Consider the following 128157-nt stretch of genomic DNA (forward strand, 5'->3'; position numbering starts at 1 on the left):
ATGACGCAGGTCATGAAAGAATCAGATTTTCCATCCAGTGTCTTTCCTCACTCCTCGTCGGCCAGAACCCGTCACATGACCTGACCTACCCCAACCTCTGGGAAAGAGAATAGGCTTACTGGAAACGAGATTTACCTACGAACCCCAGGGAGCTGGACTGGACCCTCAATCCAGATCTGAAGGGACGTGGGGGGAAAGGCGGCCAAGAGGAGTGCCGCCGTTCTCCTCAAAGAGCTCCCTGGCCACGAGCGGACGCGGAGTCTGACTCAGCCAGGGTCCCGGGCTTCTAGGGAGCCTTCCCAGACTTGGGGGGCGGTCTTCACCTCGAGAATCCTGGTGACAGCTCTTATCAGCTGACAGCCCTACCTATTTGGCCTCAAGTTTCCGGGGCACAGGGGCTCTCTCCACATGAGTGTCCCCACCTCTGGGAGCCCCCTCCGTCCCCAGCAGGGCTGACCTTCCCTGGGCTCAACCGAGGCAGCGGGAAGCACCACTGGAGTTCAGATCTAATTGGGTGAATGAGGGTAAGTGGCCTGATCTCTCTGGGCCTCAGTTTCTTTATCTGGAAAATGGGGGTGGGTGATGATAGACATTGGCCCCAAAAGCTGCTGGGAGGGCTGAAGGAGCTAAATGTGTGCAAGGTGGGCCTCCCTAGTGGCGCAAGGAGTTAAGCACTGCACTATGAAGCAATCCGCAGCCTCTGCAGCAAGAGTTTGATCCCCAGCCAGCCAGAGAGCTACCCACATGATGCAGCAGACCTCGCCTGTCTCGCCCGCTGTTCCCCTCAGCAGTGTGTTTCGGTCAGTCTGCATGTTCTGCTCCCCACTCTGTCTCTGGTGAATTTTCTCACCACCCCCCCCGCATCTCTGGCCTGTACCCCAACTTTTATATGCATAAATAAATCTTTAAAAATAAATAAATAAATGTATGCAAGGTGCTGGCACACAGGAGCCTCCCCGTGGGGTGAGTTGCTGTTAAAGGTAGACCATTTATGACATTCGTCTACAGAAGAAGTGCAGAGACTGGATAGTGTCATTCGTTCGTTCATTCATTCATTCAACAGTCACGGGTCGACCACACATTACAGGTGCGGCCCTGGGGGCCGCCAAGAGCACAGAGCCACAGGGTCCTGCCGTGCGGGGCTTACAGGTTGTGGGGAGACGGACGTGACACAGGTCGCCACAGAGTCTCAGGCCCGGACGGGCAGGCAGGGAGGGCGGGCTGAGGGTGCGGTCAGCACCAGCTGCAGGCTCTAAGCCTCAGCCCTCAAGGGCACTCAGGCCGGAAGTGAGATGGACACCGCCCAGGGTTACGGGCAAGAGATGCAGGAGGGGCAAAGAGCTGTGGCTTGGCGTGGTCAGGGGCGCTAGAAGCCAGGGCCAGAAGGAGGTGAACCCTTTTTTAACCTAATATGGGGAGATGTGGAACCCCCAGGTTAAGCTCCCTGCTGAGTGTGCCCGGCCTCAGGCCTGAGGGATTCCCCTTGCGCTCTTGGAATTGGATCTGCATTCCCTGCACCCTAAAGCATCCTGACAAATCCGCAAGCGATATGGGAGGCTGTCGCGAGTATGTCAGTTGTAAACATCACTTGCATTCCTCGCGCATACCAGCTTCTCGCAGGCACAGACTGCGCACAACAGACGCTGGTCGGGAGTGAATGACGCAACGAAACGCACATTGTCATCAGACACCAGCTGTCCAAGGGCGAATGAAAGTAAATATTTTTGTTTTGGTGATGAATTTGCAGTGAAGAAAATATTTTGGTGAAAGTAAGACGTAAATATTTACGTATATATGTTATTGGATGTAAACAAGTGATTGAAAATATGTTGAGAAAATAAATGACGTAACCTCGCTTCGGGAAAGCATATAAACCGAGCGATCGCAAAGCCCTTCACCTTCAAGGTGAGCTCAAGATCAGCATGTTCTGCTGCGTGACTGAGAGCCGCCTCGCCCCTTCGAGAGCCACAGAAGAAGACCCAACGTCGTTCCTGGGCTGCACCTGCCGGGCAACCCTGCGGAACCGAGACAGTACTCGAGCTGCTGAGTTCAAGAGATTGAACACGAGCTGCCGGACCACGGACAACTCTTCCCCGGCGACTAAAGTGACCTTGCGGTAAGCGATCGCTCGAGGGACACAGCGATAGGGTGGCGCTAGGCATGGTGCTTGATCGTGTGCGACTCGTGTGAATAAAGCCTATTGTGTGAATAAAGCCTATTGAAAGGCCCTGTTTTCGGTCAGAGCTTTATTGGCGACACCTACCCTGAGGAAGCCCGCCAAGGGGCTCTGCTTCCCTGCTCGCCACAGAGCCTACAAGCTCGAGTTCTAGCCCCTGCCTCGCTGCCCCTCTGTGGACCCAGGCCCAGCGTCTGTGCAGGGAGGGAATCTGGAGCTGAGAGCCTCCAAGTTCCCTTCAGGTCACCGGTCTTGGCTTTCTCCTTTCTTGGCTCCTCGTCCTCCTGGAATCTGGAGGCCCTGCTGGCTTGCCCCTGGTGTCCCGCAGCCACCTGGAACTCCCAGAGAGGAAGGCGGGCCTGTCCAGTCTGGGAAGCCCTCCTTGGCCGGGCCTCAGCTGCCTCCTGCCAGCAGCCCTGCGTGGAGACTGGGGAGAGCAAGTACCGCCCTCTGGTGGCCACTTCTGGGCCCTCCCTTCCCTGAGCCCTGCAGCATTTTAACTCAAGAATTCTAAATTTTTTATTATTTTTTATCTATCTGTACCTCTCTCTATAGTTTACATAATTGCTCATTTCTGAACAATGTTTGAGTTTTCCTCTCAGGTGTAATCCTCATAAAATTCCCTTGTTTGGGCCCCCACATTCCTCCTGTAAGTGAAACCATCCGATATTTTTCTTTTTCCTTCTGACTTATTTCACTGAGCTTAATCCCTTCCAGCCCCTTCCATGTTGCTGCAAATGGCATGATTAACTCAAGAATTCTTAAAGCAGCTACTGAGTGCCTGTGGTGGGCAACATCTGAGTCCTGGGGTCTTCCTTTTGCCGGTAACTGAGGATCAGAGGGGTCGGGAATGGAGTGCCCTCCGGCCTGTCCCCGGGTAGGGGGAGGCACAGCCTTGGTGCTCAACCTTCCAAGGAGCCCTGGTCCAGAGGGGCTGTGTGCAAGGACGGAGCAGCCCCCAGGGCTCCTCTCGGCAGGTGCCGCTCAGGTGTCAAGGGGCCCCTTTCCAGTGCTGTCCCCAGGGTGCAGTAGAGGGTGCCCCTGGCAGCCACCCTGGGCAGGGACGCCCACCTGTGCAGATACATTGCTGGTGGCACTTCCAAAGGGCCAGGACTTTAGGGGCCAAGGATGGGGGACGTCTGATGTAGCAGGGACTGTGCGCGAGGCGGCCCCCGCGCCCCAGGTGGTGTCTGCCTGGTGCAGGCTTGCTTGAAGGAAGCCTGACAGGAGTCTGGTGTGCTGGCTGGAATGGCCACACCTGTGTGTCCACTGGCACTGAAATGAGCTCATGCTGCCAGGAGGGAATGATGTCCCTATCACTAGGGGAATTCAAGGGAGTCTGGTCAGGGGTGAGATGCTGTGGAGGTGGTTGGACTCAGGGATACTTAAAATATCAGGCCTCTCCTTTAGCCACACGGATGCCTGCACATCTCTGCCCACTGCCACCTCTGCCCGTTGCCCCGTTAGCCAGCTTTCAGTGTTTAAGGCCTGGCTCAAAATCTGCCTCCTCCATGAGGCCTGCCCAGAGGAGCCATGGCCCAGGAGAGTCTGAACATCCCATGCAAGCTGCAGTCACTGTGGCGCGCACTTGGCTGTGTGCAGTCTCTCCCGCAGGCCCCGGGCTCTGAGCCGTGAGCTCCTTCTGCAGCCACCCTATGTCCTAGCCCAGAGCTGAGCTGATGTGGCTGCTTAAATGGTGCATGCTGACTGCTACCTTCCATGTCTGGGAAAGTGTGTGCAGACTCTCCCCAGGGAGGAGGGGGTCAGGGAAATGGTGAGGAGGCTGGAGTGGGCTGTGGAGGGTCAGAGCAGCCTGGCCAGGCAGTGCCAGACGTACCCACAGCCCCCTCATCCCAAGGCAGCAGAAGCCCTGCTGTTAGGAGCATGTACTCTGGAGCCGGAAGGTCCGGATTCAAGTCTGAGCCCACCTGTGTGACCCTGGGCAAGGCCTTTAACCTCTCTGTGCCTTAGTTTCCCCACTGCATGATAGGACACCAAAGAGCACCTGCTGGAGGCACTGGCATCAGGGTGAACAAGGTTTCTCGAACATCCACATCCACGGGATTCGCCAGGGGGCCTGGCTGTAGTGCAGAGTCTAACTCGGTGGGCCTAGGTGGAGCCTGAGACTGTACATTTCTCACCAGCTGCTGGGGATGCCAGTGCTGCTGGGCCTCTGGCCACGTTTGGAGATTTCAGGAATTAACACATGCAACATGCTTACAACGGGGCCTAACACATAAGGACTGGGGGACGTGTTTGCTACCTGCTATTATATGGCACCTCTCAGGGAAGGGTATGGCTTCTAGAAAGTTCTACCTTCTTTATCTTCTCTGGACCCTTGGTAAGGCTGTAGCTTCTGAGGGCCTCTGATGCCTTTGAGGTGAGTTCTTCTCAACTTTCTGAGTGGTCTTTGCTCTGGCCCCGAGAAGGGACAGGTGTGGGCAGGGGATGGGGGTGGGGCAGCCGGGAGAGGGCCATCTCAGGAGCTGAGAAGAGAAACAGGAAGAGGGCCCGGTGTGAGAGGACCACTTGCTTGACTGTCCGGGCCTGTTCTGGTGTGAACTTCACAGCCCAAACCACACACCTCACAGCTGCCCCCACCCCCAGCCCCCTCAGCTCCCGCTGCCCCTGCTTCCTGCAGGAAAGACAGGTGATGCAGCCAGGGTGCCAGCAGCACTTCTGGTCTGGAGCCGCTGGCCTGAAGCCATCCGCCACATCCTTCTGATCAAGTGTGCTGTGGTCTTTTCTTCACCCTCCCCCGCACCTCCTGCAGCCCCTGTGCACTGGCCAGGCCTGTTTGGTCTGGGCCCCGGGGTGCGGCTGGGGCGCCTAGGTACTTGTTCCCAGGCCTGAGGGGAGGGTCAGAGGAGCAGGCGGTGTAGCGGCAGGGTCCTGTGCTGGAGCTGGCTGGTCGCACGGTCTGGGCTCATGCCTTGCTTCATCAGGGCCTTGGGGCCAGGGGGTTGCCTGAGGTCCAGATTAAAGTCATTTCCCGGAGAGCAGCCCAGTAAGGGACTGCCGCTGGTCTTCCCCCAGACAGGGTGACGCAACCTGGGGCCCATGCCTTCTGCTGCTTTCAGCTTGGCTTGTGAGTTTAGGAGGCTCATGAGATCAAGGTCACTAGTTCAAGTCCTAGATCGCAGTGTGAGGGGGGTGGAGGCTGGCTTCCCTTTTTTCCACTCAAAGGGTATTCCTTTCTTGCCTGGTTCTCTCCTAAATGGGGGGCCTCAGCGTGGAGCGGCAAGGCTTCCTCAGGCCAGGAGCCCCTTCTGAGCACAGGGAAGACTCTCTTCTCCCCTGAGGGAGTCAGATGCCCCACTGGGGTTCCATCCATCAGAGGAGGCCTTTCCAGCTGGAGCCCATCCTTATGGGACTCGGGGCATGGAGCCCAAAGACAGTCCTGTTGGCAACTTTGGTTCTTGCTTGCTCAGCACCGTCTGGCCCGTGTCTGGTACAGCACCCCATTTCTCTTTGGGGAGCTAGCCTCTTGCATTATGTGAGGTTGTGGTTAAGCTGTCAATCAAAGTGCCTCATCCTTGCCAGCTAGGGGGTGAGCATTTGACCCTCTCTTAGCCAGTGAGACTCTGGGAGTGGTAGAAGGAACCATAAACACTCAGGAGGTTCAAAAGAGCCCACCTCAAAGGCATCAGAGGCCCCCAGAGGCTACAGCCTTACCAAGGGTCCAGAGAAAATGGAGAAGGTAGAATTTTCTAGAAGCCATACCCTTCCCTGAGAGGAACCAGATAATAGCAACACGTTTCCCAGTCCTTATTACGTGCCAAGCCCTGTTCTGAGCATGTTGCATGCGTTCATTCCTGATCAAATCCTGAACTAGCCAGGATTTGATCTACTGATCTAGTCAGATCCTTCTAGCTAGTTCTGTTTGCCTCATGTTAGCCACACAGCCCTTTCCTGTGGTCTGTAGCTCCAGAATAGAGATTACCACAGGGAGGGACTTGCCGCCAGTGAGGCGGTGGCACTGCTGGGACTCACAGGGTCTCTGGATCCCCAACCCCACTTACCACATCCCCGGGGAGGAGAGAGGCACAGCAGGGACAAAACAAGTGGAACCAAAGTGAAGAAATGAGTACTGTCATGTGTGCTCTGGTGTTGGGTGGGGGTGTTGGTGGTTTGGCTGCTTGGCAGAGTGTGAGGACATGTGCAGAAACAGGGCAGGGGGGTGGGAAGGGTCGGCTAGGGGGCTCCACATAGGCCCTGCCCCTGCCCGGCATCCCAGGAACTCTGTCCCCCAGGGAACCAGGATTTGATCAGCAGAGGCCCTAGCTGACCGGGTTGAGCTCGGGGCGCCATGCGGAGGGGGGACTCGCAACAGGCGTCTCAGTCACTCTGAAAGTGAAACCAGCCACCCACCAAGCGCGGGGCCTCTGCCTTCTGAAAGCTCCTTCCATCAGCCTCTCTCTCTATTAACCCGTCCCCGTTAGACTAGCTCAGCCACGAGCCAGAGCTTTATCTGTGAGTGGGAACAAGCCTTCCACTTGGGGTCCCTCGGAGATTGCTATCAGGAGACAGCACTCAGGTGAGGCTGTGATGTGGGAAAAAACACAGAATTTATAGACAGAGCTGCCCCCCTCGGGTGTAGAAATTCGATTCTTCACCGAGGGAAAGACAGACGCAAAAGGAAGGGGTGCCCGCAAAGCTCTGCGGGCAGAGATTGTCTGTTCTGAAGCTGAGAGCCATCGTGATTGTCTCTCTCTGAGAGCAGGCTGGAGAGGCGTCTCCACACTCCTCAGCTCTCAGGCGTCAGGATGCTGATTTCATGGGGGTGATGCACGGGGTTATGTAGCCGGTTACCAAGCTCGACGTGTCTGAGTTCTAGTCCTCCAGCGACCACCGGCGTCCATTTGGGATGTTCCCTTCGTGCATTTTCATGCCAGTATTTCTTAGTCCTCTCCACACACCAGAGTGGAAGCCAGCAGCGGCCCAGGGCGAGGCCGGCCAGCCAGCCAACTGGGGTGAACACGGGCTGCCCCAGACCTTGGAAACCAGGCATTCAAACACAGAGCCAGCCAGGGGGAAGACATCCTGCTGGGACTCCCATGTAGGGCCCCCCCTGTGAGCAAGCTAAGCAGCAGGTGGCTCTTGTCTTAAGCCTCCGTCGTGGCTCCCTGCGCTCCAGGGCTCACTCCTGGCTCCCTTACAACACTGACCCTGCTCCGGGGCCCTGGCAGAGAAGACCATGGTTGGGTGGGCACACGTCTCCTTGCGCCCTCTCCCTGGATTCCTGCCTCCCCGACCCCCAGGCTGCTCAGCCACTGCAGAAGGGTGGGGCCGGGGCCGGTCAGGAAAGACGATGTGACTTTATGGCCAAATCTGGATCTAGTGAATGTCCCGCCGTGCTTGGCCAAGGCATGCGTGTCCGCCGAGAAGATCAGCTGCAAGACACAGAACCCAGGGCGGTGACTCTCACCACAAGAGGAATTTGTCCACGATTCTCTGAAGTTCTGCAGACTCCCGGGATCCGGCTGGGGAGGGCGCAGCCTCTGAGATGTGCTGCTCCGACCCGCTCTCCCCAGCCTCCTGGCTTTCCCTGCCTCTCCTTGAGTTACTCTCTCCCAAACGGAGGCCTGGAGTGGACCCTTCTGCCTGGGCAGGAGGGGCCGCGCGCTCCCTTCCCCACGTGGAGACTGAGCGCAGAGGCTTGCGCTCCGGGGAGCCAGGTCCATGCTCACTGGCCCAGCCGCGAGGGGGGTTTTGGCTTGGGACATGGTCCCTAAACAAGTAAACACCTCAGACACGGGAAATGTTTGCAGAGATGCTGAAGACAAATGTCCGACTGCACACGAGAAGCAGCACCCCCGACAGGGGTCCTTGTCAGCGCTGGCGTCCGCTCCACCTCCCCCTGAGGCTGCCTCTCTCACGTCCACCTGCTTTCGGGCGCCTGTTTTCTGCCGCAGGCCTGGGGGTGGTGGTGTGTGTTTAAGTTAAACTCTTAAATAGAGGGTTCTGTGTATTTTTAAATCCCAACTATCAGCTTCTCCTAAAAATCGAGAATGATCCGGCAGCATCGGGCCATCACGCCTGTGTGGCCTAGATGGGCTCTCCAGTCCGCCCTGGCTCCCTGCGGGGTTTGGTTTCTGTCCACACCCCACCCCACCCCACCCCACGGGCATCTCTCTGGGGTCTCCTGCCTGCCGTGAGCCAGAGACTAGGCCCCTCCCTCACACGACTTGTGGTTGAGGAGCCAAGAGAGCAGGGGGCATTTTAATTAATGGCTGATTGCCCCCAAATGCCATTTGTCTTGTGATGTCTTTAGAGCAATTGGGGGAGACGCTTCAGTCTGAACCCCTGTACATTCAGAAATGTCACGAGAAGCTGTTTTAAGCTGGCAGAGCCCCGGCTGAGCACACAGGCGTCCCTGTCGCTGGCCGGGTACCTTAAGCCTGTGCCCTCGCCCAGAGCACCCCTTCCTCGGGTGCAGTTGGGCCCCCTGCATTCTGGGGCGGAGACTGGTGGTCCTTTCTGCATCCTCATTGTGTCCTGTTTTGGGGTTAACCAAAAGAGCATCGTTTCTCTCTTCTCGGTTTCATCTCATTTTGGTTCTTGGAGGTGGCAAGGAGACTGACATGCCAGGAAGCCAAGAGATGTCAGGGGATCCCCAGGATGCCAGGGGAAGATTGTAGAGTCTCTCGGATGCGGGGCCGCAAGGCCCACCTTGCCCTGCTGGCTCTGCAGCGGGCACCTTGCTGCTGGGTGGGGGGTCAGGGTGCCTGGTCCTGGAGGCAAGCTTGAGCGGATTCCTGCCCCACTTCTGGCTTTCACCCAGGCGCACTGCAGGAGGGGGCAGCCTGGCCAAGCTGCCTAGGGGGACATTTACATTTGTCCTGATCTTTAATAAAAATACTCAGAAAAAAAAAAGCCAGCAAACATAACTTCTAGATAGAGAGGAACCTCTCATAGATCCCTCGCACCCATCACACGCCCTCTCCCTCGCTCAACACCTAGGCTGTCTTCTGAGAAAGATCACAGATCTGGGTGAAACCTGCTTAAGAGTAAGAAAAAGTAAAAAGGATGTTTTCATGCTGCTGTTTCCCACGGGAAAGGGGGGGACTCTCTCAGCTCTTGTCAGAGGGTCTCTAGAACCTTCCTGAGTCCCCACAGCACGACCCTGACTGGCAGAAGCCACCTGCCTCCCGCCCTGGGCATCGCAGATTCTGGGAGGCCGTCCCACGGTCTAGGGACTCGAGGACATTTGGGGGCTCCTGGCAAGATTAGGGACCCGGCGTGGGAAGAGGGCTGGTATTTGGGGTGCCTTGAGGGTACTCCATCTACCACACTTTTGATTTTGATGTTGGTTCTAATTTTATTTATTTTCTTAAGTAGGTATTATGTTCCCATGAAATAAAGTTCAAATGGTTCAAAAGGTTATTAGGAAAGTTGTTCCCCAATTCTGACCCCTGAGCCCCCAGCTCTCCTTCCCGAAGACACAACTCCAGAGCTCTTGGGATTCCTCCTGGAGCCACCCAGCGCCTATACACTGCAGTTCCTGCACACACTCACGCACACCCATGCACATGTGCTCACACATACTTACACACCCCCAGGCGGTTCACCTTCACACCCATCATGCACTCACACGTGCACACATACTTGCTCACCTGCACACACAGGCTCCTCCTCACACTTGCGTGCTCACACAGCCTGACACACGCACACACTGACTCCCACTGACCCATCACTTCTACCCGAAGGCGGGCACACGACATGCTGGACTCTGACTTGGGTTTTTTCCGCTCAGCCCTGCGCTGTGCCCGTCCACTGTCGGGGGACAGCGCAGCCCCTCCCCTTCTGTCACAGCCCCGCTGTGGCTGTGCCCTGCCCTGCTCGCTGTCCACCCTTCTTGATGCACATGGAGGCTGCCTCCAGCCCTGTTCCTGCGTGAACCCCGTAGCACACCCTCTTGCACACATGGGCACGCAGCTCTGGGGTGAGTCTGAGCCGTGACGCCGGGTCACGTGCTGGAGCTGTTGACAGCTGTGGTTAAATGGCCTCGCAGAGAAGAAGAAGCCCGACACACACCTGGAGGTGACCCGCCCTGGCAGACTGCTTTGGGTGGTAAACCTTTAGAAACTTCAAACACCTCATTCCCTGCATTGTTTTGAATGTGCAATTCCTAGAATCTGAGGAGATTAAAGATTTGGGAGCTTTGACTCTGTCTTTTCCTTTTTTCCTTCCCTCGCTGTATCCCGACACCTTCCATATGTCAGGTAATCCTCCAGGCTCTGGGACCATCTGGATGAATCCCACGTGGTTCCTGTTCTCAAGAAACACTGGTATAGACACCCCTGGGCAGGAGGCAGGGGCCGTGACTGGTGTGCGGGGCGCTCCCAGCCCTGCTGGGTGGGAGGCCGGGGAAGGACCGATTTAAATTGGGAGCTGAGTGAGTCTGGGAAGAATGGAGTGGGAGTGGGTGACTGACTTGTCCTGGTTTTATCAAAAGTCTCATGTCCTGGAAACCCCTCAACTAGGGCAGCAGGACAGCTGGGCCCGGAGTTGCCCTGACCAGGAGCCAGCGCGGCCAGGACGTGGTGCGTGGATGGCAGGGTTTGCAGGTGACTTGAGCTGCTCTGTGGCTGGTGAGGGAGGGCCGGACACGACAAGCTGCTCTCAGAGGAACAGCGGAGAGCTGGGGTGTTCAGGCCTGGATCTGGGAGGCCAGCAAGGAGGCGACTCTGTGCAAAGGGGAGCTGCGAGGGTGGGGGTTTGGGGATGGGGTGAGAAAGAGGATGGAGCCGCTGGGCAGACCACGTTCTGGCATGGGCGGGGGGTCCCCAAGAAGAGAAGGCTTGGAGGACAGACCTTCCCCTCTGCACCCTCTATTTATAGATGGACACATATCCCAGTTCCCTTTGCAGCTGGGGTGGTCACATGACCAACGGGATATGGGTTAGAAGTGTCAAGGGCGACTTTGGAGAAGTGTCCTTAGCAGGCAGTCAGGCCCTTCTCTGTCCCTCTTCCACCTTCTGGCCACAGGAAAGCAGATGTGATGGATGAAGCCTGAACAGCTCTTTTGGTCTAGGAGCCAGAGAAAGATAGAGGACACCCCAGGAGCAAGACAGATGGAGCTCGGGGTCCTGCTGACATCACACAGCCGCTCCGCCAGCCCTGGACTGCGGCCTCGGCTGCTTTTAAGTGAAAGAAATAAGCTCCCTCAGGTCGCTGGTGTCCTCTTCTGCTCTCGCTTGACATGTGCAGTTGGGCCTCATCCTGGCTGGGATGCTGTGGTGCAGTGGAAGGTGGTGGCACAGCAAGGGGGTGAGGCGCCACTTGCGGGGTCTGGGTTGGCACAAGTCAGAGTGAAGACAGGGTCCTAGTGTGAGCCTGGGAGTGACATGCAGTGAACAGAGGGTCCCCGAAAAGGCTATGGTACAGGAGCCTGGAGGAAGCCACGTGGACCCCGAGTTGAGGAGTAAAGGTGGGGCAGGAAGGCTGGGAGGGAGAGGGTGGTTGCCATGTCTGATGAGGGCATGAGGGAGGGTCGGGCTGCCTGGCCTGACCCCCAAATGTGACAGCCCTGAGATGGGCAAGTGGGAAGATGGTGGGCAGGAAGAGACACGGAGCCAGCAGACCCCCAGAGAAGCTTGGCCCTGACACCCTCGGCAGTGAGGTCCCTGGGTTGGGGTCGGGTCCAGTGGCAGCTGAGCCCTGACCACAGAGCCGAGGTTCAGGGATGCTGGTTCACAGCAGGCCAAGGGATGGGGAGGTGCAGGGGAGGCGGTTATAGGAACGGGTTTGATGTGCTTGGTGGTTCTGGTGCTGGGAGTGGAAGGGGCCTGCTGAGGAGCCTGGGCCAATCCCCGTAACTCCTCAGGCCAAGTCTGGGCAGGCCTACATGATCTCTCGGGCCCCTGCCATGAGACAAGCTTCTGGATTCTCCTCAGCTCACCTCAGAGAGAATCTGGTGTCTCTGTCAGCCAGACTCAGGTTCTAGGCCTGCTGTCTGGCTGACGTGTGAGGCCTAGTTTCCCCGCCTGTGAAATGGGAATGAAGGGGCAGGTTCAGTGTGTGCAAACCCTGGCGTGGAGCTCGGCCTGACTGCTGGCGGCAGGAATGCCTGCGCTGGGGGCCAGCGCCAATGCCACCTCGCGTGGGATTTTCAGGACAAGATGAGAACTTGGAGTCTGTTACCAGTGCGCTGGAGCAAGTGGGATGTCTCTGAGGCGGGTGGGGCAGTGAACCCACCTGGTTTGAGTCTGGGAAAGATTGTTCTGGCTGCTGGGTGGGGAAGAGACTGGAGGGGACCACGAGTGGAAGTGGGGAGCCCTGTGTGCCTGGCTGGAGTCCTCTTGGCCTGGATGGCCAAGAGGAAGGGGCACAATGGGGACACATTGTGTACCCCCAAACCTCCCCCACAGCTGTGGGGCTTTCTGTGGAGGATTTGAGGACATTCTCCCAGCTCAGCTCAGCCTACTCTCTGCCTCTCTATCTAGCGTGTCCTTCTCAAAAGGAGGATCCCCAGGCCTGGGGTGGGGGGCTGCCCCTTCCCCTGTCAAGCAGCCTCAGTTGGTGACGGCTGCACTGCTTTCCCTCTGGTCCCCCTCCAGGCGGTGGCCGGCTGGAGCTGCCCCTCCTCCCTCCCTGTCCTGGGGCCCCAGCCAGTGACCTGTTCTCAGGACTGGTCACTTCGGGCTTCTCTGTGCCTTTGGGACCCCTTGGGTGCTCAGGACATGTTTGCTGAATGAATGAAAGGTAGAGGAATTGGAAGCCTTGGGCAGTGCGTGCAGGCAGGCCCACGGCCTCCCTGAGGGAGGCAGTTGGTGCTCATCCTGGCTGGGACGCTGTGGTGCAGTGGAAGGCGGTGGCACAGCAAGGGAGTGAGGCGCCATTTGCGGGGTCTGGGTTGGCACAAGTCAGAGTGAAGACAGGGTCCTAGTGCGAGCCTGGGAGTGACATGCAGTGAACAGAGTGAACACTGTCGGCAGTGGGTGCTCCTTACAAACTGGGTCCACAGTTTCTGGCTTCGCCCGGAGGTGAATTTTTTTCTCTATATGTGCTTTATAAAGTTTTAAGTGAACTCACGTATCAGGGCAGGAAATAGACCATCTGCCACAATAGCAGCAATGAATGCCTGTCCTGCCCAGCTGTCCTCCCCGGGAGAGCCAGCCTTCCAGAGAAGTTTCCAGAAATAGTCCAGGCTTAATGAATCTTGCCCATTATTCTTGTCTTTGTGGTGGTTGTGTTTATTATCCTCTCTGGCAGCCAGGAAGCCTGGTTCCAGGGCGAGGGGACTTGGGGTCACTGCCAGCCAGCTTTAGAGGGGCTTTAGAGCCCTGTGGTCCCGTCCTCTGACACACCTGCCGGACCCCCTCACTCACAGCCCACACGCTGATGCCCAGGGGGCCAGGCCCTCAGCCTCCATGAAGCCTCGGGCGGGTCTTGCACTTCTCTGCGGCTCTGGCCTGCGTTCACCTTCCCCTCGGCAGGGAGCTGGACCTGATCCTCCTTCAGGGTCTTCACCCCGTGTCCTTGCTTCTGTGCAGGCAGGAGCTTTGCAGTGCACCCTCCTGCTCATCCCATTCCCTGCTCTCAGGGAGTCAGCAGCGTACAAGAAGCCCCCCAACCGAAGCAGGGCCGCTAAAGTAGGGCAAGAGGGAGGACCCTTTCACGTAAGTAAAGTGCATCTTTCCAAGAGGTCTGTGACCTTTCCTCAGTAAGACAAACGAAACAGAAATCTGAGCTGATCCTCCCCTGCCCAAAAACACAAAAACAAAAACTAATAACACACGCGGAACAATGCCTTGAGAGGAAGAGAAAGGTTCTAGGATGTTCAGTAAGTAGTCAGCAAGTCATTCCCAAAGCTTGGAAAAAAGTGTCCTCTGAATGCTTCGCTGAATAAGGAGCTTTCTGGAAGGCTGGGTAAAAAGGGTGGTTGGGAGACATGGGTGGGATAAGAGTAAGGAGAGCCGGCCTCACATGTTTTTGAGGCTTAGGTGTTGGGGGTGTGTGTGTGTGACCGGATGAAGGTGTTGGAGGCCTGAGGTAGCCTGTGCAAAGGGCTTGGGGGTGGTGTAGGAGGGCGAAGGAGGGGGCTCCTCCCCGTCAGACTCCTGCGTGCAGCAGGGCATCTAGTTGAGAGCGACTGTGTGCTTGCCTGCACTGCCACAACACCCACGGTGCCCCCCAGCCCCCTAAGCGGAGGAGGGAGATCTTTATCTGGCCCCTAGGTGCTTTCATGCTCACCAGTGTGCTCCCTGCCTCCCCACCCCAGGCCTTACCCCTCCACTCTACACAGGAAGTGGGCTGGCCCTGGGGTTTTAGTCTCGACCCCATCAGTCATCTGCTACCTGGGTCAGAACAGGAGTGGGGCCCGGGGAGATGGCCACAGTCCCAGCGTCGGAGACAGCCGGAGAGCGAGTGCCGCAGCCCCATGTCCCAGCCAGGTGACACCCTGTTCCCCTGCCCCAGCCCTGCCTGGTCCCTGCGTGGTCCCCGGGCTCTTTCCTGCGCACTGTCTCCAGCCAGGGGGCTGGAGTGAAGGTCATGGGTGACTTTCAGCTCTAACTCAGCCCTTCAGCCTGCTGGTCTGAATGTCCACCTCCAGGCCCTCACCCCAACTTTATCTTAGAATCCCTGCCGGGAGGCAGGCCAGTCTCTTGGCTCCTGGCTTGAGGACAGCTGGTCTCCCATCAGGGAGACTCCCGCAGGGAGGGCTGGGGGCTCTCTGGGGCGAGGGTGCTGTGCTGGGGGGAGGAGGTGGGCTGGCTGGCGGCGCCCACGACAGGCCGGTGCAGGACGGGCGCTGGGGTGCGAGGGAGAGCCTGTTGAATGAATGAAAGGTAGAGGAATTGGGTGGAGAGCTCCCCAGGAGGCGTGAGGGTTGAGGGAGGACAGCAAGACCCCCGCAGCCCGGCAGTGAGGGATTTTGTGGGGTGGTCCTGGGAGCACTGGGCTGGAGGCCGCACCCCGCGGTATGTGTCCTGGTTTGGCCCTGGCTCCACGGCGTGGCAGAGCAGGTCAGTGGCGTCTCCGGGCACTTGGGGGAGGCATCCCACTCAGAGGTTGGGGGACGTGTCTCCTACCCTTGAGCTACTGCTTTTCTCCCCCCCAGTCCACCTCATGCCCGGGACCCTCACATAAGCCCCAGCGGGGGTCTCAGCCTGCCCCTGTCTGGGTTCAAATCCCGGCTCTACCCTCTAGCTTGGGCAAGAGACTTTCCCGCCTCTGTTTCCTCGTCCGAGAAAAGGTCGGTCCTACTCATAGCGGGAGCCCTTACTCATCACAGTACCAGCTCCTGGGGCTGGCTCGGGGGGTGCGAGCTTCCCAGGGCCTCGGCTGCCTGGGCACAGCGAGCGAGCGGGCTTGTTAGTCATCCCCTGCTGCCGTCACTGTCACGGTCACCACCTGTCGTCTTCTCCCCTCCCCGAGTCCCCGCCCCACACGGTCTTTCTCTCCATCTCTCCTTTTCCTGCTTCTTCGGCTGAAATCTGAGTCTGAGCGGCCCCGGGCAGCACCCACCTCGCGCTGCGGCGGGCCCGGTGAGTCAGGCGTGCAGGCAGCTGCAGGCGAGGCAGGCGCGTGTGTGTGGGTGTGCGTGAGAACCCCGGGGGAGGGTGCTCGGGACTCCAGGGTCTCGCTCACCTCCCCCAGGCTGGGCCCCTTCCTTGCTGCGTGACCTTGAGCAGGTTCCTCAGCCTCTCTGAGACTCAGTTTCCCTCTCTGCTGGCGGGTGCCCCCTCAGAGGCCTCCTGAGCCCTGCCAGCGCCACCCCTGCCTCTGCCTCCAGGGCTGGGGGTGGGGGGTGGGGGGGTTGGGGGGGGCTGAGCCCTCTCCCTGCGCTTCCCTGCACACGCTGGCTGCGGGGTGGAGGATGGGGGGCTGGTGCCGGCAGCTGCTGCTCGGTTCCCCCTCACCTTGGCTTGATCTTCCTGGGATCTTGCTCCTTCCTCCTCCGCTCACCCTGGGGTTTTGTCCTGGGATGGGGCTGCTCTGCTGGCTGGGCCTGACCTGACTGGGCAGTACCCCAGAAGGGACCGACAATGCCTGTACCCCAGGGCCACCATCAAGCATGGAAGGGGCACAGGAGAGGCTGGCGAGTGCCCCTGGGCTCGTCTGCACCCGTGAGGTCCCAACCCATGCCTGTGCTGCAGGATGGGGGGATCCAGAGGAGGTGGTGGCCTGTGCCCCACTGGGTCCTAACCCCTGGGGTGGGGACCCTCAGGGCATGAGATTGTGCCTGGAATGGGGTTTGGGATGGAGCCCGGGAAAGGCATCCCAGCTTTGCGTCTGCCGTGCATGTCATCTTGGCAGGTGGGTGACTTGGCGCCTCAGTTTCCTCACCCGTATAAGGGGATGGTACGAGCAGCACCCCCTGCAGCTGGTGTGCTAAAGTGCTTGGCACGGCCGAGACCTCAGCGCACCCTGGGGTGCTGTCCTGACATAATCAGAACACTGTCACGGTCGTGGGAAGATGCGGAGGAGTTCCCGGGGGCTGCCTGGGCTCGGGCGGTCTGCTCCGGCTCCAACGCCACATCTCCTTGGCTTCATCCAAAAGTGGGGATGGGAGGTTCTCCAGTAAACACTCCCATTGCTGTCTGAAGTAGAGCCTGGCCTCAATAGCCTCTTGAGAAGGATGTCTGTAGGGCTGAGGGATCAGCAGGGTAGAGAGGAGGCAGGTCTCTGCCAGCTCCCCTATGTGGGCATAGCAAATGCTTCCACTTCTGGGCCTCAGTTTCCCCAGGAAAGGTTTGGACTTGCTCAGGGAGCCCCTTCCGCTCTGACGGTGTATGGGTCCCTGAATGTTTGAAGGAAGGGTGCTCGCGGCTGTGGGACAGGAGGACACCATGTGCAAAGGCCCTGAGCTGCTATGGGGACTGAGGGGGCAGCGAGGGCCAGACACAGGGCGGGTGCTCACTCGCGTCTCTCCCTGCTTCCTACCTCCAGGGCTCCCTTCCCCGGGTCCTGCCAGTAGCTGTGATGGCGGTGCCTACTCTGTCCTGGAGCCTGTCCCCCCTCATCCTCCTCCTGACTCTGGCCCTCCCTGGGGCACTCACAGCAGCGAATGGTGAGGACCTGACATCTGGACAGCTGTGCTGTCCCTCAGGGAGGAGGCCAAGGCTGTTCCAGAATCCCTTCCTGGGCCCCTGCCTCTTGGCTGAAGGTCCCTCAGGAAGATAGAAGGCACAGAGGAGGGGGCAGCAGCCAGGCGCCCAGAGATCAGGAGCCCCCAGCCTCATCCCGCCTGGCTGTGTGCGTGGCCTGCCCTGCCCTGGCCTGCCTGTGGGGCCTCGCGGGCTCTGGGCTCAGTCTCCTCCTTTCTGCAGTGGGTCCACTCACCCCTCCCCTGCCCACTGGATTGCTCACCTCCTCCTCTGGGTGGTGTGGGGTGCTGGGAGGAGGGGTCGGGGAGCCCATAGTGCACGGGCACCCTCAGCCAGCCCCTCGTTTTGCCAGCAGGCACTTCCTCGCTCACGTGCTTCTACAACTCCAGGGCCAACGTCTCCTGTGTCTTGAACCAGACTAGGGGCCTTCAGGCCTCGTCCTGCAAAATCTACGCCAAGTCAAACCAACGGTGCGTGTGGGCCTGGCGATGCCACAGCCTCTCGGGACGGTGGGATGTTCTAACCACTGACTTTTAGGCTCATGAAATCCTGCATCTCAAGCTCCAAGGTGTCAGGCAGCGGAGGGCGAGTCCATGGGCCTCCTAGGCCGGTGGAGGGTTGGTCTGCACCTTCCAGCCCGCGGGGGACTTGCAGCTTCCAATGGCAGGGCTAGTGTCTTGAACTGGTTTGAGTTTCTAGATTGACCTGGCTGCTGTGGGACCAGGCTGGGACCGGGAGGGCCAGAAGGTGCTGGTGTGGGGAGGAGGTGGGGAGCAGGTAGGGGACCGGCAGGAGCCCCTGTACAGCCTGGCTTCGCTGACCATGCCCAGGGCCAGTGGGGCGTCTGAGAAGGGCCTGGGGCTGGTCCTTCCTTCCTCATTTCTAAGGAGGCTCTTTTGCCTTGAAAGGCCATGGATCAAGACCTGCGAGCTGAAGCAGCTGGCCAGGCCTGACTCCTGGATCTGTAACCTGATCCTGTCAGAAAACAATGTGAGTACTGGGGGTGGGGGGTGCCCTGCGAGAGGGTGGGGTGAGACCCGTGCCCTTCCAGTGGGGCAGCTGGGCCCATCCCGCCAGCAGCTGCACTGAGGGGCCGGTAGAGGAAGGAGCGCATGTCTGAAGGCCAGAAGTGAGGCTTGATGTGACCTTGGGGCCGGGGTTCCCTGCAGCCCGAGGCACCTGCCTCTGCTCCAGCTTCCTGCTGTACCCCGAATCAAGTGGGGAGGACCCCCAGTAGGAATAATTACCACCACGTCTGACTAGTCCTGAGGTCTGGCAAGTGCAGGGTGGTGTGGGGTCAAGAGTGGATTCCAGAGCAGGACAGTCTGGTTCTGGCCTCGGCACCAGGGCCTACCAGCTGGGTGACGGTAGGCAGCGTCCATCTGTGAAATGGGCAGAATTATGGCGCCCACCTTGTAAGGTTGTTCTGAGGGTCCACTCGGAGCCGACATGCACTTGACGCTGTCGTTAGACGGGTCCCTATGACTCTGTGGGTGGGCACCAGCCCCCCTTGTCATGGATGAGGAAGCTGAGGCTCAGAGAGGTGTGGTCCCTGCTCAGGGTCACACAGCCAGGCAGCAGCAGAGCTGGCTTTGAACCTAGGCCTTTTGGACCCTGGCCCGGGCCTTTTACCCTTGCACGAGGCTGCCTCGGGAAGAGGTGGGCGTGTCCTTGGAGGCACACAGCAAATTCTTGTCTGTCAAACTCGCCTCAGCCAGCAGTGACACCAGGGATGCCCAGACCATATTTTACCGCCAAGCATCAGGTTAGAGGCTTTCTCAAGGGAAGGAGAATATGGAAATAGGGTCACACAGTGTGGCTGACAGAGGGGCAGGCCCTGGAACCACAGGCTATGTCTATCCCATGAGCTCTGCAGACAGCCTGGCCTCACAGCCTGGCTCCAGAGTTTCCTTGCTGGTGACCTTGGGCAAGTCCCTAAGCCTCTCTGTGCTTCAGTCTCCTTCACCGTAGGTGAGAATAGTGCCGTCTCCCAGGCTGACAAGAGTGAGATGATAATCTATGAAAAGGGCTTGGCATCCAGGAAGCACCTGCAGGAGGGATACTGGCCGTGTCTCTGCAGCGGCAACAGCGTAATAGTAGTGAGATGACAGCACTCTTGCTGTCTGGGAGAACCTGACCCCCACAGCAGCTAGACGTCTGGGCAAGGCCCTTGCGGGACAGGAGGAATTGCTTCCTGACTGACCAGTTCTGGGGTGATCAGGTTCAAGGTTTGGTCTTAGCGGGGCTTGAAGCAGGCCAGAGGGGCTGTTCCTGGGACCCAAACCCCCCCCCCCCCAGGCCCCGAGCACAGAGCCTGGCGGGCCTGCACCAGCCCAGCCTCCTGCAGACCTCCCTGTGCAAGGGGGCTTGCTGGGCCAGGGCTGCAGTCTCTTTGTGGAGCTTTGGATACAGAGGCCTGGATTGGAGCCTCAGTTCCCAGGTGACCAGAAGCTTGACCTTGGGCAAGTTCCTAAACCAACCCAGCCTCAGCTTTCCCACCCACAGGGAGAATCAGCCAAAGAAATGCTAAGGCGCCTGAGCAGTGCCTGCCCAAGGAGAGGCTCAACACCTGACATTTCCTTCTGGAAAAGCCAGAGTGTGGGGCTGGGAAGAGTTGGGGAGAGGAGGGGAAACTTTTACCCTCCAATTTGTTGAGCAGGTACCATTGCACTGTAGACCTTTTGGGGCGCTCTCTGCTTGCATGCCTCTTGGCATGCAACCTCCTCCCTCCCAGGCAGCTCACTTCACTTTAGAAAGGGCTTGGCAAACTATCATGGCCCATGGATGAGATTCATCTTGCTGCCTGTTTTTATAAATAAAGTTTTATTGGCACAGCACCCATTTGCTCAAGTGTTGTTTATGGCTGGTCTCCCACGACATCAACAGGGGTGAATAGAATTCACAGGGCCTGGCAAGTGAAACAATTGACTAGCTGAATCTTTGCAGAAAAAACTTGCCAACCCCTGTGTCAGATGGTGGTGGGCACATGGTGGAAAGGGGCCAGCTTTGTGCAGTGTGGGTCCCCCTCCCCCCCCCATCCTCTGCTGTCTCCTATGTGCTTGTCCACAGGCCTCCCTCCCGGCTCTGCTGCTGACAGCGACCTCTCTGCTCTTGTCCCTTAGGACTCTCAGAGTCTGACCGCGGCCGACATCCTCAACCTGACCTTGATGTGCGACCACGAGGGGCCCTCGAGGATGGTCCTGACGCAGCTTTTCGATCCTTTCAGAAACAGTGAGTGAGGGCTCTGGGGGGCCTATGATGGGGCCGGCACAACCTTCCTGTCTTCCTCTCTGGGTACTTCTGTGCTCCTGGCCCTGGCATTCAAGGCCACTCAGGACCCTTCCTGAGTGTGTGTGTGGGGGGTTCCCCTCCAGCTCTCCCCTCCAGCTCTCCTCCCCTTGTGGCCTGGATTCCGCTGCTCCAAAGCCCAGGTCTCTGAACACGGTGTGCCCATCCCCGCCTCTGAGCTCTGCCACGCGGGCTCTCGCTTCTCAGCAGGGTCTCCCATCTGGAAAACCCCCTTGCCTCCTCCAGGAGCCTCCCAGGCTCTCACGGCCCTTGGCACCTCCTCGTTCTGGCTTCTGCTCTGGCTGCCACTTTCTGATTAAGGGACTGTCTCCTCACTGGGCTGTGAGCAACCTGAGGGCAGGAACTCTGCCATCCCTGTCTCCGTTCTGAGCACCTAAACCCAAGCCTGACCTGGGCGGTGCTCAGGAAAGGTTTGTTGAGTGACTGAGTGCCCAGCCCCACCTACTGCTCTTCTGTCCTCCTCCAGACCTTGGGGGCCGTCACTTGGGAAGAAGTAGGGCAGAGGGTGAGGTCCAGGTAGGGCTCTAAATGCAGCCCTGCCCTGCTGGGTCATCTGACTGGCAGATCATTGAACATGTTGGAGCCTCAGTCTCCTTGTCTGTAAAATGGGAATAATCAGTTACTGCAGCACTTGCCGATGTAAGGAGTCTGCGAGCCCAGACAGAAGCTGTTTAGCACATATTCCAGGAACATTCACTTAGCGTTACCTGTGTAGTTCTACAGTCTCAGAATTATAAAAACATATCAATTTAACTCCAGAATCATAAAATTGCGTAATCATAGAAGATTAAGGAGATCCCATTAAATTAAATTGAAATGATCCATGTGAAACTCTCCAGTTCTGAGTGCAGAGAAAGCCTGCTTTGATTCATTCATTCAGCAACTATGGAATCAAGCACCTGTCATATGCCAGGTAATGTTCCAGGCATCTCAGGGGCATCACAGAACAAAGCCCCTGCCCTCTGCAAGCTTGCAGTCTGGAGGGGAAAACAGAAAATGAGCAAAGACTTAAAAATCGCTATGTAATATGCCAGGTGGTGATAAATGATGGGAAGAAAAGTAAGCTGGGTGATGGGACAGAGAGTGGTGGGTGGTCAGGGAGGGCTTCTTGGAATAGGGGATATTTGAGCAATGGCCTGAGGTTTTCTGGGGCAGGGGCATGACGGGGAGCAGAGGCAAAGGAGGAGGATCGCTCATCTCAGCTTTATCATTTCTGCGTCATGGCCCAGTGTCCCCCAAACCTCCCTCCTCTCTCTCCCTCCTCCAGTTCGCCTGATGGCTCCCACCTCCTTCCAAGTTACTCACATAGAGCCCCGCAGATGCAATGTCACCTGGAAGGTCCCACTGTCTTCCCATTACCTTCAAGACACCCTAGAGTTTGAGGTCCGGCTGAGGTGCCCAGGCCAGAGCTGGGAGGTGAGTAGCTGGCCAGGCCCAGCCTGCCCTGACTGTTCCTTCCTACCACAGCGGCCCCCAGGCAGCCCCCCACTCCTCTACTGTCTGCTCCTGCCTCCGCCTCCTTCACATGCCCCCTTCCACCCTAGGGGCCCCACCCAGGGTCAGATCCAGGGCTGACTCCCTGGCAGGACAGAAAGGAAGCCACCTCCCCACCCTTCAGATCCACACGGTCAGGACCATGGGCCTCTTCATGCACATGCTCATTTGTTTATTTGCTCTCTCACCCACTCAGCAAACATTTTCTGCACACCTGCCGTGTGCTGGGGGCTGGGGGAGGAGGAGGGCGTCATGACACACCTGCTCTCAGGAAATTCACATGGGTGGAGAGGGGCAGTCTGGGAATGCAGGTATCCATCAGTGCTATCAAGACAGTGAAATGCCACCACACATTTCATTGGGGGTTGGGGCAGGCCTCTCCAGACTCAGGTAACTAGGGAAGACTGCTTGAAATCTGAGGGTCAAGAAGAAGCTGACCTTGTAGAGATCCAGGGAGGGTTTTCCAAACAGAGGAAGCAGCCACTGTCTGGGCGAGAGGCTGCTTGTGTCTCTGGGGAAAGGAACAACGTAATGAGCACGCGGAGGGGAGGAGGTGGGAAAACCGCCTCTCTGGCGGTGTGAATAGATTTTTTCAGAGCCGGTGCAAGCAGAGGCCTGCGACTAGCTCTGGGCCTGTGAGGTGGAGGTGGCGGGGGCCCAGACCTGGGAGGAGAGTGGGCTGGGGGGCAGCTTGACTGCCAGCCAGGGATGTGGGGAAGAGGAGGCTCAAGGTATGATCCTGGGGTTTGGGATGGAGGCCATTGGGTAGTCAGGGAGCCTAGGTAGGATGGGGGTACAGCTGAGGGGGTGTGGTTGGAGGCAGAAAAGAAAGTGCTACTTAGCCCAGTCTCCCGCCACAGGAGGTGAGGTAGGCAGTGGCGACCCTCTGCTCTGACAGCCCTGTCTCTTGCCAGGAGGTCTCCCTGATGCAAATCAAGCAGAACCAGCAATGGATCTTCCTGGAGACTCTGACTCCTGACACCCCATACGAGCTCCAGGTGCATGTCAAGTCTAGCAGATATGTGATCTGGAGCCACTGGAGCCAACCCCTGGCCTTCAGGACAAGGCCCGAAGGTACAGGAAAGGCTACTGGGCATGGCTCCGGGGATGCTGGCGGGGAGGCCTGGGTCGGGGTGCAGTGCTCAGCTACATGCATGGTCACCTGCTACCATGCACTCACCAGCTGTGACCCTGCAGGGTGGGCAGTGTGGGCACAACTGGGCCTATTTTACAGATGGGAACAGGGACATGGGAGCAGGACCGTGACCTTGTAAGTGAGTGGGAGGTCAGATAGACTTTTCACTTTCTTCTGCCCGAAACTGCAAACTCCAGCCTCAGTTTCCTCATCTGTAAAGTGGGTACCATGGTACCCAGGGCGGGCTGCGGTATCCCATGTCTGCTGGGCACACAGCTGCCACCCTGTGGAGGGTCAGAGGTCACCTGTTCCTTGGCGCAGGTCCAGGATGGGGGTGCTGGAGTGACAGGATTCGTGGGGACACTTCTCTAACCCCTGTCCCTGCCTCTCTCACCGCCAAGCAGCCCCTGGGAAGGAGATCCCGGCCTACACTTGGTTTCCCCACGTGATGGTGGGCCTCGGCATCAGCCTGTGCTTTGTCTTCCTGGTCTCCCTGCTGGCCAACTGCCATTACATTGGGCCCTGGTAAGAACCGCCCCCTCCCCCCGCCCGCCCCCAGTGCTGGTTTGACACATGTGCCCCTTGAAGCTTGGGTCCTGGCTGGAACTCTGCTCGGATACACCTGTGCTCCCTCTGCTCTCCCCACATCCTCCCTGCCTGCCCGGCCCCTGACCTTTCCCTGGGACCCAGCCCCGAAGTTGGGACCCCTTGGAACCAGCTTGAGGGGAGTGTTGGGAGAGCCCCATGGAGACCCTTCAAAAGCAGTATCCCCAGGGCTGGAGGATGTGTGTGTGCACGTGTGTGTGTGTGTGCACGTGCGTGCACATGTGTCTGCTGTCTGTGTGTTTAGGGGCGCCCGGTGAGTCCCTCTGGGTCTGGGCATTCATTAATGTGTTCCCCTATTAACTGAGCCCACTCATGCCAGGCACGCCGAGTGCTGGACATGTGGGCAAGCCACAAGCAAGGGGCCCACTTCATGGGCTCACAGCCTGGCGGGGAAGGCAAACGCTGATCACACATGTGCTGAGGATGGTGAAGGAAGAGAGGAGATGTGTCAGAAGCAGACAGAAGGGACAGGGTCTCGGCAGAGGGGTGACTAGGGGAAACCTTCCAGAGGAAGTGATCATCTAGCAAAATCTGAAGGAAGCGCTCACCAGGCAGGTGGAGGGGATGGCAGTACATCCCAGAGAGAGGAGACACCATGTACAGAGGCCCTGGTGGGGAGGAGGAAGGAAGGAGAGTATGGGGAGGCGGGTATGACAAGAGACCAGAGAGGGTCGGGAAGAGGGCTGCCTGCAGGCTGGCAATCTGGGCACTGCCAGGCTTTCTGGGGCTTTGGCACCCAGGGAGGCAGAAGCATACAACTACTGGAGGGCTCGCGTTAGCAAGGAGAGCATGGGCTAGAATGAAGCCCCCAGGGACATCCCTCCCCAAAGAAAAACCCAAGTGCCATGTGCAGTGCACAACCTGAACCACCGTCCATGGCCACCCTGATCGCGTAGCCTCTCCCCGCTCTGTCCTCCTGGTTCCCTCCGTTCTGGTTCTTCGGGTCCCCGCAGGCACAGCTTTTTCTGAATAGCATCTGCTTTGTCCACAGAATGAATAATACTGTCACACACGTGACTTGTGTCTGTCTCCACATTAACATGTCAGTTCTTGAGAACAGGGGCCTTCTCTGTTGGGCTTTCTGTGTCCCCAGCGCCTGGGACAGTCCCCTCCTTTAGTGATCAAGACTGACCAAATGGATGAAAGATATGGAGGGGCTCTGTGCGTGCCCTCAGAGCTGAGGGGCTCAGGGCAGGACACCATGGTCCCCTTCCTTTCTGACCAACTTTCCCTCCTCCCCTCTCCCCCGTCCAGGCTGAAGAAGGCTCTGAAGTGTCACATCCCAGACCCTTCAGAGTTCTTTGCCAAGCTCAGCTCGGAGCATGGAGGAGATTTCCAGGTAGGTGCCTGCAGGTGGATGGCGGGAAGGCAGCGGGCCAGAGGGTAGGGCATGTGAGGGGTGGGGAGGTGGTGCTCCAGGAGCGGTTTTGCACCTTGTAGAGGAGACAGAATGCAAAGTGGGCAGGCTGGGCCCTCTCCCAGAGCTGGCACCTTTGTTCTCAGGCTGAGTGGCACCTCCTGTGGGAGCCAGGCAGCTTGGGTTCTAATCCCGGCTCCACTACTTCCTGGCTGTGTGAACTTGGGCAAATTGTGGAACCTCTCTGTGCTGTTTCCTTGCCTGTAAAATGGAGGGCAGGTGGTGTTACCATGCATGTGGCCCAACAGCGCTGCCCAGCGTGCAGTCAGTGCTAGCACCCCTGCAGTCAGTCTGCTGCCCACGTTCTCCCCTCCACGAGCTACACAGACCTGCTCCGCAGGGACGGTGCTGCCCTTGGCCTGCCCCAAAGCCCTGGTTCCCAAACAGGCCCATTTTCCAGCGCCCACCTCGTAGTAGCTACTCTCCAAACTTTGCTTAGAGTTGCCTCCCCTCCCCCAGGAGACATCCATTTCAGGAAGGTAGCCTCGAGGTGGAGGGGGATACGGCGGGCTGCTTCTAGCACCCGGCACCCACTCCAGGCTCCCTAGATGGTTAAGGGGTATGAGGTGGGGGTGGAGGGAGGTCAGGAGTAGCTTAGGGGCTGGAAGCCACTTGGAACCATGAGCTGGCTTTGGGGTTCTCTGTCAGGGCTGATCAGGGCCCCTCTGGGATTGCTTGGAAACGCCCAAGACTAGGGACGGCTGACCTGCAGTACTCTTGCTGTGAGGGAATCTGTCTCCTTAAGATCCCTCCTTCAGTCCTAAAGGCAGAGAGCCCCCACCCAGAGAGGCATCCAAGCAACACTTGGCTGACTGAGCCACATAGCGGAAGGGGTTACTGCATGGGAGCTGGGTGCAGGCTGGACTAGGTGCCTCCTCAGACCTCTTCCAGGTGGCAGTCCTGATTCTAGGATGCTTTGAGTGGGAGTGGGGAGTGGGGTCCTTCCTGGAAAGCTGTGAACTACCCCATCTTTGCCCGAGGTCACCCTAGATCTAGATGCCTGGCCAGACCTAGGCTGAGGAGGAGGCATCCCAAAGAGCCCCTGGGGATGCACGGTGTGGCTGGGGCTTGGGGCTGACCAAGAGGCCCCCCTTCTGCATCTCTTCCCCGGGACCCCTGCCTCTAAGGTGCCAAGGCCTGCTGCCCTGTTCATGGACCTGGGAGTGTGTGTGTGTGTGTGTGTGTGTGTGTGTGTGAGAGAGAGAGAGAGAGAGAGACAGAGACAGAGACAGAGACAGAGACAGAGAGAAACAGAGAGAGACAGAGAGCTGGGTTTTTCCTTGTGTCCCCTCCCCCCTGCTTTTTGAACAGAGCCCAGGTCCAGGAAGTGGTTGACCACACACACCTGAGGGGCCCAGGGGAGCCCTGGCACACGAGTGCCAACCGCAGGCCTGGCCTCCCCTCTGTCCACGGGCTCAGCGCGGCTGTCTGGCCCTGCCCCCGCCCCCCCTTCTGTGTCAGAACCCCATCGACCTCTCCCTTCCTAGCTTGCTCTCCTCCGCTGCCATGCTCAGTTTACCCTCGCTGTCTCTCTTCCAGACTTTCTCCTGTGAGGCGTGTGTGCGTACGTGCATATGCGCGCACATGTACATGTGTGTGTGCACGCATGCGTGTGGACGTGCATATATGCTCGTGTGTGCACACGCACACAAGTGTATGTGTGTGGATGCATGTGTGCGTGCATGTGACATCGCAGTCCTGCCCCGGGAACTCGCTCCAGGAGGGAGAAGCAGGACATGTCTCCACCGGTCCGTTCATTTGTCTGAGCCGATTGATTGGGCCCCAGGCCCTGCGCTGGGACTGCTGGGAAAGTGCACCGGGCTGGGAAAGTCCAGCTGCTGAGGGCTCCCAGGGCAGAGGGCTATTGTGGCTCTCAAGTGTCCCACCTGAGTCTCCCCGCACACCGCCCTGGGGGTCCTGCTGCCCCCTGCTGCGTGCTCGGGGACACAGCCTGTGCTGGGCATCCCACCTTCATTTTCTGATTCGACCCCTCCCTGCTGGCTGCAGCAAGAGGGTCCAGAAAGAGGGGGCTAAGTGCAGTGGAAACTGAGGCCCAGACAGGTGCAGTGAGCGGCCTGGGGTCACATGGCTAGTGAGTGCAGGGACAGGGCCGGAATCTGCCTCTCCCAGCAGAGCCCGGGGCCCGCTGGACTCCAGAGCTGGGAAGGTTCTCTCTGCAGGGAGGGGGTGGGGGGGGCGGGGTGAAGGAGGGGCATCAGCTTCCAACCAGGGGTCTCCATGGCAGTGAGTGGGGAGTCGGGGTCCCCACTATAGCCGGCTGTGTGATCAGGACCAGGGCTCACCCAGCGCTGGGCATCCGCAGCGTGAACACGACGGCTCGGAGGGCCTTTCTGCTTTGGCCTGGGTGGGCTGACTCGCACGCTCGTGCCCAACACTGGGGCTCCCCCTTTGCTACGTCCCTGTACTTAGAGCAGTACCGGGCTCATAATAGGTACACACCACCCTGCCCCACACTGAACCAGCATCTTCCCTGAGCACTTACTGTGAGCCAGGAAGGCTTGCGTGGGGACTGGGAAGAAAACACATTCCTGGGGCCAGCCCAGACGGTGACCATGCCAGTGCACGGGTCGGGGGTGCAATCAGGGGGGCTTCCCAGAGGAGGCGGTGTTGCGTGGCCTGCTGGAGGAGGAGAAGGCAGTGTCCGGCATCCCACTCACCCTCCCCCTGATCTTTCTCCTTGCAGAAGTGGCTCTCTTCGCCTTTCCCTTCCTCCTCCTTCAGCCCCAACGGCCAGGTGCCCGAGATCTCCCCACTGGAGGTGCTGGACCGGGACACTAAGCCCATGCAGCTGCTCTGGCTGCAGCAGGACAAGGTGCCCTCACCCTCGCCCAGTGGCCACTCGCTGACCAGCTGCTTCACCAACCAGGGCTACTTCTTCTTCCACCTCCCGGATGCGCTGGAGATTGAGTCCTGTCAAGTCTACTTCACCTATGACCCGTGCACAGAGCTGGACGAGGGCAGGCCTGAGACACCCGAAGGGTCTCCCCTCCCGCCCCTGCCGCATCTGCCGGGCGAGGACGATGCCTACTGCACCTTCCCCCCCGGAGAAGACCTGCTGCTCTTCTCCCCCAGTCTCATTGGTGGCCCAGTTCCCCTGCCTATTGTCCCGGAGTGCACTGGGGCTGGTGAAGAGAACCTGCCCCCCTCCCTGCAGGCAGGGGTTCCCAGACATTGGGTCCCCCAGCCCCTGGGGCCTCTCAATCCAGGAACCCCTGACCTGGTGGATTTTCACTCGCCCCTGGGGCCTGCATTGGGGGATACAGAAGATGAGGTCCCTGCCCCCGACTCTGGGGAAAGGCCTGGCTTCCCCTGGGTCAGCCCTCCCAGGCAAGGTGAGCTCAGGGTCCCCACCTCCTGCCTGACCCTGAACACCGATGCCTACCTATCCCTCCAAGAGCTCCAGGATCAAGACCCGGCTCACTCGGCGTAGACAGCTGCTCCAGGCTGGGAGGCAGGTGGCTGCCCGCTGTTGTCCCGGGCACAGCTGGGAACTCTGCCTTCAAGGCTTGTCTGTGGCTGAGCCACTGGGTGTCTCTACCCAAAGCATCTAACTCAACCCCGCACACTCGAGCTATTCCATTCCCACCCTCCATGCTGCTCCCAACCAGGACCTGCAGGGGAGGTGGCTCTGTGACTTCCTTGCCCCCGTCAGTCCTGGAAGCGCCCAGGTTTTGTTTGAGAAGCTGCTCTCTTCAGGGAGAGTTCTCGTGGGATTGCCCCTGTTTAACCCTACCAAGACTCTTCCCGGACCTCGCACCACTTCTTCGCCTGGCCCTTGGCCCTCCAGCATCGCGTGGAGACGTCCGCTTCTGGAGCCTCCCAGGGGTCCTGCCGACCGCTTGGGGCCTTGTTTGCACAAGCTGTTCTGCACTTGGGGTGCTCACTCCTCGCTCATCTGAGTGATGAATTCTGCCACCCTTCACGTGTCAGTTCTGCTCCCCCTGGGGGGCACGTCTCCTTGAGGGTGCTGAAACTGGAGATTCAGTGCTGGAGGGACCAGCTCTCAGGGTCACCGGACAGCTGGCCAGGAGAGACTTTTCACTACCCCCTTGGGTCTCTTGTGACCCCGGTGAGCCTGGCTAGGCATCCCTCATGCTATGCTTCAGTGTGGGCATGAATCTCCCCCAAAGTGGACTCTAGCTGGATCTTTCCATAATGGCTTCGCAGATAACTCAGGTTGCCTTCACACAAGGGGCGCCGCCACCGCACTGGAGGTCCCTGGTGCCTTGAGTGTATCTGAGTCCAGACTCAGGAAGGTCTGCGTGGGCACTGGCTCTGGCATGCCGGCTGCAGGGGGAAGCTCGCCCCCTTGCCGGGCAGTCCTGCCCCACCCACGCAGCCTTCCACTTGCTTCTCGGTGCTCGCACCACCCCCCTCACTGCCCGCCCCTCTGAATCAGACACTGATGACCCTTGTGATGTCCGTCACAACCTCTCCCCTCTACCAACGACCACAAAGGGCAGGGACTTCACCCCAGCCAACTGAGCAGTGAGGCCACTGCGCCCACACTTATAGACCCTGCTGGTAGCTGGGCACAAGCCTCCAATAGGTTGACCAGAGGCCTATGAGGTGGCTTAGCACAGAAGCCCTGTTCAGTCAGGGGGGTGGGGCCTGAGCAGGCAGATTAAATTGTGTCTCAGTCCAGGGCAGGGGCACCCCGAAGATCTGGTGCACATGGAGATGCTGGAGAGAAGTTGAGGACTGTTAACAGGGGGCCCTGGCTCCCGACACAGAAACTCCTGCCCCATGGTGACTGGGCTTTTACTCAGGAATCCTGTTTCCCTGAAAACTGAAATAAACCCCCCTTTCCCGAGGTTATCTACGTCTTGGATCCTCACCACAGAAGAGCATCATTGTCAGAGCCTCTCACACCCCACCTCCTGCCCCACGACGCTGTGTGTCTTGCTTGGCAAGGCCCCTCGGTCCGGCCTGAGCCAGACCCCGTCTGAGCACTCACACCCTGGCTCTGTGTCCTGAGGCAAACCGGGAAGTTCCTCGGCAAGTCGGTCTCACCTTGAAGGGCTATGGGGAAGGTTACATGTCTCAAGCCCTGGTTACTTGTATTATGTGTTGGTTTGTTTTTAAATGATCTGTATGTGCCGTTCTGTTATGGTTTATACCCAAGAGTCTTTGCAAATCATTTCACTTTTTTTTGATACTTTTATTTAAAGAAAAATCTTTTTATTTCTTCTGTACACCGAAAATTGATATTCACTTTAAATAAAGGTAATTGTGAAAAGTCAAGACAACAAGACAAAATGTTTTGATTGCTTGCCTGCTGAGGGGTCTGTTCTGTCACTTTGTTTAAAGGCGATGTTGAGAAAGCTGTGGAAGACACGCCAGCCCCGGGCAGGGATGTCCAGAGAAAGCCAAAGGACTGTAAAGAAAACAGGCTTTCACCAATAGGAGTCAGATCTATCTTATTGTGTATCTAGCACCCTCTGCACAATCTTATGGTATTATGGGAAAGTATCTCTCTCTCTTTCTCTTACACACACACACACACACACACACACAATTTTTTCACCAGTGCCCTTGACTCTGAGAAGTTGGGCCAGATCCTGGGAGGCAGTCTCTGGTATTCCATAAAGCTACACTTATGGCAGACGTTGCTAACTGACTGCACACGCATGGCAGACATTGCTAAGGGATCACAGTTCTCCCTGCAGAGGAGTGCAGCCTTAGATCCTGTAGGCAGGTTCTGAGCGCTCACCTGTTGCCAACTCTGCATCAGATAATCCCTCGGCTTCCTTCCACGATAGAGGCTATTTTTCCAGAGTCCAGTTTTCCAGGGAGGACAGCTGAGACTGTGATAATGGAGACTGGAAAGCTGAGAGGGCCCTATGAGCAGGTGTGTCCAGGGAACCCAGCTGTCACCACCATGCCCAATGACAGTCACCAGCTGGCAGTGAGCCAATTAAAGGGTTGCCTTATACCAGGCAGAGACGGACTGATGGGCCAGAAACCCTAGTGTGACGTGCCCAGGGTGGATAGAGTTTGGCCCTGGACAGGGATGTCCGGGGAGGGTGCAGATGACAGGGGTGGGAGGGGTGAAGGGGGTATGGGCTGGCCTGGGTCAGGTTGCAGGAACGAGGAGCTGCACCAGCTGGGGACCAGGCAGCTGAGGGACCTGGAGAGGCTGGCAGGTGTGGAGAGAAAAGTGAAGGGGGACAGGAGGCAGATTAGGGGATACGAGAAAGGGAGGAGGGATGAGAGGACTTCCAGCTAGTCTGGTTGCCAATTTACTGAGCTGTATTTGTCCCTTTACGTCTGCATCTCCTCCGTACTAATGTTCTCCCCCTACTGGCTGGCTCCCTCTCCAAGCAGGTCCTAATAGCCAGGGGAGAAGTCTGATAGAAACAGTCCGTGACTGGGATGGGTGACCTGCCACTGTCCTCCTAATTATTGACATCTGCATAACACCCATGGTCAGGAAGCACATTGAGAAGTGGCAAGGTGGGCCTCCCCTGGTGGCGCAGCGGTTGAGCGCTGGGCTGGGAAGCTGCCCACAGCCTCTGCAGTGCTGGTTCGATCCCCGGCAGCCAGCGAGGGTCCCACTTGGTGTGCAGACCTCTCCTGCCATGCCCACTGCTCCCCTCAGCAGTGTATTTCGTCAGTCTGCTTGTTCTGTTCCCCGCTCTGGCTCTCGTGAATTCTCTCACCCTCCCGCGCTTCTGACTGTACCCAGTGCTTGTATAAATAAATAAATAAATCTTAAAAAAAATAAAGAATGATTAACTCAACCAAATATTTAAAAAAAAAAAAAAAAGGAAGAGAAAAGTGGCAAGAACGCTAACAATTCTATCCTGACACTGCCAGGCACTCCCCAAGCATCGTCCTCCGTCACCTGAAAAGGACGCTGTGAGGCAGGTGTTATGTTCTCCAATTTGCAGATCAGGAAACTGAGGCTCTAGAGGTTAAAGACACCAGCCGATGGTTGGTAGAGCCGGCATTCAAGCTCGGGCCATTGGTGCTTTCCACATGCAAGGCTGCGGGGGAGACAGTTATATCAAGTCAATGAAATATAATAAAAGGGAAGAGAACCTCATTCTAAGCTTCCTGAGAAGCAATCAAAAAAACGCAGCCACATTCCACCAGCCACCCGCCCCTTTGATCCCTCTGAGTCCCGCCAGGGTGGTCTTACTCACCCCGCCATACCCCTGCCTAAACTGCAGTGACTCTCTCTGTTTTGAGGACAATGGCCCGCTGCCCCGCTGTGATGGTTTATAACTGGGGGCCCTCAGGCGGGGCCGTTCTGCTCTCGTGCCTTGGCCTCCCCATGCATGAATGGGGCATTCAGATTGGATGATTTCTAAATGCTTTCCTGGCCCTGATATTCTGTGGTTCAGGTGTCACACGGAACGTGGCTTGTGGCTGGGCCTTCATGCTCTTCACTGCACGAGTGAAAGGCTGGGCTGGGCGGGGGGAGGGCATGTGGGGATGCGGGCAGGCACCACGGTGCCGTGCGAAGCAAGGACTCCACTCCCAGGCTCCTACGCTTCCCTGGGGACCCACCCAAGTCTCTGCACTTCTGGGAACCCTCTGAGCCCTTCCAAGTGGGGTAGATTCCTTCCTCCCGCTCGCCTCTCCCGAGCTACCTCTGTTATAAGCATCTGCTGTGAGCCAGACACTGTGCTAGATTCTGGGGACAAAACAGCGATAATAATAACCACGAAGAGAAGCAGCCGGAGCCACGTTGGCACAAACCGTCACTGGGCAGTAGCGGGTGAGGAGACGCGGGGTCTCTGAGCTGGAAGAAGGAAGGTGGAGTGTGGGGGATTTTAGTGAGGGGGCTCAGCCAGAGCTCGGCAGGCTTTGGAAACAGGCGGGGGATAGTCTTGTGAGAGAAAGTCATTGTTTTTGTGGATGAGCAACCACTGTTTGGCCACTGGGGTCCTATCCGCAGGCAGTGAGGACGGCACCCTGTGGGCTTGAGGACCTGTGAGGCCCCGTGGAACATCCTGCCCCTGCATTTAGCGCCCGCACCGGGCCCTGGTCTAACAAGCGCACGGTGTTATTAAGTCGCTTAATCCTCAGAACAGGCCATGGGGGACGAGGGAGGTCCACATCTGCCCACCTCTCAGACAAGAGGGTGAGGACACAGGGGCTGACTGGCCTGAGGCTGCTCTGCTGGCCCAGGTGGAGCAAGGATTTGAACCAGGTGGTCCTTGGCACCAGGCGCGCTTCCGCTGCTCCGAAAGGGCGTGCTCACGAGCCTCTCGGCCGCCTTGCAAGAGAGGAGTGGCCACGACTCCATGCGCTCTGTCCAGAGGAGGACAGGAGGCCGCGGGAGGACGGCCCCATGTCCCAGGACACGCAGCGTGTTTGGAAGGGGCAGGAGGGGCCTGGAACCTGGGCTCCCACCCCCACACCCTGCTGTCCACGATCTCTTTCATGGGGGGTGGGATTGGGGGTTGGGTTGTTGATTAAACTTGAGCTCAGTACCAGTGACCGCGGCCTGCCCCGTGGCAGCCCCGGGACATCCCCTTGGCTGCTTGCGCAGAGATAGTTTCCACTGCCGCGGACAGGCACGACAGACTCGCTGTTCCCATTACAGCCCGGGGAGGGGTGACGCAGGGCTGTGGGAAAGCAAGGCAGGAAGTGCTGAGTGGAGAGACAGAGTGGGGGAGAGAGGTGGCCCATCTGAATTCCAGGAAGCCAGGATGTGGAGGGGAGGGAGGAGCCGGTGGGAGACACAGGACCTGTGCCGGCTGCCGTGCGGGCCGCAGCCGGAGAGGAGGCCTGGGGCAGCCGTGCGGGAAGGGGAGCGACTGTGGAGGGCAGACAACTAAACCCACAACCACACCTGCCCTGCGTGGAAGGAAACCAACCAGCGCCCCATCAGCGCAACCTCTGCTGGAAATGCCCAGCTCGGGAGGGCTCCTAACGTGGCGGGGCGGGAGAGATGGGCACCTTATGGGCTCTAGCAAGAGGCGCTTAAGGGCGCTGCAGCCAGTTTGGGATACTGCTGGTCAGGAATGGCTCTTGGGAGAGGAAGCAAGTGTTTTAGAGTCGTTCATTCATTCGCTCACCGTGCGCCTTCACGAGATTCCACGGCGTGCAGGAGTGAATAGCGCTGGGGCCGTCCTGCCCTGAGACCCCAGTGGCCCCCTCGGGGTGGCAGGTGTGGTGGTTGAAGCACTGACTCTGGCGCTGGGCAGCCTGGGTTAAAGCCCGGGTCTACCACCTACCAGCTGGGACCTTGGGCAAATGCCTAAAACCTCTCCGTCTCAGCTTTCTGACTGGGAACGGGGGAACTACCAGGACTGTCGAGAGGAAAGAAGTGAACGTGTGGAAAGAACAGGGAGGGGCAGCCCAGGGGCCTGGGGGCTCTGCCCAGGGGCATCGGTAGAGGCCAGAGACCAGGACCTGGCGCTGGGCAGAGGGTGAGGGGTCTAGGAGTGGTGGGCATCAGGGAGGGAGGGGTACAGACCTGGGAGGAGGTGACGGGAGGTGGAAAAGGACCACAGGTTTGGGTGGTGAATATGCGGGAGCTGGGGGGTCGGGAAGGGGCACAGCTGGCCCTGGAATCTGCTCACACTCACCGCACAGGCCGCACGTGCACAGGTGCCTGATGTTTCCGTTAAACCAAAACTCCAGCTTGGAACTGAGATTCCTGCCCTGATTACCCAAAGGAGTGGGGGACATGGATGCTGATTAGCCAGGCTCAGCAGGCCAGGGCGTACCTGGGTCGAGATGGCCCGGAGGGGGATAAGAAACTCTGGGGGCTAAACGTGCCCAATCCAGGAACATCAACCATGACCGGCTGTTGTGACAAACTGGCTCACTGTGACTGGCTGTCTTTGTGAAGCTCACTATGAAGCAGCCAGCGAAAGAGATGTCAGACCAATTCCCAGGGTTATGTCTGGTGTTCTCTCAGATCACTGGCGACCTGTAAACTAAATAGATTTAATTTATAAAATAGATTTAATTCCTCTTTTTGGAGGTGACAGGCATCAGGTACGGTCATTTCTGGCAGCAAATACATGAGTTTGAATTCACCGGGCCTCATTTCTGCATGTGGAGGTTAAAAATGGCGTCCACAGAAAGGGTTGTTGTGGGCAGTAAGATCTCCGTAGAGCGGGGCTCGGGCCTGGCACAGAGTGGGTGCCGTGCATAGTGTCAGCCACCCTGACGGTGTCAGCACACCCCTGGCATGGAGGCGAGGGCAGGGCGCCCTCCCAGCCCCGACGCCTCCCTGGTACCGGGCGAGTCAGGCCCACTTCGTCTTCGGCCCTCTCCAGCCCAGCATTACCATCCCGTTCAGCGGGTCAGGGGTGGTGGCTTGGGAGCTGATGTGATGTCTGCCGGGTCACCAAGCAGCGGAGGGACTGGCATGCTGCCCAGGTTCTCTGACTGCCAGCTCCCACCAGAGCCTAGTCACTTGTCCATGCAAGGCCTGTGCCTCCTTTCTGGTCAAGTATGCTGTGCCCCCCTCAAGCCTCATGGCCAGGCCTCCAGGTGGCTTCTCTGGAGACTGAGTGGGCTGAGGGGGCCAGGACACAGCATCAGGGTGAGATGCAGATTTCCAGGGAACTGCGAGGTCTTTGTCCCCTATTTTTGTGTGAGTGTGTTACTTCTAGAGGACAAGGGTATCCAGGCCTTGTTGTTGCCCTGTTGACAGAGGGAAGCTCCATGGCAGAACAGGCTGCCTGCACCCCCACCCCCGAGTTCTTGGGGAGTTGGCTTTCTGCCCGCCCCCTTACCAGGCCCTGCCCCCCAGGGCCGTGGCTGATCGATGGCCGAAGGCCAGGTGGCCGACAAGTACAGAGGACAGTGATTGAGCAAGATCTGCCTTTCAGACTGTTAGCACCTGCCTGCCTAGGCCAGGGCCTGGGGTGCTCTGCCTTCTAAAGGACTGGGGGGCGTGGGAGGAGGGGTGGGGACAGGGTTGGATGGAGGAGGAGAAATTGCTAGAGCTGGGGTGAGGTAGGCTGGGCCTTGGCCCCAGGTTGTGGTGGGCAGGGGGCTGAAACAGGAGAAGGTGAGGGAATGGTGGTCCCCACCCAGAAACCCGGAGCTACCTCCTGCCCCAGCCCAGCCCCCTGGCCCCGAGGTGGGGGTCACTGCACAGGGCTTGCCTGGGGTTCCCTGGGCACCACACCCACCACGATGGACAAAACCTGAGGACACACATGACCTTCCTACCCCCACGCTCACCCGGGGATACTCAGGCCTGCAGCAGACACCTTAAAGGACAGTGCAGGCCTACGCTGGCATGCATGAGTGACACATGCGAGGTGCTGCATGGTAGGTACACACAGCAACCTTTCTCCCTTTCACCTGTTCCTCAGTGCACATGGCAACATGTCGCAAACACGCCTCACATTCCACACACACCCCTCACACACCTCACACACACCTTACACTCCACACACACCTCACGCTCCACACACACACTTCACACTGATATACACACCTAACACTACACACACAGACTCTGGGACCCACATGCCATGCAGAGTGTCAGGTGTGTGACTCCTCACTGGCATGAGCACCCTTTGACCTCACACAGCCAGAGAGGCCTGGCTGTCAGCATGTGCTTTGGGGCCCCTGGCCAGACCCCCTTCCCGGTGGCTCTGCTCAACTCCACTCTTCTTTTTTTAAAAGATTTTATTTATTTATACAAGAGCTGGGGTACAGGCCAGATGCACGGAAGAGTGAGAGGATTCACCAGAGACAGAGTGGGGAGCAAAACAGGCAGACGGACCGAAAGCACTGCTGAGGGGAGTAGCAGGTGAGGCAGGAGAGGTCTGCCACGCCATGTGGGTATCTCCCTGACTGGCCGGGAATCGAACCCACACTGCAGAGGCTGCAGACAGCTTCACAGTGCTGCGCTCAACCCGCTGCACCACCAGGGAGGCCCTCGACTCCACTCTAGCAATGTCCATGTTCTAGTAGATGCATCAAAAAATGCAAAAACAAGCAGTTTAAATAAATGTTAATAACAGTTTCCATATGTCATCCCAGAGCCCTGGTGCGCTCAACTCTACCCAACAGTGTGTTGGATTTAGCCCAGGACAGCCGACATGGCTGCGTTTCTGGTGTGGTCACAGGCAGAAGCATGGCGAGCCCTTGCGCTCTTGGCACCACACCTTGGAAACATGGTATTCATCTCACCTGCACGGCCCGTCCCAGTTAGAGGGGCCGCTTTCCAGGTGCTTGAGTGTTTCATGTGGCCAGTAGCCACCAAAATGGACAGCACAGCTCTATAGAATCAGGCAGCTCTTAAGACAACCTCCGGCTAAATAGAAAATGGCACCAGGCTCCGCCCCCACCCCGCGCGCCTCTCAGTCCCCAGACCACACAGGCCAACTTCCTTTCTTCTTGGCCTGGTGGCTCCCTGGCCTCAGCTGTCCAGGTAAGAAGACCATGTGAGACCCTGCCTCTGCACAGCCCCCGTCCTCAGCGGCCCCTACCTCGTCCTCTCACGGAGGGGGCTGTCACCAGGCAGGGATGTCACCAGGCAACAGGCCTCGGGGGAGAGCTCAGATCTCCACACCTGCCTGCCAGCCTCTCGGGTGCCCATGGGGCGGGGCAGGGTGGGGCGGGGCCGGGTAGGCACCGCTGTCTCCCGCCTCCTGCCTGTTTACCTGTGCTCAGTCACAGTGCCATTCCAAAACCGGCAAGAGGCCCATGGAGCCTGGGGCCACAGGCCACAGGGGACAAGGGCCAGACACCCTGCTCATGGCTCCGGGCCATTGATCCATCCCAGGCTGGCTAGGTGGGGGTGGGGAGACCTTGACCTGGACAAACAGAGGCTCTGAGGCCTGCTTGCAGGCCCGGGACCCACCTGCCACTCCCAGAGGTAAGCGGGGGGCTCCAGGACAGGGAACCGGGTCTATGAATGACCCGGTGATAGTGTCCACTCTGAGAGCTGGGCCTGGATCTCTGAGGTTCTGAGACCAGGGCTGCTGGGCTGCACCGGCCAGAGAGTGACAGCTAAGCCAAAGGTGAGGGGTCCACAGAGCAGGGGTTGGGGCAGGACAGGGTGGAGCCTGGCCTAGCGTGCAGATGAGCACAGGGCAGCAGGCGGCTTTAGGTTCGGGGTACCGGGAGGCCTGGAGATCAGGTGGGGCTGGTGGACTCTGGGGCAGGGTCAGCGCAGGGCAGAGGCCAGCTCTTAGCAGACCACCCACCCTACTCGGCAGAACTGGACATGCTGCCCCTGTGCCACTCCACATCCAGTCCCCCCACCCTGGGCTCTCTGATGAGGGAGACAGGGCAGAGCCCCAACCTGTGCTCAGCATGGACCCTTAGCTCACAGCTCAGTGTGGTGGGCAGTTGGCCATGTCTGTGTGTGTGTGTGTGTGTGTGTGTGTGTGTGTAGTGAGAGTTCGTGCATTGCAGCTAGATGGGTGTGCCTCACTGTGTCTCCATTTGTGTGAGTTTCCAAGCGTTCATGGGGGAGGGACTTTCACTCACTCCCCCCATTCGGACACAGTCATGGTGGCTGGCGGCAGGGACCGCCCCGAGGCCCCCGCCGTGCCGTCTCTCTGTAGGCCCTAGGTCAGGGTCGCTGCTCTGCCCCGCTCGGCTCTGCCCTGCCCTGGCTCCTTGGCCTCGGGGAGATTGTTTCAGCAGTCCGTACCGCCGCTCCTCCAAGCAGAGCTCAGAAAGCAATCACCCAGGCCCAGGAGGCACAGCACAGGGCAGGCATGAGGAGGAGGCGCAGGCTGGGCCCCCAGCTCAGCTGCCAGTGGGCAGACTGGCATCCTCTAGCGGTGGGAAGGGCAGGAGCCCTTGCTCCGCACAGCTCACAGCAGGGAAGAGACAGAGGGCACCTGAGCTTCTCCCCAGTGGAGTCTCCAGAAGTGCCAGAAAGATAAGTACAGCTGTGAGAGGGAGTGGTGAGGAAAGACCTCTGGAAGTTTCCATTTGAGCAAAGACCTGAAGGAGGTAAAGGAGTATGCCATGAGGTCAGCTAAAGGAAGAGCGTTTTGGGGGGAGCAGCCAGGGCCAAAGCCTGAATCAGGGGGTACTTGATAAACTGAAGTTCTGGCAAGGCGCTGGAGCCGCTGCCACAGAGGGAGGGAGAGGGTGGAAAGAAATGCCAGGCCACAGGCTGTAGGGCCTCCGGCGCCCCGATAAGGGCCCTGGTTCTGCTCCTAGGAGGACGGAGCCTGCAGAGCCAGGCCCACCCATGCTAGGGGGTAGTTCATGGGGTGGGGAGGCTGGAGGGTGATGCCACTGGCTGGTGCAAGAGTTACAGTGGGCGATGGCGGAGCCATGGAGGTGCTGAGGAGGGAGGAGTTGTATCACAAGACGGGCCTGGCAGGGGGAGCTTCAGTCTACCATCGCCGCCGTCCATCTTCTGCTGGGCTATCAGCTCCGAGAGGACGAGAATGGGGTCTCACGTCCACCACTGTGCCTCCCAGGTCTCACCCTGCATAACTCTAGGTCTTAGTCGCCTCTGGCTCCCCAGGGAGCACAGCACCCGAATCAGACGAGCACCCGAGACCGGCCGCTGTGTCCAGGCCCCTGGGCCTCCGCCTCTGCCAGCTCCCAGCCGCCAGGTCCTGCTCCTGCAGGCAACGCCTATGGGGCAGAGCTATGGTCTGGGAGCCGGGGACTCCGGGCTCTCATCCATTCATCCTGTTGTGGAGCATTCACTCACACGGCAGCCCAGGCCGGGTTCCACAGGAGCCGGGGGTGAACAAGACCCAGAAAGACACTTTCCTGGTAGGGTGAGCAGCAAAGTCAGAAGTCACGTGTGTTGTCTGATGAAGGGCTGCCCAGGGATGAGGTGGCTCAACTCCCTGGGCCAGGGACCTACTGCCCAGCCGGCACCTTGGGGCCTCCTTGGCCCCTGGCCCTCAGGCAGAGGCTGCGGCTGCATAGACACGTCTCGCGGGCCCGCAGGGTGCGTGGTGGAGCCACAGCAGGGGTCAGCAGCCTGCCGTGGGGGGTCTTGGGTGCCGCAGCAAGGGAGTGGGTGAGCGGCTGGAGGCGGGCAGGGGACGCTCTCGGTGACTGCGAGAAGGACGAGGTGGACGAGGGGGTGGGAGGCAGGCACCCAGCCAGAGGCTGCCAGCAGCGCAGGCGGGAGAGGCTCCAGGCCCGGCGAACTGTCCCACCGTGTCTAAGCCCTGGTTCTTACACGATGGGGTTTCTGGGACACTCGGTCCCCCCAGAAGGTACCAAGGGTGTTTATGAGGGAGGCAGCAGCAGCATGAAGGCCCAGTCTGGGGGATGCAGAGCGGGTGGAGCGTGTCCTACCTCACTGTTCCTCCTGGTCCCTCCTCTAATGCTCTGGGATCTCCTGTGAGTCTCAGTTTCCCGCAGTGATGTTGTGTGAGGCAGTAGAGCCTAGTGGTCAGGGCGCTGCTCTGGAGACAAACCTCTAGGGGTGCAGCCTGATGCTGCTGCTGACCAGCTGCCTGACCTGGGCCAAGCTGCTCGCCCTCTCTGTGCTTCAACTTACTCATCTGTAAAACAGGGGTCATGAGAGAACCTGCGCATAGGGGCCTGAGGGGCTTACGTGACAGAGTGAGTATAAATGTCAACTATTGTCACCTCTGTGCCCCCAAGTCCCTACGGCTCTATGAGTCATCCCGAAATAGCTCCTTGGTGACCCAGACTCAAGAGTAAAACAGGAGTGTGGCTGCCCCTGGGGCTGAGAGAGCTGAGGCTCTGCCCTGGGCCCAGCTCCCCCATGGAGGCCCCCTCAGGGCGGGGGGACAGCCAGCTTCTCACCAGGAGTGCTGTGGACACTTCAGGCAGTGGGCAGAGCTGCCCACCCATCAGGGAGATTTACCCTCCTTGCCTTGACTGGGAGCCGAGCCAAGAGGAGTGATGGGTAGGGAGCGGGAGCAGGGGGGACAGACGGGGGTGGGGAGCCTTATTTCCAGATGGGAAGACTGCAAGAGGAGCTCTGTTTCCCAAAACCCACTATGTAGCCAGAAATAACTCTCAGGAGACACACACATGCACGCACACACACGCACACACGTGCACACACAAGTACACACACACGTGCACACACATGTACACAGCCGGGATGGATTATAAAATCACAATGGTGTTAGTGGCAGTAGTAAAAGCAGCCTAACTTCTCAGGGCCCTGGGACCTTGTCCTGCTGGTGGTAGACGGGGAGGGGTCTTCTCCGTGGCCCTAAATCACACTCGGAAGTGTGCTGGGGTGGGGGGAGCTCTGAAGATAATCTGTAGACCTGAGCACGAGAGGGGTGACATTCAGTTATTATTTAATCACAATGTATAATTAACAGCTTGCAGAGGGGAGGCAGCCGTGGGGACACCGAGGAGGCAGAGTCTGACACCTGCGCTCCCTGCGGTGTGACCTTGCACGAGGCTTAGCCTCTCTGGGCTTTGGATGTTTCAGCTGCAAGATAGGGCCAGATATTCTATTCAAATCGCTTTGGGGAAATGAAGTCAGGCACCCCCTGGACTGAGTTGGGTGTGTTTCCTCATCTGTCCAGTGGGCGCGGAAGCTTGGCAGGTGTTTGGAGGCTTAAGCAAAATAATACGTGGAAAGTGTCCGCAGAGTGGCCTGAGGCAGCACTGTGGGGGCCAGTGGCCACCCCGGGGACACTGGGGGACTAGACGAGATGACGTCTGTGAAATGATTAGACCGTGAAATGAATATTAGTTTTGCCTCCTTTTTTCACCCCTAAGAGGTTTGGATGGGCGGGGGGCCGGGACCCTGGTCCCGCACAGCACTGGCTGGGGAGGGGCAGGTTCTTGGTGTCCCCATTTCGGAAAACCCCACTATGGAGAAGCAGGCGGAGGAAGAGCATTCCCCTTCCTACCAGAAGGAATGCTGAGAAGCTGGCTCAGAAATTTGTACCCCAGATACTCCAGCTCCATCTGGGAGCAGCCTTGGGGGTAGCGGGTGCAGGTGGGTTCAACCATGGAGATCTGGCAGTGGCCGCAGTAAGGCAGGGCTGAGGGGTGCGCTGACCCCGCGCTGCCACTGCCTCTTGGGGAGCTGCTCTCGGACTTGCTATCCCCCTTGGCAAGCTGGCCGGGCAGCGCCCACTTTGAGTCACTGCTACTTGGGGCTTGCCTCCTCCTCCAAAGGCAGGGGTGCTATCCAGCTCTCGTGTACCCGTGGTTCTCAGCAAAGGCTCCCGCACAAATACCAGGCTGTTCCCAACTCCCTATTCTGCTTCCCCACCAGGATGCCCATGGCCAAGGCCCCGCAGGTGACAGGCGGGCAGGGGGACGGAGGTGATGGAGAGGAGGCAGAGCCGGAGGGCATGCTCAAGGCGCCCGTGGAATCAAGGAGAAAAGTCCGGGACTACCTCCGCCTGGCGCCCCTGTGGCTGGCGCTGGTCATGCTGGCTGCAGTGGGGGTCCTGCTCTGGTATTTCCTAGGTAATCATGTGGGCTCACCAGGGAGAGGCACCTGGGGGGGACTTGGGGGGCAGTGGGGGCACAGAGGACCAGGACTCAAGGCCTGACCATGGATACCTAGCAACTCAGCTGGGCCAGGTTCTTCCTCTCTCCGAGTCTCCCCCCACACTATGAGGTGGCAGCTGCTGTACCTACATTTCAGGTCCTATGGCTCAGGCCAAGTGGAAGTTCCTTGCTCAGGACAGAACCCCCAGCTCCCTGGCCCCCAAAGGGGAAGGAGTGTCTCAGAGCACCTTGTTCTTGTGAACTGACAAGCTGAAGCAGCGTAAACAATGCCTCCCCTTGCCAGCAGCCCCCCTGGGTTGCCCCGGGGCTCAGAGCCAACTGGCTCTGCTGGAGGAGGCCCAGTGGCGCCACTGGTGCCTGCACCAATTAGTGCTTCTGCTCACTTGAGCCCAGCCCGGGAGCTTTTCTAGGGTGGGGACCACAGCTCTACCAGCTCTGGGTCTCCAGGGCCTGGCAGGGATGGAGGAAGAAGCAGAGGGGACCCAGTCCTCAGGCATGGGGGGTTCCTCACAGCATCGACTTTCACACTTGAGCAGCGTGAATTCAACACGCGTGAGGAAGGGGGTGGGGATCTGCCGTGTTCAGAGCAAGCAGCCAGGGCCTCTGCCAGGGCCTGAATTTGGGTCCTCCTGCCGGGTACCACAGCCTCAACCAGTCCCTGGGGCCCCAGGAACAACTGGTCCATTTTCTGGGTCCATTTGTCCACCCTTCCTTTCGTTCATTCATGATCCGTGCAGCCGTTCAGGCGTCCCGCGAACTCTCTCGAGCACCGACTGTACGTCTCTGAAATTGATGGAGACCGTGGCCTTCCTCGGCCCGTGGCCGTGGAGTAAGGGACACACCAGACCAGACGTGCCCATGGGAAGACTCCCTGGTCACCGTAGAGGCTCACGCCTTCCTTCATTTGGAGATAAAGTCACCTACTATGTGCCAGGCTCTGCCCTTCCCATAACTCACGAGTGTGCCAGGATAGAGGAGGCTGAGGGGCAGGGGGCACAGCTGGGACACCAGCTGTTGTTGATCAGAGGCTTCCCATTCAACCCGGCCCAGGGCAGAGTGCTCCCCGGCTCTAGCTCACATCGCAGGGGGGCACTTTGGAGCCATCATGGGGAGACCAGGTCAACCCAGCTCCGGCACAGAGGGCGGGCGTTGTGCAGAGCTGGCCCTGGGCTGATGCTGTGCTGTTCAGAGCTGGGGTCTGTTGCAAACGGACTCACCCTGACTCAGGTGCATCGTCCTTCCGCTGCTCCAAGCCGAGCATCGCGGCAGGGAATGGAAGCTGTGTGCACTTCACCACCGGCAGGAAGCCAGCGCCCCAAATAGCGCGGGCTACTGAGGCCTCCTTGGGCTGCAGGATAATTAATCTTCAGGGTAAACCATGGAGCAGCAGGCTGGAGGGCCAAGAACTCATCTTCCAGTTGTCTTTCTTTGCAGACAGTCTAATTCCTCCTGATTAGCAACTGGAGTAAATCGCCCTCTTGGGGGCGGGAGCCCTGTGGGCTGAGGACTCAGGGGGAGTGCTCCCAAGTCTCAGCTGAGGGAAGCTAACGCCTGGCACCCGCAGGGATTAGGGTAGAGGAGGTACTTCAGGAGAAGTTTGAAGGATTCCTCCACCCAGGCCAGGCTGTGCTCCAGGCCCCTGATGGGGAGGTGGGGTCTGGAGACAGACACACAGGAGGCTGACCTGGAGTGGGCTCGCCCACCTGACGAGCAAAGGACAAACAAGTGGGCCCAGGGTGGGCCCAGGAACCCCTGGGAGGACAGGGCAGGGCTGGCTTCCCTAGGCCATGGGTGCTTCATGCTGCCCAGCTGTGATTCCTGGGCCTCTCTCTCCCCTCAGGCAGTTTTATGCTTTTATCTTAAACCTTCCACCGCTGGGCCCCCTCTCACACCCGACCTTCAAGAGAAAATGGAACTGCTGAGGGGAGATTCCCTAGATTCTGGCTATACCCAGCTACACCCAGGTGCTCTGCCCTCCTGGGGGAACCACCCCGTGTCTAACGCCAGCTGTTCTCCCTCCAGATCGCACCCTGTGCTCATGGGGTGGGGGCTCCAGCGATGCCCCTAGCCCTTCTCACGCCTCCTGCCCTGAACCCCTCTGTGCCGCCTTTGCTCCCTTTACAGCAAACTTCTCGAAAGAGCCCTCTCAAGGTGCTGCTGTCTCCATTCCCTGCACCAGTCTCTGCCTCCCTTTCCAGCCTGGCTCCGCATCCCCTTCCATTTCAGCGGCTCTGGACCAGGAGGCCAGGCCTCCTCATCTCATCGCCTCTGACCCATGGCAGCACTTGACCTTGACAGGCACCACACCCCTCCTCCTTGAAACCCTTTCCTCCCTGGCCCCTGCAGCACCCCCTCTTTCGCTCTCCCAGGTGGGGGATGCTCCTCTCTACCTCTGCCCACTTCTTTCCTGCTCTGACTGGAGCACTCGACTTTAAATGCCCTTTATACCCTGGTGACTCTCACATGCACATCTCCAGCCTGGGTCTCTCCCTGGCTGCTGCGGGGGGTCCCTCTTCCGGGATGTCTGAGGGATCTCACATACCCCTGGCTCAGGATGCAGCTCCCCGCTCCACCCGTCTGTGCATCTCATCCCTCTGTTTGCTCCCCCTGACTTCTTACTCTGCTTCACTCTGGCCCCAATTTACCAGCAAACCCAGTCATCTCTGCCTCCAGCCTACTCCTGCCTCCAGTCTCTCCTCACGTTCTCCACCGCGCAGCCCGGCCAGGCACCCTGGGCTGTCACCGGGAGGTCTCTCAGCGGGAGCCGCCTCACTGTCTCCCTGCTTCTGCCCGTGCCTCCTAGGAGGGTCTTTTCATACAGCGAATGGAATCGCGTCACCTCTGCTTAAAACCTTTGGTGGCTCCCATCTTGCCAGACCCCCTGCCATCACTCCGCTCTTCCTCAAACATACCAGACAAGTTCCTGCCTCAGGGCCTTTGCACATGCGATTCCTCGCTTCCGAAGGCACTACCTTTCCTCCCCTCTTCTCAACCCTCTTGCTTTGGCTAAAGGGTCACCCTGGCCCAGACCCAGCATCTCTGTCCTGTCCCCTCGGTGACTCCTTGAAGCCATCCCTCAGGTGAGGCCTGCCTGCTGTGGCCACGGGAGTGGCACCTGTCTTACGCACCACTGTCAGCTTCCCACAGGGACACGTCTGTCTTGATTTGCTAGAGTACCCCAGAGTGGGTGCCAGGAACCTGACCTTCCGGGCCCATGTGGGCTCCCTGGCCCTCATGTCACCCTCATGCTGGGCTGGTCACTGCGTCAGCCTCTGGGACACCATCTGTCTGTGGCCTCTCTCCCTGGCACCTTGGGGCCGGTTTGTCAGGAAATCATCCTTAGATGATGCTGATGGCAATGACAAGGACGATGGGAGCTCAAGCTGTTGGAGACTGGGCTGAGGGTTCAAGGAGGCAGGGAAGGCTCGGGGGAGCCACCCCAGGCTCTTCCCGTGCTGACTTGCTGGTCTCTTCCTGGGCAGGGTACAAGGCAGAGGGGACCGTCAGCCAGGTGTACTCGGGCAGCCTCCGCGTGCTCAACCGCCACTTCTCCCAGGACCTGGCCCGCCGGGAGTCCAGTGCCTTCCGCAGTGAAACCGCCAAAGCCCAGAAGATGGTAGGGAGGGCGCGGGGGGGGGGGGGATGGGGTAAGAAGCGGGGCGCTGATGGGAGCAGAACCTGTTGTGCCCACGATAGAAGGGGACATGACATAGGATGGTGGGAAAGTTGGTGGACTCCGGAGTCCTGTGCCCTTGGATTAAATCCTAATTGTGCCACCTAGCAGGGGCGCAGGGGTGCTGCCAGGGCCCCACCCACAAGCCCTCCCTCCAGGCCCATGGCTTTTACTCTGTGGGGGAGGGGGGAGTGGTCTCATGCTGCCAGCACTTCCCTCTCGGAGGCCACTGGACCACACCCTGTCCAGCAGGGCAGGCCGGACGGAGGTCCCAAGAAGTTGCTGCTACGCTTGGCCAGGAGAGATGGAGACGGTGGCTGCTGCCCCGGCTCCCTCTAGCCTTGGGGATGCCCCGCCTCTCTCAGGGCCCTCCTGGTGGACTGCCCCTCAGTTGCCTGCACAGTTGCTCCTTCACAGCCCTTTGGCTGCCCCCCTTCCTGTCTCTTCCCCACCCCCGTGCCCGCGTTCCCCTGGATCACCTCCAAATAAGCCCCTGGCCTCCCGTCCCTGGCTCAGGACCTGCCTCTGGGGACCAAGCCAAGTCTCTCTCCTGCCTCGTCAGGGGGGTGATAGCAGAGCCAGGTTGTGCAAGGGCAGGATGGGGGAAGCTCTCTGTGCCACTCTAAGTGCCTGGGGACAGCAGGCCTGCCGGGGTCCACCCTCAGGACTGTGAAGAGCAGTCACGGGCGCAGACCCACTGCCTGAGCTATAGACCCAGCAGGGGTCTGGGAGTCCCCTGGGGCTCCTCAGGGTTGAGGAGTGACTTTTGACTGGGAGAGAGGTCACTCGTGGTCTGGGGGGTGAGTGCTAGGGTGGGCAGAGCCTGAGGGTGGGAATGGGTGTGACTTTGGCCTGGGCCAGCCTGTCCACCCGCGGCCCAGGGGCTCCTCTTCAGGCAGGGCCGCAAGGGCTGGAGGGCATCCCGGGGTGGGAGGGGGTTTGGGAGACAGTGGGGCTATGTACCCCCAGGGGGTCACCAGGGGCTATTTTCCCCCTCCTTTTAGCTCAAGGAGCTCATTGCCAGCACCCGCCTGGGCACTTACTACAACTCCAGCTCGGTCTACTCCTTTGGGTGAGTTACCCTGCCCCTCCCAGCCCATGCTAGCACCTCACACTCAAGATTGGGGGTTGGGGTCACTGTCAATTTCTGCTATAAAGCCCTCAATTTTTTAAAATGGGGAAACTGAGGCACAGAGAGGCCACTTGGCTGGTGTGTGGCCTCCCTCGCTGAGCGGGGTCTCTGCACCTGGGGGCTGGGCCTGCGCAATGGAGGGGGTTCTGGACCAGGGCATGACAGGCATATCCAGGCCCTGGTGAATCCAGGAGGCCAAGGCAGGGGTCCAGCTGCCCCACTCACATGTGGTCTGTGGCACACAACCCAGCCTCTCTTGCCTCAGCTCCTCAACTGCAAGATGGGGTTGATGAGAGCACTTCCCTCAGAGCCAGGTAGGAGGCCTCCCCGCCAAGATGGAGCCCACCACCTGGGAGGTAGTTAGCGCTCAGTGTAGGTGCTGCATTGGGTTTTCTCCCCCAGGGGAGCAGGGACTGGGTGCAGGTGGACTGTCCACCCTCCCCAGTCCCTCTCTCCTCTGCCTGCCTCAGGGAGGGGCCCTTCACCTGCTTCTTCTGGTTCATTCTCCAAATCCCTGAGCACCGCCGGCCGTCGCTGAGCCCTGAGGTGGTGCAGGCGCTGCTGGTGGAGGAGCTGCTGTCTTCCGTCAATAGCTCGGACCCTGCTCCCTACAGGGCTGAGTATGAGGTGGACCCCGAGGGCCTGGTGATCCTGGGTCAGTATAGGAAGGATGCCCGCCAGGGCTGGGGTGCACTCAGGGTGGGCCGGGGCCCCAGGACCGAGGTGGCCCAGGCAGGGGGAGGTTCAGCATTCAGGGTCCATCTCAGACAGGTTGGCTCTGACGGTCTCCTCGATTTTTATTTTCATTTTATTTCATTTTATTTATTTATTTATTTTTGTCTTCATTTGTTTGTTCGTTTCCTTTTAACAGAAGCCAGCGTGAAAGAGATAGTTGCCCTGAATTCCACGCTGGGTACGCTATTTTTGTTTTCCTCTCTGCTTTCTGTTTGAGTTGTGTTTTTCCTGACTTGGCTGAGTGGTGGGGTGGGCAGGTGGCTTCCGTGGCAGCACGAGAGTGCAGACCTAGACCTACCCAGGGGATGCCAGGGAGGACTCGGGAGGGCTCCCAAGTGGGGCTGTGGGGGAGGTGTGCGTTTGTGAGCAGGTGTGCGTATCTTGCACACGAGTGTGTGTGTGGTCTGTGTGGGCTGAGTGTGAGTAGCAAGTGTAATTGCATTTAAATAAGACTCTGTTTTCCATCAATTTGCCTGTGAGTCCCCTTTCCACTGACGGTAGAAAACAGTCTGGCTAATTCAAGGTGTAGCCAGTCACTTTGGTTCAAAACTTGGCCTCTGGGAGATAACATGGCCGTGACATTCAAGGATTTTCCCGCCACCTGTTCCTTCCCTGTCCCAGCCAGCCAGGCTAATGTGCCCTCTCCCCCAGCCGCTGCCGTATTGCTGATCTCTGCTTCTGTCTGAGAGGGCCGCAGTCTTCCTGGTCAGCCCTGGGGCGTAAAGGACTGAGGCCACTAGACTGCACCACACAAGGAGTTCTGTCTGAGCTGTGGTCCATGGGGCTGGCCGCTCCTGGAGTTGTGCAGTGCACCACGTGCACAACTGTGCTCCGGCCCTGAGCAAACCCCTGAATACCCTGATTTCTCCTAATCGGTCTAGAGTTTCTACTCAGAGCTCAGAGCTTCAGCCTCCTCTCAGGGAGACAGTTTAAATCCTGGTCACACCTTCTCTGACTTCCTCTCCTTCTATCTCACGGGTGAGATGTTTCCTTCCTGGGTGGGTGGAGGTGATATGGTCCAAGTGAAGTTTCAGATAGTTTAAAGTGGTGATTCTTATACAATGATGCAGGGAGCACCTAGCAGAGATTTATTTAACTTATGAATGAGGGACCCCGTAGGATGGTAAAGCTGCTTCAAAAGACAGCACAAGAAACTGCTGGATCGATCGATCAATCAATCAATTGATCTATCATCTACCTACCTTCTAGCATCTTTCTTTCTCTGTCATCTGCTCATCATCTATGTAGCATCTGCCTAGCTACTTAGCATCTGGCTGTCCTCAGTGGACACAAAGAGCACTGGTGTGAGATTGTCAAGTTAGACCACAGCTGGTTGATGTCCCACCATAACCTTGGGGGTTACCCTCCTACAGAGCCAAAATCCCTCACTGCTTCTCAGTCTTCTGAGTCTGTGACCTCATCAACAGTCAATAGTCAATCAGTGTTATTATTCCCGAGGGGCTCGGGGGCCCCGTGGGGTGTCTAGTACAAGGCCAGCCAACAGCAGGCCACCTAGTCCGCCCCTGATTTTGTAGCCATGAATCGAGAACGGCTTTGACATTTCTAAATGATTGAAACAAATCATCTCCCCGGCCCCTCCAGGCTGCTACCGCTACAGCTACGTGGGCCAGGGCCAGGTCCTCCGGCTGAAGGGGCCTGACCAGCTGGCCGCCAGCTGCCTGTGGCACCTGCAGGGCCCCGCGGACCTCATGCTCAAGCTTCGGCTGGAGTGGACACGGGCCGACTGCCGGGACCGCCTGGCCATGTACGACGCGGCTGGGCCCCTGGAGAGGAGGCTCATCACCTCGTGAGTGCCTGGGAAGGGGGGCGGGAGGGAAGAGTGTGGGATCCAGGCCACCACCAGCATCCCGCGCGGAGGTTTGGTTGACCTTGGGCCCCGGGATCCGGGAAACAGCTGACCCAAAGGGACGCAGGGAGAGGAGGCTGGACATGGCTGCATCCTGGGGCCAGTCCCCTTCCCCTACCTCAGGTTCCCCATTTGTAACAAAACAGTTGTACTAGAGGACCCCCAAGATCAGCTGCAAGGGACAGCATGGCTTAGTAGAATATTTCGCGTCTGGCAGCCCTGACTTCTAGTTCCATCTCTGCTGCTCCCTAGCTGGGTGCCCCACGGCAGGTTACTGGGCCTCTCTGAGCCTCAGATTCCTCACCCATGAAATGGGTGCACAATCGTGCTTCCTTTGCAGAGTTATTGTGAGGCTGGAAATGAAATCCTCTGTGCCAAGATCCTCCCTCATCATTATTCCTATTCGGGAATTTTATCCACTAGAAACTCAGGAGCTGCTACCCACGACGGCTCTCATTGCGCAGGCTGTGCCAGGGGCTGGGTCACAAAGGGCACATTGCCTCTTTGGTAAAGAGGGAAATACTGAGAGTTCTCGAGGAGAGGGGTAGGGAGTGAGGGCACGAGCTCTATCGGGGAGTGACAGGGTCAGAGGGCAAGGAGTGGGGTGAGGATGCCATAAAGGGGCTGGCCATGACCTTGGAGCCTGGTTACCTCCCCATAGGGTGGGGGCAGCTAATGGGGCCCACAGGGCTCTGTAGGAGGTGGGGGACTGGCAGATTGGTGGGCTTGCTTGGGTTCCAGCAGCTTCTAGGCAGGGGTCAGGGGTGGGGGGAACCTGGGTGTTGAGTTCAGGGGCAGCCCTTGAGGGTGAGCTCCTCCCCAGCCCGTCCCTGAATCTCCGCCCTGCTCCGGGCTGCGCCCATGCTCCCCACTGTGTGCCTGCTGCCAGGCTCTGTGACCTCAATTTGGAGAGTTCGTGGGCTGAGTTCCTTGGAAGGCAAAGAGCCAGATATCATCTGATTCTTAGACTGATGAGGGTGAAGGTGCTCACGGGCTTTCCCTGGGGCTTCTGAGTGCCCCCCCCCCCAACCCGTCTGCTTTTTTGGGGGGGAGGCTGGCTGCCAACTCAGCACTATTCCAACACCGTGTAGCTGCACCCAGTGCTTGGAGAAGCTTTCAAATGATGGCTCAGACCAGATTGGGATCTTCAAACTTGCACCCCAGAGCCATGAGTGGGGGACTAAAAAACCCAAGAGACCCTGCCCCACCTTCAATCTCTGGGTTTGTTTCCTGTGTCACACATCCTGGTTGCCTGGGGGACATTTTTGTTACAACAAAGACCCCCCTACTAAGTAAACAAAAGAAAAGAAAACCTTCAAGTTGAAAATTGAAGCCACCATTAAAGGGGACCTCCCTCTCCCTGAACCCTAACTCTGCTTTCTGGGGAGATAAGCTGGGGCCGAGGAGGGCTGTGTGGAGGTTGGGGAGCAAGACAGTGAGAGCAGTCCCACTGGTATACACAGGAGGAAGGGAGTGCTGGGGGAGCAGCTGAGAAATGCTGCACCCCAGGAACCTCAGACACCAGGACCCTCCTGGAGAAGCCCTTGGATTTATTGACCCCACTCCTGTGGGGCTCCAGGGGCGCCATAGCTGGCAGGGCTGGGGGCCATGTTTGGCTCTCCCTCATCACCTGCAGGAGCGCAGCCCCCTCAGGCCCCATCCCCGACTGCCGGATTCTGGGGTGTCTGCTGGGGGGGCGGGAACAGGACTGTTGCTGGCACTGGTCTGTCTATTAGCAGGGACTCCGGAGAATTCCATCGGAGGGAAGGGGAAGTTGGGCAGGGGTTGGTGAGAGGGTAAAGGGGAAGCCAGCCCCCCACCACCCGCCGCGACCCGCGATGGGCAGGCCAGAGACACTGCAGGGAGGAGGGCGCCGGCCGCAGGCAGTGCCAAGTGTGCTCTGCTGTGGCCACGGGTGGGGCCTGGACACGTCCCTGAGCCTCAGCGGCCCGCCCAGGCAGGCAGTTGACCCTGCCAATCTCTGAAAAGCCTCTTCAGGGCTCATCCCAGACCTCTAAGAGTCCCGGATCCTAAGGTACTGGTATTTTTCTGAGTCCGCCAGGCGCAGGCTCTAGTGGAGTCCTGGGGTAGGGAAGGGGCCGGTCCCAGGCCAGAACAAGGCTGGGGGCAGAGTGTGACCTGGCCGAGACAGGTCCCCTCTGGTGCCATGGTCGTCCTGAGGGGTGCGACTGAGGCACTCAGGGTCTCAGGGATTCTGAGGGGACAGGGCCAAGGGGCTGCAGTCAGCTGCCATAGTCAAACTCTCAGCCTCAGAAGTGCGGCCGACCTCCTGGCCGCTCTCTCTTGAGATGCCTGCCTGACCCTTACAGGGCCTCCGGTTGGTTCTCTGGGCCAGAGAGGGTCAGAAACCTGCCCGTGGACACACAGCAGGCTGGCTGGCCGAAGGCCTGGATGCACAGACTCTTACGGGACACCCTCCAGGCCCCTCCCAGGCCCGGCCCGCTCCTACCTCTCTCTGCCCGCAGGGTGTACGGCTGCAGTCGCCAGGAGCCGGTGGTGGAGGTGCTCGCGTCAGGCGCCGTCATGGCGGTGGTGTGGAAGAAGGGCCTGCACAGCTACTACGACCCCTTCCTGCTCTCTGTGCAGCCTGTGGCCTTCCAGGGTGAGGGGCTCAGGGTCCCGAGGGCAGGGGAGGGCCACGGAGGCAGAAGCGGGGTGTTGGCCTGGACATGCCGGTCCCCTCCTTTGCTCTGGTCGGGGATGGGCTGGGGGAGAGGGAAGGTTCTGGAAGCACCTCTGCTCCTGCTGTCCCATCCCGGACCCTTCTCTTCCTTCCTCCACTCTTACTCCATTCCCTCCTCCTTCACTCTCCTCTCCCCTCAACTCTCACTCCCTCCTTCTCTCCCCATCCGGATCTGTCTCTACTCCCCACCCCAGCTTCCACCCCCTTCTCTCTGCCCAGCTGGTGACTGATTCTGGGGCGGGTCTGTGGTCAGCAGGCCTGTGGACCCACTGGAGCCCAGGTCTCCCTGAGGTCTTCTGGTGCTCAGGCCGGGCACGCCTAATGCACACTGCACCGACCATCCCGCTGCCCCCACTCTCCTCCTGCTCCCCTATCTCCCTCCTGCACCCCTTCTCAGGGTAACCACACCTCACCTTTCCTGTTATCCTTGAGCCTGGATCAGCCCCGCCCCTAGGCAGGCAAAGCAAACCTTGCAGTTTGCAGAGCTCATGGGAGGGGGCGCTGCTGCTTCCCCTCCTGCCCCTTCCCCTCGCGGTAGCTTCCCCCCTTCTCCTGGGGGTGACTCCTGAGGTCAGCTGGCTGTGACCCTGGTCCCCAGCTGATCGTGACCTGGGGTGCCAGCTGCCCTCCCAGGGCCCCTGGGGCCAATGAGGCCGCTGTGCTGGCTGAGTCCCAGGAGGGTCAGTGACAGCTCCGGGGAGAGAGGGGTGAGGGGCTTCAGAGACCCTGACTTCGTGGGGCGGTGCGGGCAGCCGGGGGCACTCCTGATCCCTCCCCTTCTCACTGTGTGACCCTCAGTCAAGTGGCTGCTCTTCTGTGAACCTCATCTTTGAAAAGGGGGTCATTGTTCCTTCCCCGACCCCGTGTCCCCCCAATTCTCCTGCAGTTTTGAAAACACCCAGTAAACAGCCATGTGCGGCACCACAGATGTCAGCAGCAACACCTATTGACACTGTGAGTGCTTTGGGTCCGCTTAATCCCATCGGCTGCTGTGCACTGTTGCCGCCATTTTACTGAGGAGAAAACTAAGGTCCAAGGCCACAAAGTCACACTCAACCCTGTTCTTGGCAGTAGGCGTGGTGGGGTGACAGCTGCCCCCGAGGTGACACCTGCAGGGCGGTGCATCGGGGCAGGGTCGGGGGGACCCTGTGTAATGGCCGTTCTCCGGGACAGCCTGTGAGGTGAACCTGACCCTGGAGGGCCGGCTGGAGTCGCAGGGCGTCCTCAGCACACCGTACTTCCCCAGCTACTACCCGCCCACCACCCACTGCTCCTGGCACCTGACGGTGAGCCCCACTCCCCTCCTGTCCACCTGCTTGTGCCCAGAGCACCCCCAGGGCCTCGGAGACCCCCGGCTGGGAGGGGAGGGCTGTCCTGCCTTGGCTGAAGCGCCCACAGGCTGAGCCCAGGGTGCAAATCCCGCCAGTACTAGGCAGATGGTGAGTGTGGCCAAGGTCTGGCCTGTTTGTTGATTGACTGACAGACCTCAGCCCAGCAGCGCGCTATGGCAAGCCTCCTCCCAGGGCTGCCGGGGGAGGTGGCCCACCAGCCCTGCTGTGCCTGAACGCCACCTGGTAACCAACTCCTCCCTCCCAGGTCCCTTCCCTGGACTATGGCTTGGCCCTCTGGTTTGATGCATACGCACTGCGGAGGCAGAAGTACGACCTGCCCTGCACCCAGGGCCAGTGGACCATCCAGAACAGGAGGTACCCACCCCTCTGAACCCCATCCTCCCACTGGTATCCCCCAGATCCCAGACCTCAGGGGAAGCATAGGAAAGGAGCAGAGGCAGGACTAGGACAGGGCTGACCCTGTGCTGGACCTGCCCCCCACTCCGAGCCCCCAGGCCCCCATCAGATAACTCCATCCTGGTGGAGCCCAGGATTCTGGAGTTCCAATGTGCAAGATTCTAGACTTCTTGGTTCCAATGCACTAAAATTGGAGGGTGCTTGGATCCTGGGATTTGTGCCCACATTCACCAGCGCTTGCAATTGGTTTATTGGTTGACCCATCAGCCAAAGTGGGGCAGATTGACCACGCTCCTTGATGTGCCTCAGGGCTCCCTCAGGCCCTTGCTGCCTCCTGGGCCTGCCCAGGCGGAGGGTGCTGGGTGGGCCGGGTGTTGGTCTTGCCTTGGCACCAGGACTACACAGGGCGCCTGAGCGTGGCCTACAACTCACACTTGGGGTGATGGGATGCGTTTTCCTGCTCTCTCCATCCTGAGCTGAAGCTAGTATCCCAGAGAGGAGCTGGGGGGGAGAGCAAAGTTAGACACCTGACCTCACCCCCAGCCCCCTGGCTCTGCCATTGGCTGAGGCAGGGTCCTGGCATGGGGCAGGGCGGCTCCTAGCTGGGCTCGGTTCAAGGCATTCAGCTCACTGGCCCAGCAGCCTGTGATGTCAATGGCATCATAGTTCTATTTCCCAGAAGGGGAGTTGAGGCTCAGCAGGATTAGGGGTGCAGGGCCACAGCCAGGGCCACCCCATACTCCCGCCAGCCACTACCAGCAGCGGTCAGACAGCGTTCCCACCCATGCTCCCCAAGCAGGGCCTTCTTCCTCCCCAGCATAGCTGCGGGATCGCAAGGTTTGGGCACTGGGTGCTGGGCTGGGGACCTCGTGTGCTTCTAATAGGGGTCACCAGTGGGCAGAGCCTAGCTGCAAAGGACATCGCTGCCAGGGTGGCGTTTCAGGCACAGTGACAGATTCTAACAGGGCTGGAGGAGCTCTCCCTGCCCAGAGTCACAAAGCACATTCAAGTTCTCAGACGTGTGGGCTGGGCAGTCCATGGAGCCCAACCCCACCCACTGTACAGGTAGGGAAACTGCCTCAGGTAACTCATCTGAGAAATGGGAAAAACCAGACATGAGCCCCACTCCCCGGGTCCTGGGGAGGCCTGGATGGAATAAAGAGAGGGCACATCTGCCGCTGCAGCCTGGGCTGGCTGGCCCCTGGCATCATGTGAGTTAAGGCCTGGAGGAGCAGGTGCCCGTCCTGCCTTCATGGACCACTGAGGAGCCAGGGGCGCAGAGAGCAGCAGTCAGTGACCGTCACCCAGGTTGTAACTGGAAAGGTCAGCTGTCACCCAGCGTGCTGACACCGCGGCTGCGTGTGGGCGCACATGCTTGTGTGAGGGCCGAGGCTTCCCCATCCCGGGCGAGGGCTGACCAGCTCTGAGAGCACTGGGTGGGGATGGGGGGCGGTCCCCAGCTCCATCTCTCAAGACTTGGTTGAGGGTCCAGGGTGCCAGGTGACCGCCCCAGGCTCTGCAGCCTCTGCGGGGTCTGGCTGTGGGAGGGAGGGCGGAGGTGCCCCGCAGCGGATGCCCCGGCGGGCCGCTTCCTCTAGGGCTGGCCTGATAATGATCATCTTATGCAGATGCTGGGAAACTCTTTGAATGAGCATTTGTTGGAAAATCTAGATGAGTGGGTGGCAGAGACGTGAGAGGTCTGAAGAGGAGTGTCAATTTCCAGCACAGGGTGTGTGTGTCGGTGGGGGGAGGGGGGCACTAATCTTGGGTCCAGAACACGACAGGTGGGAACCCCGGGGGACGGTTTAGGAGAGAGGTGTCTGAGCCCTCAGGTGCCAGCGCAGTGATGAGGAAGGCAGGCTCCCTTCACCTCCTGGGCCTTCTTGGGCATCAAACCTCACTCCTAGGAACAACCCCTACCTCCCGGTCTCCTGCTCAGCTTCTTCTGTGCCCATCTGACCTGGCCAAGAACTCATGCCCTTTGAGTGCCCTGAAAGCGTTTTGGGAACTTGGCTTTGTGAGATCCGGCCACTGGCTGCTGTTTCACAGAACCCACTCTGGCTTCCCCCTTTCTGAGAACCTGCCTCCTGCCAGCTTCCTCTCCTGTGACGTCACTTTTCTTGTGCTCTGCCCTCCCAGGCCATCTCCCCTCTGGGCTCCTGAGCCTTCCCAGAGACCCCCAGCCCGGTTTGATTAAGGGGCAGCCCTTCAGCTCTCGGAGCCCCTGGGCGGCCGGCGCTCCTGCAGCCACGGAGGCTCCCTGGGTGCTGCTGAGCGCCAGAGCCTGTGCACACGCTGGTCCCGCGGAAGGCACAGCCCAGCTGCTGCCCTAGATGAGCTCACGGCTTGGCAATGCCAGCTGCCACTTTCACGGAAGTCATTTCTCGCATATTCCTTCAAACACCCGCAAGTGAGATGTTAGTACTACCACTTCACAGGTGTGAAAATTCAGCTTGCTGAGGTTGAGCCCTATGCCCAAGGCACACAGCTGGCTCATGGGGAAAAGCTGTACCTGAATTTCAGCTCTGCAGCTCCAGGCCCAGGGCTCTGCCACCATGGCACATGCTGTAACCCTCCCTTCTTCAATGCTCACCTTCTTCTTTCCACTTACCCTGTCCTTGGGAAAGGGAATGCATGCAGGCAGCCATCCACCCACGCCTCCATCTACCCACCCTGCCATCCATCTATCCACCCAACTTTCCTTCCATCCATCCATCCATCCATCCATCCATCCATCCATCCATCCATCCACCCACCCACCCTCCCACCCACCCACCCAACCACCAGCAGGGCAGTTTCCTGAGGTGCCAGGCTGAACTATGGCTGATTCTGGAATTCTCTCTGGGTCTCCGGTAGAGAAAATATCATGTGTGCAGTCTTGACCACCCCTGGCCATCACTCTGGGTGACCGCAGAGCTTTCAGGTTCTTCTAAATGGAAGTACATCCCCACCAGCATCCCTGTGACTCCCAGTGTCTCCACAATCTCCCTGTGGCCGCCTGGGGACAGTCCATTCCCTGACCTGTAAGGATGTCCAGTGTGCTTGACTTCTTCCCCCTGCCCAGCACTTCCCAGGCTCAGGTCCGTGTCTGCTTCCCAGGGCAATTCTCTGGGGATAGTGACCACTATGACATCGGCTTATCCACTTTAAAAACAACCACCCTTGTTGACTTTGTTTCGAAAGGACCAGAGACCAGGCTTGCACCCGGGCGCCCCCTGGCGGGGCCCGCGGTACAGTGTGGTCCCCGGGGACAGCGGGCAACTTCAAGAAGAGATTCTCAAAATTTTCCATCCTAGCACCCTTGACACCCTCTGAAAGGACCATACACCCTAGGAATGTGTGCTACAGAGTCTATGATTTATGTTTGCAGTGTTAGCAACAAAAACTGAGAAAGTTTTAAAAAAATCAATTCATTCAAAATCATAAAAAACCCATTACATTTTAACATAAATAACGTATTTTATGAAAAATTAGCATTTGATGAGAAAAGTAATCATTGCTTTACATTTTCGCCACATTCTTAAATGGCTGGAATAGCAGACGACCGCCAGATGCCCCCGCACCTACTTCCCGTTCCAAACCTCAAGGTCTCTGGAAAATTCCAGTGTCCTGTGAAAAGGCAGGTGACATCTGTGCATTATTATGAAAGTCATTTGTACTTTGGACCCTCCCGGATTCCCTGGACCACATTTTGAAGACTTTTTCTTGGTCTGAGGGTGAGAATATGGCCAGAGAGTGAAGGGAGGCTACAGCCGAGGCCAGGACCGGAGAGCTCGGCCCTGGAGCTCATCTTGCAGGGAGTCGAGCAAGCTGGGTGGGTTCTCCTGAGGAGGCCGGACTCGCCCCGTGTGGCTCTTCTCTTTATGAGCCTTAGCTGTAAAATGGGGTGAGAATAACTCCCCCCTCAGGCTGGAGTGGCTGCAAGAACCCCAAAATCCCTGAACTGCCCCCCACTGGATGTGGCCATGGGCAGAGACGAGGCTGCCACAGCACTGGCTATGGTCCTGGGAGCTGGAGGGTGTGGGGAGCCCACTGGTGGTGGCTGCGTGTCTGTGGGAGGGACAGGGCTGAGTGGGGAGGGGGTTGTCTGTCACCCCAGCCCCAGGCAAGGGGCGCGACTTCCGTGCACACAGAATAGACCAGTCAAGGACTTCAGCCTCTAGGACGCAGTGAGCTGCTTGTCAGCTCTCAGGCCAACAGACGACAGTCCCCTTGTCTTACAAGGGAGGCAAGGCGGCTCGGCCAGGGCGGGGGCTCACAGCTCCTGGGTGGCTGGGGCTAGATTCTGGACTTTGCATTCATCCTACAGGCCATGGGGAGCCACTGGAGGTTTGGGGGCAGGCAAGTGAGATAGGCAGGCTGCTTTCCAGAAGATGACCCTGGGGTGAGCGCTCACGCAAGGGAGAGCTCAAGACAGGAGGGGAGTGGGTGTGCGACTCCCCTGGCCCCTCAGCTGGCTGTCCGCAGGCCAGGACCCTGGCTTTCCCTTCCCTGGACAGCCCATGTGTCTCTGTCCCCCAGGCTGTGCGGCCTGCGCACCCTGCAGCCCTACGCAGAGAGGATCCCCGTGGTGGCCTCCGCCGGCATCACCATCAACTTCACCTCCCAGACTTTCCTGACCGGCCCGGGCGTGCAGGCACACTACAGCCTGTACAACCAGTCGGACCGTGAGTACGGGGCCCCGGCGCCCGCGCGTGCCCTGCCCCGGCCGTGCCTGGGAGCTGGCCCAGGAGTGAGTGTGGTGCCGTGTGTGAGGCACCCACGAGTGCTCCCTAGGCAGGAGCACGCCTGCCTGCCCACGTGTGTGCGGTTGCACGTCTGCATGTGGACGTGTGCTGCACCGGGCATGTGTGTGGGCACGCAGGTGCCGTGTGCGTGCTGCACCCATGACGCCAGTGTCCCGTGCAGCCTGCCCCGGAGAGTTCCTCTGCTCCGTGAACGGACTCTGCGTGCCCGCCTGCGACGGGGTCAAGGACTGCCCCAACGGCCTGGACGAGAGGAACTGTGGTGAGCCGCCCACCCACCCCTGCCCCCACCCACACTTTCCAGCTGGGCCCTCACGTGTGGTTTGGGTCCCTGCGTCTGGGACTCGGGGCAAGTGGGAGTGCAGAGCGGACATGCGACCTCTATGACCTCTGGAGGGCAAGCCCATGGGCCAGGCTCAGGGGGCAGCCTGGGAGCAGTCGCCTGACCCCAGCCCAGGGCATCTCCCCACCAGGCCATCACCCCCAGTGTGGCATCCGGAAGGAACTGAGAGAGAGAGGCAGGACCAGAGCAGGACCAGGAGGGCTGTTAAGCAAGGACAGGCTGGCCCTGGTCCTTTCTCCCGGCCAAAGAGAAAAACCTTCATCTCCCTCCCTTGAGTGGGGTCCTCACCCCTCCACTGCAGGGGTTCAGACTGGAACTTCCAGTTTTTACTGAGGTTGTACTCATGCTGCCCAGTCCTGGCAGAAGGGGCACAGTGTCCCGGTCCCCCGGCCTGCGCTCTCAGAATAATCCCTCTCCCCGAATCCTGGGTTCTGGGCCTGACTCACCCTTAGGGCCGACTCTTCCGGTCTGATCGACTGACACCTTCCTGCTCCCCATCTCAGCAACCATGTGGGGTGAGCAGCAGGCAGGAGGAGAGGTGTGCTGACCTCTGGAGAAGCCTCGGGCCTGGGGGAGGTGCCCGCGCTTGGAACCCCTCTAGCGCCAAGGTCTGCCTCAGGCAGGACAAGTCCGCTTGGACGAGCCACTTCACCTGCTTCCACCAGTGAAGTGGCCCCTGTGAAGACTCAGGCATGACGCAGCCAAGGAAGACTTGTGATGGTGCCGTGCGTGCGCTTCAATGCGTGCCACAGCGTCGCCAAGTCCAGCCTGGTGCCCGGCCTCCTCCCACAGCCCCCCTCTGTGTCCTTGTAGTGTGCAGAGCCACGTTCCAGTGTCAAGAGGACAGCACGTGCATCCCCCTGGACAGGGTCTGTGACCGGCAGCCCGACTGTCTCAATGGCAGTGACGAAGAGCAGTGCCAGGAAGGTGAGGCGGCGTGAACACCAGGGGAACCAAAGCAGGGGCCTCAGCCAGAGTCCAGCCCCTCTGCATGCTTCTTCAGCAAAGGCTTCCTCCCTCTCGCCCAAACACCCACAACTCCTCTGTATGTCCATTTGTCCATGCATCCATCTCTCTGCCCGTCCATCCATCCCCCCACCCACCCAGCCCTCCCTCCTGCAGTCTCTGCAACCACCCGTCTGCGGTTGGCTCACACGGCCACTCACCCCACCATCCCGTCGTGCCCAACCGCCTACCTCCATAGCCCCTGGGCCATCAGCCTGACCATGTGTTGGTTCGCCCAACCGCCTGTCTGTGCACCCCTTGCTCACTCCTCCATCCATGCACCCCGTGAGTGCCCACGGGGGCCCATGCAGCCGCTGATCTCCCTAACTTCTCACCTGCCCATTGGTCCTCACATTCATTCATTTATCTGACCTTCCAGCTACGTCAGTGTCCCTACCGGGCCACCCATGCACTCAAGCGCTGGTCTGCGTAACTCTCGTCTGTGTCCATTACTCCACCCACCCGCCCACCCCCTCGTCCAGCCAACATCCGCAGACAACTCGGTGGTAGGCAGGGCAGTGAGGCACTGGGCGCAGAAGGCACCAGAGATGTGGGCCCTGCGCTCAGAGGTCATCCGAGAGCAGGAAGACGTGCTGGGCGACTCCCTTTGACCCAGAGCCTTTGCGACGTCACGTCTGGTAGCGTGGGGAGACTGCTGTGGTGGGGAGATCAGGCAGGGAAACGTCCTAGGGGAGGCAGGCCTTGAACCGGGCCTGGAGGAGGGGTGGGATTTGAGTAGGAGGCCAGTGAAGAGCTGAGGGCGAGGCAGGAGGGCAGCCAGGTGGGGCCAGGCCGGGGGGCACTGCCCGGCCAGGTGGGAAGCCTTCGTCTGGCAGCAGAGGCACTGCCCTGCTCTTGGAGTCCAGCCTGAGGGCCATGGCACTGCTTGGTCGTCAGGTGCCACACCTGGTCAGGAGCCCCAGTGTGAGAGGGGAGACGGTGGGGGGAGGGGACTGAGGACCCTCGGGGGACTATTTCGTGTCAAGGGAGATCCCTCCCGGCCACCTCCTGACTTCGGGGCGCCACCTTCCCTGGTTTTGTTTTGGAGGCTCCCTTGAGTGTAGGAACCCACCCTGGTGCCCTGCCCCCACCTTCTCCACCCCAGGGGTGCCCTGCGGGACCTTCACCTTCCGCTGTGAGGACCGCAGCTGCGTGAAGAAGCCCAACCCGCAGTGTGACGGGCGGCCCGACTGCAGGGACGGCTCCGACGAGCTGGACTGCGGTGAGCCCGCCTGGCCCGGGCACGTGGGCAGACCCCCTCAGCCCGCTGGGCCCTGACGCGGGGAGGGCGGCGGGGAAAAGCCCAGAGGGCAGGGGAGCCACCACGCTCTGCGAGTCTCTGCCATCCGGAACTGGGCCGGGCCTCTGCCCGCCTCCTTCCCCTTCATTCCCCCCCACACCCCTGCCCTCTCTTCTGGCTCCAAGTGTCCCCTCCTGTTTCTTTCTGCGTCTGTTTCCCACTGGCCCCTCTCCGGCATCACCCCTTCTTACTCTGCATCCCCCACCCCCAGACTGTGGCCTCCAGGGCCCCTCGGGCCGCATCGTGGGTGGGGCCGTGTCCTCAGAGGGGGAGTGGCCCTGGCAGGCCAGTCTCCAGGTTCGGGGTCACCACATCTGTGGGGGAGCCCTCATCGCTGACCGCTGGGTGATCACGGCTGCCCACTGCTTCCAAGAGGACAGGTGAGACGGGCAAGGGCCCAGACCCGAAGAGATGGGGGCAGGGAGGTGGAAGGGAGGTGCAGGTGTCTGAGCTCTAGGCGACAACTGACTCACTCCTCGTCCACCCGGCAACATTCACCGTGCTTGCTGGAGCCGGGGCTGCGCTAGACACGGGCCACAGCAAAGAACAGACTGCCCCCTCCCGCCCAGAGGCCGTGCCCCCTGCAGGTGTACCTCTGTGGGGGTGGAGCCCCAGAACAGCCTCCTGGAGGGGCATCTCCCCCAATCTCCCCCAGATCCACGCACCTTCCCCATCTTTGGTGGGCTGACCACACCCCTCCCTGCTTGGCTGGGCCCGCCACCAGCATGGCCCCCCCACTCCCCCCCACTCCCTTCCCCACACCTCTCTTTTTGGCCCTCGGCCTCCACCGAGCCCAGCCAAAGACCTGGAGCCACCAGAGCAAACCACCCTCACACCCAGAAGCCGGCGGCAGCTCCTCCCTGGGCGGATGGAGCCTCAGCACTCCCCACCCAGGCGGTCCGCACCGCTGGTGACCCTGCAGGTCCCCTCTGGGGCCTGTGCCCCAAGCCCAGGAGCTCTGGGCACGGTCTGTCCACGCCGCTCTCTCACCCGTCCCGGGCTCCCACTGCCCCGGAGCTGGACGCTGACGCGGCACGCGGGGCTCTTGGCGCCCGAAGCCCTGCTGAGCACCACCCCACTCCATTCCCGCCCCTCCTGGTGGGGTCCGCCAGCCCCAGCCAGCCACAAAGTCTAGCAGGTGCTCGGGCATAAAGGAGACACCATCTGGGCCTGGCACAGAGCCACGTGTGTCACCTGCTGTTCTTAGGAGTTCCCCAGGAATATGTGAGTTGAGAGAGAGAGAGAGAGAGAGACTCACAATTCCCGTTTCCCAGATGAGCTGCCCGCAGGCTGGAGAGGCGCACACGGGGAGGCTGGGGGTTCCAGGCGCAGACTCCAGCGTCGACACTGGGCACTGCCACCCGCCGGCCACTGGCCTGGCAGAGCAGGGCGGCGGGGACAGGGCGTGCCAGCAGGGGAGTCCGGCTGGGGAAGCTGGCTCCCCTAAGGGGGGGCGCCTTGCTGAGGAGGCCACCCTCCCGCCCCCAGCATGGCCTCCCCCGCGCTGTGGACCGTGTTCCTGGGCAAGGTGTGGCAGAGCTCGCGCTGGCCGGGGGAGGTGTCCTTCAAGGTGAGCCGCTTGCTCCTGCACCCGTACCACGAGGAGGACAGTCACGACTACGACGTGGCCCTGCTGCAGCTCGACCACCCGGTGGTGCGCTCGGCCACCGTGCGCCCCGTCTGCCTGCCCGCGCGCTCCCACTCCTTCGAGCCCGGCCTGCACTGCTGGATCACGGGCTGGGGCGCCCAGCGTGAGGGAGGTGAGCAGCCTGGGGTGGGGGGGGAGACCCCTGCGGTCTGCCTCAGGCAAAGGCACTACCCCTCACCCCCACCCCCAATCTGGAGGTGGGCAGGACTGAGATCAGCGAAAGACCGGGCCCAGGCTGAGAGGAAAGTGAGCCCCCAGAGGATGATGGAGGACAGTGGCAAAGCCGGGGTCGGTTCTTCTTCCCTCCTCCACTCCCTCCACACACTTACGAGCACCTACTATGTGCCGGACAGTGACGGGCAAATAGGAGAGAAAGATGAAAAGAGAACAGTTGGGGGGAGGGAGGGTGCTGGGAGCAGACGTGATGGGGAGGCGTCCTCAGGGGCAAAGGAGTCAGGAGGCTAAGCTGAGAGGGGGATGAGGGCAGCGCCACAGGCTGCAGGCGTGGGGCTGGCCGGGGAGGTCGGCGGGGAGGACAGGCAGCCTGGAAGGATCTGGGACGGGAGTTCTCTTCCCCTGCACTTCACACCCACCTGAGGCGTCCAGGAAGACCTGGAGCCTGGGTGCCCCGGCCCCAAGCCCCAGGGAGGGCCCCGCCCCAGGGAGGGCAGGTGCACCGCCTGCAGGTTGGTTTGAGGGAGCGCTGGGCCGGACAGAGGCTGAAGGGTTTAGGGGCAGGAAGGAGGGGTCGTGCGTGTGCTCTGGAGAGCCTGGACTGTCGCAGGGCAGACGGGTGGGGGAGAAGCTGGAGGAAGACACCATTCCACACAGGCTTTGGCGGGGGGGGGGGTTCTGTCCCCACAGTCCACACAGAGAATGAGCCAAAACAGTGCTGGTGAGGCAAGAGTGGGGAGAGCAGGAGAGCTGGGGGGAGCCCCGAGACGCAAGGGGGATGGTGGAGGGAGCACGAGGCTCCCGAGCGCCTCCGATCCTCCCACCTCCACCCTCTGCCCACCGGCAGGCCCCACCAGCAACGGTCTGCAGAAGGTGGACGTGCAGCTGATCCCCCAGGACCTGTGCAGCGAGGCCTATCGCTACCAGGTGACACCCCGCATGCTGTGCGCCGGCTACCGCAAGGGCAGGAAGGACGCCTGCCAGGTGACTCCCTGGGCTGAGGAGGGAGGCCCCCCGCACACTGCCCCAGGCCTGGCCCCCTGCTCACACCAGCCTCGGGACGCCCCAGCGAGCAGGGGTGGCTGTCCCCACTTCACAGACGCCGCCTAGGCTGGGGGTGGGGAGTGACCCGTCCCCGTCACAGACAGCGGGTCAGAAGAGACCTTGGGGCAGCAGCTCTCAGGCTCCAGTTCACTCCTCGCCCACCTCCAGGCACTGTGCCCAAGGGCACACAGAGGGAGCCTGAGGAGGGGGCGGAGGGAGGGCGGGGCACGGGCACACACCCACAGTGCAGGACAGCTGCCCGGGCCAGGCAGGGCTGGTTTGCCCTTTCTCCCATCAGGCTTGGGGGAGACAGGCTTCAAGTGGGATGTGACTTTCTTGGGGTCACTCAGAAAATCCCCAGCAGTCAGGACTTGAACCCCTGGGGGTGCCTCATCCCAAGGTGACCCTGACGCTCCTCTCTCCTCTCAGGGTGACTCGGGAGGCCCCCTGGTGTGCAAGGCGCCCAGTGGCCGCTGGTTCCTGGCAGGGCTGGTCAGCTGGGGCCTGGGCTGTGGCCGGCCCAACTACTTTGGTGTCTACACTCGGATCACGGGTGTGATTGGCTGGATCCAGCAGGTGTTGACTTGAGGCGCTGCCCCCTGAAGAACTGTGGCCTACCTCCTGGCTTCAGCCCAGGGCCTCCACCTGGCAGAGAGCAAGTATTTTGGGGGTGACAGGACCTGAGGAGGCAGAAGCAGCAGCCCATCCCCCATCGCCCCGGAGCGGGCAGGGGAGGGCAGAGGGTCACAAGCTGGTGGTCAAGACTTCCTCGGGCCTGGCTGGTCACCTGACGTGGCCAGGGAGTTGGCATCCAATGCGTCACCTCTGGATTCTTCCCTTTTCCAAACTTCCTCCAAGGCTGACTTTGGGGGGAAATAGCTCAGCATCGATAATGCAGCCCCCAGGTCCTAGTAGGAGTGTCTGAGACAACCCCCCCAAGTCAGAGGCTGCCAGGACACCTCTACTCAAGAGTCCAGCCTGTGATGCCCCCCGCCACCTGGCCCAACCTGAGGGGTGGGGGTAGAAGGTGCCCCACAGGAGGGACCCTCGGAGCCCCTGACACAGCCAAGTGGGCCAGCTGCCATCGTAAGCCAAAGGGTGGGGGAGCCCCAGTTCCAGGGTCCTCGCCCCGCCCCTTCTGCCCAGGGCATCCACTGCCCACCTCGCCCGAGGGGAGCTCGGCTGCCCTACGGAATAAAGCCGTCTGACCCAAGGCCCTGCGCTGGAGTGTGAATGGGGACTCGGGCAACCAACCTCACGCCCCGACCAAGCAGACTCTGCTTCCCACCCAGCCTGCTTGCCAAGTGGAGAAAGAGTCGCAGGAAGGCAACAGTGTGGTGACCCTCGGGCCAGAGCGGGGGACAGGGCAAGTGACCACCTCCTTCTGGAACTGTGGGGAGAAACAGGCTCGGAGAGGGAAGGGCAGAGTCAGTTGCGTGATCACAGCAGACAGCGCAAAGGCCTTGTCCCCCGCTCCCTTTGCATTCTCTAAGGCACTACTGAGCGAGCATCCCGCAGGCCCTACTGTGTGCAAGGTACTGCCTTGGGTCACAGGGATGAACGGAATGTGGCTCCTGATCTCAAAAGGGGTGGGGTTGAAGGGGCTATGGAGTAACGTGAAACTCAAGAAGTCAGGGAAGACAGCGGGAGGAGGGAAGATTTGAGCAGGGGCTCAGAGGTTGCCAAGGTGGGGAAGAGCATTCAGGCAGGGGAACAGCATGTGCAAAGGCATAGAGTCCCAAAAGAACATGCATATTAGTAAGAGTAGCTGTTCATTAGTTGAACAGAGGTTGCGAGGAAGAGGCCAGAAGAGCAGAGGAGCAAGCTGAGGTCAGGTTCCAGAGCTGAGGGTGGAGCTAAAGACTAGGGGCCCTGGGGGCTACTCGGGGTTCTACAGCAGGGGAGTGACACCCGAGTGGCTTCACATTTTAGAACTACCATTGGCACCACGGTGGAGGGAGTGGGAGGCAGGGAGGCCAGCGAGGAGGCTGCTGCAGACCAGGAGGGAGGACCATGGGGGCCCTTGACCCAGAGGGGCAGTGGGGATGAGCTGGTGGGTCTTTTAAAGGCCCCTCAGTGTCCTCCAGGTGCCTCAGTAGGTCGCGTGGGATGAGGGATGGGTCTCCCGGGAACATTCCTCGGGAACTGGCTTGAGCAGCTGGGAGGTGGAGACCCACTGCCTGACTGGAAGACCTCGGGAGCCAAAAACTCTGGGAAGGTCATGAACTTGGGGTGCCCTTGGGATCTTTGAGATGTCCAAGAGGCAGGCAGAGCTTGACCAGTCTGCAGGGATTTCAGAGCCACTACCCAAGGAAGTGCGTGGGGGAGACTCAAGAGCAGGGAATTGCAAAGCGGGCCCAGGGCTGGAGGCAGAGGGGTGCAGCCAGAGGCAGGACTGCTGAGCCTCACCTGGCCCTCTGGGAACCTCTGCCTGAGGGGTACTGCTTGGCAGGGCAGGCCCAGCAGGGCTCGGGAGGCAGGGTAGCGGCTGGTGGGTGGGGGTCAGGGCCCTGTCTGGGCAGGAAAGAGAAGCCCCAGGGTCCAGCAGGCCCCGAGTGAAGGTGGAGCAGGACCCTGAGGTTCACTTTCCAGGACTTGGGGGTCAGAGGGAGGCAACAATGGGGGGGGGAGGTGAAGGTCACGGAGTGGGGTCATCACAGAAAGCAGGGTGTCCTGGGACAGGGGGGAGCAACGATACGAGGGAGCTGATGGGGCCCAGGAAAGGGTGGGGTGAGGCTGGGAATTGGAGGACAGGGAGCCAGTGTCTCCACTCGGTCCGGGCTGCCGAGAGAAAGACAAGACTCCCGGGCTGGGCCTTAGACACCCTCTGGGCCAGATGAGGATACGGCAGCGCAGAGGGACGGGCACTTGCTAGAGCCCCGAAGGCTTGTTTGCCCCACCCCCAGCCCCAGCGCCCTAACACGCACAGGAGAGTGGCGGTCCCTGGGCTTTTGGAAGAAGTGCTGTTACCTGTGGGTCTTGCACATCGCCTTGCGTTTAGCCGGTCCCCAAAAGTGACCCAGAGAAAGAGGGAGGCAGCTCAGCGGGCTGTTTCTTCGGGTTTTATTACATGGGGGCAGCAGACACAGCCGAGAAGCAAGTTCCCGTCCCAGAGGTGATGACGCAGCAGGGTCCCTCGGTCGGCCCGACGCCCCAGACTCTCCCCAGGGCAGAGGGAGAGTGTCCCCTCTCTCGCCACAAGTTCCTGAGTGGCCCCACTGTCTGCCACCCCTCCTTCCCACAGGGCCAGCCCCCCCATATCTTCCACCCCGCACCAATACCTGAATCTCCACCCGGGGCTAGGTGGGTCCTCCCTCCAGAGGAGGGTCGCCCTGTGTCTGGCACTTACACGCCCCTGGGGCTTTCTGGGGCCCTGCTCCTCTTAGTAACCTCACAACAACCCTGTGAGGTAGGTGGGGTGGGGTGGGAAGAGTCGACCCATTCGACAGACAGGGAGACTAAGGCTCAAGGAGGTGATGTGACCGGGGCGGGAGGAGGTGCATCCACCATGCAGCGGGGGTCCTGGGGGGAGGGGACAAAGGGGCCCGGGAGACACAGCTGGGAGGTGCCGCAAGTTGGCGACGGGCAGGAGCCCCTGTCCAGGGGTCCCAGGGCCCGGCACCTTAGGCTTTGAGCAGTCCCAGCGGGTCCCCACGGGGCCCCCAGAGGCAGGTGTAGACAGAGGTGGCAGGAGGGAGAGAGCGTCCTCCCCCTGGGGTCGGGGGCCCACCCCATGGTACAAAAATAAAGGATTTCAGATCGGAACCCCAAGTCCCTGGAGGTGATCTGGGGCCTCACATCCGGGCGCCTCTGGCTTGTAACAGCTAGAAAATAAGAGAGGGAAGGGGCAGAAGGATGGGGTGGGGGGTGGTCAGAAAACCAGGAGGGAGATGAGAGGGTGGGGCCAGTGAGGAGGAAGATGCAGGGCCGAGGGGGGAGAGGAGATTGAAATGGAGGGGGGGAGGGGAAGAGAGGGAGAGAGAGAGAGAGGCAGGTGAGTCACAGGGTCCCTCGGAGGAGGGAGGGGGCTGAGGCCCAGAGAAGGTGATTCAGAGCCTAGGAGGAGAGGGGAGCAGGAGGGAGCCCCAGCTCGCCCATCTGCCCCATGCCCATCCTGGGCTGGGTGCTGGCTCCCCAGGAGGCCAGATTTGCCCAGACCCTGGCTGGGGAGGTCAGGGCTGAGAGAAGCAGGTCACCACCAGCTCAGACAAAAAGGGTCACGAAGAGCAGCTGTCTGACCCCACTGCAGAGGAAACCGTGCCCCCGAACGGTTTCCCAGTGACCTGCCCAAAGTCACAGCAGGCAGGTAAGACCGAGCGAGGGCTTGTGGGCACCTGCCCCAATCCTGGGCCGGCTCTGGCCGACTCTTCACAGGCCAGGGGAGAGCAGCGTGGCCTGTCCTCCCACCCCGCAGAGACAGGGCGCCCGGCACCACGAGGCTGTGGTGTGGGGGCTCTGGGTGTTCGGGATGAGGCCAGGCGCCTGGCTTCGGTCCCCTTGCCCGCCTTCCCAGCCTGCCTCTGGCCGTGACCGTGGACCAGCAAGTGGGGAAGAGCCGCCACCCCTTAAATGTCTTCTTCTCAAAAAGCCTCACACCCAAGGCCAAGACAGGCTGAGAAACTGTGGCGAGGGGAGAAAAATCAGCCACGAGTTTGGCTCAAGGGTAAGGATGAGAGACGAGCACCCTCCTGGCTTCCGCCCCTCCCTCCAGCTCCGCCAAGCTACAAACCAAGGATGGCAGCTCTGGGGGCGGGCGAGGGGCCAAGGAGAAGCCCTCACTGCGGGCGCAGCCTCAGGTCTGAGAGGGCGCAGACGGGGACCTGCAAGGAGGAAACGTGAGGAGGAGGCACCGCGGCGAGGCTTGGGGGCAGGCTGGCCTGGCCTCAGAGGTGCCCGGCGGGGTGGGTGGGCACAGAGGAGGTGCCGCTGTGCCCCTCCTCCCCGGGCCGGGAGGCAGGAGGTGCCAGAAGGGGTGCAGGAGGCGGCAGGCAGGAGGCTCTGGGATGCAGGGCCGGGGCGCCTGGGTGGAGGGCGTGGGAGGCGGGGGCCAGGGCAGCCCCGGGATGGAGGTGCGAGCAGGTGGAGAGAAAACCCGGACAGGGGCAGAGAGGGAGGAGACAGGGTGCAGATGAGATCCAGGAGGAAGAGGAGGTGGATGAAGATGAGGCAGGACCTCCAGCGGGAAGCGGAGGAGGAGGAGGCGGTGGTGGGAGGGAGAAAAGGTTAGCGGGATCCTGAGATGACTGGGCTGCAAAGAGAAAGTGAGAGAGGGGATGGTTATGCAGGTGAGGCGCCAGGCGGGCGGCTGAGCTAACCCTGGGGGGCCCGCCCCCCTCGGCCAGGGCCCCAGGGCTCTGCAGCTGGCTCCAGCGGGAGTGGGCGGGCGGCTCCGCTTTTATTAGCAATCATTGTCCTGGGGGTGGGCTGCACCTTTCTCCTGGGTATCTGCCTCCACCTGCACCTGTTCCACCTCCACCTCCACCTCCTCCTCCTGCTGCTGCTCCTCCTCCAGCTGCTCCTCCGCGCTCTGTGAACCAGCCGGCGGACCCAGGGAAGAAAGAGTGGAGAGCTAACCGGGGGACCAAGGCCTGCTGGCAGCGGTCCCCACGGGGCCCCCTCTCGGGGCAGGCAGGTGGCTCTGGGGTCTCCAGGCAGGGGGAGGGCGACAGCCCCAGAAGCTGGGGCAGTGTGTCCTGTCCCCTGGGCAGGTCTGAGGGCCCCGCTGGGAGTGCTCATGGCTGGTGTGCTGCTGTACATGGAGCGGGGCTGTGGCGAGGGGCAGCACAGGGTGGGGGAATGGCTGGGGAATCCTCCAGGGCCACCTGGGAAGGCCTCATTTGAAGACTGACCCCAAACGGACATGAGGCTGGGGAAGGCCCAGGGCCACCGCCGCCTAGATCTGGGGTGCCAGCAGCGGGCTCTGGCTGCCCAGGTCCCGGGGCTTTGGTGGAACAGTGTGCTCTCTGCACCCTGGCGAGGCAGTGCCAGACGCTGGCGCTGACAGGGGTGGGGTGGGCAGGGGGAGTCACAGGACAGAGAGGCAGACAGACAGACAGGAAGCAGGAATTCATGCCTCCACTGGGCAGGGAAAAGCCCCAGAGGAAACGGCTCCCCCTCTTCCCGGCCTGGCTGGTTGCCTGCCCCACTGGTCCTATCCAAGGCCTTGACGCTCCTGGTCAGCTCTGGGCCTGGGACCCAGGGCTTTGCTCAGCCCACTCCCACGATGGCCTCCCAGGCCAGGATGGACCCCGGGGGGGTCCTGACCCCTCTCCTGCAGAGCGCCCCAGGAGGGGGCCTGGGACGGGGGTAGGATTCAGTGTGGCCTTCCTGCCCCAGCCAGGTCCCTGGGAAATAAAGTGGTGAGTTGGAGCCCAGAAGTTCCAAGCTTGAAAGCACCACAGAGGACAAGGCCACAGCGAAGACAGGGAGGGGTGGGGACAAGTCCAGCATCACACAGAGCATGGCACACCGTGCCCAGACTCCCAGTTCCAGGCATCCCCCACCCCTGGTGCCACCATGTGGCCACCACATAGGCAACACCCAGTCCATGCTCTCAGCGCCCCTGCATGGCCCACCTCACTGTACCCCAGCCTGGGCCTGGGTAGCTGCATGAGCAGACAGGACCGCGGGGCATGGGATGGATGGCATGGGCTGTGACGGGGCTATGCGTGAGCAGCGGGGAGGAGAAAGAAGAAGCAGGGATGGCTGGATGGACGGCGGGGAGGGGGTGGGGCTGAGGCTGGAGCCCTCACCTTGGTTTTGCGGCTGGACTCGGAGCTCAGCCCGTGTGGGGAGCTGTACAGCTCCTTAGACACCACGCACAGGAACTCGGCCTGGTCCTCGCTGCCGTAGTTGTAGGAAGAGCCGATGTTCACCAGCTGGAGGGACAAAGTAGGGACAACGGGTAGGGTTGAGGGGGCAACCGCCCCCAACAAGGTACCAACTGATGTCCTGATCTTGCTGTTGCTCAGGCCCATCCCTGAGGACCGCGCTAGGTTGTCAGGGTCCCCTCCCCAACCCTCGTGCCCATCCTTCCCAGGACCAGCTGCCCCCGGCGTGCCCGGGCTGACCCCTACGGGAAGGTGTACAGCCCCGGGCTCGGCAGGCCGCTTTCCAAAAGCAGGCGGAAGCCTGGGATGGCAGGCTGGCCACTCCGTCCCAGGCATGCCGTGGTGCTGAAGCAGCCCCAGACCCAGGCCGCAGCCTCTCCCCTTTTCTGGCCCACCTGCAGCCAAGCGTGGCCTTCCCTCATCGTGTTTAGTTTGAGGGGCCTGCTTTGTCCAGAAGCCGGGGGTCTGGATGCGGCGCCCATGTCCCCCGCTCACCTGCTCAAAGCGCCAGCCGTCGGACATGGTGGAGACCATCTGAGTGAGCTCCTCCTCCTGGCACTGCAGCACGCGGTACACGTGCTTGGGCGGGACCTGCGGGCAGAGTGCCACGTGGAGGGCACCGTGGGAACACCGGCACCCCGTGCCCACACCACTCCTCCCCACACATGCCCTGGAGAGGCAGGCCAGAGAGGGGAGGGGCGTGCCACACACATGGCCTCTCTCGCTCCTTCCCCAACCCCTGTGAGTCACTAAGGCTCACAGAGGGTCAGCTACTGGCACAAGGTCACCCAGCTAAAGGGTGAGCGCGCCAGAATTGTACAGGTGATACAAGAGGTAAGGGGTGCATTCGGAGTCACTCACGCCGGCAGGTTCTTCCCTGAGCACCACAATCCCCCCACCCCCAAGGTGGGCAGAGATACTCTCCAGCCCTTCCTACCACTGATGCCCGAGGCCGAGGGCCCAGCTGCTACAACCTGTGGGGGTGGGGGGGCCCTCAGGGGCCGGGCTGATCCTATGAAATGGATAATTGATTTTCCTGTTCTACCCCCCGCCCTCAGGGGCCCTGCACCTCCACACTGACCCCACCTTGCCTGTGAGGTTGGGGTGTGGGCCGCTCTCAGCACCTCTATATTCCAGAGGGGCGGGGGAACTCAGCCAAGGTCACACAGCGAGTCCAGTCAAGGCAGAAACAGGCTAGCTGGGCCACCCCAAAGAATCCGCTAATTCCACCTCTCCTGATCTTTCTCCTGCCTGCCTCCCTCCCTCCCCGGCACCCCCAGCTCTGGCCTGCCAGGCCCCCAGTGCTCCCCCACCTGGGTGACGGTATAGTCCTTCTCCTCCATGCGGTCTTTGATGATGCGGATCAGTGGGCCGATGTTGTAGAACTCCGCCTCCTCCAGGACCCCTGGTGCAGGGACGGCTGTCATTCCTGCTGCCGCAGCCCGTGGCCCCAGGCCCCTGCAAGCCCCCACCACAAGCCCACCTCCCGACCCAGTCACACAAAGGTGGATGACCCAAGCATCCCTGAGTTTGGAGGTCAAGAAAGAGGGACAATCCTTGGACCCCACATTCCCCATGGGAGGGCTGGATGCTGCCACTCAGCAGGCCCAGTATCTCCACTGTGCTGAGTCCTCCAGTCCAGGCCCTGGGGCTGCGCCAAGGCTGTCCAAAGAGGGCGGGATCGCAGGGACTGAACCCTAGAATGCCACAATGGGAGAGGCCATGACCCTTCAGTCCAGGCCCCCATTTGTGACGCACACACTAAGTGCCAGGCACTGCACCGGCCACGGCTCATCTTTGCCTGCATTTAATTCTGAGTTAGAAGTTGGTACTTCCATTGCCCCCACTGAAAAATATGGGGAAACTGAGGCTCAGGAAGGGCAGCAGCTTGTCCCAAGTCACAAAGCCCCTCAGCGGCAGAGCTTAAAGCCTCGCGCAGAGGCGGTCTCTGGCAGCTCCATGTCCCAGCTATCATGCTTCCCGATCTCAAAGCACCCCTGCTCATCGTGAGCCCCGGGACAGTGCAAAGCTGGCACTACTGTCCCCGCCAGTTAAAAGGACTGAGAGTCTCAGCAAGTTGCCTCTCTCCAGTGAAGTGGAAGGGCCCTGGGCCTAAGCTCCTGCAGGACAGGAACTTTTCTGGTTCTTTCCATGACTGGCCTCTGCACTCCCTGGGGACAAGGCCAATGTGTGACCCACCCTTCACTGGCAGATGCCAAGAGGGACCTAACACTGAGTAAGCAGTCAGTGACAGTCATTGCCAGAGTGCCCCACTCAGTCCTGCAAACGACAGAAAACTAACGTGGCGTCACTGGCCGACTCTATGCTAAAGGGCCACTGGTAGCTCCTTTTATCCTCACAGCAGCTTAGTAAGGTGGGTGCTATTGTCCCCCATTCCACAGATGTGGGCACAGAGGGGTTAAATGACTTTGCTAGTGTCACACAGCTAGTGAGTCCCCTCCCAGACCCCACATTCCCACAGCCCTGCCTGAAGGTGCTGGGACTAGCAGTACTTTGAGAACCCCTGAGCCTGTAAACAGGTGTTGGCTGTGACGCAGCCGGTGTTCACCTCCCCTCCCTATGGGACAGGCTCCTGGGCCCTGGCCACGCCCTGGTATCTGTGCTCCCCAGGGGCTGCCAGAAAGCTGAAAGCTGCGGGGCTCTGTCAAGCCGGGCGTCTACAGTGGGCTGATGTGGAAGCTCTGATTCACTGGGGAGTCACTTGGTCTCCCCTGGGGGTGAGGGAGGGGAGACCATGCACCAGAGTGAGGAGGGACGGGCAGTGGGAGATGCCCATGGAGACGCACGACATCTGTTGTTCCCAAACATGCTTTCCCGATTGGCTCCCCAGCCCCACTTTACGCATGAGTGGAGACTTGGGGAGGATAAGTGTCAGAAAGCTGGCCTGGCCGGGTTAGCTGACCCAGAGCCACACCCTGTGTCCCGGGAAGGTGGACTTGGAACCCAGTGAAGTCCTTGCCCCTGGCTGGAGATCTGCCAAGAGGCCATGCCCCGGGCACAGCTTCCCCATCTGCCGGGTCACCACCCAGACTTGGGAGGAACCAAATCACCACTGAAGAACAGGTCCCTCCTCCCCATCTCCACCCACAGCCAGTTCTGTGTGCAGAGGTTGCCAGATCTGGGGAACAGGCACCCTCTCCACCCACCTGCTCAGTGCAAGCCTTCACGGGGACTGTGAGATACTGGGTCACCCAGTATCTCACAAAGAGAAAGAGCCATAGCTCTGGCCATGACCATCTCTGCCTCTTCATACCTGGCTTGCCAGGAGGCTGGGGAGAAAGGGCAGCCCTGCCCACACTGCGGCCCTCATTGGCTCCTTTAGTATCTATCTGCCCATGTGCTCTGTCACTGCCCCAACGGTGCCCAGGGAAAACCTGGGCCTGTTCGCTTGGTAGAACCCTCAGTTCAGCCCAAGCAGATGCTCTGGGATTAGCTCTGCCAGGGATGAGGAGGGACAGGGAGCATGGGCGCCAGCATATGTCCCTTCTACAGGAGGGATAGCTTTGGAGCTCCATGGAGGACCCCGTGGGGTCCAGGACGTGGGCCAACTCACCCTCCTCAGCCATGTCCTTGTCCAGCACCAGCTTGCCATGCCGGAGGAAGTTCAGGATGGGCCCGAAGTAGGTGGGGTCACGGTCAATGAGGTAGGCCCCAGTCTCATCCTGTGGAGGTGAGAGTGGAAGAGTGAGGCCTCCCATGCCAACCCGTTACCTGGGGTGCAGTCAATGACTGGGGGAAACACAGTGTAGAGATGGTTCCTCCCTGAAAAGAAGTGGCGTGATGGGGCGAAAAGGCTTTGGGGTCAGATACATCTGAGTTACAATCCTGCCTCTGTTTTTTCCGGCTGTGTGACCTTGGGCCAATGATTTGGTCTCTCTGGGCCTCACTCCTGTCCCCCATAACTAGGGGTCACTGTGAGCATGTAGTGAGGGGGGGTCTAGAGTAGGGCTCAGGGAACGTGCCCCTGGGAGGTTGTTCCCCTGAAGCCAGCCAGCCCCACAGTGTCTCTGCCAGAGCCCCAGTCATTCTGGGGATGTTTACAAGTTTCCAAAGGAGTTGCTATCTCATTGGACACTGGCAGCCTGCAGGGAGGCAGGGCGGGCATCAGCACAAAGCTACAGAGGGAAAACAGACACGAAGAGGAGAAGGCACTTGCCCAAGGTCACAGCTCCAGAGGGTCACACGGGATGGAAGAGAGGGAGCCCTCTGGGTTCCCGAGAGGAGGCTGAGCCTGGAACAGGGGAGGGTCCCACCCAAGGTCACCCAGGCAGTTTGCAGCAAAACCAGAGGGGAACCCTGAAATGTGCCCGCTAGGCCAGCACAGGTCCCTGATGAAGCCGGGGCCGAAGGCACCCCGGGCCTCCTCCACCAGGTCCCCCTACGCCCCGTGTCACCCAGGCCCCAACGGGCAGAAGCAGCAGCCGCTGCAACTCCTTCCCTCTGATCCAGATCCCCATTTGGGCCGGAGGGAAGACCCGGCACGTCTACCCCCGCGCCCCCAAGGGACCCCCGACGCACCAGCCCCCAGGCCCGCGAGCCCTCAGCGCAGCGCTCAGCAGCCCCGCGGCCCCGGCCTGGCGTTGTCCGGTTGCCACGGCGATGGGCACATCCCTCCCTCTCAGATCCACTTCCTCCTCCCCGTCTCCGGCCCGTTCCTCCCGCCTCCGGGGCTTCGGAAACGAAGCGGAGCCCCCGCCCGGGGCCGCGCGGCGCGACCCCCGCCAGCCGCGACTCCGCGGACCCCGCGGGCCCCCCCCGGGCCCCCCCGCCCGCCGCGGGCCGCACCCGGTCGGACTGCAGCTCCTCGCCCTGGCACAGGCGGCTGAGGAAGGACTTCTGCTCGCGGCACAGCGTCTGCCGGGTGGTGAGGAACACCGTGCCCCCCACGTTGAGCCGCACCCACTTGCCCCAGCCGCCCGCGGCGCGGCCGCCCGCCCCCGCCGGCGGCGCTGGCTCCGCGGCCTCCATCCTCAGCGCCCGCCGCGGCTTCTGCATCCTCCGGGCGCGCCGGCGGCGCGCGCGGGGCCGCGCGGGGCCTGCCGGGAGTTGTAGTCCGCGGGGCGGGGCCGGGCGGCGCGGCGCGGGGGGGGCTCGCGCGGGCGCCCCCACCCCGCCCCCGCGCCCCGCCCTGCTTGGCGCGTCCCGGGAGGCCCCCACACCCGGATCCCAAAGAAGCCCCTGGACTCAGTCCCTGGGCTGGTAGGGAAGGTCAAGCTTGCGGTCCAGGGAAAGTAGTGAGTGACACCCCGAAACGGCCATCACCCCATTTGTTCTGCATTATCGTTTTCCCAATGTGAGTTCTCAAACAGCCGAAATGGGAAAGAAATGTTTCCTTCCGGAATTCCATAGCATCTGGCTAATGTTTCCCGACGTTCTCATTCTTGCATGCTGCCCTTTGGGGGGCCAGGGGGCTGGGGTGTCCCGCTGATGGGCACCTTCTGATTTCCAGATGTTTTGTGCATCTGCAATATTGAAGGGCGCCCTCCGCGGCCCTGAGAGTGGGTGTTACCACCCGTTGTGCAGAGGCGGGCGCTGCAGTGACCGCTGGCCTCCCCAGCGCTGGTGGCAGGCAGTTCCCGCCCAGTCCTTCCACGTGCATGTCCACTGCCAGGGCCCCTTGCCTGCTCCCCTGCGAGGGTGTCGGTGCCCTAGAAAGATTGGAGAGGGCACTGCACCCAAGTCAGCAGGACTAGCTCGTCAGCCTGACTTTTGCAGATGAGGTGGTGAGAGGGGAGTCAGGTTTCCTGTGTGCAATCCAGGAGCAGGGAGGAGGCATTGGGCCCCCTGCTGAACCCGGTTACTGGAACAAGACCCCAAGACACTGGAACTGCCTTTAGGCCAGCGACCGGCTCTTCTCGCTGCACCGACTTCCCTGCTTCTTCTTCAGCTGCTGGAGGGCTTCCTGAGTGTAAAGCCGAGTGTGCCGGTGTGCCCGGCCAGGACAGCCACAGCAGGAGCGGCCACTTCCTCAGCTACTTGTGTGGAGGTGGTGCCAGGCCTGGTGTCACAGTGGGTTTTTCTCATATCCTCTCCGTTTAGCGGAAACAAACATTCCTTAGACATTTTCTGGGTGGTGGTGGTTACCCTGGAGGAGGGCGGAACTCTAGATGTTTGCTGGTTACACTGCCCTCCGCTGTCCCTCCTGGGAAGAGCAGTCTGGGGTGCTTTTAAATGATTCTAAATTGGGCTTGGACAGGACAAGAACTGGCAGAGAGGTGGGGAAGGATACAGGCTCCCAAATAAAGATGCCAGCCTGAGCTTGCTGACTTCTTGCTGGCTGAAGTCAGCAAGCGGCGCCCCGGCGGCACCCCCTTGGGAAATTCACTTAACCTCTCTGAAACTCAGTTTCCCCATATCTAAACTGGGGGTAATAATAATAGTTCTTTTTTTTTAAGATTTATTTTATTTATACAAGAAGTGGGGTACAGGCCATTTGTGCGGGAGGGTGAGAGGACTCTCCAGAGACAGAGTGGGGAACAGAACAGGCAGACTGACGAAATACACTGCTGAGGGGAGCAGCGGGCGAGACAGGAGAGGTCTGCTCGCCATGTGGGTTGCTCTGAGGCTGGCCGGGATTGAACCCATGCTGTAGAGGCTGCGGGCAGCTTCACAGCGCTGTGCTCAACCGTCTGCACCACCAGGGAGGCCCAATAATAGTTCTTAATTCATGCAGTTGTGAGGCCCCGGGAGCTCTCGGCACACTGCCTGAGAAAACCTCAGTGAATTCTGACTTTCATGAAACCCATCCGGCCACTCTCTGTTGAACTTGGACCCTAGATCAGCGCCTGAGCCAAAGGCTGCCCGGTAGCAACCGTTTCCCCTTGGCTTGGGATTGGAGGGGAGGCAGAAGGAAGGTCACCCCAAGTCCCCAGCCTCCAGAGCAGAGCAGCTGCCATTTCTTCCAGCGAAACCCCGGGGACCTAAAGTGACCCAGGAGCCCCTCTACAACCAGATGGAGCTGAAGGAACATAAAATACGCCCGAAATTCCAGGTCCACCCGGAGCCCAGCGACCTGCCTTGAACCCCCTGAGCAGCAGCTCCCACATCTGTGTGGCTTGTTTCCCTCCTGCTGTCAGTTCCATGACTAAGACGTCATTCATCCTGCGGGGTTTTTTGGGGATTCAGTCCTGCTCTTCCCCAGTCAGCATGTCAGAACGTTCTCGTTCATCTTGGCTCTCTTTTGGTTTGTTGCTGTTCTTTGCATCAAATCTGATCGCGTCACTGTCTTGCCTGTCAGTTCCTCCTGTCAGTCCTGACCTCGCTGGCTCTTTGCTGCACTGTGCGGGGTCACCTGAGGCGAGAAAGAGGCACATCCAGGCGAAGAGGCTCGGGGAGGCCCTGGGAGCAGGGCTGGAACCTGCTCCCGGCTGTGAGACCCTGGCTGGGGAGGAGCCTGGACTCTGCAGCCCTCTTGTCCCGCCACCTGCAACATTAAATCATAATGTTCTGTCTCCTGCTTTCCGTTCTGCACGCAGCACTCGCTGGATCACAGACTTGAATGTTTATGACACGTAGGCCGGGGGCTTTGGCCTAATCTTCCTCTAAGTGTCAACAAACATTCGCCACGCGCACCCCAAGTGCGGGCTTGGGTTCAGAAACCCCCTCCCCAGGAACGCTCAGAGAGGGCCCCTCCTCTCTGCAGACTCCAGGGCGCACCGTTCGCCTTGTGAAATGGCAGCCCAGGGTCTGGGGGAGGGAGGTGCCTCTCTCGGGTTTGCTCCAAAGGGCGGCCGCGCCGAGAGGCTCCCCCAGCGGCGCCCCGCGGCACCCCCAGCCCGGGCGCTGCTCCTCCACAGCGGGCCGGGCGCAGCGGCCCCAGATCCTCGCCGGCCCGCGGGGTGCCCGGCGCATCGCACCGAGAGAGGGTGCACCAGTCTTCCCCGAGCCTGGGGGGTGCGCCTCGGGCGCGGCACCCGGACCCCCGCAGCCCACGCGGGCGGTTTGGTTTCCTTTGCAGAAGCTCAGCCCCCCCCCCCCCCCCCCCCCGGCGCGGAGGCCCCGGCAGTGGCCATCTGCAGGCACCCCTCTCTGCTCGCGAACGTCCCTGCGCCCCTGTGATGGCAGTCGGGAATCTGTGGCCCATCCTGAGCCCCGCGGACCGTCCCCCGACCCCCGCTGTCCCTGGGGCATCACGGGGCGTTCCCCGTCCCCGCTGCGCGCCGAGCGCCGGCGGGGATTATTTTAATCCTAACCCAGTGGGGCGATGCGACTGTAATCGCCATGTACAGAGGAACCGCAGGGCCCCCCACTTTCTCCTGCTCCTCCTCCCCCGACTCTCCATGCCTCCTCCAAGGGGGGCCATGCGGGCAGGGGGATGGGGCTAAAGAACACGGTTTCCTCATCTGGTGCCCATGCCCTCTGCTGTGGCCTTCGCCTGGCGGGACAGATGAATTATGTTGCTCTCTTTTCTTTTCTGGTGGATTGTTTGGGGGGCTCTTTGGAGCTCCAGTTGCTGAGAGCAACTCATGCTGCAGTTTCCTTCCCCAGTCGGCTGCCTGGAGCACCCCACCAGGGCCACACTGCCCATTCCCCTCCCGCCCTGCCCACAGGCTTCGGGAACTCCGTCCCATGCACCAGCCCCCAGCCCTACCCCAGCCCAGCCCAGGGCCTTAGCTGGGAGGGCCCCCCACTGACAGCCTGGTCCTGTGCTTGGAGTCCACCACCAGCAGGTCAGCAGCCTGCCTGCAGGCAACTCCAGGTGCGGGTCCAGCTCAGCCTCTGAGGATTCCTGCCCCATCCCCCCAGGACCCAGGACACAAGGTTCCTGCTCTGAACACGGCCCCCTGCACCCCTCTTCAACACGTGGGGAAAGTTAAGTGCCCAACAGCTGATTCTGAAGAAAGCCCCTCCCCGCCTCTGTTGACGAGTGAGCTGCAGTTAGTGAACTTTTCTCCTTAACTCTCCAGTGATCTGAAAATAAGGGCCTGCTTTTATACACCCACAAAACAGCAACCCTAGTCAGGACATGCCCACTGAGACAATTCCGTCAGCTTCTCTACAGATGTCCTCAGATCTCCGACTGTCCCACTAAACATCCACTCTTGCAAAAGAAACAAAATCTTCTGGTTTAGGATCCAGTCTAGGGGACAGTGAATTAATTTGTCGCTCTGTAGCCTCCTTCCAAGTGGATCTGCTTCCCAGTCTTCTGCCGTCTCCCATTTTAAAAATATTTTTATTTAATTATGCACACAAGAGCTGGGGTGCAGGCCAGAGGTGTGTGTGGGGTGAGAGGATTCACCAGAGACAGAGTGGGGAGCAGAACAGGCAGATCCACTGAAATACACTGCTGAGGGGAGCAGCGGGCAAGACAGGAGAGGTCTGCCACGCCATGTGGGTCAGCTCCCTGGTCAGGGATTGAACTCATGCTGCAGTGGCTGCAGACAGCTTCATAGGTTGTGTCTTTTTTTTTTTTTTTAAAGATTTTTATTTATTTATACAAGAACCGGCGTACAGGCCAGATGTACGGGAGGGTGAGAGGATTCACCAGAGACAGAGTAAGAAACAGAACTGGCAGACTGACTGAAATACGCTGCTGAGGGGAGCAGCAGGAGAGGTCTGCTGGCCATGTGGGTTGCTCCGAGGCCGCCAGGGATCAAACCGGCACTGCAGAAGCTGCAGACAGCTTCACAGCGCTGAGCTCAACCGCCTGCGCCACCAGGGAGGCCCCCATAGGTTGTGTCTTAACCCCTTGTGCCACCAGGGAGGCTCCAGGAATCAAACTTGTGCTGCAGTGGCTGGTGATAGCTTCATAGTGCTGTGACTTTAACCCCTGCGTCACCAGGGAGGCCCCATTTTCTCCCACTTTTGAAGAATGGAGGCTGTTGATTTTGTAGAATGGTCCTCACTTTGGGTCTGACAGGCCCCAGGATTAGCTTCATTGTATGCATTTTTATCGGGAATTTGTCGGGTGCAGGAGAACATTCACCCCACCTGGGTTCTTCCTGGACTTGACTGAGCAAATCAACATCAAACAGATTAGTAGGAGAAAAAGACCAAAAGCAATGACTTGCCTATGGAGAATTTACAGAGCTGTCAACTCTAAAGTGAATGGGCCAAAGGGGATGGGTGGTTATATCCTGAGCTAAGGAAGGGGATAGGGGCCCGGGGTGTCAAAGAGAGAGAAAGGGGCCTCGCATGAGGAGATGATTTTCTTATGACAAAACCTTGTCTTTAGATATGTGTCCTGCCTTGAGAGTCTTCTCTGATAAAAATCTTCTTTCCGGAGGTTAAGTCTAGGTAACCTGCATTCTTTAGGTAACAGGAACACTTTCTCCCAAGGCCCACAGGGCCACCAGCGACCTCAGCCCCACATGCAAAGGTGACCCCTATTGGAAAAAGCCAGCTCTGGACATCTGGGGGATGCCTGTGTGACCCATCCTACAAATAAACACCGAATAGTGGTGCTGTACTCTCAGTGTGTCATCGGGGGGCCCTGTCAGCTCGCTCTGTCACCGCTGCGGTTACCTCGGCTCACTTCATGAAGGTGGTATCTGCTGGCTGCTGACATCTCCCCTCCTTGAATTAATCAGGGTCTTGTGGGAGACACTGAAACCATGTTAATATCCTGTTTTCCATCCAACAAGCTTATTTCATCATACATTTTTAATATACACTGATGATTCTTGCTGAAAATAATTATTGCTGTGATAGCCAGATTGTGCCTTTTACAATTCCATCATTACTTCTGGATTTATTAGGTGGCCTTCTATTTTCAGGGAGCCCGTTCCCTTCTCACTCACTCATTCATCTCAGACTGCAGTGGTGGATTCTTATTTTATTCGGTAGGTTATAATCTGTTACTATGTATTTTGATGCTCACATTGTCTTAAGGTTGGGTTTATGGGAACCCCTCCACACCACCGCCTGTATTCTTTAGAAAAACAGGTTCTTATTAATGAAACTAGTTATTTTTTTAAATTGTGGTAAAATACACCTACCATAGTATCTACCATTGACATGGTCCAGAATCACCACTGTGGCAACAAAACCTGTTTTGTTCTGAAGGCATTTGAGGAGAGGCTTTGTTCCAGAAGCTCCTTATCATCCTGAAAGCAGATTCTCCCAGAAAAACTCAGAAGATCCTAACTGCCATCAATGTGCAGCCCAGTAGCAATCAGGGAAGAGTGATTCTTATCACCGGAGACTAGAAGATTGGCTTTGATCACCGGAGACAAGATGGCCGAACCAATTCATCACAAACTCTCCCGGCTCCCATCCATGCTCCTGAAGACCCATTTATTTTTCCTAAAAGTAATTTGTTTTCCCGTAAGTGCTCTTGCTCTGCTCCCCCTAATTAAGAAATCATGTGTTTTCCTCTAAATGCCCTTCGCCCTCCTCCCTTTCTCCGTTAACTGGGGTAGAAACCCCAGATTCCCTCTCTGAGATACGTCTTTGAATCCCGTATGCATGTACCTTTGCAATTAAATTCCTCTTTTTCTGGCTAATTTGCCTTTAATATCCATTTAATTTGCAGCCCCCCAAACAGTGGATCTAAGAGGTAGAGAAAAAGCCTTTCCTCCTACTCCCCATTTAACCATTTGGAAGTGTAGTCAGCAGTGTTGGGCGCATTCACATTGCTGTGCCAGCACCATCTCTTTCATTTAGAAAAACTGAAGCCTGTACCCTTGAAATACCATCCCCCTCCCTCCCTGGCTCCTGCCCCTTTTTGCCATGTTCCCCTCTCTCTTGGAGCCCTTCCCTAGTTTCTGGAACAGCAAGTGGTTCGCCTGCCACTTGTTCTTCCCTGGCAGCCCCGCTTCCCTCTGATGGACAGTGGCTTCAGAGCCAAGATCTCAGGCGAGGGCGGCTCATTGCTTCCAGGACTTTCCACGGTTCATTGCTTCCAGGATCTTCCACGGTTCATTGCTTCCAAGCCTTTCCAAAGAACAGAGCAGAAGCATGGGCGTACGTGCACACACACACACACACACACTCACAAACACACACAAATACACACACACACACTCTTTCTTAGAAACCCTGAGTTCACGTGGAAATCTCCACGCCCCACAGAGTTCATTTAACTGTCTCCCTTCCCAAATTCGTTCTTCCCTCTCCCAAAGAGTCAGTGTCAGCATTGCTCTATCTTTTCTGATTTTACTTATTTGCTTATCTCACTGAAGTTGTGAGATCCCAATTGTGATGCTGAACACCTTTCCCCATGCTTGGGGGCCATTTGAAAAATCGTGTGTATTGTTCATTCAATTCTTTTATGAGCTATTAGATTTTTGTCTTTTATTACCTCCACTTTGGAGAATTTTTGTCTATGATATTTATTAATGTGCTAAAGGTGTGGGTGCTTAAAATGACAAAGCTTTAGCAAACCTGAAAATTTCATCTCTTCCCAAATGATTTGCTAAGGATAATAAGGCTGCATTATGCCTACAGAGTTGGGTTATTCCAGGAAGTGTGACATCTTATGTCGTGAGATTTACCTTATTTGCCCTCACCCCCCACCCTGTGCCTGGCAGGGCAGTTGGCTCCTATTTTTCAGATGAGAAGACGGAGGCTCCCAACCAGAAGAGTCCGGAACACAGACCTTCTGGGGCCTCCGTGCAGAGTGGATTCCACAGCACCAGGATCAGCTCAGCTCAGGGATTTGTGACTCAGTCCTCTGTGTGGGGTGGGGGCTTTGGACTATGACCCTGGAGGCAGCATTTCAGGGAGCACACGCATTCCAGTGCAGCTGGTAAGATGAGGTTGGGAAACCTTCAACTGTCTCTGACACAGGAGCTGCACAGCAAATATTTGGTGAGTGGAAGAGGATTTCATCATTCTTGCCATTGCTGCCAGCTCATGCCTGGATCACACGGGGTGGGAGGGATAGGGGTGGGTGTGACAGGGGCTGGCTGGGACCCTGCAGTGAGTGGTTAATTATTCTGGGAGTTCCTGCTGCAAGGGAGAGAGGGTGGAGCCCAAGGCTGCCCAGGGTGATCCCTAGCCAGCTCCTGCAAAGTTAAGCCCCAGCTCCAAGAATTCTAGAAGGCATGGCTCCATCTCCTTTGTCCCACCTGTGGGCAGGTCTCCTCTGATGCTGTCAGCTTCAAAGGCATTTCCCAGGAGGAAAGAGTCCCAGCTCAGACCAGCCTGGGTTCTTCCCTGGGGGACGGAGTGGAGTGGGGGTGCTTAAATCCCACAACCAAGGGGTCTCCTCATGGAGCTGGGGAGACACTTGGTCACCATCCAAGGGCTTGTCACGTAAGTCTCCAAACCCCACCCTCCCCTTGATCCCAAAATCTGCAAAACCACCGCAGGCAAGACCCCTGGAGAATTCCAACCCCTTTAGACTCCTCTCAGCTAGCTGCGTGCCCTTAGACACATCCCTCGACCTCTCTGGACCTGTTTCCTCGCTTGTGAAATGAGCCACCTGTAAAGCATCGCTTCACTGGACTCCCTTCTTCTGGAAATTAGATGCCACCGCTGGTTTTCCTTCTCTGCTGGGAAGCTTTCCAGGGTGGGCTCACAACTCCTATCCGTTGTTCTCTCTCTCAATGGGGGAAATGCGGGCGGCACTGGACACATGGCGTGACAATAACGCTTGAAAGAACAGTGACACTTCATGCGGATTCCTACCCTCCTATGGATTATCTCACGTAACCCCAAAGTGCGCAAGAGAGGTGCTATTTCTCCTCTTTTAAAGATGAAGAAATGGAGCCTGGGGAGTGCGTCTGAGGTCAGGCGGCCTTGGATGGGGTCGGGTGTCACGCCTGCAGACACGCCCTGACCACCGGGAGCCAGGGGTGTCCACAGAGGGAACAGGAGACTGTCTGAGAGCAGCTGGCCAGGCAGGCTTCCAAAAGGCTAAATTCAGCCTCCGCGGAAAGCCTCCCTGACGGGGAGAGAGCGACCCCCTCCACATTGGGACCCCTCTACACTGTTCCCACTGTTCCTGAATTCTGTGTCCAAGTGCGTTGTGTTGCGTTTACAGCGCTGGTTCTCCATGTTGGGTGACTTTTGGTCTTGTCTGCAGGTGGCTTTGTTGCTCTGGTCACAATTGGGCGGTGCTGCTGACACCTAGTGGTGAGTGGCCAGAACTGCAGCTACACCCCTGCAATGCACAGAGCAGCCCAGGCCAGGGGGGATGAAGCAGCGGGGTCGGGGTGCTGAACGTGAGAGCTGAGCTAGGAAGACGGGGCTCTGCAGTGGGCTTTCAGCTAGCTCCTCGCGGAATCCCCTCCTTCTCCAGCACGTATGACTCCCATTTTTATTGAAGAAACAGGCTTGGAGAGGCTGGGACTTTGGAGCTCTTATACAGAAAAGCCAGGATTCCTGTGGGTTCCCTCCACCCCTGCGGGCTTGGGAGACCCGTCAGCATCAGAGTGGGATGGGGCTTGTAGGTGAAAAGATGAGTGAACGCAGGGTCAGAACACCTGGGTCTGGTCCTGACTGTCGTAAATCCCTGTGACCTTGGTTAAAATCAAGGTCCTTCTCTGGACAACGTAACTTCCAGGGTTCCACACCAGACAGCACTGCCCCACGGCCACAGAGCCGGCTCCTTGGGGAGTCTAAGATGCAGAGGGGTGTCCCAGTTTCTGACACGGGGCCTTCAAGGCACCTCTGTCCCCCTCCACTCCACACATAGCACCCACACAGAGGGAGGAAGCGGAGCCCCTCCTTGGGCCAACCGGGGGAAGAGGTCCTGGTGCAGGGAGGATCAGCCTCCAAGGGAAGCTTCCACAGTCAAAACTAGATTCGACCCTCCTCTAGAATATTCTGGCAGGGTGGGATAGCTCTCCCCAGCACAGCACAGCACAGCCTTTTATTAAGCTGTGGACCCGTCATTCTCTTGAAATGAGATGTACTGCTTACCTATGGGGGCTGTGTGCAGGCCTCCAGACAGACCCTCACAAGTCACCTTAAAGCCCAGGGAACCAGGAGAGTCCAGCATCATGGTGTGGAGGATGGGTTTGGGGGGGTGGGGGAGATGTCACAGGAATGGAAGGACTCTGGCCCTGCATTGCTCAGAGGCCCTTCCCCACCTCCATCCCCATTGTCCCCTCTCCCCCTTGGGCATTAGAAGCACCCTTGGCCTGGCATCCTGGCACCACCAGGGAAATAGAGGCAGCTCCGTGCTTAGAAGGATTTAGCACTTGGCTGTTTTATTTCCTCAGTTCTAACAGGCGGGAGGGGAGGCCCTAGCTCAGCACGTGGGCAGCTCCCCTCTTCCAGGCCGGCCACCTGCCCAGCCTCCCCTGGGAGCCCACAAGTCCTCGGAATTCCTGGCCTCTGGGAAGTCACCCCGCACCCCACCTGAGTCTGATGATGCTGAGTCAGAGCCCAGGCGGGGCCCAGCGCGCAGGGGGGTGTGTCCTGCCTGCCTCACTCCGTCTTCCCGCGGCCCTCAGAGATGACGTGCTCCGGCCTGGCCCGCATGAACCACTCCACCCAGGAGCCATCGTAGACGGCCACGTCAGGCTTGCCGCAGAGGTAGGCCCCCAGCGCCACGTGGCAGGCGGTGACCCCGGAGCCGCACGTGGCCACCAGGGGCCGGGACAAGTCCACCTTCTTGTCCTGGAACAGGCGCTGGAGCTCCTCGGGGGTCTTCTCCAGGCCGTCCTGGGTCATGAAGTCTGTGAAGGGGATGTTGATGGCACCGGGAATGTGACCAGGTTCGATGCCTGCAGAAGGAACAGACGAAGGAACAAATACCAGGGCCGCAGGAAGGGCCCGCTTCCCCTGAGGTGCCGAGCCTCTCTGCATCGCCGCCTGGTGTCCTCACACCCAGCCGCGGGCCCCTGCCTTCTCCAGGCCTGGGAGGCCGAGGTCCAACACTGCCAAAGCCGTGCCGGCCGGAATCTGGACCTCAGGCTCGGACCCCACGGAGTCACATGGCTCCAGGCCCTTGATGGCCAACTGTGTGCCCTTGGGGTCTGAGAGCGCCGCCGGCAGAGGGAATGGAGGCAGCTGGAATCCCACGGTGTCGAGGGCTTAATGGTCATGATGCAAAACTGCCCAGAGAGTGGGGAGAGGGAGGAAATGCAGCGGGGACACCCTAGCGGGTCTGGATTAAGATTTAGGACTCTGACCTGATGCCAAGGGGAAACCAGACTTGTTTTCCAAAGAGGATTTGGCTGCATGAAGAATGTGGGCCAGGCCAGGCGGTTCTGCAGTGAGAGGACCAGAACCTCACGTACACCTCTGCAAACCTCAGGGCTCCCCAAACCCACTTCTTTTCACCACCCCTCATAGGCAGGTGTTGCTAATATTCCCATTTTCATGCTGAGGACTGAGATTTGCAACAAAATAAACTCCCATTGCCACTGGTCCAACTCTTGGCCATTTAGACTCTAGAGCTGGGCTCTAGGGTGACTTCTGCCTCAGTTTCCCCTCCTACAGGGAGCTGCTGACTCACACCAATATCCCTTCTAAGGACTCATGGGTAGGGGGAATGCATCCTGCACCCCCACTTCTCAGGTGCAGAAAGAGGACTCCCTCGGATACCAGCAGGGCAAGAAGAGTCAGATCTCAACCCGCTGGCCACTGTCAGCACAGGGCTGTCCCCAGGCCTTGGGCCCCCCAAAGGAAGCATGCTCTCCTTTCTGCTGGACCGCGTGGCAAAGTACAAGCGAGGTCTCTGGCTGTGGATGGCAGCGAGGGAGACAGCGATTTTCTCTGCTGATTTAGCTGGAGTCCTCATTCACATGGAGTCCAGCAGCTCACATCACCGTGACAGCTACTCTGCCGGGTGGGCATCATGGACCAGTGAGCATGACCAAGCATCCAGCAGCTCTGCAAAGGCCATGCTTGGAGAAGCACGACTAATCACACCATTTCCTGTTTCTCCAGCACATCCTGTGTGTGCGAGCACAGGGCTGAGTACTTAACACGCTTGTGCTCATTTGACATTTGGGCCTCGCTGTGCCCTTGAAGCTCCGTGACCCCGTTCCCACTCGCCACACATGGATTCTGCAGTTCAGGGGTTAGGTGACCTGCCCGGTGTCAGTCAGTGCAACCTGGGGCACTGAACCCAGGCCTGGCCCTGGCCTTATGCTGCTCTGTATCCTGCATCTCCCACCCTGCCGGCCACAGGGGGCTGGGCTGAAGGATCCAGCAGGTTCAAAGTGGTGTCCTTATTAAAATATGCCATAAGAACCCCCACCTTTGCAGGTTCAAAACTGGCTGGATATTTTCCTAGGGTTTGACCTAACGCCAGCACTGCTCTGCGGGGCTCCATGTGGCAGGGGCATTCTGAATTCACCAACCCTCTCTGGGACATTGACTTGTTGCCAGTTGCTAGGTTCATCTTCGGAATGCACTGGGGGCAAGAATGATCCTTGCCCTTAGATCACCCCAAACAGTGCTGGGGCAGGATGAGCCCAAGCTGCGCTGGAAGTGCAGAACAGGATTCTGCGCTTGATTCCAACCTTGATTCAGGTCAAGGAAGATGCCAGTCAGGGAGAACTTCCTGGAGGAAGTGGCAAGTTCCTGGCACCCTCTCTGAGCAAGCAAGAGAAATGGCAGGTTGCTCGCTGTGATTAAATGTACCTGGTCTGGAGTTCAGTTCTGGCGGGGCTGCTTGCTGCGGCCTGGGGCAAGGGAGCCACCCTAAGACTCCACTTCCTCCTTTGTACCAAGACAGCACCCACTCCTCAGGCTCACACCAGCGCAGCTACCGATGTGCCTGCTTGGCCAGTGTTAGGAAAAGAGCAACAGGCCCCAAACGGAGTCGCTCACACCGAGCTTCCAAGAGTGGGCAGCTAACCTAACTGCAGGTCCAGCCTCTCCCCAAAGTAGAATTCTAGACCAATTAATCTGGACTTTCTTTTGCTAAGGACCTTGGCCCACCCTCTTTCTGACTGTAAAAACTTTCCATTTAGAGCAAGTCCTTGGGGCCCTGGCTACTTCTAGATGAGAATAGCTTGATACAGCCAATTAGATTCCACACTGATCCGAGTGGACTTTGTTTCTTAGCAGTGGGGTTCACTCCCCACCACATACTTGGCTCCAATCAGGCCAGCACACCCTCTATTCTGTTTCTGCTCAGTCGTGGGTTAGGGGTGTGTAGCACTCTATTTAGTGCCCCCTCTCTACCCACCCTCTGCAAAACTCTCCCTTCACTCAGCAGCTGGGACTCCCCCTCTTTCATGACTCCATCACCCTTAGGGAGGATCAGGCCCCGGCCCTCTGGGCTTCTCCCCACTCTGTGCCTGGCCACCCTCCTTTCTCGCCCGCAGTGACCCCCTACTCCCATCACTGTCCGGACAGGGTTCTTTGGGCCTCCCACTTACACCACGCACCCTGGGTTCCCAGTGAGCTTGAGGTGGTCACTGCCCCCCAAACATGGGCGGGGGGCAACACTAATGACCTGCGTTAGGAATACAGGCAGCAGACTGGGAGAGGGAGGCGAAGAGAAACCAGATCCTGGACCCCCACCCTCTGTGATGTGCTGCAAAGGAAAGGGGGAGGCAGGGCAGAATCCAGGGCACCCCCACCTTGTCTCTGGCAACTCCCCACCCCACCCCTTCACCCATTGATTACTTACCCTCTCTGGGCTCGGGGTCAACGCCGCGGAAGCGGCCATTGGCGCGGGCATCTACCACCTGGAAGCGCTGGGACTGGAGGTTCTCCTTGATGTCCTGGAACGTCTTGATAAAGGTGGAGTCCAGCTTGGCCTGGAACTTGGCGGGGGCCGGGCAGCTCTTGCCCGAGCTCAGCGGGAGGCCCAGGCGTTTCCAGTTGCGGAGGCCGCCATTGAGCAGGGACACCTCACGGTGGCCAAAGACACGGAACATCCACCAGATGCGCGGCGCGGAGTACAGGCCCTGGTCGCTGGCGTCGTAGACCACCACGTGGGTGGTGGGGCCCACGCCCAGGCTGCCCACGTAGTCCGCGAAGTGCTTTGCCGGGGGCATCATGTGGTCGTAGGGCGACGTGAGGTCGCTGCACTGGTCGATGTCAAAGAAGGCTGCGCCGGGGATGTGGTGCTCCTCGAACTCGCGTTGCGCGTTGCGGCCCAGCGCCGGCAGGTACCAGGAGGCATCCAGCAGCTTCAGGGGCTGCTTGGCACTGGGGGCCTGCAGCATGTCTGCCACCCACTGTGCCGACACCAGCGCTCGGAAGAGCTGTTGTCGAGCCATGGCGTCCCCCGCCACACTGGGGCTGCAGGCCTGGGTGACAGGGAGAATGTCAGCTGGGAATCTCTGGACCTAGGAGGAGTTTCCGGGGCAGGAAACACCGAGAGGCTGGGCCCTGGAATGTGGCAAGAAGCTGGTTTGATGGCTAGGCCCGGGAAAGGGCAGAGTCCAGGGACAGTGGCGCAGAAAACCATCAGTGGTAAGCCCACGTGCAGATTTCATCACCTCTCACCAGGGCCGCGCGTCCCCTCCCCCAGCCGCTACCTGGGAGGCAGGTCCCAGGTCAGGAGAGGGCCCTTGGACCCTGCTGGCACTGACATCAGGCAAGAGGGGCAAAGTCTCAGTCCCTCCCTAGCATGCAGCTCAGCTTCCTTTGCACCCTACCAAGATCCCTGATGGAATCCACTCACCTACTCAACCAACAATTAACGCGCAGCCTAGCAGCAGCAGTGGCTGAGATGGGTCCCTGCTGCGTCCACTTTCGCATCCACTTTCACCCCCACGGTATCTCAGAGCACGGGGGACACGGAGCAGACAGCAAGAGCGGACCCCCACGCTTTGGCATTAATTATCTCACTGCATCGTGAAGGGGGACGCTGAGGCTCACAGAAGGGCACTAACTAAAACCTGATCCTGGTCAACAGCTAAGAAGTGACAGCACCAAGCTTCCAGACTTCTCCCTGACACACACTCTGCAGCGGCTCAGACCAGCAGGGCCAGATCTTGCCCCTGAAGCCTGAGTTTTCTGCCAGAATCTTCTTTCAGCAGTAGTAACGGTGACTCAGCCTCCACTCCCTCTCTCCTGCAGGCCAGCAGCTGAGAATGTACCGGCTCAGCAGGCAACTGTGCAAGCCACAACCTCTACCTCCCTTTAGGGCACCCGTGCCACCCAGGGCAAGGGCTGGATAGAGAGCACCTGCTTTCTGGAGTGCCCCTGTGGGCCAGGCCAGGAGCTGAGCCCCCAGCTTTAGGTCACAGGTCTATCAGGATCCCTGTTTTCGGAATGAGGCAACTGGCAGAGATCAAGGACCTTGGCCCTGATCATGGAGCAGGTCAGGACAGCCTCAGGGCGTGAAGGCAGAATTAAACTCTGGAGGCTACACTCTGCAGCCTCAGGTCAATGCTGACCAGGGCTTAATAGGTTCATAGTGTAACGCCTCATGCCCATCTCCTCCCACAGTATCCTTGCAGGCTGGCTTTTAAAAACCCACTTTGCCCACTGCCAGGCCTTGCGCTGGACACAGAGATTTGACTTTGCCAGGCCCTGAGGGCAAAGACAGGCCACAAGCCTGTTCAGGAGACAGTGTAATTGAGACAAGTCTATTCGGTGTGAGCACAGAGGTGTACCTGGCTCAGCCCTGGCTGACTGGGAGCAGGAGGGCGGGGAAGCCTTCCTGGAGGAGGGGGAAATTCAAATTGACCTCAACTTTTCAGGGGCCCAGGAAACTACAGCTTAACCTTCATGATAAGGAGGCCGCCAAGAGGGCTGGCTAAGGGGTGACCCCAGTATCTGTGGGTTATACCACAGCTAGACACTGTTGGGGGATGTTTCTGGCTCCTTCTTAAAGAACCTTTTGTGAACCACCGCAGCTCCTGCCCCTCTATTATTGGGCCTCCTTGATGTTTCCCCCAGGGTCCATTCAGACTGTAAAGAACCCTGGTTTGGGAGAAGAGCCACCCGACGCCCCAGCCAGCGCATATCCTCTCTGCTGTTTAGCTGACTGTATGAGGGTGGGCACGTAGGCGCTCCAGCCACGGCCATTTCTTACAATGGGCCATTTCTTACATTTCTTACAATCTCAACCTTACAGTGGAGATTAATTAACAAACGCACTAACATGGCTAGTTTTAAAAACCAGTATAAATGGCTTAATAAAAATCCCATCCTTTCCTCCAAGTTACTCTCATAGGTGCCTTTGAACCCTCAGCAGCAACTTTAGAATCCCAACATTTCAGGACTGGGTGGGACTTCCCAGGTCATCCTGTCCCACCTCTGCTTGATTGGTGTTTCTCACACAGGACAGTGGAGAGGAGGGGGGGCCTGGGGAGGAGGTGGTGTCAGAGTCACTGATGAGTGCAAACCAGGCCCCAATGTGCTTGGCTGGCGTGGGCCCCTGCAGGCCCCCTGCTGGGGGAGTGGAGGTCCCCGACAGGCAGACAACCCCAGGCCGCCTCAGGGGCGGAGCAGCTGCACTAGTGGGATGTGAGCCCAGGCTGCCACCTGGGGTGGGCCCTGACAGGTCATTTCAAGGACATCCCCCAGCCTGCTGGGCAAAGCTCAAAGCTCAGAGGCGTCATCAGGGCAATTGCTTATCACAGTATGCAGCTTTGCAACTTTCTGTGAGATATAAATTATTTCAGAATAGAAAGGGTTTATTAAAGTGGAATGAGAACAGCATCCCAGACGGTAGAGCAATTTTTAAAAAGTATGAGCCTCAGGGATGAACAAGGTAAACTAAGCGGGTTTCTGCTCTGGGACTGGCCACAGCCTGGCCTGACACCCCCTGCGCCCCAGGCCACTGATTGGGCCTCCCTCCCAGCCTGTGCTAACCCCCTCCAATCTTTGGGAACTAACCAAATAGGCCTTGGCAAATGTTACTTTCCTTTCACTCCAGCAATTTCTTTACCTGTCCCCGCCACCCCCCAACAACCCCCCCCCCACCTCTGCGTCAGTGGGTCTCCTGTTCCTGGGCTCTTTGTGGGGCCATACAGGTCCTCCTCCCGCCTGCCCTCTCTGGTGGCATCAGGAGACCCACTAGGCGCCCCACTGGCCACTCACCAAGACCCGGCGCTGTGGGCTGCCCTAAGCTGCTGCGGACAGCCATCCTTAGGGTGACCCCGGTCTCCTAGCCCGAGGCCCCCACCTCAGCTAAGGTCCCGCGGGGGAGCTCTGCAACGAGCACCCCAACGATCGACCTCCCCCTAAAGCCAAGCGCGACGCCGCAGCAGTTACCCCGATCTCGGGCTCCTGGCTTCCTAGCTCGGCCATAACCCGCGGCGGGGCGCCCCCTCCCTGCACCCGGGGCGGTCCCCTCCTCCCGCCACCCACCTGCGGCCGGCCGAGGGAGGAGGCTCCGGCACAGCCCACCGCCTAGGCCACTCGGAGTAGCGGCTGCCGGCGCCGTCCACTGCCGGCCGCGGGGGACGGCCACGCCCGGCGCCACGCGCCACCAGGCCGCGCGCCCTCGGGCGCTCGCGGGCGGGTCCCGGGGGTCTGCGGGGCTCTCGGCAGCCAGGCGCGGCCGGGGGCGCACGCGGCCGGGGGTCGGGAGGCTCCGGACCGCGGCGGACGCTGCGCGGCCCCCCCCACGGCGCCTGCGAGATGGTGCCGGCCGGCCGGGGCGGGGCGGGCTCCGGGTTTGAACCTGCCAAGTTCCCCAGCTGACAGGGGCGAGCCCCAGGGCGGCGGCCGGGGGCCGGGGCGCCCGAGTGCCATGGGGCGGGGGGCGGCGGCCGCGGCCAGGCGCGCGCGGAGCGCTCGGGATTGGGCCTCGGATCCGGCCACCTGTGGCCCCGGGCAAGGTCCCGAGCCGAGAGCCGGGCGCATTCCCGGGAACCCCAGCCTCAGCTGGGACAGAGGACGCCGAACCGGGGCTGGACTTGGGCATTCCGGAGGCGAGCGAGCCCCGGCTGCAGAGAGAGGCCGCGCGGGGGGCGCTTTCTAGGGGCGCGCCCCGTTCCCGCGCTCCCACGCTCCCCTAGAAAGAGCTTCTAGGCGCAGATGCTTCGCTCCCGCTCCTCCCACCCCCCAGCCCGGGAAATGCTGCCCATTTCCAGCAGGATCCCGGGGGCCTGTGTTCCAGTTTCTCCCGCACACGCCCCCCCCCCGCACCCCCAAGGCAGCTGCGCCACTGGGGCGCTCTGGAGCGCTGGCCCCACCCACTCCCGAGCCGGGCCCCGGGGAGGGGCGGGGCAGGCTTTCATTGGGAATCTGCAGACCCGCGCCCCTGGATGCCCGGCCCCTCTGGTTGCTGTAAACACACGCCCCTGGGGGCGCGGGGCGGCTCAGAAGCGCCTCCTCCAAGGTGTCCTCCGCCGCGCACAGCCCTCACGCCCTTGTCCTGGTTCCCACCTGCGCCAGGTGGCACGCAGAGCTGCGACCATGGTTCACCAGGCGCTTTTTCGGGCACTGGTGTCCACCAAGTGGCTGGCGGAGTCGGTTCGCAATGGCAAGGTGGGGCCCAGCCTGCGGGTGCTGGATGCGTCCTGGTACTCGCCGGGAACGCGGGAGGCCCGCAAAGAGTACCTGGAGCGCCACGTGCCCGGCGCCTCCTTCTTCGACATAGAGGAGTGCCGCGACAACTCGTCCCCCTACGAGATGATGCTGCCCAGCGAGGCCGGCTTTGCAGCCTACGTGGGCCGCCTGGGCATCAGCAACAGCACGCACGTGGTGGTGTATGACGGGGACAAGCTGGGCAGCTTCTACGCGCCGCGGGTCTGGTGGATGTTCCGGGTGTTCGGCCACCCCACCGTGTCCGTGCTCAACGGGGGCTTCCTCAACTGGCTGAAGGAGGGCCACCCCGTGACATCTGAGCCCACCCGGCCGGAGCCGGCTGTCTTCAAAGCCTCCCTGGACCGCTCCCTGGTGAGGACCTACGAGCAGGTGCTGGAGAACCTCAAATCTAAGAAGTACCAGCTGGTGGATTCAAGGCCCCAAGGGCGGTACCTGGGCACCGAAGCCGAACCAGATGTAGTCGGTAGGTGTCTCGGTGGGTGGATGTTCCTGGGGAGCAGTGTCCAGTGAAGGATGGGGAGCAAGGATGTCTGGGATTCTCTTAGGGTTTTGCCCTCAAGGCCCTACCTCCCATGTGGGCCTTGGCTTTCCATCTGTAAGACCCCGCCCCTTCTGATGCATGAACACCCACGTGTGTGTCCCCTGGGCCACATGCTGCAAGGAGCCTGGTGTCTGTGTGGGGTGGCATCAGCAGGGTGGTGACATCCCACAGCAACGCCGGGCACTAGTACCCCACCTGCACTGGGGTGTGTCCATTAGCCACACACACATATCTCTGTACTCTGCACCGCGCACCAGGGGCCCCTCTAGAGGGCACTCAGTGCACAGTGTGTTGTGCTTGATACTTGGGGGTCTCCCAAGGGCCCCCAGCTTCTCAGGGCCTCTCTAGTTCCCCAGAACCCCTTACAGACATTAGCAGCAGCCGTCCTCCAGCATCTCCTCCAGCTCTCCCTGGCCGCTGACCCGTCAGTCAGGGCAGCTGCGTTTCCTGCTAAGCCCTCGGCAGCTCCTCTTTATCTCCTCCAACAAACTTCATATCCCCATTTTAGAGGGGAGGGGACAGACCCCAGGACTCTAAGTTACTTGCACGAGGAGCGGCCGAGTTGGGAGTGGAAGTCAGTGGCCCCAGCTTAAAGCCCGGGGCTAAACCAGGTTGCCCCACCATCCGGCCCCACCCCTACCTCCCAGGCCTGGGAGCCAGCCCCTTCCTCCTGGGGTCCTCAGGGACAGGGGAGATGGCTCCTCAGTCCCCTCCTGTGGACCAAGGGAGGTGGGGGGGTGATTCTCTACTGCTAGAAGTGGGGGGAGCCTCAGGAGGCGGCTGAAATCTAGAGCTTCCTAATAGAACTTCAGAGGTTTCACCATCACCCCTGCTGGCCTGCCTGGTGGCCGGAACCTGACCTCAGGGCCCTGGGGGTCCGTGCTGGCACCCCTGGACAGTGATACCGCCCTCCTTCATGACCCCTTTGCAGATTCTAACTTGTTAAAAAGTGTCTCTTCTTGTGCACGGTGTCCTTGGGAGAGAGCTCCGTGAAAGCTGCGGGCAGCACTCTTAGAGCTGAAAGTCATTTTGTGGGGCAGAGGGGAGGCCGAGGCACGCAGAGGATGGGGTGGGTCAAGGCCACGAGGCCAGTTAGTGGCTGAACAGGGCGCTGCCTCTACGCGGGGCCCCTTCCCAGACCCGTGCCGGGTTTTTGTAGCCCAGCTTGTTCTCGGAGAGTTGGGAGTTAAAGATTCAAGTTCATCTGGCACCTTCCAGAGCCTTCTGGCACAGCACCCCTCAACTTCCTCCTGGCCTTGTTCAGGAGACGCACCCTCTGCTTGAGACTGAGGCTGTCGCCGGGACAGGACCCGGGAGTGTTTCTCGAGCAGCTTCCCAGCTGGTGGAGTGAGGACGAGTCGGGAGATGCCCACCCGAGCTCTTCCGTCCCATTTTAGGGATGAGGAGACTGAGGCTCAGAGCCCAGATGCGACACCCAGGGGAGTGGTGCAGACTCGGGTGTCCCAGCACCCCCCCCGCCCCTGCCCCACGTCTTAGGCCCTGTCCTCACAAGGGGTGCAGTCTCGGAGCTGGATGGGCCTGAGTTTCTGCCCTGGTGTGGTTCTGGTGTGTGTGGCCTTGTGCCTGCCCCTTCACCTCCGACCCCTCTCCTTAATGAAGGGAACCCCACTCATGAAGGGAACCCTGCTCACTACATTGGAGCATGGGTCGGGGGGGCAGCCAGACATCAGAAGTGGGAGTTTATCCAGCCCAGTGTCTTCATAAACTCTACCAGATTTCTCTCTCGCCTGGGAGGGGGTGGTGAGGGTGAAGGGGGGCTATTGACCCCCTAAGAGCACAGATATTTGCAGACCCCTTCACATACATTCTCCCCCTAAGGCCCATAGCATTCCTGCATGAGAGGTAGGTAGAAGGTTTGGGGGTTAAGATTGGTCCCAGTTTGCAGGTGGGGGAAAGACGAGACTTCTCTAAGGAGACTGAGGGGCTAAGACTTGACCCCAGTCGGTGCGCATTAAAGTGGGGGTGTTTCCCAAGGCTGCTGCTCTGTAAGCCACACGGGCACCAGGGAGGCCGCGTTCCTTGGTGTTGCTGTTGTTTCGTGGGGCCCCTGCTTGTGTCTCCCCCTCCCGGGGCTGTGGCGAGGGGTGGGCGGGAGGGTGCCGAGTTACTTCCCAGTGGTCGGGATTGGGGGCTGCCCTGTGGGGCCACCTGCCCTGGATTCCCTTAGTATCATTGGGAGGAACCCCAAAGACTTTCGCTTGATGAGAAAAAGCCAGTTTTCCCCGGCCCATGCCCACCGATGACCTGAGACAGATTAACTCACTCATTGTACTGAATCTCCTCGATGGAGCGGTGACGCAAAATCCCAGGCCCCCAAGCAGGTTAGGGGCACCTGAGATCGTCTGACTGGTTCCCTTTGCCAGTGAGGCTCAGGAAGGTCAAAGAACACAGGTCCTGGGGTCGGGCAGACCTGACTTCACTTCATACACCCATGCTGTGTGTCCTAGGGCAGGTTACTTCACCTCTCTGAGCCTGGACCCCCTCATGGTGCCAGGAGAATAAGCTCCCCTACTTTGTGAGGATGGGGGAAGACGAAATTCTTGAAAGAAGCCACTGTCGGTGCCAGGGGACGAGCGTGGTGGGCTGCCTGCTGGGAGGGACAGCCGCCAGCCTGCAGCTGAGGCTGGACATGGGGGAGAGGAGCAGCTCCTGCTTCTGTACCCGATGTACCTTCTCCAGCTGGCTGTTCTCCAGGCTTCTCCGGGCCCTTTCATCCTGGCCTTCCCACACAGGCGGCAGTTCCTGCTCATTTATGTTCCTTTGGTGGGTTCTGAGGCTGAGGGGTAGAGGGGGACCCCACCTCCTCAGGCTGGTGCAGTGTGGGAGGCCAGAGTCGACAGAAAACCACCCCCCCCCGACTTCTTGACTCAGAAGAGGTGCCTTTTATGCCACCAGAATAAGAGAATGAAGCCATTTTATGGGGGGTGGGGAGTGGTGGTGAAGGAAATATGGCTCAGAGCTTCCAATCTCTGGGCTTTGGTGTCAGCCCCCTGCCTGGCACTGAAACCCCTTAAATTTGGGTTTCTTGGCAAAGGGCAGCCTGGAAGCCAGCAGGCCAGTTGCTCCTCCTTGGCAGGGTCAGCACACATCACACCTCAGGGAAGTTTCCAGACAAATGTTGACATCGCAAGAGAAAGAAGCTGGTAGCATTTTATGTTACGACATCTGTTCAGTCAAGGGGACTTTTAAGTCATGTCTGTGAATTTCAGGATCCCTCTGACCTGGGGAGAGGGGATGGGGCCTTGCTGGCACCATCGCACACCTACTGTGCGCTTGGGATCAATGGGGGGCTCTCATCTGTAGTAGCTGAGCTTCCCCCCAGCCCTTGCAGGGGGCGGGGGACAGCTCCCCATTTCACAGGAGGGGAAACAGAGGCCCAGAGCTTCAGTGCCTGCCTGGCCGCACACTGCCCCAGTGCGCCCTGGTCACCCCTGTCAGGTCCCCCGCTGCCACGCCTGCCCACTCTGGTCCTGCCCATGATGTGCATTGAAGGAGTAGTGGGATTTTTGAAGGAAGGGGAGCCCAAAGAACCCCAAATCTGTCTGGAGACCCACATCCAGAGTCTGCCAGGATGAGGGATGTTTGAGGAAGAGGGGAGCACTTAGGGAAGCATGGGGCGGGGGTGAGACCCAGACCTTGACTCAGCAGGTGGCCAGCTCTGTCTGTGGCCCTGCCCCCTGCCCCGTTTGTCCCAGACGCTGGCTATTCTGAAGCCAGAGTGGCAGAGGGGTCTTACTGGCTGTGGAGACAGTTCTGGAAGGGATCCCAGAGCCAGCCTAGACTCCCAGCCTGCTCCCACTCTTCACTGGCAGTGCTGCTGCTAGGCCCCCATTCATACTCACTGCCGTGGCAGGAGTGAAGTGGTAGGAGCAGGGGCATGTGACGTGGGGGCGCAGCCAGGCAGAGAATGTGCTACTCCCAGCAGCCCAGCCCGGGGCACAGGAACATTCCATTCCCATTTTATCCACGAGGGACGACGTGACTTGCTAAGGTCACCCTGCCCGAAGTGGCAGCGCTGGGATTTGATCTCATGTCTATAGAACATCAGCTCGCATGTGGCTCGGGGCAGCGCCGGGCCTGCCCTCTGCATGGCCTTAGCCGGCCGTTTTCATCTTGCCAAGCCTTGTGTCATCTGTCAGGTGGAGCAATGTAGCTGGTGAATGCTGTGACTGTTTAACTTCTGTCATCCTTGCTAGCCCATGGGCTCGCTAGACTGAAGCTCGGGCTGTGTCTCTCCCCTCCCCACTGTGTACTTAGCCTCTGGCACGGCAGCTCGCACTGCTCTTCTCAACAACGGCGTGAGATAGGTATGGTGCCCCGAGCCCAGTTTACAGATGAGAAAACTGAGGCTCAGAGAAGTGAAGCGATTTGCCCAAGGCAGTTAGGAGAAGGTAGAGCTGAGACTCAATCTCCCGGCCTTTTAGCAGGTGTGATCTTGGCCATTCCTACTTCCAGGCAGGTTTGGAGGGTGGGGGATGTGGACACGTTTCTGCAGTCACGACTTAAGAACATAGGTAGGCTTGGGAATAAACCAAGCTCCCAGGAGGGCAAAGATTTTTATTTGTGAAGTTCGCTGTCCTTACAGTCCAGGCTGGTGGCTGCCACCCCCGCCCACCCTCCTTGCCCTATCCCATGCCTTCTCCTCACCCTGCCCTTCCCATTGTCCTTTGTCCCCGCCCAGGACTGGAGTCCGGCCACATCCGAGGCGCCCTCAACATGCCGTTCACGGAGCTCATGACAAAGGACGGCTTCGAGAAGAGTCCCGAGGAGCTCCGGGCCATGTTCCAGGCTAAGAAGGTGGACCTGGCCAAGCCCATCATCGCCACGTGCCGGAAGGGCGTCACCGCCTGCCACTTGGCCCTGTCCGCCTACCTGTGCGGCAAGCCCGACGTGGCCGTCTACGACGGCTCCTGGTTCGAGTGGTTCCACCGGGCCCCCCGGGAGACCTTGGTGTCCCAGGGGAAGGCCTGAACCCTGGGCCTCTCCTCCGCGCCCTGAGCCCTCCGGTGCCATGGCTCCAGCACTCCCTGCAGCTGGTTCTTAGCTCTTCAGCAAGGAGAACCACACAGTTTCAGCGCTGCCGCCCCCAGCTGCCCCCTTCCCCAGCACCACCGGAATAAAAGTAGCTGTACTTGCCTGCCTGGCTTTCCTCTGTGCCCCGTCCTCCCGTCCCCTCAGGCTCCCGAGATCCCGCCAAGCAAAGAAACCAGCTGCATTCTGAGAAAGCCACGCCGAGGACACCACATTATTGTTCAGTTTTGGCAAAGGAAGCCGCCTGCCGGCCTCTGTCACGTGGGCTCAGCCCCAGGGTGTGCTGGGACCGACCTGCGAGCCAGAGATGAAAGCAGGGCTGAGCAGGCACTAGCCCCTCTGCTGCCCGGTCCCAGGGGGGAGCGGGGAGGAGGAGGCAGCTGGCTTTTCTTCAAGAGTGTCCAAAAAGGCATCCCCATAGGCCCTGGGGCCTCTGGAAGAGGCCATGCTCAGAGCAGGTCAAGGGAGCTGGCCTCCACCCTGGGTGCCCTTCCTGGCCCAGACTAAGACCCTTGGGGAGCAACAGGAGAAGGGGCTGGAGAAGCAGCTCACCTCGGGGTGGGGGGGTCTCATGCTCTGGCCGTGTGGACCAGGAAGCTCCAGAAGAAGAAAGTAACCTGGTAGATTGGACCCACATGGCTGGATTTCAAGTTTCCCATAATAGGTTTTCCAGATCCTTCTAGACCCACCTACTGGGAATTCCCTGCTCTCCGCCGTCCAGGCTTCTTGGGTTAAGATGGGGTTCTAGAGCGCCAAGGACCAAGGCCTCCTTGCCTAGCTCCAGGGCAATCAGTTGCTCAATAAATTCTGCAGAGGCTGCCTGGGGGCTGGTGGGTGGGGTAGGAGCTAAAGGCCTGTGGGTCCACAGTGGGGGAGGGTTAGGGTAGCCTGGATGGCCGACCTCTTGCCTCCACGCAGGCCTTCTCCCTGATGATGACAACTCCCTCTTCCTCCTTGCACCTCCCCCCAACTCCTCCTCTTCCTGCTTCTCCAATCCCAGAACTCACTCAGCAGCCACAGTGACTGGGCACCTGGCCCACTGAGCTCTGCAGCCCAGCCCCTCCTCACATGTGGTCTCATCCTCCTTGGAGGAAGAACAGATGAATATTGGGTAGCTTTAGAAGAAAAGGTAGGGTGAAAAAAATGGGGAGTGTGGGTAGGTTTGAATTTTCAAAAAGGTGATCTGGGAAGGTGAGCAGAGTCCTGAAGGAAGTGGGAAAGCAAGTCATGTAGATACTTGGGGAAAGAAAGTTACAGCTGAGAAGTGGCCAGTGCAGAGGCCCTCAGGCCAGATTCTGGTGTATTCAAGAAATGGATGCCAGCAAGTAGCAGCCTGATGTCCACACCCTGTGGGATCCCTCCGTTGGGTGTGGGTGGAACCTGTCATTTGTGTTTAACCAACAAAAGACAGCAGTGTGGGATATGAGGTAGTTTTGTCAGTTTGAGTTGATCCAGGACTTTTTAGAACACCAGGAGGGAGTCATGATAACCCCGACCATTATGATAGGCAAGTTGTTCAGCAGCCCTTAGTGACTTCCTGTTTCAATGACAATACACACAACTGTATCGCCCATCTAGTGATGGGCATTTTTCTTTGCTGAGTCTGATGAATTAAGTGACATGTTGGGGGGCCCACATGAGACTGGCCTCTCTGGCTGGCAGCCAGTATGAAACAGGCCCTTCGACCAGCAGACCATGAGGAACTGTGCCCTGTGAACAACCACACTGATTTGGAAGTAGATCCTTCCCCAGTCGAACCTCAGATGAGACTGCAGCTCTACAGCCTTCTGAGCCCCTGGAGAATCCCGTCAGGCCCAGACCCCTCCCCAGCAAGGGGGAGATAATGTGTTAAGCTGTTAAGTTCATGGTAATGCTGTTGTGTAGCAACAGATAAGCACAGAAGCAGGGAACCAAGGGTGTCAACCAGGCAAGAGGTGGTGGTGGTATGAACTGGGATAGAGAGGTCCCGATCTGGCGTATTTTGAAGGACTGGTGAGTCACCAATGGCATCACCATAGGTTCATGCCTGGCATCACTCTCTGTGCCAGGCAATGAGCTACGTATTTCACAAAAATGGCTTTGTCCAATCTTACCCTTACCCCTGGAGGTGAGATGTGTATGATCTACATACAAGGAAAGTTTAGCTTAAGAATTTGACCAAAGCCATTCTCATAAATGGCCAGCCCGCACTTGGGGGACCCCAATGCACTCTGCCACCTGGAAAGACTCTGAACGGTTGGCTATGCAGTTGGCATTCCCCAGACAAACCCTCTCCTGCCCAGCAGTACACACAGGCTTGAGCTGCTGCCGGCACCAACTGCACAGCTTCTGAATTTTGTTCATCTTCTGTAGCCCACACGGTTCCTGGTGCCCGGCCCCTCACATGCAGCTCCACAGCTCCAGGTGCATATTTTCCTCCCTTCCATTCCCCTCGGCCCACACTCATGTGCTCAGCGCACTGATGCCACTAATGTTTGCGCTCCTTCTAAACTATTCCACTCCGAAGCATCCTTCAACCCCCAGGGCCAACGTGAGTATTCTGTGAATCTTCCTCCTTGAGTCGGAACCGATCATTCCTCTACTTATTCCTTTGTAATCCCAAGAATTTCTTTCCTGCTTGATGGCATCTGAGCCCCTTTGCCTGGCTCTTGACCTGGCACACGGAGGGCACTCGGGGGACGTTCTGAGTGGATGAGAGAGTGAACACCACCCGAGCACCCCTCCTGCCTCCTTGGTGCTGGCTTTCCTGGGCCTCATTTCCAAAGAGGGGCTAGCAGCCCTCTGAGGTAACAGAGCCCCGTGTAAGGGGAGCGCCATGGTGACGCCAGTCAGCAGGGGGAGGGGGGCAGGGCTGCCTGGCAACCTCACAGGTCTTCAGAGCAGCTGTGCGGCTGGGGTCATCAGAGAGGCTCCCGCGTTTCTGATGTTATGAAAGAGGGTAAGGCGGTGGGCAGACACGGGGGGGTGACCGGGGCAAGCTGATGTGGGGTTTCATCTTCTCTTTTTCTCACTCAGGGCTACTTGTGAGCGCCCAGCACCCAGACTGTGCGGGACCTGCTTTCCCTCCCTCCCCGACATCTCCAGGGACTTTCCCTCCAGGTTGGAAACTAGCAGGGAGCCCACACTTCAGCCCCAGCCCATCCGGCCTGTTCTGGACTGGGGGTGCTCTCCAGGCAGGCGGGGCGCGGCTGTGGACACACCGGCTGAGGGCTGGGGATGAGGAAGGGGGCAGCCGCGGAGAGTTCCCTCGAGGGAGGAGGAAGATGTGGGACTTGGTTTCAGCATCACCTGGGTGAGATCCTGTTTCTTTTTTGAGCCCCAGGCAAGTTAATACTTTCCCTCCCTCCCCCCCTCTCCCCCGGTTCAGGTACAACCCATTTGACCAGAGCCTGAGTGAACAACAAGGAAGGCCAGCAGGGCCTGGACACCTGGAGAACTGCCTGCCCCCCCTTGGCCACCTCGAAGTTCAAGCACCAGGCCCCAGTCTCCCCACAGCCATCTCTGCGGGGGGCAGTGAGGCCCCGAGGGCAGGCCCACCCAGACGAGGCCCCGCCGCCACCCTCCACAGCAATCAACGGGGACTCCCCCTGGTTGGACCAGCACCCTGAGTCCCTGAAGAAGGGGGACTACAGACCCTCTTTGAGGGAGAGCCAGACCACCATCCGAGGGGGGCTCAGCTGTGCCAGGGGATGGAGGAGGGCCCCAACCCGGGGGCCCAGGGCCAGCGGAGCAGCATCATTCCTGACAACATTCGCCACAAGTTCGGCAGCGCTGTGGTCGACGAGCTCATCTCTGAGGACCAGGTGTCAGCGGGGTTCGGGGCTACGCGGCAGGAGGGCTATACAAAGAGGCTTACGATGATCCAAAAGGAGCCCACTCTTGAGCGGCCACCCCTCGGACACGGCATGACCCTTCAGTGACAGCACCAGAATGCAGAGTTTATTAAGTACTTGCTACATGCCAGCTCTGGGCACTTTAAACCCTCCACATACAACAACTCAATCTTCCCAACGAGGAAGGGACTGTTACTACCCCCATTTTATAGACACAGAGTCTAAGACCTTGAAGTGTTAGGCAAGTCAACCAAATTCACCTATTTGTGAGGGATGAGAACCCAAAAAAGACACTGGAGCCCCGGTCCTTGATGACTTTTCAGTGATAGGTCTTACATAGGAATCAGATGCTTTTAACTTGCATGAGTCTCCTAAAGGGAACAGCATGGCGTAGATAGACAGTACTGACTGGGAATCAGAAAACTTGGGGTTGAATCTTGGCTCTACCCCCTGAATGTTGGGTGACTTTGGGTGAGTTACTTGCTCTCTCTGGGCTCTAGTCCCTACATCTATAAAGCAAGGCAGTTGGAGTAGATCAGACTGGCATGTATACCAGTTATCCTAGCCTGCATTCATGGCAGACATCATTAATCAATGCTGGTAGCTTTCCCCATCTGATACACCATTCTAGGGAGTTAGTCCTGATCAACTAAAAGTTGAGATAAACTTTACCTGCCATTTCTGGCCAAATGGCAAAAGTTCTTCCTATTCTGGCATTTGGGAGCATATTTTCAAGCCAACATCTCAACCCTGTAGCAACTACATTGTGCAATAGGCAAGGCAGGAGTTACTGCTTCCTTTTTAACAGATGATGAAACCAAGGCTCGAGAAGTGCTGTGATTTATTCAGGGTCACACTGAACAGGTGGAAGAGCCAGGGTCACAAAGACTGTGGTGTGGTTCCCCTTCCACTTTGTCATCTTAAGGTGAAGTGACCCTACCCACCAGGTTTTCTGGGAGGCCACTGCCCCAATGTTCTGCCCCACTTGGAGACTGTTCCCCAATTTGAGGTTGGCAATGTGGTTACTACCTCTCACTGCCCCTCTCAGCCTAGAGATGGGGCCATTTCTCTTTCCCATCACGGTCCTGGGCTGGAAGAAGAGATCTAGTTTTGCTGTCCATGTGTGACACGGCTCATACATGTCAGGTTAGAGGAACCAGCAATGATCAGAACCGGAAGCTCCCAGCCCCATTTTACAAATGCAGAGACTGAGACCCTGAGAGTACAGTCTGGCCGGAAGTCAGCCGAGGGCAGAACCAGGACAGCAGCCAGGTCTCCTGGTGGCTAGCTTGGGCTCAACCTCTCAGGCCTTCAGTTTCTCCGTTGATGTGAGGAAGGATTTGGCTCTTAAGTAGTCAAAGGAGCTAAATGGCAAGATGCCTGGACTCTAGGAGGCCTTGCCTTGAGCCTCATTTATGAAACAGCAGAAACAACAGTGCCTTGTAGAGACTTCTCTGGATGGAGGAACACAGCAGGAGATCAATGCACAGAGGAGATTTTGTCACCACTGTCACCCCTGGAGTCCCGGTCCATGTGAGGACTGGGGTGGTGTGAGGGTGGAGGGTCTTCAGCTATTCTAGCTCCCCAGCTCTGCACAAGGTGGTGGGGGGTGTGAAAGGTTGCAGGCTAAGTGTCGGGTAGGGGTGGTGAGGGCAGGATCTGAGGAAGGAGGAGTTAGAAGGGAAAAGGGGCTCGACCCTGCTTCTCTATCCCTTGTCTCCCCTTTCAGGCTCGAAGGGCCATTGGTGAAGCCTTGGAGGACCAGAAGAGGGTCAACTCGTGGCCCAGCAGCACCCAGAGTCCCCTGAAAGTATCCCCCCTCTTCTCTGACTACTATGATCTGGGCTACAACATGCGATCGAACTTGTTTCCAGGTCAGAACAAGGGACACGGCGGGGTGGGGTGGAGGGGTCTGTCAACACCCCTGGTCTTATTGGGTAGGTCGCCCTTTGGGGTGTCTACACCATCCTAGACCACACATGGGGCCTAAGGCACACCCTCAGGGACTCTCATTTCAGGGCCACCATGGCCGCCCTTATGCCAGGCTTTGTGCCAAGTGCTGGGGGGATGTCTAGTCCCCCAAGTCTGCACTCACCATTGCAGATGATCCACCCCAGTGGGCAACAGTCCCCTGTTCCCCTGGACTCCCCTTGGGCCCCAATCTGCCAAAAGGAGGCCTGACCACTCCTTCCCTGGGCACCTTTGGTGGCACTGACAGTATGAGGCTTCTTGGACCCCAAGCTCAGCTAAGCCACTCCTTGGGTGTGGCCTTAAACAGGATACTTGAACCTCCCCAGCCTCAGCCAGCTGGGGGATTATCATCACAATATCGCTCTCACCATGCCCTTGGCAGGATTTTGAAGTGCAGCATGAAGGCACTTGACCCCAGTGCATTGTGTGAGCTCAGCAGCTGGCAAGCTTTATTTTTCTTTACCAGAGTCTGGTGGTGGCACCACCTGGGGGAAGGGTGGGTGAGAGGCCCAGGCGTCTACTGTGTTGCTTGAGGCCATCGTGGGAATGTGCCATTAACTTCAGCTCACAGGCAGATCACAGACACTTTCCCAACACCTCTCAATAGGATAAGTGGAGCTGAAGCTCAAATCTAGGTTTCTTCTGCCTCTGATGGCCCAGTCTCAGCACAGGGGCTCTCCCAGCTACAGCCCTGCTCTGAAGGACTTAATGGATTGCTAGGGCGGGGCCTGCGGCCAGCAGGCAGGGCCTTCTCTCTGCCCCCACATTCAGTTTGACTTCACTGCAAAGGTCCTGTCTTTCTGGCCTCTTCCTTCCTCTCTTCTCCTGCAGGGCCTCCCCAGGGCCTGGCAAACCTCCCCCATCTGGCTCAGATCTCCATCACCCAGGGAACCACCCTACTGAGCTTGGGTCTGGGGTCTCAGGAATTTGGCCTTTCACTTACCTCTTCATCACTAAATGGTCTTGCCTCTTGGGTCATGGCGATGTGCACATACATATCAAAGAATAATATAAAAGCACCTGTGACCATCATCCAGCCTAAGAAACGCACCTGAGCCAAAGGGGTGCTGGAGCCAGCTCCCACCAGCCTACAGCTTCTCCAAAGTCTGTTCTCACCTTTTCCCCAACCGATTAGCATCGCCACATTACCTTACAATTGGTCATAGTGGTGTTTACGCTTCAGAATTTGGCAAGCGCCGCCAATTTGGGTTTGACCCTTAGTTCACTATCAATGTGCCTCACCCCTCCGCCTCGCCTTTCTCCTACCCACCCAGGTTAGCCTTTGGCCTTGCTGAGCCAGGTCAGCCCGGCCCTCGCAGGAGGGAGAGGAAAACAGAAAGGAAATGGGCTTGATGGCAGAGGACACTGGAAGGCCTTTTTATTGTCTTAGGAGCTGGGAACCAAGGGCAGGTATTGCGCAGAGGAAGACATTGTTTGCCCGAGGTTGAGGATCACTCCAGAGTGGATATAGGGGAGCTGGGGTGGAAACAGGGAGACCAGGGAGGAGACAACTACAAAGACCCAGGTGGGACCTAGTGTCACGGCAGGGCTGGTGCCCCTGCATCCCCGGAGGGCACAGTGCACAGTATGGTGCCAAGATGCAGTGGGACTCTGATGCCCACTCTGTGTAGGTAGAGCCCACAGAATATGCTAAAGCAGAGATGTGGGGTGGGTCAGAGAGGGTTTAGGACTGATGTTGCTCCATTTGACCTGAGCAACAAGAAGGATGGCATTGCCAGTGATTGAGACAGAGAAGCGATCCCATGTCATGCTTCGTCATGAGGTTAATCTTTTATATTGTCTTCCGAAATATTTAGCTTGTTTCCCACATTTAAATCTCTAATCTACTTGGGGTTCATTTGTTTTAACTGTGTGAAGCAGGGATTCACATTTAGCTCCTCCTTTACGCTTGATTACCTTTTGGTAAACAGACCCATCTCCCTTCCCCCACTCTGTCCCTGCCTCCCCGCCCCGCCACCCCGACCTATGGGTGCCACTGGTATCCATCAGTTTTCCATATGTGCGTGGGGTCAGATTCTGACTTTCTATTTTGCCCATTGGTTTAATATTACACTTAATTACCAAGGTATTAAATGTAGTCTGGTATCTGGTTGGGTAACTCCTCATCCCCTATTTCCATTGCTAATGTTTCAGCTATTTCAGTTCCTTTATTCTGCTATCTAAGTTTAGAATCAGCTTGTTAATTTCCAAAAATTACCCAGTTGGGATTCTGACTGGAAGTACATTGAATTTAAAGCTCAATTAGGGACAATTGTTAGCTTTATGATCATGGATTTTTCTAATCCATGAATATGATATGCAGCTCCATTAATTTAAATCCGCATCTGCCAGCAATGATTTGTAATTTTTTTTATATTTTGCATGATTTTGTTTGATTATTTAGAACTTTGCTGCCTATTACAAACAGTATCTTTTTAGAAATCATAATTTTCTAGCTTTGTTGCTTTTGCATACCCAAATGAAATTTTTTTTGTATCTTAATCTTATATCTAGAAGTCATGCTTAGCTCACCTATTAATTCCAATAATTTGTAGTTTTTTTTTATCTTTTTCATAATAGTAGTGGCTACATTTATGTAGAGCATCTTTGCAGTAAGTACTATGATTCTCACTTTTTTAAAATAGAAAATCATGGAGGTAAACAGAGATTAAATAACTTGCTTAAGGAAACGCAGTTAGGAATGGTCAGAGCTGGAATAGAAACTCTGGCAGCCTTGGGGGCAGGATTCCAAGATGAGAGGCTAATGCACAAGATAAGCAGCTTGTTTTCTGACTGGACCTTTCTTTTAGTATCCTATTATTGTTCCTAGGCCACAACCCTCTTTTTCCTCCAAAGGCATTAACTGCAAGACCTGTTTCTTTGAGACGGTCTCTCCAGTCTTTGGAAATTGGTGAGACTTGTTTTCCTCCCAGTGGACAGTCAATTTTTGTAGATGATCAACATGTGCTTGAAAATAATGTTTTGGGTGCAGGTTTCTGCATTTGTCTAATAGAGCAGGCTTGTTAATTATTTCTATACATCTTTCTAATCCTATGTTAATAGTCTTTGCTTGATTTATTGCTTTCTAAAAGATATATCTTTAGTCTTTGTTCAAGTATCCTAGGGCAGCAGATTGGATCATTTCTCCTGGCAGCTCTGTCATCTTGTTTCACCTATTTCACAAGGATTCCAATGCAGTACGCTTAGGACTATGACCTCACCTGAGTCCATTATAGATGTTTTCATTCTTACAGTGCCTTTGCCTGGCTGTTTTGCCTGAGTAAATATATTGAGTACAGCTGGCTTTTGATTAGTGTTTGTATAGGATGCTTTTTCTACATTTCTGGGTTGATTCTCCCAGTCCTTTTAAGTATGCATTAGAGAATAATACATCTGATAGTGTAGGGGTTAAGTCTCAGCGCTGTCACCACTGAAGCCTGAGCTCGATCCCCGGCCAGAGAAGTGACCCACATGGTGCAGCAGACCTCTCCTGTCTTGCTCAGTGCTCCCCTCAGCAGTGTCTTTCAGTAGATTTGCCTATTCTGCTCCCCACTCTGTCTCTGGTGACTCCTCTCTCCCCCCGCGCCTCTGGCCTACACCCCAGTTCTTGCATGCATAAGTAAATAAAAATAAATCTTTGAAAAATATTAATATATCTGGAAACAATTTTGTGTAGTTTGATCACCTTTTTTAACCAATGGGCTTAGTCTGTTTACAGCTATTGAAATTCCTGCTCTATTTGGATTTATCCCTATGGCCTTATTTTATTGGATTCATGGCCTCTGAGGGGTGGAGAACTTGGCCACACTTTCCTGGGTGGGGCTGGGGTCTGCATGCAGGGAGGCCTTCCTCTGTCTTGCTGTCCTACTCCCCTGCCCTTCCACAGCCCCCCCCTTCACAGGGGAAACTAACGCCCACTATGGACTCTAGAGTCCCCAACCTCTGCATCGGGGGGTTTCTTGATGGGCTTCCACAGGGGCTACTGAAGAGACGAAGAGCCTGATGAAGGCCTCGTACACCCCAGAGGTAATTGAGAGATCCGTGCGGGACACTGAGCACTGGCACGGCAGGAAGACGGATGACCTGGGTAGGTGGGGAGCTGGGGCGTGTATGCTGGGCACCCCCTCCGCGGGGAGGAGATCAGGGCAACAGAAGGGAGCCCCGGGAGAGCCGGGAAGCAGGATGGATCACCACTGGGGCTACTAGTCCTCCGGGTGATCTGGGCTGGCGCTTTCCGTACTCTCTGCAGGACGGTGGCACCAGAAAAATGCTATGAACATGAACTTGCAGAAAGCACTGGATGAAAAACATGGAGAGAAGAGCAAACCCAGGCCCTCCAAGCACTAGCTACAACTCAGAAAAGGTGTCCTCTGCTCAGAGAAATTGCTTCAATAAAGAAAGTCACAAATCTGAAAACCTCCTCTGCTTGGTGCTTCTCTTCATGGGGTGCTGAGACCATGTGAGGGAAGAGAGGGAGCCTGAGGACCCAAACTCTTTTTCAGCCCTTCCCCACCTTTCCTGCCGCCCCCCCACCACATGCAGGCACACACGTACAGGACGTGAGAGCTGAGCAGAGCTCAGTGTGCCCCGAGCCCAGTGTGCCCACAGCCTGTTGGCAGTGATGCCACGGGCTAGAATGCAAGGGAGGGCACACGCGAGGCTCATGTTCCCTGTGCTGAGTCCCCACAGACATTTCCGTGGCCAACACCAATGCTATGACAGCACCAACCTTTGTGGTTTTACCAGGACACACCTCGGGGACACCCACGGGAAAGGCTGATTATTCACCTACCCTGGAGGGTGCAGGCACCCAAGACAGCTCAGTGAGGTTGCGGGGACTTGGAACTCTTCCTTCCATAGGGGTCAAGGGTGGGTGTGCAGGATTTCTAGGGCCCACTCTTTATTAGTGAACTTAAAACACAAGAGCAGGAATTAAAGTGTGGGAAGACAAAAGCAGGGTCACCGACCTGGCCAGCTCTCGGATCACACAGGACTTTCTCAAAGGGGCTCTTCAAGATGGATGCTGCTGAGATGCTTGGCAATCAAAATTGCTCATCGCCAAGCACTTAGGCTGGCTTCTCCCCATGCCAGGTGCAGAGGGGTCCTGGCGGGACCCAGCTGGACTTACCTGCATGCCTCCCTCGCACAGCTTCAGTTATTTCCCGGCACCCACTCCTTCCCCTCGAGCCCACGGACATCAGGGAAATTGGCCATTTCCACTGCCCTATCCAGGATGGGTTTGCTTGGTCTCGTGGTTGGTCTAAACATGCCCCCCAACACAAAGTGATTGGTTTGGAAATGGTCACATGACTCAACTCGAGCCAATGCAAGAGAAGATGTGGGTGTGTGGAGGCTTCTGGGAAATTCTTTTCTCTGCCCTCCTTCGTCAGACACCCTGTGACCTGAGGCTTGATTTAACATTTATTGAGTACCTAACTATGTGCAAGTGCTGGATTCAGCTCCACCTCTTTGTTGAGTATCTAATTTATGGAAGGATCTGATCTTGTACTGGGGAATCCAGGCTTAATTGAGTCGTGCTCATCTGCCCACCACAAGTGCGGGGAAAGTGAGCTACGGTCTGAGTTACTGACCCTTTGATTCATGCAGGTCTTCATGTGCTCACGGTGATTCTGATCTACAGTTATAATTTCTGTCATATCCAAGTACTATCTGAGAAGGACCTACAGAAGCTACTTTGGTTGCACTAACCCAGTTGACCAGTCCCACCTCACTCTCTTAGTCCAGATCACCCCCTGGTGGTGATGTCTCCAAATTGCAGGCTGAGTACTGAGGGGTCAGACCATGGTTTACAAAGGATGGGAACCAGAGAACATTCAGTTACACCTTTCTAAAGACCATGACTTTCCTGCCCTCTGCACCCATAGGCCCATTTTATAGATGCAGTGACTGAGACCCAGCTGAATGAACGTTTCATCTGGAAGTGAACAGTTTACAGGGTCAGCTTTGCAAATCCAAACCATCAATGACAGTGCAGGGGTGTCAGGTCCAAAGCCTTTTTCTGTGCCCCCTCCTAGAATCATGGTCTCTGTGGCAAAGAGGGTTAAGGTTAAGCAGGAGTGGCAGCAAATGCAAGGAAATTCGAGGGCAGGTGTACAGCCAAGAGGCAGCCCCGGGTGACAAACATCTGGGCTCAAGTCTTGGGAAGACCATCTTGCTCATGAGAGGCTGGCTCTCATTTACCACCTGGGTAATAACACCTCAGTCAGACTGTTTAATAGCCCTTAGACATCCAGGATCTGGCATAGCACATCCCCTTCTTATAGCTCTGTAATAAATGCTCATTCTTTCCTTCCTTCAGGTTCAAATTCCCAGCTTTGTTTCAATGGACATGGCAACACATTAATAGGTATCAAGTGAAAAATTGTCCTGATGCCAAATGAATTAGGTTTCCCTTGGTTTCAATAACACTCAACAGGTTTATTTGGTGCGAGACTTTGTAGACCCTGGACTAAGCTGACATTCATTGTATCACTCCAGATGATTGTCTGGTGCCCAATGTTCTCTTCCATGCCTGGTCCAGGCAGCAAACCACCAACAAGGGTGTGGAGAACAATGATTTTAATAAAATGGCAGGTTCAGAAGCCTGGGAGGTCGGGGGCTGGCTGGTGGGCTGATGTGTGAATTAGGATGCTGATTGTGGAGGCTCACAGAGAATGCTGTGACCCGAGAGCCTGGCTGCCCTCTCCCTGTGGCCAACTCTGCAGACATGTGATCAGAAGGTGGGAGTCTATCCTCAGGACTGGGCAGGAGCAGAAGGGGTGGGTTTCATGGAGGTGCTGTTGGAACCAGGCTGCGTGAGGTCCAGCCTGGCCTCCTGCTCACTGCCCTGTGCTGCTGGCTTCCAGCCAGGGGTTGACCTGCCCTGCAATGGCCAGGAGGCAGGCCTGGCATTCTCCTATTTCCAGTCTTTCTTGGATGGGCCTGCATTTACTGAGCACCTACTATGCGCTGGCTGTTGGGCACCCTGAGGGAGACAAAGACAAGGAGACCTAGTGCTCAGTGTGCTCCCAGGCTAGGGGTGATAAATGGGGACTCAGATGAGCCAATGAAGGGAGGTGACGGGAAGAGAGCATGCAGTGTAGGGATGGGGACTCCCAGGGTGGGAATTCAGGAGCTGCAGAACAGTAGCCCATGCCTCAGGCAATTAAGGGGAGTGTTGCTGAAACCCTGGAGCAGGGCAGGGTCCTGGTGTAGACTCAGTGGCAATACAATGTTCCAGATGTGGGGGAAGGAAATTTATGACTACTGGCCTCTTTGGAGGTTGTAAGTGAAGCATCCACAGCTGTTTGCTTGCTCCCTAGCTGGTCCCCATGGACTCCTGGTGCTCTCCAAGCCCTCAAGACTCAAAGCCAGGGCAAGCCCACTAAGAAAAACAACCTAGAGACGGAGCTTTCCGTGCAATGAGTTAGTCACAACAGGGTAAGCATCTTTATCGGCTCTATTTTATGAACTTGTAAACAGAGGCACAGAATGAAACAGTAACTTGCCCAAGGTCACAGAGCAAGTGAGTGCTACAGACTGGGTTGGAATCCAAGGGTGTGACTCTGAAGCCCATGCACCTAATCAGGTCATGTTGCTGAGAAGAAACGTAAACAGTGGTTCCTTGGGAATTAGTATGGGCTGGGTGACGCTTCTAGAATGTTTGTGTAAAGAGCTCAAAGGAGGAAGTTGACACAAAGACCTTCATATTTGCTGCTGGTCCTTAAATTCTTCTGATAATGGAATACCAAAGGTCTTTTAAAGCTGGGTGAAGGAGCAGGAAAAATGCAGAGAATCTGATCTGAGTAGGAACCCAACAACCTGGTCAAGGAGAAGGAACCCAAGTCTTGTCTCCAGCAGCTAAGCCTGCGGCGCTTCCAGGGTGTGGTCCCAGACATTGTGCTCCCTCCCCAAAGAGGAGCTCCAGGACGAAGACTGGAAGGCATTGAGGGACTCTCAACTCTGCCCCCTTATTTAACAAAGGAGGAAACTGAGGCACACAATGGCGAGTGAAGTACACAGGGGCCCTGGGTGGTGACCTCGTTTCCCTGGCTAGGTCAGGTCTTGGGATTCTCCTTCCAGATCCTGCTGGCTCAGTGGCCAAGCAGATGTGAGTCTGTTTGGAGTCTCCATCCCTCATCTGCATGGGGGTTGTGGGAGAACTGACCTGGTAGGCAGTGGCGGGGTGAAAGGGCCCCTAAAAGGAGAGACTGACATCCCGCCCAGTACAGAGCAGGTGCCTGATAAAGGCTATTCAGACATTTTCTACCTTCTCTTGCTCCTCCGAAATCATTTAAAAAGAAGGAAGCAAAGGAAAGTAAAAAGGAAGAAACCCTTTCATTTGGGAAGTAGGGAAGCTGAGAGAGGACATGAAAGCTTTCCACTGGTCAGAAGTCAGACCCGGGGTGCCCCCTTCCTTGGTTCTGAGCAAGGCTTGGCAGCAGACAAACACATCACCCCTTTGTTACCACCTGCCCTGGCTGAGCAGAGCAAAATCAATCAATCACACACACACACACACACACACACACACACACACCCCTTCAAACACCTTCAAGAACAGTCCCTGAAAACAGCCCCAAGGGCTTGGTAGGGCAGTCTCAGAATGCGGGGTCCCTACAGCAGATGCCGGACAAGGATTTCCGAGGGTTCCAGCAAGGGTTTACTTGGGCGCCATTACCAGGAGATCCTGGCTGGGAGTGAGGAGGTGAGGGAGAAAGCCGATATGTGCATGAAGTAATTCCAGACAGCTGGAAGGAGCTTAATTCCCTCCAGGCGCTGTGGGGAGCAGTGTGGAACCCGGCCGCAGGCTGCTCCTGGGGCGCCAGCTCTCTGGCACTGGCAGCCTCTGGCAAGCTCTGCTTTTGGAAGGCCCTGCTGGCACTGGCAGCCGAGGCCAGGTGGAGGGAAGTGCCCAGACCGGTAAAGGTGGCAGGACTGTGGCATCAAGGCAAACAAAGCCAGGTAAAGCCCCAAGAACAGATGCTGCTCAGTAACTTCTGATTGAGTGTACTGAGATGTGGGCAGACGCGGCTGGGTTTTAAAGGGAGCTCCAGGGAGCAGGGAAGGCGAGAAGGAGGCTCAGGGGGAGATAAGCGAGGACTGGGCAGTGTGTGCGCGACCCAAGAGCTGGTCTGTGGGCGGCAGTAGGGAAGCTGGGGTTCTGTTCTCCCACAGAGAAGGGGCGACAGAGGCAGGTCCTCCCTGAAGATTGCGTGGCCAAGAATGGCTCTCAGATCCTTGAGAAGGCTGCTCCCAGGCGGAGGGGAGGGTTTCACAGTGGCAAATTTGAGTGACTGCTCCCAGGTTAAGGTCAGGGGGTGGCGAGGAGATGAACCAATAAACATTAAATCACAACAACTTGAGCTTTCTCAGGCAGGCTTCCAGCAGGAGCTGGGGTCATCCCGGGGACATGGCCGAGGCTGCTGGAAGCCGTGCCAGAGTTTGGTCAAGGCTTAGTGCAGGGGTTTGGGTGTGTCTGAATGTGCTGAGATTCATGTGGTTTTCAGTGGGCAGGACACCTGTCACGGGGAGGATGGAGGAGCAGCCTGCGTGTCACTCCCCATCTGTGTCAGCCCCCAGTGTCAGCCCCCCTGAGCCAAAGACCTGAGGCTTTCATGCCCTGAAGTACAGAAACCCACTCTTTCTCCTGCACACGTGAACATGCCCATCACCTAAGCAAGTGTGAACATGCCGGTCACCTAAGAACACACACATCTACATGTTTGCACACACAGGTGCAAGGCACACAAAAACATTGCAAGCAGGCACACCTCCAAAGATGTGGCGCCCCAGGAGCAGCCTGCGGCCCGGTTCCACACTGCTCCCCACAGCACCTGGAGGGAATTAAGCTCCTTCCAGCTGTCTGGAATTACTTCATGCACATATCGGCTTTCTCCCTCACCTCCTCACTCCCAGCCAGGATCTCCTGGTAATGGCGCCCAAGTAAACCCTTGCTGGAACCCTCGGAAATCCTCTGCATGCAGGCAGAGATGCTTTCTGGGTGTGTGATCTCTCCAGACACACAGGTCCAGACTCACAAGGGCCCCCACTGCTCAGCTCTCACGGTTCTGAAAGGCTTAAATTTTTGGACAGATGCACCCACAGGTGTTCACGATCTCCTGTCTTGCCCTGTCTCCCTCTTCCTTTTACATGGGAAGCTCCTTCCTCAACCCTGGAGCCAAAAGGCAGGTAATGAAAACCAGAAAGCGCAGCGGAGGGACCGTCCCTACACATGGGGTTGAAGTAATGTCGGCTCCTGACCTCTAGGTGGCAGCACTAAGCCGCGCCAAGTCTCAGCCAGGCCTGGACTGGAGCAAGGAGGGGCTTGCTGGAGAAAGAGGTGTCCCCGAGTCACTCCCGGGATGAACACAGTGTCAAGGACAGTGGCAATGAGGGGGACAGGTCACTGCTTGTGCGTTCTTACTTGTGTGCTGACAATTGCAAGGCATCTCTGGTTCAGGGTGCAACTACAATGGGGTTTAGTTAACAAACAGCAGGTTGGGGAAACAGAGCTTCTAAGGCCCCAAGCGGCTGTCTGTCTCTCCCTGGAGAGTGCCTTCAGTGTCCAGTAGTCCCAGACAAAGGCGGGAGGCACACTGCATCCAGCTCCCTTCAGCGGGGCTGGGTTTAACAATTCAGCAGTGCTTCAGGTAGGGCTGCCTCTTGGAGTCTGCCATGTTTGTCCGGTGAGCTGCAGGCCTAGCTTCTTGCAGCTTCAGGGAGCCGCAGTACTGGAGCTGCCTCAGTCGGGTCCAGCGCTTCTCCTAGTGGTCCCAAACCAGGGACTATGGGACCCCACTCTTTGGAGCCTCTGGGGTGGCCTGGGGTCTGTGGCCTACGCCACCCCACTGGAGCCCAGGGGCCAGCCAGTGCTGTTGGATGGCCTGGCTGCTGCCCACAGGCAGCGCATTTTGGGGCCAGTGTCCTGAGCCCCCAGGGGCACTCACACTGGGCAGAGAGTGATAAAACGCCTTCTGCTACTGCTTTCACTTCCGTGGCAGCCTGCAGCCTGCACTCACTGGGCAGGGGAGGGGGCCGAGGGAGCGGCAGGCGGTGAAAAGCCCTCTGCTCCTGCTGCTTGCAGAGTGGCCTGCGCCAGCAGGCTTCCAGGGCTGATAGCTGACGCCTCGCCCCTCGTGGCTCAGGTGGTGGGAGGGGCTGTCCTGCCCTGTGGCTTGTGCCGAGGGCATTGGGTTTCAGAATTATCACATAAAACCCAAACGTGTACAGTTTTGTGTGTCAATCATACCTCAGTAAAGCTGGGAGGAAGTAGGAATAATTTGGTGCGATGGGACCCGTAAGGCCTAATGAGGATGGAGAAGCTCCCTTCTGTCCCTGGACACAGCTGCACGGCGGGCACACGGCGGCCGCGGGAGGCAACAGCCCTAAGGAACAGGCGGAGGGCTGCCCACCTGGGGCACGGCAGGATGGGCGCAGGACGGCACGGTTGGGGACGATGTGCAAACACTTGGTAGCTGATGAAAACAGCTGATCTCTCGGGCGTGGCCTTGCTAGCGGCAGCCTCTGTAGAAACGCTCCGCGCTGTTGAATTACTGTCAGAAGATGGTGAAACAAAACTCAGCGTCGCCCTCACTCCTCATCTGCTTTACTCTGTCTGGATTGCTTTCCATCTAATCATCCACATGCCAAAGAGACCTTGAGCAATGGAAGTGGTTGCTACTTTAGTAGTGATCAGAGCCCCAACCTCTGTGGAAGGCTCTGTAATTGTGGGGGGTCGGGGGTGGGGGGAGGGCGGCGTGATGGCATCCGGGTATAGTGGAGGCCAAGGTGGAGGTGGTCCCCATGGTGGGAGGCAGACATGAGGTACATTTTGACCTGGGAGACCTTTTGCAGAAGTTAATTAGTCCTATTGTACTTTGGACTGAAATAGTCAGACAATCTATTCAAGCTTTAATCTGCACCAGTGCAAAAGCTGGTAGTGAACAGGGGCGAGAGCTGAGTCACCACCATAGGGAGCTGTGCCCCTTGTCCCTTTGGCTAACAACCCCAGGACCCCCTGATTGACCGGAAGGGTGTGTCCCCTCCAGGAAGGACCCCGAGCCTCAGGCAACAATGCTGACAGTCAATGTTCCTTCCAGCCTTCTCCAAAGGGACCATGGGTCAGGGAAGGACAATGCCTCTCGCTTTGGAAGGCTGTTGTTCCAGGAACCAGCCTGGCCTTTCTAAATGGTTCACTTGCAGAAACTCTCTTCCTGTCTCTGTAATGCTGGGAGTGGCTATCTCAGAGGTCTGCTTCCCACGGGAGGAATCCTGCCAACAGGGGAGACCAAGCAAAGGGTCCTCCATCCTGGGAGCTAGGATTGCCAGCTGGCCACTTGGGGTTTCTTATACTTTCGAACCCACAGGCAAGAAGGGAGCTACCGTACTGCAGAGCGCAGGTGACTGTCAAGAATACACGGTTATTACACAAAGCAGAGGGAAGCGTGTATGTGAGCCCAGGCCTGTCTTTGGGATGCTTCTTAACGCTATGTGTTCAGAGGTGGTAAAAGTTAGTTAAAGCCCACAGAACCCTTTTGAACAGCTTGGGTAGCCCTGCCAGGTTACCCTGGTACCCTGAGTGCCAACATGTTGGGAATAAAACCCACTTAGTCACGATGGATTCACATTTTATTACATTTTTCAGTTCACGGAAGTTGTTTTAAAGCATAAGTTTGGAATAATAGATAATCCCTGTGTTATTTTAATGACCCCAGAGGAAAGCGAAAGGAGGAAGGAAATCACCCCGTTTGTTCAATGCAGCTATCATATTCTTAAAATGTGGGGAGGAAGCAAGCAAGTTCCTTTTTAATAAGAAAACCTAAGATCGGCAAGATGAAGGCCCTAGAAACAGAGGTCAGTTGACTGCTGCCGGGAAGGACTTGCAGGCTAGAGCCTCAAACTAAAGGAAAACCCTTAGTTTGAAAAAAAAAAAAAAAAAAGCTAATGCCTTTTTTCCTCGAACTCAAACTCCTGTCTCAAACATGCTAATTTATTCTGTATTGCTCATATTAAGACTCTCAGCATAATTTCATTCTTTCAAATGCGAGTGCAATGTTGCTCAAGCTAAATTTTATAATTCATGAAAATTGATGATGATTCAAAAAATATGTCAGCGTACAGAAATGATTCAACAGCAAGCTTAGCAAATTGCTTAAAGAACTATGATATTCAGAGACGGAATGGGTGATTACAGTATTCAGAGCGATCCCTTTTTATTTTCATTCTACCGGAGTTTTCAAAGATGTGATATTTGACAGCTTTCTTCAAATCCTGAAATCCAAAGTCAAGTAATTCTTTTTATTTTCAACTTTTCCTCCCTTGTTCTCTAACTCTATAAAGGCAGCAAAAAAGAGCCCTAGAGATTAATCTTCCTCATACGTGCAGAAACAAAATGAATAAAATTTTGGCAAATCAAACCCAGACCTGTTTTAAAGACACATCTGACAGAGTAAGAGTCATCCCAGCAGTTCAGAGATGGTGCGAGTATAGGAAATAAATCAGCACAACCAAATGAAAGGAGAGCTGCTGTAAGTAAATTTCAGGACATTAGCAGCCCCCCACAACCCATGACGTTGTCTCCCTGCTGGGTCTGGCATCCCCAGGGTCTGTCCCACCTCTGTGGCGTCCGTGCCACCAAGTCGGGAAATGCCAAAGCAAAGAGGCAAAGTTGGACAGATGGGGCGACTTTGCCTCAAAGCAGGCAAAGTTGGACAGATGGGGAGACTTTAATCAAGCAATGAGGGGGCCAGGGGGTACTACAATGAGGTTTGAACTCAGCTCTTCTGAAACAAGGGCAGGAAAGTTGTAGGCGCTGGGGTGGCAGGGAAAATATCTCACCTTGCCAAAATTATGTTGCAGGAAACCTTCTGGGTTGGAATTCTGCCTGCTTCTCCTAAGAATGAGAGGGAAGTGATTGTGTCATCACCCTGGGTGGTGAAGGAAGTTGTGAGTGGATGGGACCGGGCCCTGGGTGCTCCTCCATCTGGCTGTGGCGGGGCTCCTGGGCCCCAGGCAGACGCCCAACTGGCAGGAAAGCGACCGGAAGGCCGCCCTGGAGTCTGAGGACCCCTGTCCCAGCAGAGGACTGGAGAAGTACAGGACTGTCAGGTCCCGCTTCACAACGTAACAAACAGGCATTAAAGGAGAACATTTTTGGAGTCTTCTCCACGTCTCGGTGCTGGGCGACTGCTGTCATCTCACGGGAGAGCAAACAGCATCCCAGGGCAGAGGGGGTGTTGTTCCCCACGCGGCACCCGGGGCCGCGGGAACCCAGGGCCGGCTCCTTGGCCTCCAGTCTTCTCTGGGACGGACCTGCTGTCCCAGACGTTCGCTGCTTATGCGCTCACAGCACCCCAGCCCTTGTCCCAGGCACAGCCTGACGCCCCCCACCTCTGACCGAGCAGCCCCTCACTAAGTGGCTCAAGGTGGAGGCCACCCTGCTGTCACAGGGGGTGCCCAGCAAGGCTGCCCCTGAGCTGCGGGTGTGCTGGGCAGCCGGCCCGGCACCTGTCCCCCTCACCTTTGGACTGCTCAGCACCAACAGACACGCCCCTGTCAGTTTGTAGATTAAAGGTTTCTTGGGGCTCAGTGGGCTCTGGGCCCCTGGACAGTAAGGACATGCCCGTGATCGCGCCCTCTCAGACCTCTTGGTGATGACCCCGTTTGCCAGCCCTGGCTAGCATGGGCCTCTGTCTCGTGGTCAGATGCTCTGAGAGAGAACAAGCCCAGGGAGGCCCCCAAAGTCGTGATGGGGATCAGGACTGGCCCAGGGTGCAGCTTTCACTGTCCTGTGGTGGAAGGAAAAAGCCACAAAGGCAGGGGAAGACCCAGTGGCCACGGGTCTTGGTCGGGAGGGGCGTCCTGTCCCCTGAGATCAGAAGTCCTGCTCCCTCTGAGTAATACAGTGCGTGCCCTTCCTTATGTTAGACAGCGATCTTGATGCTAAATGACTGTCTCTTCCTATTAATTGTTCCTTATTTTGAAATAAAAAGTTAGTGCTCACCTTTCCTGCTCCTTCTTTAAATTTTACTCGCCAATATCAGGGGCACCAATATCAGTCTGGAGCCCACGTATGCAAGAGAGCGGAGCTGAGAAGGTGGTAGCAATCGAGGGGAAGGAGGCCCCTGCTGCTAATTGGGGCGCCAAGCTGTGCCTGCCGCTGGAGGACCACCCAGGTGGGCACATCCAGGCCACAGGGAGCACACCTGGGAACCGGCAGGCAGGACAAGGCAGGTGTCTCTCTGGAATCTTCACGGCAGAGATACCAGCATCGGGATGAAGACAGGAGTTGAGTGTCAGAGGCCTGTGCCAGGTGACCCCACTCTCAAGGATAAGTTTGCACCCTGGGGTGAGCCGAGAGGCACGGGGTGGGGGGCGGGGGAACAGCTCTCCCCCCACACACCCAGCAGCAGCCCAGGGCTGCTCCAGGGGCTGGGGAGGGATCTGAGCACAAGGGTGATTCACAGCATGGAGCTGCCTCTGAGGGAGGGTCAGGAGGTGGCGGTGACTGGAGTCAGGGGTGGTGGGTGAGGAGGACTGGGGACCCCAAAACACTGGCCTTGGTAGGGGGAGCTTTGGAGAGATGGGAGAGAGGTTGAGGCCCACCTGGGCTCCTCCCCTGTCCTGGCAAACCCCCAATCACCCCCACTGGCAAGGACCTTCCCAGGCCCCACATGATGCCTGGCCTCTGTCCCAAGTCCCCGACTTCAAATACACAGACCTGGGGGCCAGAGTGTGAACCCACCTTTCCCTGGACTGTGGTTAGTCTAGACCTTCCTTTGTATCATTTGATTCTTTTGAACTGATAGCTTGAGAAAGGCAGGGGAAGTGGTGAGCATTAGGAGGCATTGCCTACACACCGGGCTGGTACACCACAGAAGGGGTTGGGGAGACAAGGGGTGGGGCTGGGCAGGACACGGTGTCCAGGAGCTCTGGTCGGCTGGGAACCTTGGGTCCTGGACTGTCCCCTCACCACCACCAAGGTGTGAACACATCTGTTGCTCCACTGTCTCCTGATGGCAGTAACTGACCCGCCACGGGGTCTCCTCTAGGTACCCCCAGGAGAGAACCCTCTGGGCTTGGGGGCAGTGGCAGGCAGGCAGGACCCCCAGCTGGTCTGACTTTGAGACGACTTCCTTGGGTGGGCCCCACTTGGAGGCCTCTGTGTCCTTCATATCATCCTTTTATTATGTCTTTTCCCGCCACTGAATGCTGACAAATCTTACAAGATAAACTCCCACAGATCTAAAGCAAACCATTGTTAAAGAATTTATGTCATTTGTTCTCGTGAGAAAATCCAGCGGAGTTACACCATGTCAAAATCCTTGCACTCACCTTCAGCACAGACGGGGACACGGAAGTGACTGTGAGGAACAGAAACTGTCGTCATGTCTCTGGACAAGTCTTACTTGGCTATTTTCAATTTCCAGGTTGTAAAATAGCTCAAAGGCAAGACAAGGCTGGACTCAGCGCTCTCCTCCCGGCTGCTCTAACGAAAGTGGGGTTTCCCTTTGGAGACATCCACTCCGTTTTTTTTTTTTTTTTTTTTTTGCACACTCCAGACTGCCTTAAGACACAAAGAGGAATTTTGAAGTGTCTGATTAAAACTGTTGTAGGGTTTCTAGCAGGCCAAGGGCAAGAAAGAAAGTGTACTGAGCCCATATCCTGAAGCCAGCTGGGCGAGTGCCTGGCGCTGCATTCTGTCTCAGGGGCTGGCTCTGTCTTTTTCTTTGGTGATTATCCAAATATACGCCAAAGGGCTGCCAGAGCTTCCTGGGGTCCCTCTCCCTCTGTCCCCAGCTCTGGGTGAATGGGACTTGTGGAGGCACAAGTGCACCTGCTCCTCTGGTGACTGCAGGCTGGTAAAGGTCATAGTCCATAGGAAGGCAGGGACCCTTAGAGGCGCTGGGCCTTCTCTGGAAGCTTCCAGGCACAGGTGGCATGTGGACCACGAGCAGACAAAGCAGGCTGAGCTTCGGGGCTCCTGAAGGCCTGTCCAGCATAGCTGCTGGACACCAGCCCATGGGCCAGACCACACCCTCCCACCCACATGCCCAGCCCCCTGACCCTCGTCCTCTTAAAGCACCACATTTGAGGACAGGCTCAGGCCTCCGAACTCCAACCAGGACTTCTTCCCTCAGCCCCCACACTATGCCTCCTGGGGGCTGCAGACACAGAAGCCCCTTTCTCCCTTGGCTTCTCCTCCTTAGGAAATAGTTGAAGGCCTCATGGAGGGTGATCGGCCTAACCGTGCTGAAGCCTGTGATGACTTTATGACAACAGGGATTGTTTCCATTTTACAGAGGCGGGCCTGGGCTGTGGGAGGTGCCTCGTTGGCTCACCCCCCTCCATAGGCCTCTCCCAGGCCTTCTCTGTCCACGAGGCCATGACAAAGGGGAGCCCGGCAACTTCACCCGCCCCCATGGGTCATGTAGCCTCACTCCCTCTGCACCCTACTGGCTGGTGTAAGTCATAGGCAGCGCAGACCCGGGGGCGGAAGAAGCAGACCCCCCAGCGCGCCAGGCAGCAGTGTCCTTTCTGCACCTTCTCCACAGGAGCAGCATTTGAGGTGTTGGCAGTGAAGATGCCTTATGCTTATTAAAGCCTGCTGGGTCATGCAAATTACATGCCAAAGTCCATCTTCAATGAACATATTTCATTCCTTTATTTCATAAATGTGTATTTATTATGGGAAAATTGCAAAATACTGCTTTACAAAAGGGGAAATTGGAAGTCACCTGAAATTCCACTCCCTAAGGAAAACACAGATCTTTGGACTGACCATTCAGCCCCATTTCTGACAATTAAAATTCTTGAGAGACATGTTGCCTTTTGTGAATATGCATTGAAACTCACTCTGGGGAAACTTGGCTGTTACTGGAACAGAGAGGAGGTTACGTTTCATCCTAACTTATTAGCTGTCTGTCTGGGGGATACTAGGCTTCTGCCCCAAAGCTGTGGGGTGGGAGAGATGAATGTGGTAGTGGGAGCTACAGCAGAGGGATGCAGGGGAGGCAGTGGGGCCTCAGGGTATGAGTGGCATCTGGGAGACATGAGGAGAGATAGACCAAGTTCTCACATGTGTGATGCCCCTGAACATCACACATGGGAGATGCACTGAACGTGGGATGAAAAAACATGGCACATCAGGGCTAAAAGACAAAGGGAAAAACTCGAACAAACACAGGCAGGGGAAGAAGCAATTTCTACAAGAAGAGCCTTTGATGAATGCCATGTCCCAGGTTTTGGTTTATTTCCAGATTGGAATTTTATCCTTTAAAAAATCTTTTATCTGGAAAACAACACAAGTATCCCAAACTGCATGAAGCATGTTCAGCTGAGCAAATTATTATAATGTGACCTTCCCTGGAGTCGCTCTTCCATGCCCTGCCCCAAGACAGGAGAGAGAATTTAGCCAGCCGCCCAGAGTGTCTCGCACCCCCAAACCAGCCTCCTGGCATCTACAGCCAACTCCAGCACTATCTTAATTTTCCTTATTGTTTTATGATGCTGTGTGCATTTCTGAATCCAAGCCAAAGTTTTTCCTTTTTAAACCTATGTTTCCCCTCCACGTTGCTCTCATTTCAATGTGTTTGCTTATATACTTTCATGCAGAAGTTGAATGTGTCAGTTGAAGTATAAACACATATTTGTTATTTCAAGAATGAAAGGCTTATACTAATGAATGATTGTGAAAGCTGCTAATTTTATAAGGACAAACAGTAATTAAGAGCTTTGAATTGTTGAATGGGGAAATAGATTGATAGTTAATACAAATACTAAGAAAGAGTACGTTGGCAGAGGCCAGGCACTTGCATGCAGTCTCTAGCTGGGTTCCTTCTACAGCCTTCAGTGGTTGTAGATGCTTCTCTGTAAGTGACAGGCAGGGTGGCTCCAGGGACCTGGACAAGTTTCAGGCAGGTGATTTTCACAGGCCACATTCTGAGCAGCAGTGGAGAGAGGGATCCAGCCCAGGCCTGCCTGGATCAGTGCAGCCTCCTCCCACTGCAGCCCCCAGGCATCCGGGAAGGCTACATAGAGGGACTTTGCATTGAGTTGACAGGCAGTGGCAGCGTAGGAGTTTACAGGAGACAAGGTGGGCAGAAGTGGTTCTGGCAGAGGGAACACCACCTACAAAGACAGTAAAACTCAGAAAAAAACTTGGTGTCTTTGTGTCCACATTTCTAAGAAGTCAGGCAATCTTGTGCACAGTCTCTTGTGTAGAAATGGTCCAACCAGCATCGTTTCCTCTTTCTGTTGTTTCCTAACAACATCAGCATAAATAGGAAGCCTGAGAGACTCGGTGCCCCTGGACGCTCCAGCAGAAGGTTGATCTGTCCCACCACCAAGAGGTAAGACCCAGCTTTGGGGGATAGATTGGAAGGGGAGTGGGGAGCAAGGGGAGTGTGGGGAGACTGGGATGGAAAGGGACAGGGAGAGCCTGGGGGGACTGAGTCGGCAGGGGTGCTCTGGGGACCTTGGGGAGATTAGGGCTCGACCTCTTGACTGGCATTGACTGGGAGGGCCTAAGGGAGATTGCTCGGGGCTCGGGGGGACCCTGCTCCAGGAGCAGAGCACGGCTCTCTGTGCTCTGTCCATCGCTTTCCTCTAAAGCGCTGGGGAACGTGAGAATACCCCAGGCCTCTGTCTCCTTACCCTTCCAGTAGGGACGCTGGAACCAGGTCTCCTCCCCTGTCCTTGGACAAAGAGAAGAAGGCGGGTAGGACCTGATTTGTCCTGTGTCTTCTCCCTCAGGCTCAGGAGGAAGAGCGTGGGTGGAAGACCACACTGCTGGTGAGTCAGGCCTGGCCTCCCAGGCATTGAAGACCCGACACCCCCCGAGCCAGATCCCCATGCTCATCTGGAGCCCAGCTGGAGATGGCACCGAGGTGGGGGCTGCTCCCTGTCGCCCTGCTGGCCCTGTGCTGGAGGTCCAGCATTGCAGGGGACCAAGGTGAACCCCACTGCTCCTTCTCCTTCCCTGTCCCCCTGGCCTGGGGTTGATGCCCCCAGTCCCCTGGCCCCTTCCAGGAAGCTCCCAGACACCAGCAGCTCTGGCCTCCCCCGCACTGCTTTCTTTCTCCCTCGCTCCCCTTCTTCAATTCTCCAGTCTCCCTGACTTTGCCTGCCCCCACCCTCCCTCAGCCCACACTCCTGCTCATTTCCTCTGGCCCTGAGTCCATCTCACTTGTGCGGTGACACTGGACACCTCCAACCTCCAAAAGGCTGTTCCAGACTTTTCTCTGCCCGCCGTCCCCCAGGCACCTGCTCCTCTGATGACCTTGACTAGTTCCCACCTCTGAACTTTTGCTGCTGGGGCCCCTGAGCCCCTTTGCTATCTCCCTGCCCTGGCCCCAGCAGCCTCCCCTGCCTGGAACCCCAGCTGGCTGGTCCTCAGGCTCCTGAGGCCTTGACCCCCTCGTCCAGGCTCCCAGAGAACTTGGCTTCTGGATCACCCTGGGAGCCACAACCTCTTTCCACCATCAAGCTGGGGTGCCCACCGGAGACTGGGGTGGGCAGGGCCAGGAGAAGGCTGTGCCCCACTGCCTCTTGGAGTGGGTTTGAGCCTCCTCCTGGGCTGTACCCAGGAGTCAGGGCAGACCTGCCCTGGGGTCCTGGGATTCTGGGGTCCCGTTGTCCTGGGCTGGGGAGACCCTGCTCCAGGAGCAGAGTGCAGCAAGGCTCAGGACGTGAACCAACCAGAATGTTGAGGTTCTATGTAGATGGGAGAGTCCACACAAGGGTCCTCGCAGCCAGAGCCCCCACCCAGGGCCCCTGGGGAGCCAGGAGCCTCACAGGACTCTGGGGGAGGCCTCACCCCCAGTGCCAGGGGCTGGGAAGGCTGGGTGGGCGGAACAAGGGACACCTGGGGGAGAGGCGTGACCCTTCCTACCTGTCTGGGGTCAGGGACCACCCCGCTGAGGACGCTGCGATGCCACAACGACTACACCAGCCGCATCACCTGCAGGTGGGCGGACACGCGCGCCGCCCGGCGCCTGCTCAATGTGACCCTCCACCGCCGCCTCAACTCGTGAGTGCAGCTGGGCCAGGCCGGGCTGGGGTGCTGGGGCTGTGCCTGCGGGGCTCCCCAAGCACAGAGGAGGGAGACCCGCCTGGGAGCTCGGCTAGTATTGAGGTGGGAGCTGCAGGGGAGACCCTCTCTCCACGGCGATGCTGCTGATGGAGACGGGGAGAACCTCGCGTCCTGACCAGTGATCACAGCACCCCACGAGTGGGGCGGGGTGCCGACGCCCAGGTCACACCCGGGGCGGGCTCGCAGGTGGGCTCCCCCTCCCAGACACATGGGGGTGAGAGGCCCAGGGGACCAGCGTCCTGTGGGGGTCAGGGCTGGGCTCCACATCTCCTGGACCTGCTGCCCCAGGGGCTGGGGTCCTTTCTTCCCTGGGGGGTCTTCAGGACACATGACGCTGGAGAAGGACCTGGCGCCATTCCTAACTCGCCGGCATTGAAAGAGTTAAACAGCTGGTGTCACAGGGTCCTGGGGTCCCCCCACCGCAGGCCCCCTGGGGGGGGGCCCACAGCTTTGCCTTCAGTTCTCTTTCCTGCTCTCCAGGTGCCCCCGCCGTTCCTTCTCCCCGATCCTCAACCCCCCCTCCCCTCAGCTAGCACCTGCTTCTCCTGCACTGAGACCACAGAAATCCCCAAAGTGAAGTCCAAGCCCCCTCCCTGCTCTCACTCCCCCCACATCTGCCACCTCCCTGGACCCGCCCTGCTGGGATCCCAGTCTCAAGCCTGTCTGAGGCCGCAGCTGGGGTCCCCCCGGCTTTGCTGCTCAAGCTCAGACCTGCTACCCTCGTCCCCCTCTGCCCTGTGACACAGCCCCTCTCCCACTTTCACGCCCTGTCACCCAGCAAGCGAGCCAGGCCC

At 58.2% G+C, this 128157-nt stretch overlaps 6 protein-coding genes across 16 annotated transcripts; 4 read left to right on the forward strand and 2 right to left on the reverse strand.

Annotated features, from left to right (window-relative positions):
• The first annotated feature begins 1481 nt into the window (after positions 1 to 1481).
• Positions 1482 to 30404, forward strand: IL2RB (interleukin 2 receptor subunit beta). Of its 4 annotated transcripts, none has more exons than XM_054696050.1 (10): positions 1482 to 2116; positions 17075 to 17195; positions 17585 to 17702; positions 18141 to 18222; positions 20355 to 20463; positions 21809 to 21957; positions 22950 to 23109; positions 23572 to 23695; positions 25031 to 25115; positions 27898 to 30404. In XM_054696050.1, the coding sequence occupies exons 2-10, from the start codon at positions 17108 to 17110 to the stop codon at positions 28642 to 28644; spliced, it is 1662 nt and encodes a 553-aa protein (XP_054552025.1). In that variant the 5' UTR covers positions 1482 to 2116; positions 17075 to 17107; the 3' UTR covers positions 28645 to 30404. The 4 variants fall into 4 exon arrangements, with proteins under 4 accessions (XP_054552025.1, XP_037369520.1, XP_054552026.1 ...); XM_037513623.2 differs by having other exon boundaries at positions 23575 to 23695; XM_054696051.1 differs by having other exon boundaries at positions 17588 to 17702.
• An 11951-nt stretch (positions 30405 to 42355) lies between these two features.
• TMPRSS6 (transmembrane serine protease 6) lies at positions 42356 to 65302 on the forward strand. Its single transcript, XM_037515218.2, has 17 exons — positions 42356 to 42551; positions 46079 to 46212; positions 47274 to 47341; positions 47872 to 48056; positions 48273 to 48314; positions 49739 to 49943; positions 52490 to 52626; positions 53881 to 53993; positions 54304 to 54413; positions 58977 to 59122; positions 59364 to 59462; positions 60357 to 60470; positions 61654 to 61770; positions 62060 to 62228; positions 63337 to 63608; positions 64518 to 64654; positions 65144 to 65302. Exons 1-17 carry the CDS (start codon positions 42356 to 42358, stop codon positions 65300 to 65302), a joined length of 2403 nt encoding a protein of 800 aa, XP_037371115.1.
• Positions 65303 to 67738: 2436 nt separating this feature from the next.
• Positions 67739 to 76560, reverse strand: KCTD17 (potassium channel tetramerization domain containing 17). Of its 7 annotated transcripts, XM_037513628.2 has the most exons (9): positions 76351 to 76560; positions 75119 to 75227; positions 72858 to 72949; positions 72040 to 72135; positions 71467 to 71592; positions 70145 to 70241; positions 69888 to 69962; positions 69444 to 69534; positions 67739 to 68538 (listed from the first exon to the last, which is right to left on the reverse strand). In XM_037513628.2, the coding sequence occupies exons 1-9, from the start codon at positions 76558 to 76560 to the stop codon at positions 68469 to 68471; spliced, it is 966 nt and encodes a 321-aa protein (XP_037369525.1). In that variant the 3' UTR covers positions 67739 to 68468. The 7 variants fall into 7 exon arrangements, with proteins under 7 accessions (XP_037369525.1, XP_037369526.1, XP_037369528.2 ...); XM_037513629.2 differs by lacking the exon at positions 69888 to 69962; XM_054696054.1 differs by lacking the exon at positions 67739 to 68538 and having other exon boundaries at positions 69455 to 69534; positions 70176 to 70241.
• A 10005-nt stretch (positions 76561 to 86565) lies between these two features.
• MPST (mercaptopyruvate sulfurtransferase) lies at positions 86566 to 93715 on the reverse strand. 2 transcript variants are annotated; one of them, XM_037513632.2, is made up of 3 exons: positions 93592 to 93656; positions 90047 to 90671; positions 86566 to 87182 (listed from the first exon to the last, which is right to left on the reverse strand). In XM_037513632.2, exons 1-3 carry the CDS (start codon positions 93625 to 93627, stop codon positions 86884 to 86886), a joined length of 960 nt encoding a protein of 319 aa, XP_037369529.1. In that variant the 5' UTR covers positions 93628 to 93656; the 3' UTR covers positions 86566 to 86883. The 2 variants fall into 2 exon arrangements, with proteins under 2 accessions (XP_037369529.1, XP_037369530.1); XM_037513633.2 differs by lacking the exon at positions 93592 to 93656 and adding an exon at positions 93688 to 93715 and having other exon boundaries at positions 86567 to 87182.
• Positions 93716 to 94603: 888 nt separating this feature from the next.
• Positions 94604 to 100565, forward strand: TST (thiosulfate sulfurtransferase). Its single transcript, XM_037515220.2, has 2 exons — positions 94604 to 95335; positions 100116 to 100565. Exons 1-2 carry the CDS (start codon positions 94741 to 94743, stop codon positions 100403 to 100405), a joined length of 885 nt encoding a protein of 294 aa, XP_037371117.1. The 5' UTR covers positions 94604 to 94740; the 3' UTR covers positions 100406 to 100565.
• A 2731-nt stretch (positions 100566 to 103296) lies between these two features.
• Positions 103297 to 110680, forward strand: TEX33 (testis expressed 33). Its single transcript, XM_037515221.2, has 6 exons — positions 103297 to 103403; positions 103481 to 103564; positions 103833 to 104268; positions 106028 to 106172; positions 110246 to 110356; positions 110519 to 110680. The coding sequence occupies exons 3-6, from the start codon at positions 104155 to 104157 to the stop codon at positions 110614 to 110616; spliced, it is 468 nt and encodes a 155-aa protein (XP_037371118.1). The 5' UTR covers positions 103297 to 103403; positions 103481 to 103564; positions 103833 to 104154; the 3' UTR covers positions 110617 to 110680.
• The last annotated feature ends 17477 nt before the right edge of the window (positions 110681 to 128157 follow it).

This window comes from Talpa occidentalis, unplaced genomic scaffold, assembly GCF_014898055.3.
Source record: "Talpa occidentalis isolate TD23 unplaced genomic scaffold, MPIMG_talOcc4v2.1 talOcc4.16, whole genome shotgun sequence".
NCBI lineage: Eukaryota > Metazoa > Chordata > Mammalia > Eulipotyphla > Talpidae > Talpa > Talpa occidentalis.

What these genes read in the sequence shown, in the direction of transcription:
- KCTD17 (XM_054696053.1), bottom strand. Translation starts at nt 76,560, where the DNA reads ATGCAGAAGCCGCGGCGGGCGCTGAGGATGGAGGCCGCGGAGCCAGCG. An exon ending in ACGGCTGGCGCTTTGAGCAG is followed by an intron (nt 71,593 to 72,039) that starts GTGAGCGGGGGA and finishes TTGTCCCTCCAG; the next exon opens with CTGGTGAACATCGGCTCTTC. An exon ending in GGCAGATACCCAGGAGAAAG is followed by an intron (nt 69,963 to 70,144) that starts GTGCAGCCCACC and finishes TTCTCTTTGCAG; the next exon opens with CCCAGTCATCTCAGGATCCC.
- MPST (XM_037513632.2), bottom strand. Translation starts at nt 93,627, where the DNA reads ATGGCCGAGCTAGGAAGCCAGGAGCCCGAGATCGGG. An exon ending in GCCAGGAGCCCGAGATCGGG is followed by an intron (nt 90,672 to 93,591) that starts GTAACTGCTGCG and finishes CCTGTCACCCAG; the next exon opens with GCCTGCAGCCCCAGTGTGGC. An exon ending in TGACCCCGAGCCCAGAGAGG is followed by an intron (nt 87,183 to 90,046) that starts GTAAGTAATCAA and finishes TTCCTTCTGCAG; the next exon opens with GCATCGAACCTGGTCACATT.
- TST (XM_037515220.2), top strand. Translation starts at nt 94,741, where the DNA reads ATGGTTCACCAGGCGCTTTTTCGGGCACTGGTGTCCACCAAGTGGCTG. An exon ending in AGCCGAACCAGATGTAGTCG is followed by an intron (nt 95,336 to 100,115) that starts GTAGGTGTCTCG and finishes GTCCCCGCCCAG; the next exon opens with GACTGGAGTCCGGCCACATC.
- TEX33 (XM_037515221.2), top strand. Translation starts at nt 104,155, where the DNA reads ATGGAGGAGGGCCCCAACCCGGGGGCCCAGGGCCAGCGGAGCAGCATC. An exon ending in GCGATCGAACTTGTTTCCAG is followed by an intron (nt 106,173 to 110,245) that starts GTCAGAACAAGG and finishes GGGCTTCCACAG; the next exon opens with GGGCTACTGAAGAGACGAAG. An exon ending in CAGGAAGACGGATGACCTGG is followed by an intron (nt 110,357 to 110,518) that starts GTAGGTGGGGAG and finishes TACTCTCTGCAG; the next exon opens with GACGGTGGCACCAGAAAAAT.
- TMPRSS6 (XM_037515218.2), top strand. Translation starts at nt 42,356, where the DNA reads ATGCCCATGGCCAAGGCCCCGCAGGTGACAGGCGGGCAGGGGGACGGA. An exon ending in CCGCCAAAGCCCAGAAGATG is followed by an intron (nt 46,213 to 47,273) that starts GTAGGGAGGGCG and finishes CCCTCCTTTTAG; the next exon opens with CTCAAGGAGCTCATTGCCAG. An exon ending in GCAGGAAGGACGCCTGCCAG is followed by an intron (nt 64,655 to 65,143) that starts GTGACTCCCTGG and finishes CTCTCCTCTCAG; the next exon opens with GGTGACTCGGGAGGCCCCCT.
- IL2RB (XM_054696050.1), top strand. Translation starts at nt 17,108, where the DNA reads ATGGCGGTGCCTACTCTGTCCTGGAGCCTGTCCCCCCTCATCCTCCTC. An exon ending in TACGCCAAGTCAAACCAACG is followed by an intron (nt 17,703 to 18,140) that starts GTGCGTGTGGGC and finishes TTGCCTTGAAAG; the next exon opens with GCCATGGATCAAGACCTGCG. An exon ending in TGCCATTACATTGGGCCCTG is followed by an intron (nt 23,696 to 25,030) that starts GTAAGAACCGCC and finishes TCCCCCGTCCAG; the next exon opens with GCTGAAGAAGGCTCTGAAGT.